The 101612-nt window shown below is 40.4% G+C and overlaps 6 protein-coding genes across 12 annotated transcripts in view; 5 read left to right on the top strand and 1 right to left on the bottom strand.

The window, feature by feature from the left end:
* Positions 1–7201: 7201 nt before the first annotated feature.
* Positions 7202–27118, bottom strand: LOC113008227 (rho GTPase-activating protein 6). 3 transcript variants are annotated; one of them, XM_026145502.2, is made up of 14 exons: positions 26775–27118; positions 15488–15647; positions 14834–14905; positions 13806–14068; positions 13412–13607; positions 12876–12931; positions 12636–12786; positions 12375–12523; positions 10071–10250; positions 9480–9577; positions 9060–9310; positions 8483–8551; positions 8109–8398; positions 7202–8015 (listed from the first exon to the last, which is right to left on the bottom strand). In XM_026145502.2, exons 1-14 carry the CDS (start codon positions 26919–26921, stop codon positions 7830–7832), a joined length of 2268 nt encoding a protein of 755 aa, XP_026001287.1. In that variant the 5' UTR covers positions 26922–27118; the 3' UTR covers positions 7202–7829. The 3 variants fall into 3 exon arrangements, with proteins under 3 accessions (XP_026001287.1, XP_026001286.1, XP_026001288.1); XM_026145501.2 differs by having other exon boundaries at positions 7202–8398; XM_026145503.2 differs by lacking the exon at positions 26775–27118 and adding an exon at positions 20286–20434 and having other exon boundaries at positions 7202–8398.
* Positions 27119–33914: 6796 nt separating this feature from the next.
* LOC113007490 (FERM and PDZ domain-containing protein 4-like) lies at positions 33915–67801 on the top strand. Of its 3 annotated transcripts, none has more exons than XM_026144105.2 (17): positions 33915–34388; positions 49807–49923; positions 54393–54553; positions 54832–54934; positions 55600–55645; positions 56547–56651; positions 57569–57676; positions 58045–58176; positions 58625–58744; positions 58891–59027; positions 59339–59465; positions 59706–59795; positions 59904–60086; positions 60259–60391; positions 60478–61440; positions 63279–64484; positions 66026–67801. In XM_026144105.2, exons 1-17 carry the CDS (start codon positions 34345–34347, stop codon positions 67279–67281), a joined length of 5031 nt encoding a protein of 1676 aa, XP_025999890.2. In that variant the 5' UTR covers positions 33915–34344; the 3' UTR covers positions 67282–67801. The 3 variants fall into 3 exon arrangements, with proteins under 3 accessions (XP_025999890.2, XP_025999891.2, XP_025999892.2); XM_026144106.2 differs by lacking the exon at positions 33915–34388 and adding an exon at positions 42456–42915; XM_026144107.2 differs by lacking the exons at positions 33915–34388; positions 49807–49923 and adding an exon at positions 50217–50357.
* Positions 67802–69343: 1542 nt separating this feature from the next.
* On the top strand, positions 69344–72862 carry LOC113007491 (toll-like receptor 7). The gene has a single exon (XM_026144108.2). The coding sequence runs from the start codon at positions 69480–69482 to the stop codon at positions 72684–72686; it is 3207 nt and encodes a 1068-aa protein (XP_025999893.1). The 5' UTR covers positions 69344–69479; the 3' UTR covers positions 72687–72862.
* Positions 72863–73123: 261 nt separating this feature from the next.
* LOC113007492 (toll-like receptor 8) lies at positions 73124–78695 on the top strand. Its single transcript, XM_026144109.2, has 2 exons — positions 73124–73264; positions 75445–78695. The coding sequence occupies exons 1-2, from the start codon at positions 73262–73264 to the stop codon at positions 78547–78549; spliced, it is 3108 nt and encodes a 1035-aa protein (XP_025999894.1). The 5' UTR covers positions 73124–73261; the 3' UTR covers positions 78550–78695.
* A 2231-nt stretch (positions 78696–80926) lies between these two features.
* Positions 80927–83797, top strand: LOC113007577 (toll-like receptor 8). The gene has a single exon (XM_026144293.2). It carries the CDS (start codon positions 81036–81038, stop codon positions 83679–83681), a length of 2646 nt encoding a protein of 881 aa, XP_026000078.2. The 5' UTR covers positions 80927–81035; the 3' UTR covers positions 83682–83797.
* A 9587-nt stretch (positions 83798–93384) lies between these two features.
* LOC113008045 (toll-like receptor 8) overlaps positions 93385–101612 on the top strand; it is a 12211-nt gene continuing 3983 nt past the window's right edge. Inside the window, exons 1-2 of one of the 3 annotated variants that reach the window (XM_026145174.2) lie at positions 93389–93614; positions 96717–100233. In XM_026145174.2, the coding sequence (XP_026000959.2) occupies positions 93612–93614; positions 96717–99818 (3105 nt within the window). In that variant the 5' untranslated portion in view covers positions 93389–93611 and the 3' untranslated portion in view covers positions 99819–100233. Of the gene's footprint in view, positions 93615–96716; positions 100234–100833; positions 100974–101612 lie in introns of those variants that run through there. The other 2 variants (XM_026145173.2, XM_080290908.1) reach the window with 2 other exon arrangements.

Below are 101612 nucleotides of genomic sequence, written 5' to 3'. Positions count from 1 at the left end.
TTTTAGTAATGCTTCAAGGTCTTAGGTTAAAGGTCAGACATCACCGTGTTGTTATAAAAGCAGGCGGACATCAGCATGTTGTGATAAAAACTTCATAAAGCATGAACATTTTAGGATAGCCCTCTATGCCCTCTCTTGTTACCTACTGCTACTACTATATAGTATAATAATGTAATATATTCTGCTGTGCAGAACATAGACTGAATTCTTGCTCTGAATATGTTTACTAAGTCATCTGAGTTTTCAATCTTATGATGCATCTGCCTGTTGGTGATTTTAACAGCAATGATCCTTTTTTGAAAATCTTGGATCTGATCGAGACGCCTCTGATGAGGTTTTCAGTGACGACTGTGGCACATCAGACTGATTTCATTGTCTGTGTAACATGCACTGTGACTTTGTGCTTTCAAGAGGAAGCTTTTGTAAGCGCTGGATTACAAGGCAAAGGTTGATGCTCGGTCGAGGATGAGATGAACATGATCAGAGTTTGTTAACTCTGCCATGATCACGATGGAGAACACAGAATGATCAAGCTGACAGCTCATCAGCTAACTCAGCATCTAACAGAGTTGATGAATGAGTTGCTCCCCGAACCGGCACACCATTTAAATCTCACTCTTTCCATCTGTCATTGCTTCCATCTTCTGATTAGCACCTCATTCTCTTATAATTACCCTTCCTGTACGAAAGTGGCACTTATTAGAGGTGGAAAATTTTGCTGGGACGGATTCTTGTTCCAACCTGTGTTGATGTTCAGGAATTTTGAACTGGAGTTTCGTAACTAAATATTTAAAACTAAGTTTAGGCTCTCTGTAGTGAATTGATCTAACTGTGCCTGGTGGACTGATGGAATATTTGAATAGTTAGAATCATCATAAAGCTGGTAAAGGGGGAAAGGTTCAATCTACTTTGAAAACATCTACTATTTGTGTGCTTTTATGATAAGAGAGCATTTTCCACAGGCCAGCTGACTCCCTAGATCTGCCTACATATGATGAAACCAGGAAAAAGTTATAGGAATTACAAGGGACTTTTCACACACCTGTTGAGGTGGGATGATTACACCTTTATGATTTCTTTGAGCAGAATACAGTTTGATGACTTCACCAAATTTCCAGAATATAGCAGTGAGTGGGCAGGGATGCAGAACATTTACTGTGGAGCATCAGACATAGTATGAGACACCTGAAGTGTGAGATGGTGTTTCATACTGCTGAAAATTTGGTTTTAAGGTTACCAGCAGTATAGGATTAAAGAGGAGCTAATGTGCTTGCCTTTTGAGAATAAAATGCCAGAATGTTTCGGATCAAGATAAAAGATGCCACAATCATATTTTTAGTGAAATAAATAAATAATTTAAATAAAAACATTTACATTTTAGTATTGAGCTTTTTGCATCGAAGGACCCAGGATTTCTGGTCATTTTTAGAGTGGTCTTAAGCAACAGCTTTTAAAGGCTTTTTAAAGGTATTTCAAATCTTTTCTTTAGACATTGGTTGCTTTTCCACTCATTTTCAGTCCAGTCTTTGTACCTGACCATTTTCAGAAGAAGAGTATTTTTTGTTTGTTTGTTAATCCACTGAACACTGACCTATATCTCAGTCAAGCATAAAAAAGGGCACCCAATGAATGAATGAACCAGTTTTGCACATAACAGGCAAGTTAGCAAAGAGACAATTTTTAATTGCATCTTTATGTACTTTGTTAGTAATTGTTAGTAATAGTTGTATCCTGTTTCTTTAGTTGAATCCATGAATAAAATGACCAAAATAACACATTTTGAGAGGCATAAAATTGCATTTGTCACCAACAACTGCAGTCGATCCATCTACTATTCTCTGAAGCTTCATCAGAAATGATCTCAGTGGAAGGGTGGCAAAGACTGAACTATGCTAATTTATAAAAGAGCTAAGCTGAAAGACAGTGGGAGCACATCTGATGGCACCATGAACCCAAATTTGAATTATTTTGTTCAAATCAACTGATATATATGTTTGGAGGTCAATCGAGATGTAAAACAGTGAGTGTATACAGCCATCTGTAAACCACGGTGCAGGCTCTGACATCATTCGGGGTGCATTTCAGCCATTGGCGTGCACCACTGGGGAACACAGTAAAATACCATCAGATTTTCATTCACCATGCAATACCATCTTAAGCAATGACCTCAGACACAATGCCAATAAGGTCATGGATTGAGCTCTCTGGAATCCAAGCAATGTTACTGAAGCAGTGTGGGATCACTGGAACAAAAGACTGAAGACTACTCAAACAGTTTACATGAATGAGGTCATACTGCACATACTGCACTCCTGGATCTATTTCCCATTGAGGGGTGGTTCAAGACATTTTACAGTACAGTACTGTACAACTAACTAACAGTACAGTGACTCAGTGGTTGGCACTGATGTCTTACAGTAAGAAGATCCTTGGTTTAAATCCTCTCAGTGGCTGGGGCCTTTCTATGTGCAGTTAATGTGTACTCCTGGTGTCCACATGGGCTCTGTCCAGATAATCTGGGTTCCTCCTACAGTCCAAAGACATGCCTGTTAGGTTAATTGGTAATTCCTATAATTGGTAATTGGCTTTATACTTAGACTGGCTTTAGATGAATAATCTTGCCCTGTGTGCTTTGACATCTGGGATAGGCTCCAGTGCCCCTGCCACCCTGAATTGGATAAGCGGTTAAGAAAATAAATGGATGTTTGTTTTCATGTTTTATAAGAAAACTATCATCAATGGGTACTTGTTAGCAGCTTACAGTTGATAAAAGCTAGGCTTAGGAGCGAGGGAACATGGCTTTTATCCTGTAGTCTAGGAATAAAATAAGTATTAACATAGAATTTGTTAAACACGTTGGCTGTCTTTGTTTTCCCATTCAAACTCGTTTGGTTTGTATTTTCCACTATGTTTAAGGAAGAGAGCAGAATAGAGACTGTTTACAAACCGAGCACCTCAATCAAACCTGGAAGAGCTTAAAAATCAATTTTACAGCCTGACAGTGTTGGCGTTTGTTATTTGTTGCTGTGTTTGTAAGTGTCTGGTAGCTTTGGCTCAGTGTATCTGGCGGTATTGGTTGTTATTAGCTGGCTGCTAAGTTCCCCATGATGATTACTACAGTATTTCCACAAATCCTATACATCAAATGACTGCCAAACTGAATAACATATGAGATAGCACATTACTAGAATCTGCTATATCTGAAAATGAAGACCCGAGGGAATAAGGATGCAACCAAGATGACAAGAAAGAAAAAAAATCGTCTAGAAGGAAATAGGAGGACACGGCGATAAAAAAAAAGCTGCAGAGAAAGCTCGCCTCGGAGCTGCTGCTCCCTGTCATCTTTGAGACGAGAGTGCGAAACCTTAAAGGGTGCTGATTAAAAGCTTGGCTTCTTTATTGGCACACAGTCATATTACCAGGTGTTTGGATGTTTGCACTTTAACACTGACATTTTTGAAGTAATTATCACGGTCCATTCTCTGCCTAATCATTAACTGCTGGCAGCCTCTTTCATTCATAACAAAGAAAGGTTATATATAATTGAAGCTTGTTTTAACATGTTTTCTACACTCTGTGTGTACTAGCTTTGCCTGCGTGCAGCCTGTGTACATAGGGGAATTAAACAGAGCTTTAAATTGCCCTGCAGAGTATTGATAATGACCACTTTCTCTTCAAGACATTTTCTGGTACTGATCACTTTTACCAGAAAATAATTAGATTCCCCCCCACCCCACCCCCCATTTTTGCCACCTAAATAAGGATTACATATAAGACTATGATTAAAAATAAACATATTAAATGGAATCTATCTATCTATCTATCTATCTATCTATCTATCTATCTATCTATCTATCTATCTATCTATCTATCTATCTATCTATCTATCTATCTATCTATCTATCTATCTATCTATATATATATATATATATATATATATATATATTTTACATTGCAGTGGTGAATGCTCATATTAAACATGAGTCACATTTTCAAGTAATCCCTATGAGCCCAAAGCTCTAGCTTCAAAGTGCTCTAAACTCTCCAGTTCAGCTTTTTCTTCTCTTGGCTCAAATAACAGACAGACAATATATTTAATATGGTCATCTCAGACACACAGCTCAGACTTAAAGCAAATATTGTGTTTGCAAACTGCAGCTAGTCAGAAGTAAGAGGGCATAAACAGAGGTGAAAGGAGTTGGAAATTATTAAAATAGTTCCCCGTCTAAATTTAACAGTCACATGTCTTTCACACACACTCTCACACACACATATTTTCACCGAACATATGTTGTGAAATATCTCTGCGCATATGCTAACCGCTAAATGGCATTCTGACAGTCTCAAGTAGACTGTCAGACAAAAAAAAGAGAGACAGAGATGGCAGTAATACTAATAAGCAGACAGATTCAGTATGTGTGTAGTTGTCCCATAAAACAAGCTTGATAACAATGAGCTATGGAGGAAAACATCTGGTTGCTCTGATGCCTGGTGTTGCATGGAAGTGGGGGTTTTTTTCCAGCCACGCAGTTTTCTGTTTGTTGCGCAATTTTGAAGACTGAACAAAACTGCCTGTGAAAACTGGATTTTGTTTCCCAAAAGGTATTGTAACCGCAGCTTCAACAATGAATCATTCACAGTCTAACACAGCCAAAGACCTGACTTGAACCCGAGCCCTTGTCCCACCCTATATACAGCTTGCATCCCTCTGCTGTGTCCTGTAGACCCAGGGAGTGAAGAGGAATCGCTGGTAATATAATTTTTCGGACATCACAAACAAATTCAGGTCCATGCACTTATTTGTTTGGGACAAACATGTATATAGGACTTGAATACAAACATCAGAATGAGAAAAAAAAGAAAAACACAAATTTCATCCATTACTCTAGGTGCAGTGTGGTCTCTGTTTCAAAAGGGGAAATATTAATCACATTTATTTCCAATTGGAACATGAGGCAGAACAGATGGCAAGAATGAAATGAGATTTTGCAGGCTGCTCTTGCATTGCTTCACGGAGATTGTGGCAAACTGGAGAGGGGAAGACTTTTTCTCAGTATACTGGCCCGATCATAGCAATCAGACATAGATTAATTGAGTTGGAAAGCATTGATGTTAAATTAAAATTTTAGAAAAGTAACTTTTAAGCATTACTTCAAACAACCCCTCCACAGAAGATACTTGCTCAGAATGCAAAGCAAGTCAAGAACTGCACAAAACTGCTTAAGCTTGTTTTATCAGTGACTCAGTTGGTATCTAAACCATCACATTTTGGTCATCAAGTGTGGAGGTGGACTAAGATGAGAGGCTTAATGCAATCACTGCTAATCCCTTTAATCTGGAACTTTTTCTTTTTCTTTTGAAATAAACTTCATTACCCAGTCAGGACTATGACTCCCATAAGCCTCTTTTTTATTGACATTAGGGCCGTGTGTAACTCTTGCATTTACTTACCAGTGTATTATCCATTTTTCCATTAGCTGAAATGCTGGGCATCATCAGTTATTTACAGTTCTGCTAAAGTTACCGAAATCCAAAGAAGTCGAATCATAAGTCAGCGCAAAACAGCTTCTTGCCTCACCTTCCTGGGAATGCAAATGCAGCACATTACCTTGGCACTGACAAGTGACTGAGCACAAGATTTGACTTCAAGGCACACCCTCTAATTTTAAGTTAAATTTCACAAGGAGAGAGGAAGCATTTACATTTACGTGTGCTCACGACTGCTTTAACAAGCCAGGGAATATCTCCTTTAGATGGCTTCAGATATATGGCGAATAGCTGAAAAGCAGTTAGTGCAGCTGCATATTAAGTGGTCCAGAATTGGTGCCTAAAATGACAGAAAAAGGACTGAGGACTGAGTGATTGTGCATGACTAACACTTTAATGAGCTCCACTGAGCTCTATTTTTCCTCTGCAGAGAGCTGTGTATCAATCTCGACCTTGAAACTGCAGGGCCAGGGCTCTCTTGTTTCTGACTGTTGAGTCTCATTTTGGTTGTGACCTTCTTCTGTCCTCCCTGCAGCTGCTCCTGATGCTAAGGAGCGGACTCAGACAGGATGGGCCTCCTGTTGGGAACAGAAGCAGAGGATCAATTTACATCCAGTACTGCAAAGATAAGACGTGGAATTAAATATTTGATCTCAGTCGTTTGCTTCAGGAGGTAGCTGCGGTCTGTTTGTTTTTGCCCTTCAGTGTTTGGCCTGGTAGTGTTTAGAACAATGAATGGTTCCATTTGCAGCACAGATTTTTTTATTTTTAAGTCGTGAAGACAAATGGCAGTGAGAGTGGATTCTCTGTGAAACACATCCAGACATCCTGTTCTGTTTTCTTGGTCTCATCAGAATTGGACTGCATGGCAGCCAATACAGCTTGAGTCCGACAGCTGTGGAGCCTTCAAAGTTTAACCACAAATCTTTGTATTGAGGAAATCTGCTGTCTTTGATGAATAAAAGAGCGTGCTATGTAGGTGAGAAATTACCTACCACTAAACTTGATACGTGAAAACTAAAATAGGCAGTTCAAGCAATCACAATCATTCCATCATGTTACATTGACTAATCATAATGAAGCACAGCTGTCTGGAATCTGTGCCAAATTTCATAGACAGATGATTTTTTTGTGTCCAACAAAACATCCATTTAATGTTAAATATGAGCTCGTCTCAGATCTTATGTCCATTAGCACAGAGTAAGATTAATGCAAAATCCGTGGCCCAAGAAGATCACTCATCTTTTCCAACATGAACATAGCTCTACTCCAACACATGAAATCCCCACCACCAATCATAGTGGTGGAAGAAAAGCAATAGGAATGAAAGTTAATAAAACTCTATTTAATATGTAATGAATTGTTATAGCCACTGACAGATCCATATTGATGTTCAAGGTTTCGAAACAGCAAGGAAACCAACTATACAAAAGTTTCCTGGTCTTATGCTTCCCTCTTGTGGCCAGATTAGGAAATTGTTTCACTGTGCTCTGAACTCCTGCTGCCTACCAGTAGCCATTTAAGTAAACCTGAACCTAAAATAAATGAATATATACATATATTCATATCATATAATGTAATTTAATACTATATCTCAATGTTCGGTGCTGATACGTGCCACTTCCTGGTACAGCCCACAACCTTTGCTAGATAGATAGGACTCTGGAATCTGAGTGAAGCCAAATGTGTGAGGCAGGAAATGTGACCACAAAGAGACAACTCTTAGTCTGTTTATTAGGAGACACCTGGAGAAAGTTGTTTTTCATTAAATTACAAATGACTGTAAACTTATATTAAATATATTCATATCTGCAAATAATGCTGCTTAACAATAATTTCTTTTGTAGCAAACACAAAATTAGGAGTGTTGGTAAGCTGACGAACTTCTGTTAAAATGTAAGCATTTTCTTGAAAGAAAAAATACAAAAAAACAATGAGCCATGAACTCAAGACACACATATTATTGCAGCATTTACAGATGTGTCAAGATTAGGTTGCTATAAATTTAAAGAAATATTAAAAAACATTTTTTTATATTTACATTCAGCATTAATATAAAACAATATTCAAGTCCAATTATTACATTCAAGTCTACATACAAGTTTTTCATGGTTCTTTTTAAAAAAAAATACAAAAACATACACAATCATGCTTAAACTATATAGTTAGTGCAAAATAACAATAACAAGTATATATCATTTAGCATTTTATATTCGGTATAAAACACTAAAATCAACTGATAATGTTAACTGCACACAATGATAACCTGATGATGTGACAGGAGACGTGCACATGTTTTTATAAAACATTGATCCACAGTCTGCTTATCAGTTAAGAGTGGGTCACACCAACGTTTCTGGTAGAGCTTCTGGATTTTCTTTTGACATCATCTTCCATATATGCCACCTCTCTTTCTGCCAGTTTGAAGAATCAGGGCCTTTTTCCTCTCCAGGCCCAGTGGCATCTGCTGTATCTACAATCTTGAAGTCAGCGCTCTGCTGGGACTGTTGTGGGATTTGGGGGTCATGCTGAGATTTTAAGAGGGAGGGTGTGGAGTGAGAAATATGAGTCTCTCTTAGAGGTCGAGAGCAGTTAAGGGAAGATAAACTGTCAGTCCTGACCTGGAGTAATGGACATTCAGTGCATCCTGTCCTTTGTGCTAAGTTGTCTGAGCTAACAGCTCCCGATTGGCTGCTCATTGCCTGATGTAATAATAACGATTCTGGATGTCTCTGCTCTCTTTGGTCATCAGGACCACTGCTGCAGCGAGTCACCGGAGGGTGTGGCCTGCATTCCGAAACGCCCAATGACATTTGTGTTGCACTGACAGGCAGCTTGTTGTTACCTTGGTGACTGCTCAGCCCCTCGGATGAGCCGTATGAGTCACATTCCGACACGTCTCCAAGGTATCCTGGGAGAAAACATTCATTAGCATCCAGCATTTATTCCATATCCAAAGACCATCTGGAGCAACATGTAAAATGGATTCAGTTACCGGCGATGCCAGTGAAATCCTTTCCGAACAGCTCATGCCAGGTGTCCCAGAAACTGTCAGCTGAGGTCTCTAACAGAAACAAAAGAACTAAGAGGATTACTTTCTTTGCTTTAATGCATATTATCTCAATGCAAAATATGAGAAGGTTAAAGCTATTTCACCTTTTTTAAGCCTCTTTCTGTTTCCTTTTGGCCTTGGCAATGTGACGTTTACAAAGAAATTATCTTAGATATATTAGATACTGGAAGTTATGGAAATGTTTAATGACATGTGACCATCTTGTCTTTTAAAGAGAGAAATAAACGCCTCCTTGGGAGTATTTCAAGCATCAAAATGATACCATAAAAAATAGAAGTTATCATGTTTTATTATTTGGAAATATACTGTCATGTTTACTGTTTTATGTTCATATTACAAATGTATTCATTATATCTGAACTTTAATGTGACTTTAATGTGACTTTAAGGCACTGTTGGCTAACATAGATGTGGGAGTGAACTCTCAGGAAGAAAATTCCACAGATCTTTCAAGTTACACTTTATACATTAAAACTATGGTTGAAATGAATTTTGTTCACCTTTGTCAGTAGAAAGTGTAGGGGAGGTACTGCCAGAGTTGTCTTTTGATTGGTCTCTGAGTTTGTCCTGTCTGGGAACTCTGTCTGAGAGCAGACTGCCGTCCTCTGTGTATTTAAACCGCGGTCGATCGGACAGGACGGGGGAGTTATTGTCATAGGGGGAAACCTCTCCACTAGATGGCTTGTGTGAGTCACTGGACAAGCGTCTGTCAGTCAGAGAGAACGACTCTTCTGACCTAAGGCTGGGCTCTCTGTGAAGACAAAGCAGACGCAATATATTAATGGATGGGTATGTTTGGACAAAAACACTCAATTCTAGAAAAACCTGTGACCACGAGCTATAATGTGTGCTTGATTCTGATCATTTAAGTAGTCATGCATGCGCATAAATGCACAATGAGACAAAAGGCAGAAACTCACGAGCATTGTGAGGCCTTTCTCCGCAGTAAATAATCCACCACATCAGGATCTGTTTCCTGCAAACTCATCAACAACTCATTCTGCAGGTCAGGGGGCACCTAGAAAAAAAGACATAAATTTGGTTTCTCCTTCATCATCACTCATTGATTTGGTGATTAATCGCATCAGAACGAAACTCTTCTCCATATTAATTAGATGATGCCCCCCAGAAGGGTTTAAAAAAAGCCTACACTGCTCGTTTATAGTGAGTCATTTACCAGATGTTTGCAAGGTGCACTGAGAAAATAATTAATGTAAATACATGTTTGATTGACTTCTACCCTGCTGATTTTCTTGACAGATAATTTTCAGATAGTTTAACTAAAGTGTGACTCGGCTGAGGTTTCAGTTGAAAAACAGAGAATGTAGATAATGAAGATGAGGATCCTGGCATCATCACACCAACAAAACAGAGGCTGGAATCATATTTTATTTGAAGTCGATTTTTATATCTAGTTGGGTGAACTTGCACAAGACACAACAGCAAACACTGACTGACCAAAGAAAACCTTAAGAATGTTTAACATCTTAGTTTGCAGTTAGAGCCCTTACCATAAACAGCGTATCATATGTATCGATCATCTTTTGGACAACGCCGATGATGGCTGCACTCTCCTCTGCACGGGCAAAACTCTCTACTGCAAATTCTTTGTCTGAGTTTTTTTGCTTGTGTAAGAGGTTGGGTCCAAAGACGGTAGCTAAATTAAGCGATGTCATCTTGTTGCCTGTAACCTAAACAAAACAGAACACAGAGTTCTCATAACATGTTTAAACTACTGAACAAACACATCCTCCAACTAAACTTTCATTATATCAATGTATTTGCACATATTTTGCTTTTGAGTTGATGATGATAAGCTGATCACTTTAACTGTCTCGTAATTCTCAAACAAAGTGCTGCATAACATGACATAACAGTGCAAAAACATGAACAATCGCTGGTTCGAGTCCAGGAGGAGTCACAAATTCCCATTAGGATTATGTCAGGATGAGATCTACTGTGAAAAATCTGTCAAATCAAATATGCAGATCCATCTATATCAGGTTTTTTGCAGGGAAAATTAGCTGCAATTGAAAAAAAGATGGAAAAAGAAAACACCTGTGGGCATGAAAGCTTTTGCAAGTGATCTACTAATAAGGCACTAAGTTATTCATGCAAACATAGCCGGCTCATCGCAGTAATGACCAACACAAGCTGCCAAGAGCAGAGCAAATTACTGAAGACAGCTTAAGGAGAACGTTTTATATATTTGTAAGAAACTGGTAAGAACTTTGTGGGAATTTGGATGCTGGGCCATCTGCTCTTTGGCTAGCTTTGACAGCTCAGGTGTGGAGAAAAACTGCTTTAATACAACCAAACCTATACGCCTGGAATCTGTAACAGCTGTCCTGTGAGATGTGCAGAATAACAACACAAAACACTGTTTGCCATCAGATCCTGTCTGAATATTAATGGAGTTACCCCTACTGTGTGTATGCACTGCTGAGTAAAGACATGTACAGGCTTTTGTACTCTCTGCAGTTATCACTGTATGGGCTGATCTCTGTGTAGAAATGTGACTTGAAGGACAAAATACTGGAAACTATCTTGTTCACTGTAAAAAGTACGTTTGCTGCCTCTCATACATCACGGTTTGTATCCATCTTGTTTTAGGAAACTATTGTCCCCTTCCACTGCGTGTCCATGTTAAGTTGTGCCCTGTTACACTGAAATACCAGTGTGATTGAGGACAAGAAATATGTGAAGTGCTTTTCTAAACATTCAGTGGGAGGAAACAGCGAAGAGCCAAAGGACAGAGCCAAAGTTCTGCCACCGCACTTACAACTTTGACTAATCCACCCACAGCAATTACGCACTCATTCTGATAACATCTCCTGTTGGCATTTCAAATAAATTAACGTTCCTAGCGGCAACTATCACAGCCACATCAGGCGCAAAATAAGACATGCTTTTTCCCGAGTTAAATAATGGTGTAATTTGCACTAATTTGCCTGCAACAGTCCTTAGTAAATCACATTTGTATGATTCATTTAAATAATCTCCTCCCTAATTTTTTACACTTATTGGCCCTTCCAGTTAGGTTTATTATTTGCCACGCAGTGAAAAGAGCATTTACCAAATTTCATTAAATGATGCTTGCCTCGAGGCGACCGTTGTTGTTGACTGTTGTGAAATAAACTTAATTGAATGATACTTATTCCACCTCAAAACCTATGAAGTTAATGCTTATGTTTTGTTCATCTTCTAAATTCTGAACCATGAGAGGGAAATTTAATCCACAAAATGTGTCCATGTTTTATAGCCACAAAATTGACACTGTGCGTATTAAGTAAATCCCAAGAGTAGCTTTTAAAAAGCCAATTGAGGGTTTTGCACAGAACAACAGTAAATCTGGCCCTAAGACAGAAGAGAATGATACCAACGTGCAGTGTTTATGTCCTCACTCAATGGTTATTAAAGAAACCATATTGTCCATAAAGGTGTTGCGTTTTGGTATGTCCCTTCCTTCAAATTAAAAATAAGAGGCCTCAGATGTACTGCATATCTTTTTGACTTCCCTCCGATGGCAGTTGGGATACAATGTATCAGCAGTTTGTCAATGAGATTGTTTTGTGATTTAACATATTTTTCCTATTCAGCGATAGAATCAACAAGCTATAAAATGTGAGTTCTTGCCAAAAGAGGCAGTTCCTAAGGGTTAAACTCTGGGTGTCTTCTGGGAGCAAAGAAGACAAAATTATTAACTAAATTATCATCACCTCATTGTGTGCTACCTCACACTTATATAAAATTCATCACACAAAAGCTTGTGCTTCTTGGAAGCATTTTAGACTGCTGTAAAAACCGGCCTCTACCTTATGTCCCTCACTGTCCAGGCTGTCTTCAGCATGTGCAGACACAGTGGACAACAAGCTGAGGAGGCGCTGTAGCGTGTCGCTGTTACAGGGAGGAAGCATAAACACCAGGAGCTGGATGGCACTGTCTTGCTCTAAAAAATTCAGCACTGTAGAAGAAAAGAACAATAACAACAACAACAACAAAAAACACACAGTTAACATTAATTTCAAAGTAATCAGAAGATAGTGGATTGTTTATTGTGTGTGTCTTTTTCTTACACATTGTATTGATGAAGGCTGTATAAAGTTCTTTTGTCAGCAGTGACTCAGGCATGTCTCTTAAGAATTCTTTAAACAATGCAGCTACATCATGGACGCTGTGCTCTTCATCCATGTAAACCTCCCATCCCTGGTCGAATTCCTCACGAAGCTGGGTAAAATATTGTGACAACTGATATGGTTAAAAGGTTACCCGTGGATAAAGTGCAGAGGTGTTAAAAAGCTAAGCTGACGTCTTACTTGTCGTACTCGCTTCTTGGAACTCCCAACACGAAAAATTCCAATTGTCTGTAGGGCTAAACAAAGACAAAGATGCTCCTTTACTTCCAAGGCATTTGCATCGCAAGACAATGAACATTTAACCAAGTGTTTAAGGGGATATTCTGTACATTTTGCATCCATCCATTTTCTTCTGCTGGGGCTGGAGCCTATCCCAGCTGCCATAGGGTGAGAGCTAGGGTACATCCTGGACAGGCCCCCAATCTTTCGCAGGTCCAACACAAAGAGACAGACAACCATTCACACCTAAGGCCAATTTCCAATGACCAATTAGCCTAGCCCCACTAACTACATGTTTCTGAAGTGTGGGAGGAAGCCAGAGTGTCCAGAGAGAACGCACACAGACATTGAGGGGAACACAAATTCCACACAGACCCCAGCCAGATGGTGGATTAGAACCAGGACCTTCTTCTGTGAGGTGTATTACTGTACATTTTATAGAATTTAATTTGGTATTCTGCACTGTGTTTATGTACCTTTACTTGTGCACTACGTACCGTATTTTTCCAGGTGCTGGCAGCACTGGTCCACTATCTTGGGCACCTGTCTGTAAATAGGGTTAAGGCTGAGCTTTTCGTCATGGTGCTTCTTCGTGTTGCCAGCTGCCTCTTCTGGCAGAGACAGCTGGAGTGCCTCCAAGAGCCGAGACTGGTTGTCATCAAGGTCAGTGATGCAATCCACAGACACTCCGCCCTGTTAAGCAGATGGGTGACAGTATAATGACTGGAAAAGCAATTGATCATATGCTGTGAATGGCCACATCATCAGCCTCCGGGGGAACATCTAAAAAGGTCACAAATTCTCAAAGAAATCTCGAGTGCAAGCATAATCAGACAAATAACTTGTTATTCTACATCAGTGTATGTAAGGTTTGTTGACAGGGAAGCCTACCCGTCTGCGTGTCCGTGGGGCTATGTCTGGTGTGCTGGGCAGTGGTGATTCATTAAGGGTCTCAGAAGTGGAGCTCAGTGACGAGTTGCTGCTGGAGAGCTCTTTGTTAGCCCTTTTGTAGCTAGATGTAAGATGAAGGAAGGATAGCATCAATTCAGTGGGGTCACTGTGCTCTTCCCGCGGGTGATCGTGCCGCAGCTTGTGCATGCGGTCGTTGGATATGACATGCGACAGTGGTATGCCAAACGCCTGTGGCGTGGTGTCTATGTGAGGGGGGAAGAGCAAGACAGCGAGACTTAAAGTTCACATATAAGTCAACAGAAAGCTTCTCTTTAGATGTGTCAATCACGGCAGCGTATTATCCATTTTACTCTCTGGATTAGTTTCCGTAGAAAGCATTTAATATATATTTTTAAATAAATCCTGCTCAAGATAAATGCCAAGAACACTGTTCTACAGCCACACTTAATATTCAGAGTGAGGGAGCACATACTTTCCCAAGTGCTTTTGTAAACAAAAAGGGAAAAGAGGAAAGAGGGGGCTGGGCATGCCTGAGGATAGGCTGTAACGAACAAGCCACCACTTAAGATTGTTTTAGTTATTTCCCTCGACTGCCTGTCTGACAGAGAACATCACTTTCCTGTTGGATTGTTGCAGCGGGCGGGGCAGCGTGGTGGTTGGAGATCACAGCCCTCTCTGTACTGATTTTGATCGCTCAGTGCTCCGTGGGTATAAAAAGCTGAGATTGTCGGCTTCAGTGAGTCGATACAGCTTCAGCCAAAAGGGATAAAAGAGTATTTTTTAAAATGTCACAGGCTGACTAGACTAGAAACTGGAAGGGAATGAAAGTCTTACAAGACTCAGTGGTTCTCCTACAGACCTAAAAGATAGCTGTGTTTATCTTTAAGAAGTGCTTGAAAGCACCAAAGTTCCTGCTATGCTGCCATTACTTCATGTTGTAAATAGAAAATTGGGAGAAAACTACCCTTTAAAGCACCAGAATTAAGACTATATCCTGATCATGTTACCTTTGTCTTTACTCTTCTCTTTAGATAATGAATCCAACTTCCTCCTGAGTGTCTTCTTGTGCTTGTGGCCATCTAAAAAAAGAGTCACAGGTAAAAAAAAAAAACAGAGGTCTAGATAATATGTTTCTGTTTATGTCTGCTCCACTTGATATTCTCAGGATCACTACACAAAAGAGCTAAGAAACAAACTATATAAAAAATGTCAAGATAATGACATGCAAAGCAAATCTTAATTCACCGTGAATTTACAGGACTGTTCCGTTTCAGAAAACAGCACATTTTTCACATGTACTCTATTTATGGCGTTTTCAAAGCACTACAGACTCCAGGGACAATTTTGAAACAAGAAAAACCAAGACAGCTCACCAGAAAATAAACAGTTTTTAAAAGCTTTCTTTATAGAGGGCAGCAGTAGTGGAATCCAGAAATGATTCAGCCTATTACTGGAGAACGTAGATGAGCTCACGTCATTAAACCAATGAGTTTATTAGTATGACGCCCTTACACAACAAAAAGGAGAAAAGGGAGAGAGGAACATTTCCCATCTGTTGCTCAGCATGTGTTTTTTCAGAAAGTTTCTTGCCTGAGACAGAATAACAACTTGGGAGACAAGAAGAGGCCTGTAATTGTGTGTGTGTCTGTGTGTGGTAATACATTTAGGGATGGTGATGTGGCAGCCCAGGTCATGACACCGAAGCAATCGCTTGAAGGCCACATCCTGGAGACGAACCCTCTCCAATTCTGAGAGGCTTTGCAGGGGGACGGGTTTGAGGCCAACAGTGCCTCCTGACAAGCTGTTCCAAGTGAAGTCACCCTGAGGGCAAACACAAACATGCAGGTTTTAAAGCACATCAGACAATTACATCCATAATTTGTGTCATACGTTCATGACCTGTCACACTCTCTGCAGATGGCAGTGTGCATCAACTGGCAAACACTTGCAGTTCTGCTTCACTTGGCAGCTGAAAATCATCAAAACTGTTTCCCACGAGGGAAACTGACAGACTGCACGGGAGAAACAGGTTGCAATGTGCAAATGTTATTCATTTCTTGTTGCGATTGTATTAAACACTTTATGTAATCCATCGCAAATGTTTTTTCTGCATGTCGAAACAAGAATTATGAGGTGTTGACATTAGTGATGCTGCCTGACTGAACTTGTGCCCCAGTAATGTGAGGCCTTTTGACCGTATGCCTCCACCATACAGTGTAGTTACAGATTGCATCCATATCTGTCCACACACACATGCAGTCATGTGAAAAAGAAAGTGTTCACAAGACTCTATGCATTCCTGTGAAAGAAAAAAACCACTACACTCCATCTTTCAATAGCATGCACCGTTAGCAGCAATAACTTGAATTATTCATTTTCTATATGACTTTATAGTCTTTTACATCACTTTGGAGGAATTCTGGCCCACTATCCTGTACAACGGTGCAGTTCATTGAGGTTTGCAGACATTGTTCCAAAGTCTGAACTTTGACTGGCCAATGCAACACCTGGCCCAACTTTTCTTTTTCAATCTTTCTGTTGCAAATTGCTGCTGTGATTTTGGATCGTTGTCCTGTTGTATGACTCAATTTTGGCCTAGCTGTAGCTGTCGGACAGACTGAGGACAGAGCACCCCTCCATCACTGTGCTTAACAGCTGGTATGAGGTGTTTGTTCTGATATGCTGTGTTTGGTTTTCGTCAAACATCTTCACTTAGGTCTTGCCTGACAAAAGGAGATTGTTACAGAGCTCCTGTGGTCTGTTCAGATGCAACTTTGCAAAGATAAGCCGTGCTGCCAAGTTTTTTTTTAGGGAGAAGAGGGTTTCTCCTGGCAACACCTTCCAAACAAGCCGTGTTTGTTCAGTCTTTTCCTAAATGCACTGTCATGAACTATAACATTTAGCATGCTAATTGAGGCCTGTAAAGACTGACATGTAGCTCTTAGTTTTTTTTTCTCCAATTTCTTTGACTCTCTGAGTCTGACCTTTGGATGAATTTGCTGGGACTTCCACTTCTGTGAAGATTGCGGCATTGCGCCGATTACACCAGATCAACAAAAACCTTAAAAACTTAGGCTTTAATAGGGGTGGTCACACTTGCTGATGACAAATTAATCAAGTGCATGTGATTATCATCATATACTTACTCATACTGAGTACTAAGTACTCAGTTTTTCACAGAACTACAGAGTCCTTTCTTTTTCACAATAAAAGCCTCATGGCATAACTGTTTTTATCTGAATGAAACAAACTGACATATGGATTTGTGCAACACCTAAAAACACGCTGCCATAGGGCACAGCTGCTGGAAACCAAACAAAAAGCAAAAGCTTAACTAGATCAGCTGAACACCAATACTGACTGTGCAATAATAGCTCCCCTTAAATGTGAAATGCATCATCTTAATTTCTTTTTAGCTCAATTTAGTATAGTGTGTACAGTTTTAGCAGGTGCTTGTCTATCGTCTAAAAAGCCATTTCACAAAAAATGCTTCATTAGTAAACACTGTTACAGATATTCTAAAGGTCTTATACTGGAGTAGTGACAAGGAAAATAATCTGATCTGAAATACTCAACCTCTGAGCATCTCCATCCCAGAGATTACCCTGCTTTGATCCAGTACAGTCAAGCCAGTCATATGAGCCATTTTCCAAAGAAGCTTAGTAACTCATTATCGGGATAAGGCTTACACTAAAGTGGCTCACTCCCATTAAATGAGAATTAGGGCTGTGTAACAGTAGCATACCATTATCTAGCACACATACAGTATGACAATGTGCAGTATAAAAGCAGTGAAAAAGTTTAAGACGCAGGCATTTTTTCAGAGAGGCATCTGACTAAGTCTTAATTCATTCACCAGCATGACACCGAGCCCAAACCTTTAGCCACAGTCACAATCTATCCTCAGTGACAAGAAGAACAACGAGTCCTGCAACAGATCGCCTGGGCCACACAGATTCTCTTGATCCCAACATCATCGAGTCAGTCTAGGATTATATCAAGAGACAGAAGCAATGCAGACAGCCTAAAACCGCAGGAGAAGTGTGGGAAGTTCCCCAACATGCTGGAACAACCTACTTGCCAAGTACTTAAAAAAAAACAGTGCTTAAGTGTACCAACTAGAATTGGAACAGTTTTAGATATCCTCCTCTTTACAGCACATAATCTTGCATAATTCTAACTGATAAAAAATATTAATTTATGGAACTACTATAGGGGCAGCAAGGTGGCACGGTGGTTAGCACTGTTGCCGCACAGCAAGAAGGTCCTGAGTTCAATTCCTCCATCAGGCCGGGGTCTTTCTGTGTGGAGTTTGCATGTTCTCCCCGTGTTTGAGTGGGTTCTCTCCGGGTACTCCGGCTTCCTCCCACCATCCAAAGACATGCAGCTTGTGGGGATAGGTTAATTGATTAATCTAAATTGTCACTAGGTGTGAATGTGCGAGTGAATGTCAGCGTGAATGGTTGTCTGTCCCTATGTGTTAGCCCTGCGACAGACTGGCGACCTGTCCAGGGTGTACCCCGCCTCTCGCCCTATGACAGCTGGGATAGGCTCCAGCGCCCCCCGCGACCCTGAAAAGGATAAGCGGAAGCGAATGGATGGATGGATGGATGGATGGATGGATGGAACTACTATAGAAAGAGGCTGCTCTTTAGCATCTAATCATTTTGTAATGCACGGGCAAATAATATTCTATGACAAACATATTTTCTTTACTGTGCAAAGAAAAGTAGTCAATAACCTGTATTTGGTATGTATCACAATAGATTTGTGACTCTTTTCTGCTGCCAGCTTTAAATGTTAGATGCACGTTCAGTCTCGCTTTTAATGTGTACAACTATATTCCATTAAAAAATGTATGATTAGTGATTCCTATAATCATTACTTGCCATTTACAACAGTTCTGATCAATTGTATATAATATATACATGAAAATAAAGGGCTTTTCTTTCAAAGTGGCAATGAGCAGGAGATACTTTTGCCCTGTGGCAGCCGGGATAGACTCCAGATCACTCACAACCCTGAGATGGATGAGTGGTAGATAAATATTATCTTAGCTGTCAGCATTTTACAAAGCTTTTTGGCATTACCTTTTTGACCATTGGACAGAAACTACACACTTAAAACCTTAAATCATTAACACTGCAGTTGCATAAATGCCATGAGTAAGTCACATTTGCAGTTATGTCACTTTGTTCACACATTCCTCTTTTGTGACTGTATGGGAGTGGAAACGCACTCCATGTATCTGATGTGATGGTGAGCTGGGTTCCCACAGTCTCTCCCAGTTGTTACAGTACTCAGAAACAAAGAGCCACTTATTTGCTTTGTGCAGTTCCAAGCACCGTCCTCTTTTATGCAATATCTCTTAGCCAATAGGTTCAATTCTGTCATGTCCAAACATGAACAGATTTCATTCAGTGCTTTTTCATATCATTAACAGGTTGTGACAATTACTGCCTTTTGTAGTAGCCTTTTGTAATTTTTCAAATTAGTCAGATTACAGTGACCTCAGAGCTAAAAAGCTGTTTTAAGATGCTACAGAAGCTGTCATCATAAAGGTGGAATTACCGTTTGCTCATGTTTGTCCCTGATGGGGCATTATCCTCAATTTACTGGTACGTTAATATCAAGTGATTAACTTAATCCATTTATATGCTCTTATAGCAACTGATCTGAATATCTATTTAAATTTGAAACACTCCAGCTTCACTGATACACAGCTCTCAAATACAGGTGCACCCGGTTGTGCAGGACCTAAATTTAAGTCAAAGCCTTGCTGAAACACAATAGCGCTTCCTCGAATACAATGAGAGGAAATGTGCAAGGTAGTTCATACAATATGGCTAGATTGAAAGCTCAGATTACACCAATCAACCACCCTTAAACAAAATCCAGAGGGGTGATGAATATTCTTTAGTGCTCAGGAAGCCATTGAATGGGGCATTACAGGAAGAGCTTTCTATGGAGCCCTTACACTGTGTCAACATTATTTGCTGGAGAGTTGTACAGTGAATTCTGCATTAGATTTGAATAAGCAATGAAACAACTACATTCAACACTGGTATACAGATTTTTGCACGCAAGGGTGGATGTCAGCTGTTATTTCCCTTTGTGTTTATAGTTTTTTGCAACCATTATTAAACCTCCATTATTGAAAAACGAAACAACCAAACAAAAAAATACATTTATTTAGAGGACTGAGCCATCATAAGATAAGGCTAATAATATTGACGCATAATGTATGCTGAGTAAAAGTGCAGGTGCATGAGTGGAAATATTGTGATGCTACCTCTATTAAAATCGCACGGATCAAAAGCGTTAAAGTCTGTCGGGCATAAGCGCACGTCCTGAGTTTATGTCATTACACTAATGCCTGCAAATGTACTCTGCAAACTGTTTAGGAAACATTCAGAGCGTCAACAGCTCAGATCGCTAACTTTCTGAAACATTACTCACAGCGTAAGTGATGCTTCGCTCCAGATCCCCCATCACAAAGTCTCCGCGGACGAGAAGTGACCCTTCAACTGCGCTCAGAGCCCATTAGTGCCAAATTAACCGATTTCACACCATCGTCCCTGATATAAGCAACCCACATGTTTACAGCCAGCACTGCCCGGCCTCACGTCTACTGGCAAGTGACACAAGTTCTGGGTACGATTTACATTGCTACAAGCCTCATAAATAAAGTTAGGCCTGGCAGGGAGGGGGCGACAGGAAGAGTCAGCTCTCTTTGTGTCAAGTAAACAAACGAATCCCAAAGCACAGAAGTGCATACCTGCAGGTACATCAGAAGCACGCACGGTTAGCCAGTTTGTCGCTTTGCGCGATACTTCAGAAGTGTCAATCATTCTTAGAACTACATTACCCAAAAGGCCGTGCCAGGCACTGTTGCTACTGAGAAGTTTGGGAACCCAATTCTAATAAAATAAATAAGTAAATGAATTTAAAAAAGCAAGTAAAGAGTATATTAAAGTATAATAATACTTTAATACTTCGTTCTTTTACTTTACTGGGCATTTTGCTAGCTGGGATATGCTCTAGACCTATTGGTATATTAATAATATGCCATTTTGCTTGGTGCACAGTGCTGCAACCTTTGGCTTGATGAGTTCACGTTTCCTATATCATGTAAGCTTTTACACTAGCCGTTTGCCAGAGAACATTAACGCTAGAGTTAAATAGCTTGAAAATAAGGGCTAGACTGTTAAATCCAGCAGACAGCTGTGCTCGCTGCAGATAGGCTTCATCTGTATCTGCACTCAATATGAGTCTTTTATAAAGGCATCAACCCCACCCACAATCCTGAATTGCACAAGTAGTTGAGAAAATGAACCCTACAGTCCCTTGACTCATGTCCTCAGGAGCTGGGTTGAGGTACTCACTTCACTAGAACTGGGTCATCATTAGTGTTGCTTCGGACGTCTCCACTTTTACCTGCTACTGTATGATAAGTCAAAACTGTAGCAGCTCCTTAGGTGAAACCCGTCCACACTGACATAACATGACAGCAGCTGGCGCAGTCTACCGTTGACATAGTGCTGAAATTAAAGCTTCTGAATTGTGTCTGCAGAACTTGGTAGTCAGAATAAAGGGCCAGCAGCTACAGAGATGAAAAGCATGTGAACCGTTTTCGGTTATTAGGTGTGATATGATCTCCCGAAAACTCAAGTATTTATTACTATTAACACAGTAATGTTCTGATGTTAATACACTTAAAGAATTAACATGCTGAGCTTCAACTCATAAACAGCCACTGTGATTTTATCCTGTAAAATTAATGTAATTTCCATGTGGGTGATGCCAAGCTGTTATGGCCCACAGGCAACAAAGCAGTCCTCCAATGTACCACACCTTTGTAGTACCCATACACTTCAACGTCAACATGTCTGTTCACTGATTTGTTCGCAGCGGAGAGTGATGAAAAGAGATGTTAACAACATCTACTTAAATGAGCATTCTGCTTTGCGTCTTTGGAGTAATCTTACATAAATGCTCACTTCTACCAAGAATAGCCACAGTACTTAATTTTCTCTATTTACAGACAATTGTGAGTTAATGAATATTTAACTTTGAAATTACTTTATAATCCCAGCTTTACCAAAGTCAACAAATCTAAGCTCTCCTTTCTGGAAAGCAGAGGCTTCTTGCGAGAAGCAAACTCAAAATATTTGAGTGTTTTAGACAAAGTTTCATTCTCATCTGCAATTCCAAACTTTTTCCAATCTACAGGTTTGCTTAGTTCAATTACTTCTTCCACAGGAACAATAAAGCAAGGCTTAAAACCTGTAGATCTCTTTGTACTAGAGTCATGCCTCAAATTTCTTTTTCTTGTTTATTTTTCTTCCACATCTTCTTGTAAAGTGCGCTGAGACTTATTCTCTGGAAATGAGTTTTCTTAATGCTTTGGGATGATAAACAGGAAGCAGCACGCCAGACAGACACAAAACATTTTGATAGCAATGTTGGGTGGAGAAATCCTCCATCACTTTGAGAGCTCTTCGGACAGCTTAGCAGTAATAACTGAATCACCGGCAAGCTCTTCCACAAAACTTGAGAAACAGCTGAGATCAATCGAATTTACTCTAAAACGAATATCATAGTAGCAGGTTAATCATTAAAGTGCTAAAAAATAAACAGATAGACGAACGCTGTGTGTGCGTGCTCATGTGTTAGTTAAGCAACTGTTTATTGTACACGCCACATTAGGTAGTTTCGGAAAAAGACGTGAATACAGGGATTCACAATTAAAAAGGGTGGTTTATGACATTTTGTTACACTGTTTTTAACAGATATAACCAATAATAATACATTTAAAGGCTTTTTTCATATCCACTGGAACATATTTTGACTGATAATCATATGTCTGTGAAGGTTCTCAGTCATCCAGGTCATCGTAGTCAAAGGAGCTTGGAAAGAAAAGCGTCTGGACTTCTTTAAGTTGCTTGAAGACGTTTCACCTCTTCTCGGATGAGAGGTGAAACGTCTTCAAGCAACTTAAAGAAGTCCAGACGCTTTTCTTTCCAAGCTCCTTTGACTGATAATCATACTGTCATATCATTGGGAACACAACAGCTGGAACAGCTGGAATTTTTACCCCGCTACAATACGGTTCCTATTAAGTTAATGCAACAACAGTCAAAGTTTAAGAGCTAATTTTCAGAAACCACATGTTCCTGTTGAAAGCGCAACGCTTACGTGCACACTGAAAGATTACGACAATTTGGTGAGACACCTCGTACTCAGTTGTGAGTCACAAACGTGACTCAAAAGGGCACTTTATGCGCTCTAACTGCAGTCATGCTTTCAGCGCTATTGTTAGTTCTATATTTTCTAACTTCAGTGTTCTGAAAACAAGCTCGATTTCACTTTAAATATGCCTCCTCCAGCGTTTAATAAAGTTAATTCCTTTTAGTGAGATTCGAGAGTGCAGTTTTGAGTTTCCTGCAAGCTCTTTTTCTTTTCTTTTTTTCCCCCTTCAGGCCATCTCTGTGCTGTGATGCTTAGAGGAATGCAGATGACGCCAAAGCTGCACTGTTTCTTTTTCTACATGAAACAATATACCCAGCGCGCAGGGCTCCATTCTGATGTGTTTTGAGGCTCATTGTGATTTCTCATTTTCAACTTTAATGCCGCAAACACTGCAGTTTTAGAAAGCTTGAAAATTGCTTGCATGCTTGGTGGCTTGTGAATTGAGGCTCTATGTCAGTATCTATACATAAATAATGATGCAAAAGGCCTGAATAGATTAAGAAGCTCTCTAGTCATCAGAAACAAATTTGCTTTAATGTTGTTGACAAAATCTATCAACCTATATATTCAGCCTCCTCCTACTTGGCATGAAGTTAATAAATAATGTGACCCAATAGCCATGCTGCTTAAGCAAATGACGGACTAATGATCGTGTGTATGAACAGTGCAAGTATGAAAGTTGATAACAGTATAATTGCAGACATTTTGTAAAATATATACTAATAAGTAACTAATTAATTCAAGATGAGTGTGGATATCATTTGGAGATTATCTCCTAACAAGCCCTAATCATTGTTCCAGTGATGAATATCCTCATTTCTTCGCTACATTACTCCTGCAAAATGATGCATGGCTCCCTCTAAAGGCTTGATAAGCAATAACCCAGTTATAACCCTGCCATTTACCATGTTAGATCTAATTTATAGCTGGATATCTAATCTGGCTCTATTGAGTCATTCAAGTTTTCAAAAGCTCTGTGACTTTCCATGTGAACGATATTAAAACTGAGTGCCAAAAAAGATACTTAATGATTTCAAATATGCAGTTTTTCACATCACCGATTTAAAAGTCAGGAAACATTTTTCAGATATCTCCAGTCCAATTGCAGCCAGTAAAAGGCAAAATCAAAAACAGCTCAAATGGATGCTTACCATGACTGCAACTGAGTCTACGTACTTATAAGGACATGAGAAAGAACCAACACACTCATATTAAAAAGTTACAGACTTAGCGTTGGGCAGTCATACCAACTGTCATGATATTGAAGCGCTGAGCACACTTTAGATTTTTAGTAAATTATTAAATTATTTAATTTAATAAATCTTTCAGTGCTCAGTGTCCTGTCTTCTGAGAATGTGTTGGACCATGCTGTTCTCATTGGCACTCTTGAGCACCATACACAGATCAGAACTGGGGAGGGGGGGGGAATCCCTGAAACTATAATATAAACAAAAAAACAAACAAACAAAGAAGTGATCCATAAGCTTTTAACAGCTCATGGAAGCCAAGATTATGAATGGGTTTTAGTTATTCAGTGTAAGTATCCAGGAATTTTGGCTGAGAATACAGTTTAACTTACACTAAGCAGATCGTAACTTTTCTATTATGTAACCAGTGGAAAGATGAATGTGAGACAAAATGATATAAAACAATGATTTTGCACATATGTTTACATTGGTTTCCATTTATCAGACACTAAACTTGACACTATAGTGCTGCAGTTGTAAGCCAGCAGATTTAGCCCCATGCCATGCAGTCTCTTGTCGGACAGTCTCTAGTGGGAAGAAATATGTGCCTGAGGGACTGTAGCCAAGGATCAGGTCATGCTGCTGTACTGTGAGAAAGAGAGGCTTTCTTCATGTAAACCAGATGTCTCTGCTTTCCATCTCCACTCAGATTGTTGAGATTCTGAGTGAGTACACCACTAATAAAACACAATGATATTCAACCTATGGAGCTAGCAAACCACTTAATAACATAGATCAAAAATACCGTTCTGACACATCCCTTTAAACAAGAAAAGATTGTGTTTTTTAATGTCAGGATCACACTGACGGACCAATGAGTTCCCAGTCATCCTGATCATTTGAATCATGTCATCATTAGAAAGCAGTGTCAACCAGTGTTATATTTTTTATAAGCCCTCTGTTTGCCTGTGTGATCTCTTATCCAAAATCAATAGCGGTTGGCATTTAAGTAATTAAAAACACTAGTAAAAGCAAAGTTGGGGAATTTAGTGGGTGGAGATACAGCAGTATTTTGTGGAAAGGCGAAAACACTGTCAGCCTGCTTTTACTAATATTTCTGCAGAAGACTTCGACTCTTTCCGAATGAACCACTTGTCGGACAAACTCAGAAAATGTGACTTTGATTTGTGACCTTGAATAAAGTTTGCATACAGTAAGGCACTTGTCGCTGCAAGCTAACACCAGTCACGTGGGTCTCTAGAAATGATCTCAGACTTCAGATTTCAGCTCAAGGGACTGAAGTTCTTCCTAGTTTTGCGCTGGAATTGCACAGCTGCACTTTCTATAAATGTGTAAATACTTCCTCACATTCTCAGTTAAATTAATATTACTAAAAGTAACTCTGTTATTTGCCTGCACGTCTAAGCTTGTTATTGCAACACAAGGAACATTCAACAATGCTCAGTAGAAAAAAGAGAAAAAGTGCATGCTAACTCATGCACACACTCCAAAAAGTCATAAATCACATTAAAGTCTTCGCTGACAAAGGGTGTGTCTCCAGCTTAGATCAGCTTCATTCAGATTCCCTGAAAACTGAATTTCTGAAGGCTCTGAGGCTCTGATTTGCAAGAGAGACCAGATATCTGGCATTTATTGGAAGCCTATTAGAATGTCACATCTGTAATGCATTTCCATTATACAATACAAACAGTTACCATGAGTTCTTAAGTAAGAACAGGGGTGTTTTTTTTTTATATAGGATGCTAAATAAAATATAATAGCAAAATACTAATACTAAAGAAACGTCTGTCCTTTTATGTGCTTCGACCCGATTTCCCTCACTGTGTCAGATTCGCCAAATGTGTCAAAGTTCAACGAGCTGGTTAAGACAAAGACTTGTGCTGACATCACTTTGACAAAAGCAACCAGCTGAATCACTTTTACTGTCCCGAGACACACAGACTGCATCAAAAGTCTACACATCTCATCATGAAACTAAGAGCTCTGTTAGTCATGGACTTGGTGATGTTGCAATACTGAGGATTTTCCTATGATATTTAGCCCACCTGAAAATCAAAAATAAATCAAATAATATAAATGATAATGATGATGATAAATTTGTTGAAAGCGAATTCCCAGTGTTTTCCTTAAAGGCAAAATTGAGATAAAATAATAAATGGCTATATATCATCCATATGGGAATTTCAACTACTTCCTGAATTTTGCAACAGTATAAACAAGTTCTCTCTTGTGCTTCGCTCTTGCACGCTTAGGTACAAAAAACATTTTTAATATTTCTCTGTATTCTAACCTAAATTTTAGGACACGTGCATCTCCACAGTTTAGTAAAACATGTCAGCATCAAAAACATTTCACACAAAAATCGCCTACAAACATCATCACTGTCTGCGACCTCTTCTAATACATTTAACACCAGAGGAAGTACGCCGAAAATCCGGTTAGCCTATATTTGTGGTGTCAGTCAATCAAACCTGGCGAGTCAACTGACCTTAGTCGACGTCTCCTCCGCTTCGGTACCGCAATGTCGCATCAACGCCGAGTCCAAGCTCCTGGTCTGCCTCAGTCTCCGCTTGGCAATACTTTTGGGGCTTAGCGAGCATGAGAAAACAGTGCTTAACAGTCCTTGAGCGGACATATCTTCTTCACTTTGTCAGGTTGTGGAGAAAAAAGTGGAAAAACTGATTCATAATCAGGTCCAAACTAAACGAGCGAAAGAAGGACTTTTTCACACCAGCAGCAGGTCCCCCAATGCGTCACCATGTTCCGTATTATGAATTATGAAATACGCGCCTGGAGTCCCAGGTCGCCTCCTCCACCTCCCAACACTGACTCACTGCTTCCTGCTTTCATCATTTAACATCCATTTAAAGAAGTTATGTTAATTCCCCCCCGAACACCAAAACAGCCAATACACTCAGGAGTTAGAGTAGGCTGTGACTCAGAAAGCGTGCATTTAAGTTCCTCCTGCGGCTCAGCTGAATTTTTATTTTTATTTATTTATTTATTTTTTATCGCGTACACAAGCGTAAAACACAATGCAAAAATAATAAATCACTAAAGAGACTCCTAGAAAGCTGGAACAATCATTATTGTAGAATAAAAATGAGACTGTTGGACTATTTTACACCTTATCCAAATATTGCTTGCATATTTATTACATACCGTATAAACTCATTAACTTAATTGAAAGAGTTGTTAGAAAGAAGCTTAATTTATCTTCTTTGTAAGACTCCAAATGTACAGTATATGTCTTTCTGTGATCTGGTAATATGGTGAAGTCCATTTTACACTAACTGGGCCTGTGTTGATTACACTGATGTAAAGTGAAACTGCCAGTAGATGAATTTTCTGTGGGACACATTCACACCATGAATACAAAGACCAAAGTATGCTTTTGGCTCTCTCTTGTGTTAAACCTTACATCTTAGCAACAATAAAGACAGAAATATTACACGGATCTTTTCCCACCTCATGATCCTCTCTTCCATCACCCTGAGCTCAACATAGAGCAGCTGAGATACATGGCATGCAGTGCCCTCGGAACAGGCTCTTCCTGTGGGAGCCCCGGGGAAGGGACCTGTGTGATAACATGACATGTGAACCAGCACTGTATGGGCACGATAAGGACTGATCAGATACCAGAGCCCACCAAACAGATAGGGGAAGTGGTGATAAGAGAGCGGCCCCGCGTTTGATCCACTTATTTGGTGGTGGCGTGGTTTGGCGTAAGACTCCCTGCAGATTCTCATCAGACTTCCCGTTCTGTCATTTCTCAGAGGGATAGATGCAGCTTACACTGACCTAGCCTTGTAAAGTATAAGTGTTTAGGTCACACACGCTGTGTGGACTTTTGGAATACCTGGCAAAATACAGTTTGGTTTAGGTTTTTTTTTTACATCCATGCACAGAAGAGCAAGTTATATCACTTCTTTACTTAAGTCACGTGGGTCACTGAGATTCTGTAGTACTGACTTCTCCGATTTGTGATGAAAATATGAAGAGCACAGTGCAGATTTTTTTAAACTCTAGAAACATATGTGTTGTATTTTGAGGCTTACTGGTTGTTTAAGAAAGACTTTCAATGGGAAGCATTTGAATTATGTGTACAAGAATGTGCCACATTGTATGAGTCAGCATGGCAAGAGCTGAGAGATTATATGCTTTATTTGGTTTGAACAAACAAGAACTTTACAGCAGACCACTAGATGGCATTAAATTACTCACTTTGTCAAATGAGTAAAGGCATGGTATGCAGCTCTATGGAGATTTTACTGTTTTTGTACAGACTAGCCATCTTTGCATTTAGTATCTGCAACTTATTAGCAACCTTTTAGCCACATGTGCGCATTGTATAGAATATTTATGCTGAGATGTCACATAGCCTCAGGTTAGCTGAGGGCAATTTGATTAAACACAACTGAAAATATTAATATGCAGTTAAATGAAATCTGTTCTCTTTTCAAGACAGAAATTTATCAATATAGCCGCTCCTTAGGGTCCTAAATATGCAAGAGTGTATTCTGACTTAGTGGCGGTATTCAGATGCTATAAAACACAATACATCACAATAGCAAATGAATATGCATTTAGAGGGCTAATAGATTCTGTTCAATCTAATTCTTGAGAAGCAGGGGTTCAGCGCATTTTTGGCATTTATATTTTGCAGTTTTGCATTTTGTTAGAAAAAAGGCAAATGTGTCTCTTTTTTTGTCTGCAATTACTTTATGATATAACCATTATGGAATCAAATGCACTGCAGAATATGGCATTGCTGCAAATTCCTGCATGATAAACTCTGCACATTTGTATCTAAGAACCATACAAAAACATAAACATTGCATAATAAGTCTAATTCAGCTTACTGCAGTAACTCCTTTCTGTCACTTGTCTGTGCTGGTGGACTGTGAAGCACATGTTTAATTCAAGCACCCAATGGCATCACTGTGTTATGAACCTTTATTAATCCACATTAAAGTGACAGCCTGTCCAAAAGGGACAAACCAAAAATAGAGTGACACCTTTTGAAATGGTGCGTTTGCTCTTTCTGTTTATGGTAACTATTGTTTAGCTGTCAGTGAGCATAAACGGGGAGACAGCTTTCTAATAGTGTCGAGGATTTTTCTTTTTTTTTAAGCCTGTGATGCAGAGGGGAGAAACTATGTGATTATGTTACAGTTGTGCAGATCCAGTTTCCTTTGTTTAAGGTTAAAACACAAAAATGGAGGTTTCACTTTAAAGCTGCAGCATGCAAGAGTTTCATCCAGTCATCGTGGACGCCCCAACATTTTTGAGCTGTGCTCTTCAAGATTCAAACGTGTACATGGCACATGGGTAGGCAGCCCCAGTGTTGACGCCTTTGGCACAGAAGTGAAGCAAAATTCGTTTGTCTTCTGAAACGCGAGAAGGGAAGACAAAACCCTGTTTTTAATCTCTTTAGAATAGTGCATCTATATCAGATTGGAGGCTTTTATTATTTCTCAGATTACCATCTCTTACATTTAATAGCGCATCTTCTCTACAGCGAAGGGAGAAAATGGGCGTAATGGTGAGAGGAAAATGCAGTCGAGATGTCAGACAAGCACCCGATTAACCACTTACAGAAGCAGTCTCTGCATTACAGCTACACCATGCCATCTCACTTTTCCACTCGGCCTGATCCTTCAAACATTACTGGCCACAAGGTATTGATTTTCCATTCTTCTCAATATCGTGTTGCTGTTAATAGAATTTACGCCAGACTATCAATGTTTCAAGGAGGCCTGCCCCTCCCTCCTCTTAGCGTACTGTCAGGATCTTGTCACCCACAGACAGGGCACACTCACACTGTTCCAGTTGGGAGTTCATACCTGAGAGAGAAAACATGGAAATTGGCAAAACAGGCAGACATGAAATTTGTTTTGGTGGCAGTTTGGATAGATACCGGCAGCAGAAGAGGTGAGTCAAAAGCTGTTGCACTTTTTTTGTGATTAACAAAAGATACATGAGTTTATGTGCAAATTATTTGGGGTTGAAATATGTCACCTACTTGACTGTGGTATACGTTTCTTACAGAAAATTGTGTGTCAAATCAAATCAAACCACTCTGCTATAGACAGTAAATCTTGTCAGGTGTAACTTTGCCTGCAGTAATGTGTAACTTCTTTTGGACTGAGGCATGAAAACTAAACTAATAATTCTCTAATATGCATAGCATTCAAAGTACAATGCATATTGTTTATTTGGAACAGTGGTGACAAAATTGAAAAAGTTGCGTAGGGAGTTATATTTCAAACTAGTAACTAATGGCTGAATTTCTTTTTATTTTTTTTGATAAATTTCTATTCAGCCATGATCACATGCAAAAACCAATTATGCTGCATATTGTCGGGCTAATAATACCCTAATCCATGGCATTAGAAATGATGCGTGCGCTCACAAATTCTGGCCAAGAGGCTTGGAGCCCAGCCTGCAGCAACACTGAGCTCCTGATTCAAGTGACAGCGTCGGCTTGGTGACCTTAGCAGCTTTCCATGGGCACATTGATTTTTCTCCCACATTACAGATAATTGCTGGATGCTGTGAATCCTATCCTCCCCGGGCAGCAGGGAGGAGCTTCTGTAGTGTGTTGACACAAGAGTGGCTATCTGATTTGAGGAACGTGATATCCTGGGATCTTATTGAGTGCGATTGACTTCTGTGTACTTCCTGTCTATGGCATGAGTATATTTAACAACTTGTTTTTAGCTGCTGGTGTTGTAAATGCTCTGTATTACTGACAAGGCACATTGGTTAAATTGTGTAATTAAAATAAATAAATAAATACAAGACTGTCTTTTAGACTTAATGAGAACAAGGGCTCTGTCCAACTGCCTTTAATACCATTTCAATTTGTTTAATTAATTATGATGAATTACCTGTGGCAAGGCAATATGGCAATGTAGATAATTATAACGAATAAGATTTGCAGGCAAATAGTGTAAATCACATTATCGCGAAAAAATGAGCTTGACAGCTTTTTCAAATAGATTTGCAACATAAAGGTTGAGCCAAGCAGTTGCTTTTATTATATCAATATGATTTTTGTTCTGCATGGAACCACTCTCATCATTTTATGCAAATGAATGCATCTACTGTTTGTTCTGCTCCACAAAGTAATGAAAAAGTCACTTTTATTGTTATTATGTGAGGCAAAATCTGCTTTGATGGACTGGAAACCAACTTGTGCCACTTTCGGGTCTTTTGCTTGTAGATGTAACGGCACCTTTTGCTTAGTTTGAATTTTATTATTTGACTTTTTGTTTCTTACCTATTTTAGAGCATTGCACTTAAGTCTGTTGGACTAAATAACTAGAAGGACACTAGCAGAGCAAATCTCCTGCCAAGGCCAATGTCAATGCAAAGATGCATTAGGCTTTTTTTTTGCCCGTTAAAAACTAAATGTTGCAGTCATATAAGATGCCAGTGCAATTTGCAAAGGAGCATGGCATTTTACATTGTTCTAAGAAATCAGATTGGCTAGCCACCCACACTCAGTGAACAGCACAATAAATCAAATGAGTACAGAAAGCACACTGCCTATCATCAACATCTTAAATCATCCCTGTTATAACCCCAAGACAACATGCTAAATGTGATTCTTAGTCATGTACACTGTGCAGGGTCATTGCACTTTGCACATCCCCTGTCCCCACTCTAAGTGCTGCGGCCTGTTTGTCATGGAAAAACAGGCCACTGATGCATGGCGCTGTGGCCCAAGGGCGAGCAGTCGGCCACATGATTGGATGGATTCATGTGTGGTATTTATCTCACAGAAAGGTCTGCTTTTGTCTGCTTTAACTAGACACAGCACTCCTCCCTGGCCATATGGCCGTGCCTAGATCCTTGATATACATAAACAAAAACTGTCCTCAGTTGGCAATGTGCACACATAACTACAGCAATAATCTGGTGCTATATATATATATATATATATATATATATATATATATATATATATATATATATATATATATATATATATAGAAACCCAAGAAAGAGGAGGGAGACGAGGAACCATCATGGAAGGACAGGCCCCTGCACGGTATGTACCACCGGCAGATAGAGGAGGTGGCTGATATCCAGAAATCCTACCAGTGGCTGGACAAAGCTGGACTGAAAGACAGCACAGAGGCACTAATCATGGCAGCACAAGAACAAGCTCTGAGCACAAGATCCATAGAGGCTGGGGTCTATCACACCAGGCAAGACCCCAGGTGCAGGCTGTGTAAAGATGCCCCAGAGACAATCCAGCACATAACAGCAGGGTGCAAGATGCTAGCAGGCAAGGCATACATGGAACGCCATAACCAAGTGGCCGGCATAGTGTACAGGAACATCTGTGCCGAGTATAACCTGGAAGTCCCGAGGTCAAAATGGGAGATGCCCCCAAGGGTGGTGGAGAATGACCGAGCTAAGATCCTGTGGGACTTCCAGATACAGACGGACAAAATGGTGGTGGCTAACCAACCGGACATAGTGGTGGTAGACAAACAGAAGAAGACGGCCGTAGTGATCGATGTAGCGGTTCCGAATGACAGCAATATCAGGAAGAAGGAACACGAGAAGCTGGAGAAATACCAAGGGCTCAGAGAAGAGCTCGAGAGGATGTGGAGGGTGAAGGTAACGGTGGTCCCCGTGGTAATCGGAGCACTAGGTGCGGTGACTCCCAAGCTAGGCGAGTGGCTCCAGCAGATCCCGGGAACAACATCGGAGATCTCTGTCCAGAAGAGCGCAGTCCTGGGAACAGCTAAGATACTGCGCAGGACCCTCAAGCTCCCAGGCCTCTGGTAGAGGACCCGAGCTTGAAGGATAAACCGCCCGCAGGGGCGTGCTGGGTGTTTTATATATATATATATATATATATATATATATATGTGTATATAAAGAAATATTTTTTATGAAAAACAGGCCCAGACTTTCTGTTGCACTTTCTTGTTGTTATTTAGGAAGCTGAACTTTCACTTGTAGTAGACCACTGTGTGTACTTGCCATGGGATGTGTTATGCAAGCAGCTCCATTTGCTTGCAGAGGCAAAGACACGTGCCTCGGTTCATAACTAATGGAAGACTGTGTATGCCATTCATGCATGAGAGAATCAACATGGTATAATCCCGCGTGAACTATCATGACAGCACAATGCAGCGGTTTTGTGAGAAAATGCCATAAAAGCCTAAAATGTTAACAAAAACACCACGCATACACAGTTTAACAGGCTACATTATTGTACTTTTTTAAGGAAAGACTAGTATGAATAATGAAATAATGGATATATTAGATAAAAATAATACTGTATTGTGCTACTGTATAATATTGAGGTTAAGATCTAATTCATTGGTTTATATAGGATTTAGGTTAGGCTCTGTTAGGGGTGACAGTTGGCAGGCAGCTAGTGATAGAGTTTGGATTATGCTTGAAGCTTAATTTTTAAGCTCTCATGGATGATAAAACACATGCCATTTCCAAATGCCTCAAACAGGGATAAGATAAATATTTCAGATAATGTAATTTCGTAGTAAGCTGAGACTATAGTGCAAGCAGTGATGTTTATAGCAGTCTGAACGGGAAAAACTGGAAAATCTTAACTTGGCATGACGAGTCAAGTAAGGATGAAATATGAAAACACCACAGGTGTGATCACCCAAACGAAATATGTTTTTCATGAGAGCCTTGCTCATCGAGGCAGCTCTAACCAGCACAGCACCCCATTGGAGCCCAGCTGTTCAGCATTGATCTCTCTGTGTTTTCTGGTGCACCGGACCGGAATGTGATGTTATTTCATTACTGAGGCAGAAGCGACAAGCTCGGTCTCCGCCTCCAGGGCACTGGCCACTCACTTGGACAGGGGCACTGTATGTAATAATAACTGAATGGCTTAGTCAGGCGGAGTGCAGTTGACTATTAAAAATCCAAATCAAGCAGCGAGAAACTCTGGAGTCAGGAGGAAGGACGGGAGCATGCATCAGTGAAGAAGGCTTAAAAGGCCTGGACAGGAAAAACAGAAACAAGCACTGCTTTAAATTTGATTAGACTTGTCACCAGCAATGGACCCAGATGACAATGAACTCGGCATCTTCACTGTTATTCAGTGAGTACAGTGCTGTGGATTGGTGTGTTTTTTTTTAGTATTTCATATGTCAGTGAGAACTAGTTGGTGTAATCATAAAGATAAACATATTTGTATGTTCTAGAGGGCATTTCATTACCTTTTAGCTTTTTCCTTGACTTAAGAATTGATTGTGGTTGTTGCTGTGTATTGATTTAAGGTCATGGGTTGGCCAACTTACTTTTTACCAATACATTGCAATCATATTTCTGTGGGTGTGAAAGACAAATAGTGTTTACAACTTATATAAAAACGTTTTATTTTACATCTTTGCATTTTGTAGTAGAATGGTGACAGTAGGGGGTTGAGGTTATCCACTCAAATGCCAGTGTATAACAGGTGCTACACAAAGTTATGTAACTGCAGTTTCCTCATAGATTAAGATAAGATAAGATAAGATAACCTTTATTAGTCCCACACGTGGGAAATTTGTTTTGTCACAGCAGGAAGTGGACAGTGCAAAAGTTATGAGGCAAAAATTAGAATACAATAAGAATAAATACAGTACACAGCTGTACAGAATAGAATAAAATAATATATACAGTAGAATAAAATAAAATAAATATACAATAAGATAAAAATAGAATACAAATACAAATACTATATACAACTGAGTAAAAATACAACGATGACAGAAAGGATTATTGCACTTAGTATTATTGCATATGTATGGATGTGTGTGCTTGATCAGTTAAAGTCTTTATTATGGAGTCTGACAGCAGTGGGGAGGAAAGACCTGCGAAATCTCTCCGTCCCACACCGTGGGTGCCGCAGTCTCCCACTGAAGGAGCTGCTCAGTGCTGTCACAGTCTGCTGCATGGGGAGGGAGATGTTGTCCAACAGGGATGACAGCTTAGCCGCCGTTCTCCTGTCACTCACCACCTCCACTGGGTCCAGAGGGTATCCTAGAACAGAGCTGGCCCTTCAGATCACCCTGTTCAGTCTCTTCCTGTCCCCAGCAGAGATGCTGCCGCCCCAGCAGACCACGCCATAAAAGATAGCAGAAGCCACAACAGAGTCATAGAAGGTCTTCAGGAGTGGGCCCTCCACCCCAAACGACCTGAGTCTCCGCAGCAGGTACAGCCTGCTCTGCCCTTTCCTGTAGAGGGCGTCTGAGTTATGAGTCCAGTCCAGTCTATTGTTCAGATGAACACCAAGGTACCTGTAGCTGTCCACAGCCTCAATGTCCATACCTTGGATGTTCAGTGGTTGCAGTGGAGAATGCTTGTGCCTGCGGAAGTCTACCACCAGTTCCTTGGTTTTACTGGCGTTGATCTGGAGGTAGTTCAGCTGGCACCAGTCCACAAAGTCTTGGGTCAGACCTCTGTACTCCTTGTCGTCCCCATCAGTGATGAGGCCGACTATTGCAGAGTCATCAGAGAACTTCTGCAGGAAGCACTGGGTGGAATTGTGGGAGAAGTCTGCAGTGTAGATGGTGAAGAGGAACGGAGCCAGAACCGTTCCCTGTGGGGCCCCCGTACTGCAGACGACCCTGTCCGACACACAGCCCTGAGTCCTCACATACTGTGGTCGGTCGGTGAGGTAGTCCAGGATCCAGGTAGTGAGGTGATGGTCCACTCCAGAGTTCTCCAGCTTGTCCTTCAGAACCGAGGGAAGAATGGTGTTGAAGGCACTGGAGAAATCAAAGAACATGATTCTCACAGTGCTTCCAGCGGTCTCCAGGTGAGCGAGGGAACGATGTAGGAGGTGAATGACGGCATCATCCGCTCCAATGCCAGGCTGGTAGGCAAACTGAAGTGGGTCCAGTGATGAGCTTATTAGGCGCCGAAGCTGAGCCAGGACCAACCGCTCCAGGGTCTTCATCAGGTGGGATGTCAGAGCCACTGGCCTGTAGCTGTTGAGGTCCTTGGGGCATGAAGTCTTTGGCACTGGTACAACACAGGAGGTTTTCCAGAGCTGTGGGACTCTTCCCAACCTCAGGCTCAGGTTGAAGAGGTGCTCCATCACCCCACACAGTTGGTCCGCGCAGGACCTGACGACCCTCGAGCTGATGCCATCTGGACCCGCTGCCTTAATAGGGCTTCTTTACAGCCAAACTTTAGTATGTTTGATGAATTCAGTCCACACAGCTGAGAGGTCATGTTATTATGGAAGCTTACTCACTGGCTTTGTTTACTGAAAAATTTAAACCTGCAATTAGACATTTTTTGGTTACTTGAGGGTAGTCATTGAAAGCAAGCCATGAACGCAGTATCGGAATATCGTGACTTTGGCTAAAATAGCAATTAATAACTAACATCATCCAGCACTTACAGAGCAACATTACCATTTTTTAAAGATAAATTTGAAGCCTAAAAGTCCAAATAATGAGCTTAAACTTACTGCAAAGCTCCATGAAGTTGCAGAAGGTTTAGGTGAGGATGTTCTGTAAGTTCAGTGTCATGAATTCCAGACACGTTCACATTATTCTAGTAAAAGTAAAAATGATGATATTAGAGCCATAGTGGCTGAAAGCAGCCTTGTCATTGGTATCCGGACCCTATGAACTACTAAGTGATACTGCAAATAAGAGATATTTAGACATAATGAGTCTACAGACAAGTGTTCAGTGTAAGAATTTTCAATAAGGTGTGATGCGTGCTTTTCTCCTGCTGTTTTTTTGTTTTTGTTTTTTTGGTATTTAGTCACACTTCTTATCCTATGACAGAACCTTGTGCCTGTGAATTATTGCCTGGGACTTCAGTTGTTTCTGAAAGTGCTCCAGTGATAAATACAGTGGGGCAAAAAAGTATTTAGTCAGCCACCGATTGTGCAAGTTCCCCCACCTAAAATGATGACAGAGGTCAGTAATTTGCACCAGAGGTACACTTTGACTGTGAGAGACAGAATGTGAAAAAAAAATCCATGAATCCACATGGTAGGATTTGTAAAGAATTTATTCGTAAATCAGGGTGGAAAATAAGTATTTGGTCAATAACAAAAATACAACTCAATACTTTGTAACATAACCTTTGTTGGCAATAACAGAGGTCAAACGTTTACTATAGGTCTATACCAGGTTTGCACACACAGTAGCTGGTATTTTGGCCCATTCCTCCATGCAGATCTTCTCGAGAGCAGTGATGTTTTGGGGCTGTCGCCGAGCAACACGGACTTTCAACTCCCGCCACAGATTTTCTATGGGGTTGAGGTCTGGAGACTGGCTAGGCCACTCCAGGACTTTCAAATGCTTCTTACGGAGCCACTCCTTTGTTGCCCGGGCGGTGTGTTTTGGATCATTGTCATGTTGGAAGACCCAGCCTCGTTTCATCTTCAAAGTTCTCACTGATGGAAGGAGGTTTTGGCTCAAAATCTCACGATACATGGCCCCATTCATTCTGTCCTTAACACGGATCAGTCGTCCTGTCCCCTTGGCAGAAAAACAGCCCCATAGCATGATGTTTCCACCCCCATGCGTCACAGTAGGTATGGTGTTCTTGGGATGCAACTCAGTATTCTTCTTCCTCCAAACACGACGAGTTGAGTTTATACCAAAAAGTTCTACTTTGGTTTCATCTGACCACATGACATTCTCCCAATCCTCTGCTGTATCATCCATGTGCTCTCTGGCAAACTTCAGACGGGCCTGGACATGCACTGGCTTCAGCAGCGGGACACGTCTGGCACTGCGGGATTTGATTCCCTGCCGTTGTAGTGTGTTACTGATGGTGACCTTTGTTACTTTGGTCCCGGCTCTCTGCAGGTCATTCACCAGGTCCCCCCGTGTGGTTCTGGGATCTTTGCTCACCGTTCTCATGATCATTTTGACCCCACGGGATGAGATCTTGCGTGGAGCCCCAGATCGAGGGAGATTATCAGTGGTCTTGTATGTCTTCCATTTTCTGATGATTGCTCCCACAGTTGATTTTTTCACACCAAGCTGCTTGCCTATTGTAGATTCACTCTTCCCAGTCTGGTGCAGGTCTACAATACTTTTCCTGGTGTCCTTCGAAAGCTCTTTGGTCTTGGCCATGGCGGAGTTTGGAGTCTGACTGTTTGAGGCTGTGGACAGGTGTCTTTTATACAGATGATGAGTTCAAACAGGTGCCATTCATACAGGTAACGAGTGGGAGACAGAAAAGCTTCTTACAGAAGATGTTACAGGTCTGTGAGAGCCAGAGATTTTCCTTGTTTGAGGTGACCAAATACTTATTTTCCACCCTGATTTACGAATAAATTCTTTACAAATCCTACCATGTGGATTCATGGATTTTTTTTCACATTCTGTCTCTCACAGTTGAAGTGTACCTCTGGTGCAAATTACTGACCTCTGTCATCATTTTAAGTGGGGGAACTTGCACAATCAGTGGCTGACTAAATACTTTTTTGCCCCACTGTATCTTGCTGTATTATCCTCATTGAGCTGAAGTAAGCTCTGATTATTGCTGAAAAAAACCCCCATCTGAATGGAATCCGTATAGTGTCATGAGAAACAGCAATGTAGAGTTGGGAATCATCGTCATAAATCTAAAACTATTGGCATGTCTTTTGATGACAACACCAGAAAACAAGCATGAAAAACAGTGAAAATAAAATGTCCCAGGATCGAGCCTCGTGTCACTATGGAAGTTTGTTTCGAACACTGAAAAAAAGAAAGAAATTGCAGGCTAAGTCATCTAAATAAAGGTGGTATGGTATGGTATATCAAAAAAGTGTCTCGAAATGTAGACTTACTTTTGTAGAACTCTGACAGACAAAAAAACGAAAGAAAAAACAACAGTGGTGGAACAATCTTCTATATGTCAGTTGATGGGTTTATTTTTTTGAGGCATATGTATTTTTGGGGCACAATGAAAATGCTATCTAGCTGTGAATTAGGACCTGTTGTCTGTGGGCCGTCTATGACAATACAGTCAACTGTGACCTGCACTGGGGTCAGGTAGAACAAGGACAGGGATTTTTATTTATTTATTTATTTATTGGTCTATTCAAGTCGATACCAACACCATTTACAATCTCTATCCCTACTAAAGCCATTTCTGTGCTCTGATGGGCCCAAAGGCCTGATTGGAAGTTTTCCAAAATATAGTATGAGTAAAGAAAATAATTTAGCTGCTCAAAAACCTCTGAGCCTAAACGTTTAAGGGGACCGTTGAATTAAGCTTGTTTTTCTTTAGCTGTTTTACCATAGTGGCCTCATATGCAGTTGTTTTTAGGCTAATATAACATATCACTTCTCGTGTTAGTGATAGCAGGCCTGGAGGTGGCTATCTAGTCCCTGAAGTCTGCTGCAAACATTTCTAACCTGGTTCTTAATAAATGGATGCACCAAAACATGACCTACCCTTGACCCACAAAAACATGTTTTAATAACCTGCAGGTTAACCACTCACACAGATAACTATGGTGATGAGCTTACTGGCAGTATCCCCATTATGCAGCTTTATTCACTCCACACAAAATAGGCGACAGCCTCCAAGTATTACTTTGAACTTTATCAGCAGGTGTAGTGAAACTGGCAAACCAAATCCGTAATCTTTTTAAAGCGTAGCACAACTCAGCCAGGTAACACTTCACTTCTTATCCCAATTAGTCACACCACTGAATATTCATAGCAAAACGGCGTTCAGATCTTTAAACTCTCCCCTAAAAGCTGTTTAATTCACTGAATAAATCATCCGCAGCCAAGGCGTAATTAGTGTCGCACTAAGAGACTGCGAAAGTTGAGGTTCTGAGGTGGCTCACAGGCAAACACTCACAAACAAACCAAACTCTGCAGATGAGGGCGTTGTCTAAGGGCAGTTTGCTGTAGTGGCTCCTCAAACACATGTTGTGATCCAGAGGGCACTAATGCGAAGTTCAGAGGGTAGCGGAGGCTACACAGTCACATCACTGCACTGTACAAAATGAGAAAACATGAAAACATGATGTCACAGCAGGCGTTACCTTGTATCCAGAAAAAAATGTATTCTGAATGGTTTTTTTTTAAAGAAATCCTGTGTTATCTAGAATCATTTGCAACATTTAGTGGTTTTACTTTTATTATTTTTTAAGGCAGTCGTCCACAGGCAGTACTTACAAAATTAAAGCAGTGAAGGTTTTAAATGGCCAAGTGTGCCAGAAAGGCTGAAATCAGCTGTTTTAAAAGGGACTCAGCGAGGGGGAGAGCAAGGGATCAGTAGGGCAGCGGGGCTTTATCGGTCAAAGCTTCAGCCATAGTCGCCTTATATCACGCTTCTGTCTGACCCTAATATTCTCTGCCACTCGTGTTGGCCTCTGGGCCACAAACCCAAATGGACAAACATAACTGTCTAAAATATGCTGAGTCTCTCAATCTTTGTGCCACAGGACAGTGCAGTTGAATTTGAAGCAAATTGTCAGACACGCTCTCTGTTCTGCTCTTCAGTGCATCTTTACCATCTCATCCAAAAAAAAAGGACTGGCTGTATTTTTTCAGACATGTATCATCAGCCAAATGTTGTTCGGATTGCTCAAGATGCTTCAGTCCAACAATTTAGAATCAGATTGTAACAGTAACATTTTCGAAATGATAGCTAGATAGATCAAAAAATCATAGGCAAAGCACTTTTTTGGGGTTTTCATTCTTCTTTTCTTTGTTTTCTTTTAGTTGGATGGTTTATGACAAAGTAGCACAAAAATGCCAAAGGAAAAAAAACAGCTATATGGATGTTCAAATCTAAAACTCTTAAGTAGATATTCAGATCAACAGCAGTTCACCTGGGCTCACGCTCACTCACCGGGAGGCTCACCCATTTTTACCCATTAAGTTGTATCTTTTCTGTGGCAGCAAACATGCCTAAGCCTGACCCTGAGTGGAAGTGACAACATACTTTATTTTATGTATCACTCTCAGCAAAGGCACACTGACTCACTCTGAAGAGCCTTATAAGTTGTGGCATTTTAATATAGGATCCTTGGTACTTGATTGTGGAAACACAAGTTGTAGCTTGAATGAATTTTCTCAACTAGAATCAAACACTATTTGTATTCTGTGTATGCATTTATTTATCCTTTGCTACCTGCCATTCTTATTACCTGTTTTTTATTCTCCAATTCTCTTGTTCATGTTCCGAGCAGTGAACTAGATAAAAGACTCTCCTTTTAACTCTTGGATCATTTTGCCTATACTGTGATTAAAATGGAAAATCTGAGAATTGGGCAGTTTTTAGTTTATTTACTTTTGTCGAGCTTTTATTCTTTTTAATGCCAGCAGGTGTTTATATAATATATTTGATGTTGGTCTTGTCTAACATCAAAAATGCATGTTTTACTGATCTCGATAACAGCAAATTGTGCTATTTTCTTTTATCCAAACTTTCAGATCCACATGAATAAGTGTGAGGCCTCCCTGGATCAGAGAGAAAGCTAATTGGCTCTTGGTGGTTTTCAGTAGAGGTGTTTGATCTGAGGTATTTCATTTATGAAGAGTAGTTCTTCCTCCTTGGGTTACTAGACCTTGTGGTGATCTGCGAATGCAATGGATATGTGGCATTGAGGCATTTTTTAAACATCTGAACCATTTGAAATTCCAACAGCCTCCTGCTTCGGCACTCTGGGCATTACTAACAACATAAGACAGATCCTGTTATCATGACATGTTAAAGTCATGCTTTTCTTTTAAGATAAGTGCATTAACTCTTTATTTATTTGAATTGGACAATACTATTAAAATGTTTGACCTCATATGAATTGCATCAATTAGAGTGAGCATTTAGCTGCCGAACTGGTTTGAAAGGTCAAAACAAATGCACTGTACAGTATAGGAATTATAATGTGCAGCTGTGATGCAGAGACCTCATCTGGGGAGGGGACACATAAGGTCCTCACAACTCTTCAGCTGCTCTTGCTACTCCTCTGTTGCATATAATGTGCACATGATGCGTTGCCAGCTTTTATTTAATCCTTCCTGCTCTTTTCAACCTTTTCTCGCTTTATGGAAAGACCCACATGTAGCTTGATCAGACTGTTTTTCGAGCAATTCTTAGAATCCAGATCCATCCTTAACTAGAAATTCTTGTGCCTTTGCTACTAAGCACACACACAAACATCACAAATCCTCTCACATTCCTCTTTCCACTCTCATCACCCACAACCACCGCCATACATGTCCCTCCCTCCCTCTGCCCCTCGCTCTGGCTCTCTCTGCCTCTCTCCAAAGCTGTTGTTACTGTGCGGCTCCTGCACATCATTCCAGCGCGATGGAAATTAAATGAAGGTGGCTTAACGCAGCTAACAGAGGCATGCTTTGAAGGATGTAACCAGGGGAAGCTGCACTGCCAGATCCTTTTCCATGGGCTATGGATTTGTGTTGCTGAGGCGAGGACACGGGAATCACTCAGCCATGCAGAAGCACAGACAACAGGACTAATCTCTCCTCCTGACTTGTGGAAGCTCCACTTTTTCCCCCTTAAATTATTTATTCTCTATTGCCAAAGAGTGTGAGGGATAATGGGGCCGGAGTGAAGTAGATGGTGAATCTGTAGCCTTGACTGCAGTCTGCAGCACACATGGATGTGTTCAGCTTTGTGAAGATGCCAAAGCTGTCAGGGTGAGTCCAACCAATGCTGCTATGAATTTGCCAGTCTGTGGATTTGCCTGTTCGTTCTGTAGCAGCCGGCGTTTTGTATGTTCAAAGGCATGATTCAGATCACATGTTGAAAGTGTTATTAAAAATGCTGAGTTATTGATTTGTTCAAGAGAGCAAGTTGTGCAGTCACGTATGATGTGAAATGAATGAGCAAGTGAGAGAGATGGCAGTGGGGGTGGATGCAATTGGTGATGCGATTCATGTGTCTAAACTGTACGTATCTAAGTTCATAAATATTGCAGACAGTGGACACGGTTACTGCTCGAGTATTATGTAATATAAGGTAACCATAGATATTATGAAACATGAGAAGAAGCAGCAGAGGATGTTGCAAAATTTCAGATTATTCCAGGAAATTGAGTCATAGCAGTGATTGCTAGTTCTCAGCAGAGTTTTAAGTCATTTTCATTTTGAGTCAGTTTAGGGTACTGATCATAGCTTTCTCAAATGTTTTAATTCTGCCTAGAGTTATGACATATGAGTGGTTTTTTATCTTTAAAATCAAAATACCTGTGCCCTGAACAGGAAGAACATTTACAGTTGCTAAAGAGCCGTTTAAATCATGACACTTTGCAATTAAAATTAAAAGACAGCACATTTCAGTTTACACATTTACTTCCTTCATGTGGGTCATTTTCATTTGTGACAGATTCATAGTTTCATATTGGTTTTGTTTTAGAAGAAGTCATTAGAAGCAATGATAATGCAAAGCATAGATTAAAATAAGTCCTGAGGAATTCATTCGTCGACGGGGCTTACACCTCACCTTGCGCGCACATGGGTCTGCTAGATTGAGTTGATCTCCCCCAGTGGACATTAATCCTCCTAGGGGATTTGGCTCCATTAGAGGCACCACGGACCACTGATGAGAAGAACAGCTGATCACAAACAAGATACATTAAACAAGCTACTGTGTGTCACAGAAATGTATATTAGGAGCGTATCATTTCACTTATGAGTCATCACTGAACTGCACTGGCAATTTTTCATTAGTTCTTTGTTTATGGAAAAAGACATGCATCAAAAATACTAGCGTTGCACCTCAGTATTCGGTTTATTTACGAGGCCCTTTTTCATAACATTTCAGCTGGAAATCAAACAGGTAGCAGTGATTTTCCATCGTCGTACAGAAACACTGCTTTCTATTTAGTATCCCTCCATGGCAGCAATGATGCGGCTCCCAGTGGACCACCACCATCACTGCATCCTGTCACTGTTAATAATGCCACACAATGCTAACCCTGACTATGAGTTACCACTTCTACAGAAGCATTCCCCTCCCTTTGTTGTTGCTGATGTTTGTCTCCCTCTCATCTACCATTAGGAATTTAAGTCAGCACGAGTCTGTATTTCACAGCGAAACCCACTGTATTTATTCAGAGAGCTACAAGAAAGGCAAGAAAGGCTCCCCTCATTGTCTCTTCCTCCTGCCTTGCAACACCCCCAGATGTGTCTGCTATCAGAAACAAAGGGTTGATATAGCTTTCATTTTCTTCTTTCTCTGTTGTTTTAAAAATCAAGCTAGCATTTCCACTTGTTTAAGGTTTTGTAACAAGATACAAAGCAATGATGTCCTCTTTGAAGTTGCTGCTTTTCTTTAGCTTTTAAGAACTTATTTTCCTGGAAATTACAGTTACACTTTTGATTTTCTCTAAATATAAGCAGCAGCGATAGGCAGACAGGGCTTTCCTGAATCAACTGGGTTGCTAAAAGGTGTACAGCAATCTGTAGCTGTTTGCTGAGCATGCTCATATATGAAAAAAACAGCTAGAATATTGTTCACTGCATCTTGTTGGAGCTATATTTAGTCACTCTTATATAAATGATGGCTATGTTCATTAATGTGCATGTTTTCCCGCAACCAAGTAATGCAGAACAACAGCTAAAGCTAATTTACTTGGACTGTGTGACTTCATGCTTGTGCTGCTCACTTGGATCATTTCTGGCTGTGTTTTCCCAAAAAAAATCTATAATGTGAGCCATTGTTCAACATGTTTTGACTGCAAACTTTATTCACAGGAAATCACTGGTCTGGACACAAATTGATTAGCCTAAATGTTCATCAGAGTACACACAGACCAAAAGATCTGTCATACTTAGCGTTCAAATCAGAAGCTCTCAGGGAAGAGTAGAGCAGAAAGGACTCTGGGTCAGAAATGGTAGCCAGCTGGCTGGTGGATGAGGTCTTAGGCAACTATTTATTATGTTGCGTGCTGTAGAGCTTTTAGCGTAAAAGCAGTGAGTAGCACAAAGAGGTGCAGGAGCATTCATGTCTAGTTCAGCACCCACAGGGTAAGTTCATCACTATATTTGGTTAATGCTTTCTATAGAGAGCTATAGCACAAAGGATGGCTGGGGGAAATGCAGTGTAATAACAAAAAACACAGATTTCTTTGTTTAGCTTTGAATATCTTTTACTGCTGGATTTATCATTTCAACCAATTCAATCAAATGTAGTAAGGTCTACTACTCGGCTGGGAAACGCATTGTGTGTATGCAATCATGCACATTAAGATTCTGATTAGATATTTAGTGATATGCTCTGTGTTTCCTACATTTTAAGTGCTACTGCAGACTATATCCAGCTTTCAAATAGTAGCTCTTTTGTAAGATAATGGTGTTTTGTCATTTAACAGGTAAACAGTGGGACATCGAGGTTCCTTTACTCACTGTAACATAGCAGGGGGATCACAGTGGGTGGGCTGTTTCCCAGATGCTTTTTTATACCCACCCAGAGGAGATTAACTAACCAAAAAACGTTTCTATATAGAGGCACCAGAGAGCTGCTCAGGATAGTGCGGTTGCCCATGGCAACAATATCAGTGCTTACGAAGACAAACACAGAAATACAATATTCATTTAGAGTAATGGGGAAAACAGACACTCTTATTCTGGAGTGAGTGTTATTGTGCAGACAATTTCAATATTATTGTATAATGGCATTATATGGGACAGAGAAGAAATTTTAATCACCCAGGCAGTTTGATTTTTGGCTGCGTTAATGCGATGTGGTCATGGGAAAGTCATTTCTTGCAGAGTAGAAAAACAGTGATTTCTTCTGTGACGTCAAATAGATGCAATGTGGAGCAGCAAAGAAAGCATTTATGTACATAAAAGCGAGCAGTTTGTTCAAAGATTAGTAGTTCCGTAGCAATAGCCTTCATTTTAATTTTGGTGCGTATACAGCAGCACACAATATAAATCACAGGCTGGACCGTGCTCTTTTGTGCTTTCGTATCGATCAAAGAATTAGAGCCAAGGTGGTGGTTTGGCAAGTCGAACAGAGGGCAGATGTTTACTGAAACAAGAGGCAGTCTCTAAAAGAGGAGCAAAGGAATAGGGCCTTTAATCAGAGTGGTTCCACTCTGTCTGAGCCACTCTGCTCTACTCCCTGGGCTCTCTCCCAGGAGATGGTCATCTCGTCTGCTGTCTCTCCACTGATTTCATATCCAAACAGAATCACATTAGTGGTCTATCTATGCATAACTGTCTGTTTAAATCAAGAGCACTGAGAAAGCAGAATCAGTGCCTCTTCACAGTGTGCCTCGAATCATATTTGTAACACTCCCCTTTTTGTCAAGCAGGTAGAGTTGAACAAAAAGACCCACTTATTGTTAGATTGACCCCACTGTTGACCTTAGAATAAGGTGATGTCAAATTTTAATAGCTATAAAATTGTTTTAATGCTGCTAGCAAGGTCATTTTGATCGTGGGAATATATGAAACTTGTGTCTTTAAGAGTCTTTGTCTGGCAGAAAATGCTGAACGGTGTGCTGAGAGAAAAATGCTTTTTTAATACAGTAAATGCTGTAAGACAGAATCCCTGTATCACACTAATCTGGCTGCTGAACAATGTGATGATTTATTCAAGATGGCATATGCAAAGGAAATTAGTATGGCTCTCTCAACCTGGGGATATTCGCTTTCTCTTGCCTGGTGCATGCTGGGAAATGTGTAGGAAACAAAAAGGAAATGCAATAGGTTCGGGCCCCCTGGGAAATGGCACATAAACATCAGTAAAATTTGGCTGCTGCTTCCAAACAGGAATCTTTGTTGCAAAATAGACTTGTGAGAGCAAAAACACATCTATATGTATATCTATATCTATATGTGTGTGTGTGTGTGTGTGTGTGTGTGTGTGTGTGTGTGTGTGTGTGTGTGTGTGCGTGCGTGTATCTTGAATACCACAAATACCTCATGAATAATTACTTTTCTTTTTTTCTCTGTATGCATAATGGCCCACGTGTGGCACCAGAACGTGGTTTCACATAGCCAACCCTCATCAAGATTGTCAAAGTAAATTATTTAAACTAACTGGAATGCCTGTGTTGGAATGCTCTTCTTAGTTGTTGCTTGTTTATAATGCATAGTTACTCCCTACATAAATAGGACTTCAGCATTCATATAACACTGGATTGCTTCTATGAAGTGAAAGTGAACTCCTGTGATTAAGCAAGGGTCACACTGTTCATGCTTTTTTTCTATGAGGCACTGAAAAGTGATCTTTTTGCCATCACCAGGACAGAACAATCCAACTGCTGACTGGAACATCTGCTCTTTTAATTTCTGAAAACAAGGCAAATTCACAATTGAGCAACATTCTGTTGCATTTATCTAGTTTAGATTATAAAACCCTGATGTTATTTTCTGTGTTAGCAAAGTTTTTCATGAGGAGAGCCTAATTTCCCTATTCCTTTTAAGTGTTCCTTTGGCGCTCTTTTAAAAAATGTTTTTGGCTGCTACATGAGCTCAATCTAATAACATGAGCTCAATCCAAAAGCATGCACAAAATACAAAAAAGGCCTCTGTGCATTTTGTGGTTTTAGTGTAATTTATGCTCTGAGAAAGCCTACATTTTGCCTCCCAAATTCTTGTTCTAATTGTCCTCACTCTGACTCTTGGGTAACCTGTTCATGAATTGTGCAGCATGGCTTGCCTACTTAGCGCTTGATTACTTAGTCCGATGTGACTGTGGAGGCATTATTTATTGATGCTCACTGAGGAAGATCGGTTTCACTGTCCACCAGTGGGTGAACCTTTTCAGACGCTTTGTTAAGCTGGAGCGCTGCGACGTAGTGGCATAATGGTCCTCCTGTCTGCAGACAAAAGAAATCAAAGATCACAGTATCTATCACTATGCTGCTGATACATTGTGGCATAGAGTTAGGAAATGGATTTTTTGGAGCAAATCATTACTTCAGTCATATATTTTGAAGGCACCGCATCTGGAACTGTAAGTAATACACTTAATTGTGGTGTAGACCTTTGGAAAAAATGTCAAGCAGATCACTGCTGACGATGTAGTGTTGGGAAAAAATATCATAATTTTACAATATTATGCACTTGTTGGATTTTTTGAACATCTCCTGAGAAAAATTTATAAATCTTCAACATCAGACAATGCCTGTGTTAAAATGGCTGCTAGTACAATGGTGGGTACAAAGAGGACTCGTCAATGAGGTGGCTCCAACAGCGTCAGACAGTATCTAGTTGTGTCCACACACATCATATGAGCTGCAGGAAATGTTCTAAATATACACCATCGAGGCCTGTTCCCAGCTAATGTACTGTAGGTCAAATAAATCTATATCTGTGTGGAAATACTAATAACGCCAAAACACACCACTGCATTGTTAAAGTAAATCACATTGCTTCACAAGCAGACGTAAAATGTGGTACCCAAAGGAAAAACACCATTTTCACTGCAGAATTCAATTTTTGAAATGAATTAAATATGACTTAATGCATCCAGCAGCACTCAGATGTGTGTTTTTATTAGGGTAGCTGACTTGAGAACTGTGCTCCAGCTTTTATTGCATTACTTTGTCGTGGACTACCTGTTTGCACCAACTAGCTTTGCAGTGTTTTGTGGCCTTTCTTTCAGCTTACACGTGTTGATGAAATGGTAATACTTTATCAAGATCTCATGAAATAGACATGTGCATACACACACACGCCCACTAGGACGCACTCTTTCATACAGACACAAGCACACCTCGCACGCATTTTATTATCATTGGTACAGTAACTGGGGAAACATTTAGAGGGAAAGAAAGAGGGGCTTTGAATAATGAATGCGAAGAGCCCTGTTACACGGCAGACAAGCCTTTGAAGTGACACAACTTACTGCCACTGCTTTCATACCATCACCAGTGTGCAGACACAAAGACAGAGATAGAGGGAACAAAAGAAATGGGATGCAGAGGAAAAGACAGATGGAAGCATTTTGACCAATTACGGTTCTCGTGAACACCTTCACTCTGCCAACTTCTAACTGTGCAGAACTTTGTTTTGCTGGTAAGAATCAGAAAATCAGCTGAAACCGAGATTTAGACTGCTGCTGTCTTCCAGATAATAGGCTAAAATGAACTGTTTTGAGGATGGCGGTTATGGCTGGTTATATTCTCCGATAAACTTTATCAAATCGTCTTGGCGTTGAGCAAATCAAATAAGTACTTCATGACAGAATTCCCCTGGGCTTCTTTTATAAAGAATGTACTGACATCTAGAAATAAAACCAATTTCATGCCTCTCAAAGCACAAGAGTGAGCCATGACAACTCCGCCTGTGTGTCGAGCTTACGTAATTAATTTGATTTGTATGCACTCAGTGAACAGTGACTATGGAACATTGTTTATCGCGCAGGAATCGGACAATCTCTTATCACTTGGGCTGAATCGCTTTTTATCTGTGCAATTTATTTATTCCATTAAGATTCAAAAATCTCTGTTTTTAGTTACTCTGCCGTTAGACTAGCCGATCTGACCATTTTTGCACAGGTTTTAATGAAACCACAAATGTTTACAAAAAGTGGAGCTAAGCTTGATTTGACTCCTCTTTCTGCCTCCGCAGCCACAGGACCAAATCCTCAGGCTGGCCGCCCCCTTCAGGGACCTGGAGTGCTTCACAGGGACCCCCAAATGGATGGGACATGGGCACCAACAGAGAGGGGCGTGACTGCTACATCAAGTAAGTGCCCTATGTTTAAAGAAAGTGAGGGGGAGCTCGCTCTGTTCCAGATGTTTCAGACGCTTTGCCAACCTGTGATTATTCCAGCCACGTCACTGCCTCCACACTGTCTCCATCTGTGCATTCAGAATACTGATTTTCTGCTCCCTCCGCTGCTGCGCACACTCTGCCCCTGCCTACTCTCACTCTCTCTCACGCTCTCACACACACCCACAATACTCCTCATGCAGTCTCCCAAATGCAGAAGAGGGCTTTTGAGAGCGCAAGTGTGTGCATGCTGCTGTTGTTGTTGATGATGACGATGAAGAAATTCACCTGTGCATGGGCTTGTTTTGATCTGAGAGTCTTCACATTCCTCAGAGGATGCAGGGTTATAGTGTTATCAGCGTAATTGATCCTTCTTAACTGGCACTTGTGGAAATCTGTACTGACAGGTAAAAAGAAACTCTTCACTGGCTCTTCGTGTGTTTGCGTGTGCAGTAGTGTAACAAGTGTTGCTGTTATGTTGATTTGGTCGGGATTTTTACTATTTCGTCAAAACACAAATTAGACATGCTTTTAACAACCTAATCTATACTAACCGTTTCTGGAAAAATATTCTCTGCTTTCATTTGTTCATAGGAGTTTTAATTCTTCTTATTGAATATTATGGGATGTAACGAGTACATTATTAGCACAGCAGGTTTTGTAATACAGATACGTCTTCCAGTTGTGGTAAAAAAACAACAACAAATGTTTATTTAATATATGAATAGGAGGTATGCGCTTGTCACACACGGGTTATGGCATGAGAAGCGTGATGTCAGAGGAGTTATATAAGAAGTAAGGAGCAGTGAAAGTGCAGGATGCAGAGTGTGTCTGCAAGAGGCAGATCGTGGAGGCTGTTTTGGCTCCAGCCTTTCCTTTCTAAATTTAAGGAAGATTCATAAATAATCAAGTGGCTATCTTAGTTTGTCAAGCCTCTTAGCTGCCTATGCTAAACTGTTGTATTTCTCAGTGGAATACATGTCTAGTCTGTGTGGGATGAGCACATGAATAAAGCATTTACCAGACAATATGAACAGATTGACATACAATTATTAATGTCGTGTCATTTAAAGCAGCTACAACAATATAGAGATATGTTTTGACACAAGTGGAGAGTTAAATGAGTTACATTAACTCATTCATGTAACTGAACCTGAGATGGGAGGGTGTTATTGGGATTTTTGTTGATGACCTTTTAGGCCAAAATTAGACTGCAATAGTGAGAATCGGCCCAGCATTTCTTCCTGTCGCTTTTTGTTTAGCTCACAGTGCAGCTTGTGCACTATGCGGTAGAGCTACACTAGCAGCTAATGGGTATGATTACAGACCAGTGGATGCATGGCTGTCCGCACAATGGGACTCTAGCCATGTTTAGCAGGTGGCCATGGAGAGGAGGCGGCAGCATTCTTCCTGAATGCACAGGTCCATATGGTTTTGATTTGTGCACAATCTGCTGAGGTTGTCATTCCTGAGATAAAACTGACACATAAATTCAAACTAAATGTTCCTTTTTGCGATACAGTATGTAATAACTGTAGTTGTCATATGATGACAGACAAAATGTTTCAGTCAATGCTTTGGGGTATTAAAGGCAGGGACAAAATGCATGACTTTAAGAGGAAATTTCGAGGTTAAGAAGCTAAGGAGGCCAGCATACGGTTAATTCGTAAGTCTTGTAAATGCTGCAGTTTATAAAAAGCTTATTTGAATTTCTTTTAAATGCATCACTTAATAATTTATGGAATATTCTATACTCCTGAGTCGTGGGAGTACACTGGAGGTAGTATATTAATTTAAGATTATATGTTTGCAAACTGAAATAAAATGTATTAAACAATCTGTACAAAGAAATGTAATATCTCTGTTTAAAAAGACTACCTATCTAGGGAAGTAGATGTGACAGATACATTTTCCTAATTAGCTATAAAATAACCGAATACATTTTGCCCTTTTAATGATTTTAAGTAAACGTGGAATGATTGTGCAGAAGCAAATAGATTTTAGAAAAAAATGGCCAGGTCCACGATACAAGTAGTTGACATAATGGGACTCATTATTTTTAACTAAGCTTCGGTTTTCAGTCTTGTTACATCAGACTTTGCACATTCTGCCCACAGTCGTTCTGCCTGCCAATACTACTGTATCACACCACCAGGACAAGAGGTCCCTGTGTTTGTTTGGTCATTTAATCAATTATTTTTAAAATGTAGATGCAAAATGGTATTCAGTCTGTTGATTTTGTAGTGTAATATGGGATAACTGTATGTTGGTTGGCTTTGCAACTTTTAATTGCCAGTGGAAGACTTGAAGCTGTAATTTCTTTTTTTTTTAAACAAACACGATAGTCTCCTAATTGCAAATACATGTATAATGGCCACAGCATAATATAGCACAGTCAATGTTAATTAGTATACAGTGCATACATACACAAATCATACAAAAATCTTGACCAACCGTGAATCAGTGTGCCATTGAGAATGATTTATAGAACCAGTTTATAGACTTTTATATTAGAATTACAACTTCATGTAGAAAAATATCCTCTATCTGAAATGTTGTGTAAAGGTACACGAAAGAATTCAATTCTAGTTTAGGACTAGGCTGCTACTACTAACAAACAAACAAACAAACAAACAAAGAAAAACACAAAACCATTTTGGTTTTCTTTTGTTATCCGTTCAGCAGCTGAATTTCACCCTAATGGAACATCACATGTTAATTAGCCTGGGAAGAAGCGGCTGAATCCTCCACTTCCAAAATATCAGTTGACAGTCATTTAACATCTTTGAACTTGTCAGCAACTTGCTGTTGCTGCCTTTTCATTGCATTGGGAATGCAACTGACAGATCTCACTGTGTCTTTGTGCCGTGAAAGATTAATTGTTAGTATTTACTGGTGAACAGTACATGTGTCAAGAATAACTGTGAATTACACACTGTCTGCCCACAGCTTTAATTAACCAACATTGTTGGCACCATATGGAGTTGCTGCCGCTGCGGCTTTTGCAGCCAGGGAGAGCAGAGAAACACTGTAAAAAAAATTAAAAAAAATCTGATCACAGAATATGTGAAACGTACATGCTGGCTTTTCGCATCTTTTGAGTTCAAAAAGCTAATATAACGATGATTCTCTTACAAAGATTGAGAAAATTCATTTTACCATGGTAACTGAAGCAAAACGTTTGATAAGGTTAGAGTCTTGATTCGCAGCCAGCTATCAATGGTAGCAATATGAGTAAATCTTAAAAATGAAACTGTTTTACTGTGCGCCTGTCATCTACAACAAAAGTTTATTGCTCTAAAATGGTAAGGTACTGCATCTATGTAGCTAATCAAACACCATTTCTCATGCTGAGCAGGTTCACAGCCTACATGTATTCTGAATTAAGCTTTTTTGGATGCACTGCAGAGCTACAGCAAACTATTTCGTATAATATTTTACTGTAACAACCCCTGTGAATAATGAAAGCAGGCTAGATTAATCACCTCAGCACTCTCGATCATGGTGGCCCATTAGCTAAACCCTAACAATGTTCTCAGCCACACAGACCATAGAAACCGCGTTCACAACGTGCATCCACAACAGTATAGATCTAAACATCATGACATCATAAGAATAAATTCATGTTTAAGCCTAAACCCTTTAAATTTGCATGAGTCTTTGCAGGTAATAAACGTACTGGCTGCTACAGTATTTCATGCTCGAGAGAGGTAATGCAACATAATTCTGCCAGACGTGTAAGTCCCCACTCATGCAAAAGAATGAGACTCTACGTAAGACCTAATATTTTGTTCTTCGAATGCATCAATATTTACATTGTCCGACTGTATCACAAAGGATGGAACATTGCTGTAAGAAAAAAATGCAATGTCTGGAGGAAAATTCACTGACATGGCACTCTATATTATAACTGTCCTGGATCTTTATTAGTCTGGCAAGGAAACACATGCCTATTATTTAACACATTTAACACAACGGTGTGAGAAGTACAGATTCTTTGTGAGGCATTACAATGTGAGAATACAAACATTGGAGCCTGATTAGCATCGCCCACACGCTCTATTTCTGCAGCATTGTACACGTTCGTTATTCTGAAACAATATGTGGCATTTTGTTTTTAAACATTGTGGGTATTTGGAAGAAATTACAGTTTTGTATACAGTGCAGTTGATGTCTGTCCTCCCATTTTAATTTTTCAATAGCTATCTCTTGTAAGAGCTGTCATTGTTTCTCAGAGGACATTCATTTTAGTGGTTATATTAAGCATTTAACAATTAGAGACGCTGCTATTAATCTACTGGCTTATTTTTATGGTCTGTAAATTGCATTTATTTATTTTTATAAAAATGTCAAGATTACTAATAACCAGCAAAGGTTATTTAGGATCAATCAAAACCACCCTGCCCTGACAAAAACAGTTAATATCCTTTTTATCCCCACAGCCACGTCTCCCAGAGCAACTCCCTGGAGGAAGTTCGTCTGGACGGAGACAAGTTTGTTCCGCCAGCGCCCCGGAAGGTGGAGATGAGGCGAGACCCAGTGCTTGGCTTTGGATTCGTAGCAGGCAGTGAGAAACCTGTGGTGGTTCGCTCAGTCACGCCAGGTAGCACAATCCAGCTACACAGTGGACTCTACCACAACACAGTGACTCATTCAATCCATGACTGTTACTATATCAACACGAGATGAAAGCCTCCTAAAATGTGGCTAAGAGGAAAACCCAGTGAGACTGTAGTTTACGTCGATGATTCATTGATTTGAACAGTCCTCAATGAGAAAGCATTCATTAGAGCTTTGAGGCCCAAGACAGGAAAAAAAAAAAAAAAGGTAGGACCGTGCAAAGTTTGGACCATTAAGTCTTTTTTTGGTGTGTTTTGGCAGGGGGTCCATCAGAAGGCAAACTGATCCCAGGGGACGAGATCATCATGATTAATGATGAGGCAGTCAGTTCAGCACCCAGAGAGAGGGTTATCGACCTTGTCAGGTAATACAGCACTCTTAATTAACTTTAATAAAAACACCCAAACATCCAAAGATTTAATACTTTTTGTACAAAATGACATATTGTAGTTCATTGCACTGTCTTTACTTAAAATTTCTGCTCTAAAATATATAAAACAGTTTACTGCCTATGGAGATACTGTTGATAACTGCAAAAAACATAAAGCACTCTAAGCATACCATCACTGTATTTCTTTATCTTATTCTGATATGCTCAAAAATCAAATATCATAGCTGGATAGATAAAGCAATATAACATTACTCTAGCCACCTGCTTCATTTAGCTGTATGCTGGTGTTGTTGTTTCTTCAAGCGTCTCATTAGATTAATTTCATTCACACAGCTGAGAAGCTGGCACTGAGCCTTTGGTCCTTGCGTGACCTGTGCTGCAGTCTGTAAACAGTACATTAGTACAGGGAAAAGTGCCCATGTGGCCACTCCTCTACAGCTCCCGTGGCCTTGAATAGGCTTCTTCTCTGCAGCAAAGCTCAGCACAATGGTGCCAAGACAGGACTGCCAGGTGCACCACTTTGAAACTGTGTTCGTTCTGCTCTTTTCTGACTGTATTAATTGTGTTGTTCATAAAAAACTTCTAAATTTATTGAAACTTAACCTTTCATTATTTTTTTTGTTGCTTTTATCCCGCAGGAGCTGCAAGGAGTCCATATTGCTAACTGTTGTTCAGCCGTACCCAGTAAGTTTCCCTGTCCTCCTTATGAATGAAATCCGATACATTCCACTTGGCTATATGTGCATTTGGAGGTGATTATTTTGTTGACTCTGTGCAAACAAGCCATTAATCATGCCATATGTTAGTTCTGGCACAGCATCGGTAATGCCTGGGCTAAGTGTTAGAGCCCAGTGAACTCACGGGGAGTCTGATTGCTGCAATCTTTCCAAGTTTTCTCGTGTTGTAGTGTTAGATCCTCACAGAACCTCATGTGAACCTGCCACTCCAGCATTTACTAGAGTCACAGAGCACCAGATGGCGGTGAACACACAGTGCCAGGAGCATATATTCAGCCTTTGTTTACAGTTCACATAATAATTCAGTGGGAATGGATTTATGCTTGGATTCCCTCCAAAAATAGACCAAACCGTCAGTGCATGTTCACAACAAGGGAAAGGAAAAATCAAAATATAAACTGTATTTTGACACAAGACCTGTGCTATGTCTTGTGTGGTAGAAAACTGTATACAATGAAACAGTAATCGTAATGTTTATTATAGTTCAGATTTCATCCAGTCATCATGCATTTTGTTTATGCACTTTGCTCAGTCCTGAACACGACAAGCCTTTAGGAACAGCAAGGATTGCGGCTGCAGAAAAGCAGTGTACAATACTTTGAGGACCGAGCTCTTATAATCCTGTCTGTAATTACTTCTGTTTACCAGGGGTTTCTTTGCAGGCTCAATGACATGAGGGTGTCCTCTCTCTTATCCCTTTGCACAGTGCCACCTTAATTGCATCATCAAAGAGAGAGTAATAGGAGGGTGTCATGTTTCAAGAAGGAAGCATGCCCTTGAATTTTGTGAAGTGAAAAAAACCACACACATTTTAATGCCTGTTTTTCCACCTTCTTTTCCTCTAAAAGTCACCCAAATCGGCATTCATCAGCGCAGCCAAAAAGGCCAAGTTAAAGACTAATCCTGTTAAAGTCCGATTCGCTGAAGAGGTCATCATCAATGGACAGGTCCCAGTAAGTCACATTGAACACTAATTCATATGTTACACATTGGCGCTTTGAATAGAAGATGGCAGAAGCAGACTTGAATTCTTAAGGCTGGAAGGTTTTTTTTTTTAGAGATATTAGAAATCCCAAACCATAAAATGAAATTCTTTATGACTGAAAGACAGAACATTGACAAAAAAGGGGAAACACTGTTGGGTTAGGGTTAGGTAAAGTAAAATGTCAGTATTATTCTGACTCTAAATGCCAGAACTCTGTTGGCTTAAAAATGTTATAGAAGAGAAAATTAAATGTAAACAAACATCATTAGTCACATATTTGTTACAACAGCTGGCACACCATTTTGAAATAAAAAAAACAAAAAAGTATTAGGGTGACTGTCATGCATATGCTTGTGAGTGACATTTAGCTGTAAATAAGAAGCTCTACCTTAAAAAACAATCTCACCAACTTACAAGTTACCTCCTTCTTGCTTTAAATATTCAAAAACTACAATGTAAAACTGATACATTTTTTAAAGAGCGTTATGTTACACTTCATTTCTTTGTTAGGAAATATTCACCTCCTGAAGTCTTTGTACTATTGCGAGATGAACAGCGAGCTATAGAAGTAGGTGGAAGAAGTTGTGTTAGCATTGCACAGAGCCAGGTTTACTTTTACCACATTTAGTCTTTACATAAAGCTAAGTCAACTGTCTCCTGGCAGTACATTCATTCTATACAGTGGTGTGAATCTCTTTTTATCACCTCATAAAAGTATGTTTCTCAAAATGTTTTATCTTTTCTTTGATTTCCTTGAGTGTGTCTTCCAGTTAAAAATTTCCCACCCAACCCCAGCTAATGCACCACAGTGGATTATCAAATTAGCTAACTTTCACTTAGAAAAAGTCAAATCTGTTAATCACGTATGTTATATTATATCCTCAGGAAACTGTGAAGGACAACTCCCTTCTTTTCATGCCAAATGTTCTGAAGGTGTACCTGGAAAACGGGCAAACTAAATCATTTAAATTTGACAGCACCACATCCATTAAGGTAGGTGGTGGAAGAGCGCCCCTTCACTATGAAATGCTGTTGCGTAACCTTAAGTGATGTTCATTTTAAATATTGAATGTACATTATAAAGTGGAAAATCCTCTCTTCAGCACAGCCTTCAAAACCTTTCAAGTGAAAATATGATTCCAAGCAGAAAATGTATTTTAATTAGCTATTTTTCCTTTTTCCCCAAATTATTTTTCTTCTACTTCAGTTAAAAATTCTGATTGTTCAATAACACTCATGTTTTTTGCATAAGCTAAGCTGTGAAAATGATCTATAGCTATGACACTGAGCTGCGCATGAGAAAGCTGCTGCATCTGCACAGTTTGCTTGTTGTATTAACCATGACATTGTTTATATGACAGGACGTCATTTTGACCCTGCAAGAAAAGCTATCTATTAAGAGCATCGAGCACTTCTCTCTGATGCTCGAGCAGAGAGCTGAGGGATCTGCCAGCAAACTCATGCTCCTGCATGAGCAGGAGATGCTAACTCAGGTGAGACGGGTGCCATTAAACAGAGCGTCAGTACACAGTCCAAAGTGTATCTCTTTTATAAGTTAAAAATAAAGATGATAAAACAATCCTAGAAAAGAAATTGCAACACTTATATTTGTATTGATTTAACAAAATGTGTTCATTTGGTCAACTTCATAGTCTTTACACCAAACTAAGCTAAACATCTCCTGGCTCCACTTAAATATTTTACGTATAGCTATCAGAATGTTTTTGACCAAAGTCTTTGACAAAGACATATTTAACTTTTTCAAAAATGTTAAACTATTAATTAAATGACTGTAAATGTTACATAGTACCCTATTGTATTTTATTTTTTGCATGTAATGGATTTTTTCACATGTACTTATCTGAAAGTACAACAATGTACTTGGGGAAATAAGCACTTAATGACTAATAGGACCTTCCTTATCTTTGACTTGTCCTCTAGGTGACGCAGAGGCCAGGGTCCCACAAAATGAAGTGCTTTTTTCGGATCACTTTTGTCCCAAAGGATCCCGTAGACCTGCTTAGAAGAGATGCAGTAGCATTTGAGTACCTATATGTTCAGGTAAATATCAGGAGATACACATAATACATAATAATTAGATTGAATTAAACATTATTTATGTTATTTTAGACAATATTAGGGCCTTGTTTAAGCATGACGACAATTGTGACTGAAGTGTAACCTCTCCCTGTCTGTGTCTTCTCCAGAGCTGTAATGATGTGGTATTAGAGAGATTTGGGTCAGAGCTGAAATACGACATGGCTCTCCGTCTGGCTGCTCTGCAGATGTATATACTAACCATCAATACCAAACAGTCCCAGAAAGTTTCCCTGAAGTATATTGAGTAAGTAGATTGGGTTTTACATATGTTTTACTACATGTCATCTAATTGAAAGCCTATTTTGCTTCTACCAGCTGTAAATCACACTTAAACTTAAGCCCACTCAAACAATAAAATGATATAATGACCTCACAAGCACTGCTGCAACATCAAAAGATACATCTCTGGTTAGATGATCATTTTGACTGCACCCTATCCATAAACTCCCGCACCGCCTCTGGGTAAATCAATCACAGGAAAAGAATGATTAATTGACTGTTTGTCGTAGTGGATGAGTGACCTTTTTTTTCATTTTTGTTTTTGCGCATCTGCAGGAAGGAGTGGGGTCTGGCGCTGTTCCTGCCTCCCGCAGTGCTGTCTAGCATGAAAGAAAAAAACATCAAAAAAGCTCTCACTCACATCCTCAAGACCAACCAAAACCTGGTGCCGCCTGGTAAAAAGGTAGACTGTGCTTCTGCTTTCCTCTTTTTGTCTATTCTCTGCAAGTGTATGGCTATTCATCTTCCTCTTTTCCTTGCACCAGATCTGACTCTTGGCTTCCACCTAGTGGAGTATTAAATACTTGAAATAAATCATTCGGGGCTGTTGTGTAGATCAGACTGTGTTGCACTTTTTTTTAACCTAACTAATTTAAGCATTTTCAGCTTGTGCCTTATACTATTTATTTTTTACTCCATTCAGCTAACTGCTTTGCAAGCAAAGGTCCACTATCTAAAGTATCTCAGTGATTTGAGGCTTTATGGAGGACGCGTCTTTAAATCAACACTAGTCGTGAGTAAAACTTTCTTGTCACCTCTCACTGGTTTCACCCTTTTCCACATTGTGCTAATTTACATAACGGCAGTGGTAGTTACGGTGCCTCCTTCTTCCTCTTTACAGCAAGGCGAGAAGCACACAGAAGTAACTTTGCTGGTGGGGCCGAAATATGGCATCAGTCATGTGATTAACACCAAAACCAACTTGGTGGCTCTTCTGGCAGACTTTAGTCATGTCAACCGCATTGAGATGTACACAGAAGATGAAAACAGGGTTCGAGTGGAACTACATGTTCTGGATGTAAAGGTTAACAAAATTTCTGCCTCTTTAAAAGGAGAACAATATGTTGTTTCACAAATACTTTCTGCTTTAACCCTAACAACAGCAAGCCTGCTCTGCAGTCATTATAATCTAATTTTACCACCAACTAGTGCCATTTATTTTGTTCCCTTTGTCTGATTGTGTGCATCTTTCACAGCCCATCACTCTCCTAATGGAGTCTGTTGACGCAATGAATCTGGCCTGTTTGACTGCTGGCTACTACAGATTGCTGGTGGACTCTCGACGCTCCATCTTCAACGTGGCCAAAAACACCGACAGCATGGAAACAAGTATGCCTAAAACTGATCGCAAGATGACTCATCAGAATTGGGTGTTTTTATATAGACTTGTATCAAGTCTTGCTTCCTCTTTGCAGGTCACGCCACGAGAGCAAAGCAGAACTACCAACCCATTGAGTGTACATATAGTACACCCCACAAAGGAGGCGAGGACAGAAACAACCAGAGATGCAGCCAAGAATATTCTGACCAAGAGTGCGATTACCTCGATCGTGGCAGATGTGAAGGCCAGCCAGTCTACATAACTGAGATCCACCAACCCCAGCACTCAATTCACCATGCAGAGAGAGTGGAGTGCTGCAGAGTCTCATGTTCCCAAACATATATGAATGTCCCGAGACCCAAACCCCAAGACTCCTCCAGAAGTGCAAAGGTGTCCTTCATTTTTGGAGACCCACCCTTGGACAGCGTAAACCCCCAAAATCTGGGCTACCAGAGACTGATGGATGAAGGCCCAGAGATTTTAGACAATCACAGCCCCATGTACAGACGTCTCGAGGATGACTATAGGATGATAGAGGATGGGTATCAGTACTCTACCAAAATCTTTGGTCCTACTGAGTGCATCGAGGAGCCACTGCTGCATGATATCTGCTACGCTGAGACAACAGATGACGCAGAGGATGAGGATGACATCAGCTGTGAAGAAGACATGGTGATGAGTGACATTGACAAGCCTACGTTGCTCTCGCTCTCAGGGTCCAGCGATGACATCATTGACTTGACCTCCCTCCCTCCCCCACCGGAGGGTAATGACGAGGAGGACAATGACGTACTGCTGCACTCTCTTAACATGGCCATTGCTGCTCCTCCTCCTGGTTTCAGGGACAGCTCTGATGAGGAGGAGCAGCAGGGGGCTGGGATAAGGGCCCACGGGGCCTGCAATGATATCCCAGTGTCCCTCATAGATTCAGTACCCACCCATGGAGCAGAGGGGCCCGGGAAGCCACTGGATGATGCAGTGGTATCCACCTTACAGGCACTCGAAGCCCTCGCTGCATCTGAGGAACAGAGTCCAGCACAGTCAGAGAGTAGCACAGGTTCTCCTTATACTATTGTAACATTCATCCATTAACATTACACATGTTCCAGCCATTCATTTTGATTTGTTGGTCTTTTTTTTTTTTCAATAAAGCCCATTTTGTTCTATGTTTCCATTTGTGAGTATTTCTTCATTCATTTGAGAGAGAGAAAAGACATTTGTGTTCATTATTGTGTCAGTTTGAGATTCATTCCTGTTTTGTGGACCCATTTGTTTTCACAACTGCACAGTACACAGCGTGAAAGCTTTGTTGGTTATTAGAAATAACAGAAAATAGATCATCTTAAATAGCCGTCTATAGACGTCACCAAAATTATTGGTACCCTCAAATGTAAAGACGATTTTTTTTTAATCAGTCGAGATTGGCAAATATATCTATTTAAGTCAGCAGTTTCTTTTTTTGGCAGGAACTTTTTGCAGCCTTAACACTTCTCAGCAGTTAGTTTCAATTTCTGTTCCTGTTCTCTTAGGTTTCACAGGTGCTTTCCTTCAGTTGTTTATTTTATCTGTGGATGTTCAATCAGCTTACCATCAGGACTCTCAGCAGGCCGCTTTAGAACAACCTAATATTTCATTCTCTTTTATGTTTTACTTTTAGATGCATGTTTTTGAGCCATTATGCCTTCGAAAAGCCATGACCTGGGACTGAGACAGAGCTCTCTGATACTGCTACAGCTAATGTTTTGCTCCTAAAAGCCTCAATAATCTGCTTTTTTAAATTAGTGTCAACATAACCTGTCATGGTAGATGTAACAAAGCAGCCTCATATCAAATGTCTGCACTGGACCCTTTCCCATACCTCACAATGATGATGGTGCTTTTTTTTCTTTTAAAGCCTCATCTTTTCTTTTGTGAAAGCTGTAATTTACTTCCATTTGTCTAAAGGAAATCCCCTCGGAAACAGTATGACTCGGCATCACTTAGAAGCGTTTTAGCAAGTTCCATGTATTTAAGTTTCTCTTTCAGAAATGGGGCTTTCCTGGGTATTCTTCCGTGATCCCCCACTTTCAGTTAGAAAATCATTTACATTTGACCAGATACCATTTTACCTGGAAGACAGCTTGTGTGTATGTTAAGTTTTCTGTGGTTTCTCACCCACCATACAGACTACTCCTTCTGTTGAGTCGGTTTTCCACCTGCTGCCTGGTTCAGGGTGATTGGCTACAGTCCCATAGATCTTAAAGTTATTAATAATAATTCCAGCATGACATTAACCTGCTTGGAAACAGTCTGGTAGTCATTGCCTATACTGACACAGTTATTCGTGTCTCATCTGACCATTTTCAAAAGTGCTATAAAGCATCAAACTCTGAAAACACGTATATGCTTACAATATAAATATATTGCAGAATTCCAACAATTTAAATTTTTAAGGGGTATCAATAATTTTGTCATTTTTAAAAAATATTTTTAGAATTGTAAAAAAGCATTTTTCACATGACAAAAAAAATACATGCAGATGTGTATATTTTTATAATTCCAGTGCTGTTTTGGGATTAACTCATGTTTTTATTGTTTGAATGATTGATTGATTGACTGATGTGTGATTGATTGAATTGATTTATTTATTTTTTAATTTACTTTCTTACTTAGTTTTTAATTAGATGCATAATCAACACTTGAATATTTTAAAGACTCTTATGTGGAATGTTGTTGTGTAATGATTTATATTTATTACTAAATGTGTTATTCCCGAGTTAACATTAGCTATCATTTACACGGTAATTTACACTATCATCCGTATAATTATTTGTTACTCTCTTGCAGGCTTGTGATATATTCCATTTGCCTCAAATGAATTTCTTAATGAGGTTTTTGTCTTTCTTTTGTACACAGGTGTAGAAATATCGAGAGCATTTAGTCCGGATTCTTCTGATTCTGGCAATGAGACCAACTCCTCAGAGATGACAGAGAGCTCTGAGCTGGCCACTGCTCAGAGACACTCAGAGAACCACCTGAGAATGCATGTAGCCATGGCAGAAGGATACCACGCCATGAGTGAGGAAAAGACAGAGGTGAGTGCGCCCAGTGATGGTGGAGCAGGAGCTATGCAGTACAAACCCCAGGAGCAACAGGAGGAGGAGGCCAAATCCTCCTCTGTCACCTCCTCACAGATATTTCACTCGAATGGCGGCGAGATGGAGCCAGAGACAATGGAAATAAAATCCGTGAGTGAATACTTCACTAAGATGCACATTGGCTCTCTAATGAGCAGGCAGAGAGGAAAACAGAGAGAGACTGAGAGCAGAATCCAGGGAGAGTCCTGCGATTCTGACAAATCAAACACGGCTTCTCAAGACTCAGCGAAGGAGGAGCTCCCTCATCTTGTTGGGAAATATAACGCTTTCACTGTGAGAGATTCCTATTACATGAACCAACTTGATCTGGGGCGAACTCATTTTAAAGACAGGCATCAAAAATGGCACCAGAGAGTGCCTGGAAACAAAATGGCTGAGAATCTCGCTCCAGAATGTGTGAGTGACTCACAGGCTTCCCACGCAGACAGGTTGACAGCAAAGGGAGAGAAGCAGGACTTAGATGAAAGAAGCCAACAGTTAAATGCCCATCTCATCTCCCCATCCAAAGGGCCCGTCCCTGCACAGGGCGACGCTGCTTCACAGGATAATGAGCGGCAGCAAACGAAGCTTCCACAGTCGGAGCCAGATGTCTCACGGTTATATGAATACCACGTGAGCAAGCGCATGTCATCAATTCAAAGCGAAGGCATTCATTCTCTCCAAAGCTCGCAGTGTTCCTCAATAGATGCAGGCTGTAGCACAGGGAGCAGCAGCTGTGTCACCCCTATGGACTCTCCCCTTTGTGCCACAGACAATATGCATGTACTGTCCGAATCTTCGCTCAAGGGGCTGAGTTATGTCACTGCGGAGGAGAAGGCTTATGGGGCCCACGGGCAAGGGAAGGTCAGCCACCCCATGGACCCCACCCTGCTGAGGAAGATCCATGCAGCTACCAGTGCTGAGCCTGGGTTTGGAATTACACGGGACAGCAGTCACAGAATGCCCAAGATAAAAGAAACCACAGGTAAACTTAAACAGGAGGGTGAACCTCTAATCTGTAACCTGGTAAGATCAACATTTAAGACAGTTCATCAAAACAGGCAAATCTAAGGTTGAGAATTTGTTTGAAATCCTCAGGTTACACAAATTACCAAAATAACAAACAAAACTTTGCCTGACTTACTTTCAAGGCAGATGCCTATAGATAGATTTTGCTTTTGTGTCAATGATATCTTTTTCTACCCCTCATCTGTATAACCAGAAGGGAATCAAATTTTGCTTATAACACACACAGCACTAAGAGATTGCAATATATAAATGTAACAAGAAGCAGTCTTACCAGTGTCTGACAATACAGGACTTCTGGGTCACTGCAGGTTTTTAATAACTTTCCCCTAACATATTTGACAAAATAGTTCGCCTTTTACTGTGATGACACTCTTTGACTCTGCATATCCGCTCAACTGTGATGACAGTCTGCTTCATGTGCTGCAGTCATTGCTGAAATTATGGAGTCAGAACAAACTTGGGTGTCTTGACACCAAATTTCTGTGGGCATCTTTTCGGCAGTATTCACGTCAGTCCACTGGACAACACACATGCTGACATTGATGTAATTGTGATATTCCATAACAGCCCAAGATATCAGTCAGGATGATCTATTAAAAACTAAACTGGATAGTCCATAGGCCTTTAAAGGCTTTCCATGGAAATACATATGAGATTTTACAGTATTTTTTAATACAAACACTGATATCTGTGAACTGCTTGGTGTTATATGCACTTGCTGATTTTAATTTTCCTTTTAGACATTTATTATGGCTATGAGAAGAACACACATAATCTATTTTGCCTGTACTTTGGACTGCAACATATAAAGATGTTTCAAAATTTAGGAAATTTGACAATCAGATCAATAAGCATAGCTACATACAAGCAGAGGATAAATATGTTGTTGTTTTTATGTGTTTGAAATTACTTGCCAATATACATTGCACTTTTTTCTTAAACGAACCACTCGACATATTGGGTATTAATCTTATTCGCATTCCGCTTGCAGTAATATTACAACTGATGCTACTCTTATATCTGTTGCTTCACATCGCTTTGTTGGCTTAGCTTACCGTAAAGATCGGAGACAAGGAGAAAGTATGAATACATCTATAAGTTATTGTCCTAAATGTTACCTCTTGACTTTCTGCACGTTGTACAGCTTCATCAAACAAGAAACAAAGTATTAATGTAAGCTAAGTTTTTCATGATTGCTCATAAGTACATTTTGTTGCCTTTGGACTGAGCTTGGTGAGCCAATTTCCTTGTCTCCAAAGTCTTTTGCAATGCTAAGCTAACTAGCTGTTATGATATTCTCATATGGACTAGATTGATAATATGTCTCTATAACATTTTCCATCAGTTACACCAGGATTAAGAGATTCCTTCTTAATTGTGCACTATATGTCTTTTCTATCACTGGAACCAATAATACAGTGAGACTGAAGAACATTGTGTTAATGTTAAGGTAGATGCTTAACAGTTCTCTTTGTTTTCCTACTACCCCTAGTGTAGCTTGCACACAGCTGAAGAAGGCTGGGAAAGAGTCATCTTTAGCTCTCTGTAATGAGACCAGTACCACCACCACAATCATGTCACCTTCATCATTACAAAGTAGCACAGAGCCCAAACGGCTAACACAGGCCAGCCCTGAGCCTGACCCACACACCCTGGCTTTTCCCTCAAGCGGATCTTCATGTGACCCAACAACAGGCAGCCTCCGGAAGCTGCGAAGGGTTCGGATGCTCAGGAGGAGCTGGAGTACCTTAATGCCAGGTTCCAGGAGCTTAGAAGTACTGTTTGAAAAGACCAAAGCCATACTTACAGGGAAGAATGATAGTCAGAATTTACAGTTTCAAGATCCCCCAAAAGAGCAGATGACATTTTCTGCCAAAACCTTACCCACGAGCTTGTCCCAAGGTTCAGTTGCCTGTAATTCAACTGGTGAACAGCTGCTAAGAGGAGCCTCTCTGTTGATGCCCGAGCAAACAGCACCGAGGCTGGATACAGGTGCATGGAAGTGCCGTGGGCCGTTCAGTCACTGCTTCCTCAGGAGAAAGTCGAATACTCATGCCGGTGATGAAGGTGGAGAGATAACCTCACATGATCTGCACTTTGACAGCTCAGTTTCTTTCTATGGCAAGGAAAACACTATCTTGAGAAACTACAAAGCTGAATGGAGCAAAATGGCCTCATATATGAAGAACATGAGCCTCAAAGATCGGCTTGCTCACATTAACTCAATGAAAGGAAAAACCTACAGCCTTCACACGGGGTTCGCACTTGCACGGAAGGATGCCTTAGAGATGATTGGTGTGTTGCGTTCAAGTGTAGGCCAGCCTTCCAGAATTGCCATGCCTGAGGTCAGCGAGGCTGACATGGAAACGTTCGCCCAGCTGCTTCTCATGCAGGCCAAAGTGCTGAGCAGCGCCTGCAGTCAGATGGCGGTGGAGTACAGTAGCCCAGAAGAGCTGCTGCTCACGCTGACGCACAGCTTCCACACTCTGTGCTGCCTAACGCAAGCCTGCATGTCACTAGTAGAAGGCCTGAGCACCGACAGTGAACGGCGCGAGGTGGTAGCCAAGGTGGATGAGGTCGTCATGAACTACGTGTGTCTTCTGAAAGCTGCTGAGGCAGCTTCAGGAGGCTCCCCCGGTGACCAAAGTGTGAATGCATTGTCACATTATTCTGCCACCATGTCTGCTATTCTAAACACACTAACTCACTCACTGAACACACTGCTAAACAAAAAAACTGTTATTTTGTCTTGATTATTGATTTCAAAGCCATACATAAGAGACATGGGTTTAACAACCAATGTGAACTGCTGTGAAAAAAATTTAAAAAACTTGCCTTGTGTATACAGTATTTTATTATGTAAAGAAAATATATGATTATACGAATAATTAAAGTTTTAAATAGATTATATTAAGGCCTATATTAAAAAGCATATGACTCTCTTCTCAAATATATTATCTAATATTACTTCATAGGGATTATTTTCAGGATTTATTGGTTTTATTGACAGCTTAACATGTAGATTGACACAAACTTATTAGTATCTTGTTTATAACTTGTAAAAAAAGTACACAGCTGAAGAAATGCATACACTATATAAAGCTCTAAACAAATCGCTGCACAGGACAAGAGATGATAAAGCTGAAGTAACGCGTACAATATTTTCATTTGCTTGAGTCACTTAATTTAATGAATACTTTACACATAAACACTGAGAACTTTCCTGTTATTTTTGTCAATGTCATTAAAGAAATTAAAACTTTTTAAAAAGTATGAACTGTTTTGTTGTCTGTTTCTGTTTCACTCTGCTCGCTCACAGTTTTGGTCATTACCAATCTCTCGGCTACAAAAGTTTGTTACTGAAGTTTCATTCAATAAAGCGTCTTTATTTAGTTTCAAGTGTGTTCAATAATTAATTTTTTCTACTTTTCGCTCAAGCTTTAGTGGTGAAAGTGCTTTTTGCATTAAAGATGATGATGGCCTATTTCACTTACAGTACAGGGCTGGAAAGAATGTTTTTGCACAGCTTGAGAACGAGTCACTGTGCATTATGTGTATGCATCTGAGTAAAATGAAAAAGACAACAGCCAGCAGCTCAGTGAGGCTATAAGCATAAAGGTGCTTAAATGCCAACATAGTGAACTCCTGGTCAAAATTGACCTGATGATGCTCACTGATCACTTCGATTTAGGATGACATGCATGTTTATACTTGTTTTATGGCAAACAACCATCTAAACTTAAATTGCCAACCTAGTGAGCAATGAATTGAAAAAACATTAAACCAATCCATCTGTCCATCCATTGCTCAAACCATGTTCTAAACCACTTATCCAGCTCAGAGTGTTTACGCCAAACCATTTGAAATATACGGATATTTCCCAGGATACATGGAAATTTGAAAATGTTAGTTGTGCTTAAGGAAAATACAGATAATGATTGAAGTTGATCTCTGCTTCAAATGTTTAAAGCACTTCATCGGTAGTTCTCAAGACATTTTTCTATAAACCCAAATTTAACAAGAGGTATGCTGACCAACAGGAATACCTAGTATTGCTAGAATAGGTGTAGTAAATCACACCATTTCACTGTAAAGACAGACAGCTAAACAGTCTAGCTACTGTAAATCGGTAGGAACTGTACCTAAAACCACTGAACATATTTATTTATCTTAAATTTGGGTAGGTGAGACTGAATGTTAGTCATATAGTCACAGATAACAAAAAAAAAATATTCTGCTTGATGTTAAAATAACTTCACCACCATGTACAGTGGTAAAACCCAAACCACACCACAGGTTTCATTTTCCCCTAAAATTTAATGAGAAATGAAACTCTTCCTTTCACTGGTTTCAGTTGAATAATAACTTGTAACTCATCCAGCTGTGTTTTATAATACCATGGAATATCTGCCATACAACAAGAGTCAGAGTATTAAACTTGCTGTATCTTATTAAAGGCACCTCTTTACAGTAGCAATAGCATAAATGCACCAATAAGCCTTTTCACGATGTAGTAAAAGATAAAATATTTGGATGTTTGTGGTTTGTAAGAAAGTAGGAAGTGATGCCGGCTAATTCTACACACACTAGGCTAACACAGACACCTGTTACTTTCATCGACCACCTCAGGAATGTTTGTTAGTGTTATACTTCTTTCAGTACTCCATCGAACCAGACAAGACAAGTCAGAGCTGGACTCTTTTTTTTTGTTTTCTCACATAAACAATGTTTCTCCACCTGGTGAGTATGATTTTTATATACTCTATAGTATCAGAATTCATAAGCTGTCAAATGTAGTTTGGCTTAGAAGTGCTGTTAACTGTTGAGAAGTAGAAAATCAAATGCGAGAGAATGCTATTTCCTAATTGTACAGTAAAGTAAAGTATAATATGCTGGCCATGATTACTAAAGTTGCTGATTTTAGCGTCCCTTGTTATGATTTGCATTTATAATGTGCTGTTACAGTATTATTAGATTTCTACTAGCAAACCTTTCTCATGTTTCCGTGCAGATGTGTGTGGCACTGCTCACCCTGTGGTCTTGTCTCCCTATTTTGGCAACTGGCATCTATTACCCGAAAACTCTGCCATGTGATGTTAACGAGATCAACAATGGGAGTGAAGTGAAGGTGGACTGCACTGAGAGAAGCCTCAAAAAAATCCCCCATGGAATCCCGAGAGACACAACAAACCTGACGCTCACCATCAACCATATTCCGAGTTTAAACTCCACCTCCTTTTACGGTTTGGAGAACTTGACTGAGATTGACATGAGGTGCAACTGTGTGCCCATCAAAATCGGACCCAAGGACAAGATGTGCCTGAAGAGTGTGACAATTGAGGAAAATACTTTCAGCAGACTGAGCAATCTGCGAGCGCTGTATCTAGATGGCAATCAGCTCTACAGTATACCTAAAGGCCTGCCTTCAAATCTGATCCTTCTGAGCTTGGAAGTGAATCATATTTATTATCTTTCTAAAGCAAACCTCTCTGAGCTTAGATATGTTGAGGTGCTTTACCTTGGTCAAAACTGCTATTTTCGTAACCCCTGCAATGATTCCTATGATATAGAAGACGATGCATTTTTACAGTTTAACAATTTAAAATTGCTATCTCTTAAATCAAATAACTTGTCTTTCATTCCACATCAGCTACCCACTACTCTGAAGGAGCTGTATCTCTATAACAATAACATTCAAGAAGTCACTGATGAAGACTTTAAAAATTTAACTAATCTTGAGATTCTAGACATTAGCGGAAACTGCCCCCGGTGTTACAACGCTCCTTTTCCATGTAGCCCATGTCCAAATAACGCACCATTGAAAATCAGCAAGACAGCTTTTAAAATGCTGACCAAACTAAAAACATTACGGCTGCATAGCAACTCCCTTACAAGTGTGCCTTCTGAATGGTTTGACACCACAACTGAGCTCAGAGTGCTGGACCTCTCATCAAACTTTTTAGCAAGGGAGCTAGAAATCACTGCTTTCCCCAAATTCCTGGGTAAACTAGAAGAACTTGACCTTTCATTCAACTACGAGCTTCAGAAGTACCCTCAAACGCTAAGACTGAGTTGCAGTTTCTCCTCTCTGAAGTCTCTCAAAATTTTCAGAATGAAAGGTTATGTGTTTCAGCAGTTAACTACAGAGAGTATCGCTCATTTAAAACCTCTACCGAACCTGGAGGTTGTAGATTTGGGTACAAACTTCATTAAAATGACAAAGCTTAGTATTCTGATGGAATTGAAAAGCTTTAAAATAATCAGCCTGTCTGACAACAAAATATCGTCTCCCTCTGATGGCCAAATTGAACTTGGTTTGTCCGGAGGAGAAACCTCGGACTGGTCTCCGATGTCTTCCGCTGCTGAGTACCAAAACAAAGACGTGAGAGAGATTCATTATTTCAGATATGATGAGTATGCACGAAGCTGCAAATACAAGGACAAGGAACTTGGAGTTATTACATCCTTCGTCAAAAAAGAATGCAGTCAGTTTGGCAAAACCCTGGACGTCAGCAGAAACAATATATTCTTCCTGCATTCACGATTTTTAAACCTTACAGAGCTAAGATGCCTCAATCTGTCTGGAAATGCAATGAGTCAAAGTCTGAATGGTTCTGAATTTACTTACCTGGCTAATTTACAATATCTGGACTTCTCATGGAACCGTTTGGACCTGCTATACTCTACCGCGTTCCAAGAGCTGAAAAATCTGGTCATCTTGGATATAAGTAACAACAACCACTATTTTGAATCAGAAGGTCTGACTCACATGCTTAATTTCACTAGGCATTTAAAAAACCTCAAGGTACTCCTGATGAATCACAACAAGATCTCTACTTCCACTAACACAGAGCTGGAGAGTCGATCCCTAGAAAGGTTAGAGTTCAGAGATAACCGGTTAGATGTACTGTGGCGAGATGGGAACACCAGATATGTCAACTATTTTAAGAATTTAGTTAATCTGACTGTCCTTGACATCTCTCATAACAACCTCCCTTTTATCCCATCGGACGTATTCAGTGGTCTACCAGAGAAGCTATCTGAGCTGTATATCAAAAATAACAAACTAAAATCCTTTAACTGGAAGAAACTGCAACTTCTACACTCATTGCGAGTCTTGGATCTCAGTGGAAACAGCTTGACTACTGTTCCAGATGTGTTATCAAACTGCACCACATCTCTTGAGAAACTAATTTTACACAAAAACCAAATCCTAAAGCTTACACCAGATTTCCTCAAGGGTGCCTACCACTTGAAATATCTAGACCTGAGTTCTAATCACATCCAGTACATTGAAAAATCCAGCCTTCCAGATGATGTTCTTAATCATATGGACATGTTACTTCTGCACCAAAACAGATTCTTGTGCACTTGCAATGCCACCTGGTTTGTCACATGGCTCAACAGGACTACAGTAACCATACCTAGATTGGGCACGGATGTTACCTGCGTTGCCCCAGGGGCACAAAGAGGTCGTCCAGTCATCTCAGTGGACCTTTTGGCCTGCCAGCACCACTACCTGTCAATCATCCTCTCCACCCTAATGACTTCCCTCGTCCTCATCTTGGTCACGCTGTCCATCTCCAGCCATCTCTTCATGTGGGATGTCTGGTACATCTACCATTTCTGCAGGGCCAAGCTCAAAGGCTACCGCCGCCTGTATTCCCAGAGCGCTGTTTACGATGCCTTTGTGATCTATGATAAGGAGGATCCAGCAGTATCAGAGTGGGTGACGAAGGAAATGTGCGCTCATCTTGAGGAGTGTGGAGACCGCCGACTGACGCTTTGTCTTGAGGACCGGGATTGGATGCCCGGATGCCCCCTGATTGACAACCTCTCTCAAAGCATCCACAGGAGCAAGAGGACTGTGTTTATTCTCACCAAAAAATACATCAAAGGGGGAAACTTCAAGACGGCGTTCTACATGGCTCACCAAAGGCTAATGGATGAAAAAAATGATGTTATAGTGCTTATATTCTTAGAGAAAGTGCCCTGCAATTCAAAGTACTTGAGATTACGAAAGAGGCTGTATAAGAGGTCTGTGCTAGAGTGGCCAACAAATCCTCAAGCCCAGCCATACTTTTGGTTCAGCCTGAGGAGTGTATTAGCAACCGAAGGTCACAAACAATACAACAATCTCTTCAAAGAGACACTGTAAAGAGAACAATATGCTGGAAAAATGCAGTTTCTTCTCTCTAGATTGCTTTAAATGTACTCCTGTATATGAATTATTATATGTGAATACTGAACTGTTGTAATGGGAGCAGTTTTATTATTAATGAAATATTAATAATTAATGATGTGCTAATTTTAAACTCTGTATTCAAATTATTTGGGAAATTCATTGCCACTCTTTGCGATGCCAGTGGGGGATTCTCAGACTCAGTTGGCAATGAAATGCAACATACCATGAAAGAAGGAAATGAAACAGACATATTTGTTCAATTCACACGCTGCTCCCCCCCACAGCTCATTCTGCTGTGTACAACAGTCCCCTTCCTTATTTTGATGGGTGTATGTGAGCGTGCAGAGATGTTTAAACGGCTAATTCGACTTGATGATATACAAGACATGCACCTTATAGATTTTTAGCAACTTGTTGGGGGGTTTTTTTGGTTTTGGGTTTTGTTTTTTTGTTTTTTGTCTTTTAACCACTACCACTTATTTTTAAATGGTAGAGGAGAAAATCTGAATTCAAGATTGTCATTCAGGGATTAATACAGTACAGGCGCAATGGTAAGTTACTGAGTGTGTGTATAGTTACTTTTAACTTACTTATCAGAATAATCTGATTTTCTGCATTCTGATGTTATCTTTGATGATTTTGTCATTTTATGATTTTGTGCCAAAACTTTGTATAGATATATCTGACTCCAAAAACCCAGACTGATCATTTTATTGTGTTTTGCTTTTAAATCTGTTTTGCTTGTTTGGAAATGTGTTGACATATTCAATTAAAAGGTATAATAAAACTTGCCAGCCAATGTGTAGAAAAACATCATGGCATCATTATCGGCATTTTATTTAACTTGTTTTAGAAATCAGCACTTGGCGATCTTGAGAACACAAGCTATGAAGCCACACTTTATCTTAAACTGTCAAAGATACATTTAGCAGTCAAGACTTTCTTTTCGGTAGCACTTTATAATAATGTCACACTATTAAGCATTATTACGGTGTTAGTAAAGTATTAGCAAGTGCTTAATTCATCATTTATACATCACTGCTCTTCCTTAGTATGCCGATGCAGATATGTTTATCCATCTGTTACTGTTACGCCATGTACAGCTATCACTGCTGGACATGGTGAAATCATGTACAGCTATAATTGCTACTACATAGCTGCTAATAGTAATCATAATCAAAGTAGTGATAATATACCTGTATTTATAAATGGCATAACAGGAGAACTGATGCTATATAAATGATGAATTAACCACTTGGTAAAACCTTAGTAATACCTTAATAATGCTTAATAATGTTACATTATTTTAAAGTGATGCCCCTTTTTTTAGGTATTTCAATTCAATAAATTGCACAGGTAAATGGTAAATGGCCTGTATTTGTATAGCGCTTTTCTAGTCCCTAAGGACCCCAAAGCGCTTTACACAACCTGTCATCCACCCATTCACACACACATTCACACACTGGTGATGGCAAGCTACAATGTAGCCACAGCCACCCTGGGGCGCACTGACAGAGGCGACGCTGCCGGACACTGGCGCCACCAGGCCCTCTGACCACCACCAGTAGGCAACGGGTGAAGTGTCTTGCCCAAGGACACAACGACCGAGACTGTCCAAGCCGGGGCTCGAACCGGCAACCTTCCGATTACAAGGCGAACTCCCAACTCTTGAGCCACGATCGGTATAATGAAGACATGGGACAAATGTATTTAGAAAATTTATGGGATACTGTATGTCACTTATCACTAAGTATGTGACGTGCTCCCATGAAAAGTACTTTAACAACAACCTGAAAGATTTTTGATATCTCCTATTTTTAAAATTATTTCTAGGCTGGTAATTGTACATTTTACATGTATCGTTTTACATTTCATACCCCTTACTTGCTGTTTTGATAAGTAAAAGAAAGAACAAGATTTTTTTTTTCTCACTAGACTTCCAACCTACTGCCACATGCTGCAAATAGGACAGGTTTACAATTTTTTCAAGATTGCCTTACAATCTCATTGTCTTTTCCCTAGCTGATATTTTAACATGTCAAAACAGGAAAAGCAGTGGTGTAATAAATAACTGTGATAACATTAATAAGGGCTCTATTCGGTTTAGGTATATACAGTTTAAGTCAGTAGACAAAAAAGTTTCACAAAAAGTTTGGAAACCAGTAATGCACAGAAAAAATTACATCGATTTTTATCCATTAATATGTCACATAAGGAGTGAATAGAGTGAAGTCGAGGAGAAGTGCTCACTGCATCACAGGAAGGCCCACAGATGTCCGAGCCTGGTAGGGATGAGGGAATGAATTTGGGTCAACCTTTAACAACTGTCAGTAGATATATTAACAATGTAATATTAATACACTTTGCTTTTTGGGAAGTCTCGTAATCCATTACATGAAAATGAGTTATGAAGTTGCATATTTATTGCAAATTTAAAAAATTTTAATTTATCAATCTGAGACTTTTAGTCACATCTAAAATATAAGCTTTAAGCCGATTCTAAAAGCAAACCTAATCTGCAGACCAATATCACTGTATTTTGTGAACCCCTAATTGACATGATAAAAGTGTTATAGTAATATAATATATAACATTATATATAGTACAAATAGTGTTCTTTTATCTATTTTTTTTTTACCACAATAATCATGAAAAAGTGTTATAATTTTGTAGAAGCCCTTTTATAAGCTTAAGGTTATTTCATTCAACTGATTCCATCATTTTTCCACAGATTACCAAATGCTGGATGCTGTTGTTCTATCTGTGTTACCATCATGAGATCCTGCCGGCTGCATTTACACCTACCTGGATGACACGGCAGTTCCCTTGTGATGTTATATCCAACAAAACATCAAATACAGTCAAATTTGACTGTAAAGGCCGCCATCTAGAGGAAGTACCAGAAGGGATAACCAGTAATGCCACACATCTCGACTTATCAGAAAATTTTATTAAGAGTATTAAAGATGAATCATTTTCTAAACTGACAAATCTGACTCAGCTCAATCTCAACTGGGCAAACAAATCCAAGGACGGTTATGGATGCAGACTGTTGAACATTCCTGCAAATGCTTTCAAAAATCTCACAAAAATCAAGCAACTGGAACTGAGCGGCAACTGTCTGACTGAAATTCCACGCAATCTCCCCCACAGTGTGGAAAAACTTGACCTAAACATTAACAAGATTAGTTTGGATAAATTGAACAACAGTTTTATTGGCTTAAAAAACATAACAAACCTGTTACTATCTAAAAACTGCTACTTCTGGAATCCCTGTGGGAAGTCTGTTGCTATTATGGAAAAACCCTTTCAAATACTGGACAAACTGCAGGTTCTTGACTTGTCTTACAACAACTTAACACACATTCCTAAAGGACTACCCCAGTCAATTACAATTTTAGGTCTGGATTCCAACAAAATAGAGAACATATCTAAAGATGATTTCCAGGGGTTGCTAAATTTAAAGGTTCTTGATATAAAAGGCAACTGTCCAAGATGTCACAATGCTCGGTACCCTTGTGTTCCTTGCCCTAATGGTTCTATTCACATACATCCTGATGCATTTCAAAGACTGACACAGCTGGAGATACTGGACCTGGGAGGAAACTCACTAAATTACCTTAAGCCCTCTTGGTTTCAAAGTCTAAAGAATCTTAAAGTATTATATCTGGCATTTAATTTTTTACTAAAATCTATAACTGGTGAGGAACCATCTTTTGAGGCATTTAGTTATCTTCACAGGCTAGAAAAACTTGACCTGTCGTTCAATTATGCTCTCGGATTGTACCCAGAAAAAATAACTCTTTCACAAAACTTTTCAAACCTCAGGTCACTGAAAACTTTGCATTTGGAGGCTTTGGTATTCCAGAGTATTGGACCAGACACACTCACACCTCTGTACAATCTAAAAAATCTATCTGCTTTGAATTTAGGTACTAACTTCATTATTTACAGCAACTCTACTTTATTCAGCCATTTCTCCCACGTAAAAATGATATATCTCTCAGAAAACAGGTTATATCCCACAACAATAGAAAGTCCACCAACTCTAACAGACAGATACAACCAGAATTCAGACCTTTCTATTTCATTTTCCATAACAGCTACTCCAAAAGACTTTAGCTACGAGATATCGGACAGGCTAATAAAGCAAGAGTGCTTTGACTCTGGACGAGTGCTCATCCTCAGCTCAAATAATCTGTTCTTCATTTCTCCAAAGCTATTTGAGGGATATGGAAATATTTCATGTCTCAACCTCTCCAGAAATGGATTTTCACAGGCACTTAATGGCACAGAGTTCAAGATGTTGCCTAATCTGACATATCTGGATTTATCTTTCAATAAGGTCGATATGGCCTATAACAACGCCTTCAAAGAACTAAAGAAATTACAAGTACTAGACCTCAGTTACAATCCACACTACTTTAAAGCATTTGGGGTAACGCTTAATTTAAATTTTACACAAAATCTACCTGTGCTAAGAGTCCTTAATATGAGTCATAATGAGATTTCCACACTGACAACAAAAGAGATGTATAGCAAATCATTAGCAGAACTTATATTTGCACAAAATCATCTAGGGAAACTTTGGAAAGACAGGGATAGCTCATACAAGAAACTTTTCACTAATCTCTCTAATTTGACAATTTTAGATATATCCTTTAATGGCATTGCAAAGATTCCAGATGATGTTTATGAATATTTGCCACATAACCTCACCACACTGCGCATAAGTCATAACTCACTTAGTGATGTTAATTGGGACAAACTGCCTTTCCATCAACTTCAAATTTTGGACCTAAGTTACAATTCTCTGTCTACTTTAACAACTATTAACTCAAACATCACACAAACTTTGACTTTCCTTGACCTGAGTCATAATCACATTTTCCATGCAGACAATTGTTTTTTAAAGAGTCTAAAAAGCCTCACGACTCTAAGCCTGAGTAACAACAAATTGACTATTGTCAATGAAACTACCTTCAAATCAGGACCTGCAAACCTGACTCTGTTCCTACAAGGAAATCCATTTGAGTGTACTTGTGATTCCATAGACTTTATTTTATGGATTGAACAGAGTGATGTAAAGATCCCAAGACTCACCACTCAGGTGACATGTAACACACCAGTGAACCAGAGGAACAAAATACTGATACGTTTTAACATTAGTCAGTGTGTAAAAGCGAAACAGGCAAAGAAGATCTGCGCTCTAACAACTTCTATCATTATTCTTTTCATGATTGTTTCAACAGTTGCTCACTTATTTTACTGGGATGCTTCCTATGTCCTACACTATATGAAAGCTAAGCCGAAGGGGTACAGATCCTTGAACTCGCCAGATACTATTTACGATGTCTTTGTGACATATGATACAAAAGACCCACACGTCTCTGAATGGGTGATGAGCAATCTGCGGGTGCAACTGGAGGAAGAGGGAGACAAGATACATCCACTGTGTCTGGAAGAGAGGGACTGGCCCCCAGGAGTCCCACTGGTGGACAACCTCACCCAGAGCATCCAGTACAGTCGCAAGACTCTGTTTGTCTTAACAAAGGGCTACGTTAAGACCGGTGCTTTCAAGCTAGCAATGTATCTGGCCCACCAAAGACTGCTGGATGAAAATGTGGATGTGATAGTACTGCTAATGCTGGAGCCTGTCCTGCAGCATTCTCACTTTCTGCGCTTGAGGAAGCGACTGTGCGAGAGCAGTGTTGTAGAGTGGCCGCGTACAGCAGCCGCAGAGCCCTGGTTTTGGCAAAACCTGAGAACTGTCATAAGAGTAGATAATCAAGTGATGTACAACAAGACCTATTCAAAATATTTCACCACCAAATGAAGAAGGATAACAACATGAGCTTGTTAAATAACCAGTGCTTTTATATATCATTTCTTGTTTGGTCTTTTTAAAGTGTTTCTTCTTTGACTGAACTGTTTTTAAGAACTAATTTTCTTATAGTTGTTGAGTTATTGACTTATTCAGAATGCTTCACCACTAAGTGAAGAAGGATAATCATCACTTATCTGCCTGGGACTGATTTGTAATTCTAGTCTGCAGACAATAACATGGTCCTGCTTTAAAATCACTGTTCTTTAGAGCAATGCTTATTTGGTTCTTTTAAACGATTTCTTCTTTGTCTGAATCTAATAAGAAAACAATAAAAAACTAATTTTCTTATATTTGCTGAGAAAGCATAATAAATCTTGTGTAATCTGTCTGCAGTGCATTAATAAAAAAAATAAAATAAAATAAAATGTGTGGCATTTTGCAGATGTAGATTTTATACTCTAGTCTCTGGTTTCTATGTTAGAAAACATCTGTGCTGAGTGACACCAGTACCAGGTTTAACAGTTAACAAAAGAGAAATTTAGTACAAAAGTGACAGATCCTAAATTGCAGTCCATTATTAAAAATCCATTTCGACACAGTATGTGTAATATAACTTGCATGCTTTCATCTGTTATTTCACATTTGGAAATTTTTGAGATTGTCCGTAAGGTGGTGCAAGTGACACAGTTTTAATACAGTGCATTTTGCAAATTAGCCCTAAATTCAGTGTCCCACTCAAAAATAAATCAGTGTGTGAGGCGATATATTACTTATGTCATATTAATGTCTAAGAAATATGTCATTTTTAAACTCCATATTACGTCACATAATCTGAAGAACTGACTGGCACTATGCACTGTTGCTGTGTTTACTGGCATTCCAGTGTTCATCTTGGCTGACAAATAAACTGGCATTTTTGAAGGAGGGAAATGAAAAAGATGCAGTTCTTCGGGGAGACCGGGGATAGTTGTAACATTTTTGACATTTCTGTCTGTAAATTGGAGCTCTTTTAAGGTAGTGGATTCAAAATGTAATGCAAAGTATTTACATGTCTCTGCTATTAAATAGTGCAGCTATTTTCTCTGCAGCACAATTACCCATTGCATGGTATGGCCTCAAACACAAAGAGTGAAATGTTACAATTAACCCCATAGTCTGGGTTAGTTGTAACATATCCTGGGGTAAAATGTAACACAATGAAATAAGGGTACTAACAAAACATTAACATGTAATCTTTGTTTATTCAACACATGAATGCACTTAGAGCCATTAATGTAGCTGTGTGTGTGTGTGACAGAATGCAGAAATCTAGCTTTTGAACATATTCCAACCCCCCCAAAAAAGACAAGTTATGGAATTTTCTGCAACTGAATATTTCATTAATTTTGGTTGGTCTTCCTTGAGTTTGGCCTCATTGGCTCAGTGGGCATTATAACCTACAACTCTTGCACCAATTTTGAACATAACAATGAAGCTGAAAAAATGTAGTTGTTCACCAGCATCGCAATTCCATTACTTTTTATCATGGCTTACCTTGGTGTGGTTTGCAAAGTGCTTCAGAAAGATGAGGAAATCAGTTTCTTGCACCCATCCTGATTTATTTCACTACCAGTACTTCCTACTGGTCCATCTCTGACACAGTGGTCTGCATAATGTATGTGTGGGAACACAAACAGTGGAGGAATTGTGTTGCCAATGGCATTAACCGCATATACAAATGCGACCAGTGAACCTCTCTCTGCTGATATCGTTGCCCCAACTTCTTAAATATAAGTTAAAGTAATAGTGTGGTAAGTTGTAACATACATTATTGTTGCAACTAATCCAGACTGTTGCTGTTACAACTGACCCAGACTCCTATAGCCATGCACTAGCTAACATTCCAGCCAACGGCTAAAACATTAGCACTAAAGACCTACACAGAATATATCCCCATAGACATACAAATAACATAATTTAAGTTTGATGAGTTTAACTGCAAAGCAGATAATGCTATTACAAATTGAAATAAAGTAGAAAAACTTACTTTTTGGCATACAAATTACTTTTTTTCATGTTAAATTGTCTGTGTTTGACAAAATGTGCTGATTTTTCACATGTGATAGCAGAACTGAATTGGGCATGCACAGGATGAGTCACATCATTTGAAACTTAGCCCTGATTGGAGAAATTGGAAGTGTTACAACTGACCCACGTTACAACTATCCCCGGTCTCCCCTACTAATGCCACTGATCTAGACTTGTCAGAAAATGTCATTAAGAGTATTAAAGCTGATTCACTCTCTAATCTGCTGAATCTGGCACATCTGAATCTCAACTGGGCAAACAACACCAAGACTGATTATGGATGCCGAGCACTGAAGATCGCTGAAAATGCTTTCAAAAATCTGACAAAACTGAAGCAACTACGATTGAGCGGCAACTGTCTGACTGAAATTCCACGCAATCTCCCCCACAGTGTGGAAAGACTTGAGCTAAACATTAACAAAGTTAATATGGATAAACTGAACAATAGCTTTATTGGCTTGCAAAACATGAAAATGCTGTTGTTATCTAAAAACTGCTACTTCCGCAACCCTTGTGGGAAGTCTGTCGCTATCAGCGAAAACACTTTTGCACTACTGAAAAAACTGAAATACCTGGACTTGTCTTATAACAACTTAACCCATGTTCCTAAAGGACTACCCCAGTCAATTACAATCTTACGTCTGGATACCAACAAAATAGAGAACATATATAAAGATGATTTTCAAGGGTTAGAAAATGTCAAATTCCTTGATATACAAGGCAACTGTCCAAGATGTCACAATGCTCCGTACCCTTGTGTTCCTTGCCCTAACGGTTCTATTGACACACATCCTGATGCATTTCAAAGACTGACACAGCTGGAGACACTGAACCTGGGAGGAAACTCACTAAATTACCTTGATCCCTCTTGGTTTCAAACGCTAACGAATCTTACACAATTGTTTCTGGAATTTAACTTTTTACAAAAAGCCGTAACTGGTGAGGACACATCGGTTAAAGCTTTCAGTTATCTTCACAGGCTAGAAAAACTTGACCTGTCTTTCAATTATGCTGTTGGTATGTACCTAGAAAAATTAACACTTTCAAAAGACTTTTCACAGCTCAGGTCACTGAAAAGTTTGCATTTGAATGCTTTGGTATTCCAAAGTATTGGACCAGACACACTCACACCTCTGTACAATCTGAAAAATCTGTCTCATTTGTACTTAAGCACTAACTTCATTATTCACTCTGACCCTACCGTGTTCAGCATGCTTTCCCACTTAAGAATGATATATCTCGGAGAAAACAGGTTATATCCCACTACAGTAGAAAGTCTACCAACTCTAAGAGACAGAAATAATGAGAATTCAGAAGTTTCTATGTCACCATTCGTAAAACTCACTCCAAAAGACTCAATTTATGAAGTACTACACAGGAATACAAAGCAAGAATGCGCCAATTCTGGACGAGTGCTCATCCTCAGCTCAAATAATCTGTTCTTCATTTCTCCAAAGCAGTTTGTGGGCTATGGAAATATTTCATGTCTCAACCTCTCCAGAAATGGATTTTCACAGGCACTTAATGGCACAGAGTTCAAGATGTTGCCTAATCTGACATATCTGGACTTATCCTTCAATAGGGTTGATCTGGCCTATAACAACGCCTTCAAAGAACTAAAGAAATTACAAGTACTAGACCTCAGTTACAATTCACACTACTTTGAAGCATTTGGGGTAACGCTTAATTTAAATTTAACACAAAATCTACCTGTGCTAAGAGTCCTTAATATGAGTCATAACGAGATTTCCACACTGACAACAAAAGAGATGTATAGCAAATCATTAGCAGAACTTATATTTGCACAAAATCATCTAGGGAAACTTTGGAAAGACAGGGATAGCACATACAAGAAACTTTTCACTAATCTCTCTAATTTGACAATTTTAGATATATCCTTTAATGGCATTGCAAAGATTCCAGATGATGTTTATGAATATTTGCCACATAACCTCACCACACTGCGCATAAGTCATAACTCACTCAGTGATGTTAATTGGGACAAACTGCCTTTCCATCAACTTCAAATTTTGGACCTAAGTTACAATTCTCTGTCTACTTTAACAACTATTAACTCAAACATCACACAAACTTTGACTTTCCTTGACCTGAGTCATAATCACATTTTCCATGCAGACAATTGTTTTTTAAAGAGTCTAAAAAGCCTCACGACTCTAAGCCTGAGTAACAACAAATTGACTATTGTCAATGAAACTACCTTCAAATCAGGACCTGCAAACCTGACTCTGTTCCTACAAGGAAATCCATTCGAGTGTACTTGTGATTTGTTAGACTTCGTTTTGTGGATTGAACAGAGTGATGTAAAGATCCCAAGACTCACCACTCAGGTGACATGTAACACACCAGTGAACTTAAAGGGACAAGGATTGATACATTTTAGCATTCATCAGTGTATAAATCCCAGTCAGGCAAAGCAGATCTACACTCTAACAACTTCTATCATTATTCTTTTCATGGTTGTTTCAACAGTTGCTCACTTATTTTACTGGGATGCTTCCTATGTCCTACACTATATGAAAGCTAAGCTGAAAGGGTACAGATCCTTGAACTCGCCAGATACTATTTATGATGTCTTTGTGACATATGATACAAAAGACCCACAGGTCTCTGAGTGGGTGATGAGCAATCTGCGGGTGCAACTGGAGGAAGAGGGAGACAAGATACATCCACTGTGTCTGGAAGAGAGGGACTGGCCCCCAGGAGTCCCACTGGTGGACAACCTCACCCAGAGCATCCAGTACAGTCGCAAGACTCTGTTTGTCTTAACAAAGAGCTACGTTAAGACCGGTGCTTTCAAGCTAGCAATGTATCTGGCCCACCAAAGACTGCTGGATGAAAATGTGGATGTGATAGTACTGCTAATGCTGGAGCCTGTCCTGCAGCATTCTCACTTTCTGCGCTTGAGGAAGCGACTGTGCGAGAGCAGTGTTGTAGAGTGGCCGCGTACAGCAGCCGCAGAGCCCTGGTTTTGGCAAAACCTGAGAACTGTCATAAGAGTCGACAATCAAGTGATGTACAACAAGACCTATTCAAAATACTTCACCACCAAGTGAAGAAGGATAATAACGTGTTTGTTTTAAAACACGTGTGTTATATATAATTTCGAGTTTGGTTTTAAAGTGTTTCTTCTTTGACTGAACTGTTTTTAAGAACTGGTTTCCTTATAGTTGCCAAGACAGCATAATGAATTTTTGTAATGTGTGTGAAGTACATTAATAAATGAAACCATATAAAAATGTGAGGCAATTTCTGAATGTAAATTTTACAGTCTACACTCTCGTTTCAAACTTAGAAAAGATCTGTGCTGAGGGACACCATTACCAGGTTCAACAGTTCCACAAAAGATCAATTTCGAGCAAAATTGACACATCCTAAACTTTACTCCATCACAGAGTTTCCCAGAATCCACACAGTATGACTGGTTAGAACTAGCATGTTCTGTGTTTGCCTGCTATTAAATTATCCACGTGGTGGCAGCAGTGATGCAGTTGCAGCTTGCAAATTAACCCTAAAGTCAATATCCCACACAGAAACAAATCAGTTTGTCAGTAGATATATTAACAATGCAATATTAATACACTTTGTTTTTTTGGAAGTCTCGTAATCCATTACATGAAAATGAGTTATGAAGTTGCATATTTATTGCAAATTTAAAAAATTGTAATTTATCAAGCTGAGACTTTTAGTCACATTTACTCCATCGTAACGATGCCTGAATGGTGCTGGTGTTACAGGCCCCACTATGATGGGCGCGTAGCCAGATTACGATCCTGTAAAACAGGAGAGAAAGTGAGCACAGGAGACACGCTGCCGTTCGCCTGGTCAGTCTTGCCAGAATTTATTCATACAACACAAGCATATCTGCTCCACTCTTTCGTTAACTCAATTTCACAATAACTGCTCATTCCCTCACATGGCTTGTTTTCCACCAGTACATTTCAATATTAGTCCACACTACTGGCATAAAACAACAAAGGGTTTAAATGAATGAAACAAATGACAACTACACCTCTTTTCCCATAAATGAGATAAACAAAATAATTCACATCATCATGGTAGTGTCTCATCATAGAAAGGAAACTCTACTTTCAACATTACTGCACTACTTTCCTTGCCAGCATTTTTGTTGGCCGTACTCTTATTAGCGCTCTCGCTTCATATGTCCTTTTCAGACCAGTTAGATTCTAACACTGAAACAGCAAGTTTACACATGACTTCAGGCGAGCTCAGAACACTTTACACACGCGTTATACAAAACATTTGTCATGAACACAAAGCTACAAGTTTATCAGGAACTGTAAACCTAACTGGGTTGGTGCTTCTTATTATTATATGGAGTATTATACGCAGTTGCAACAGCTTGCTAGCGTTACCCAGGCATATAGCCTAGCTATAACATCTTACAGAGCTAAAGTAGCTCACATAGCGACAGTATAATACATCACATATCACAGACCCGTCTTATGTCATGAAAGTTTAAGTATCACAGTGTCCAGCTGTGTATTTCTTTATGTTTTTGACCACGTTACTGACCTGTAAAACAGGAGAGAAAGTGAGCACAGGAGACACGCTGCCGTTCGCCTGGTCAGTCTTGCCAGAATGGAAAACTTACGGCAGCTATGCACCCGACTCAGTTCCCAAAGCACGCTGCTGCCCCCTACTGTCCAAAGTGTTATACACTCTCCTGGCAACAGGGAACTTACATGACATTGTGGCTTTAAATTACACCAATAAACCAGCAAAATAAAACATGCAAAATAATCTCCATATATCACGACACTTAACTCACAATTGTGACCACATTTCTGTGTGGATCACATGCTCCCAAACAAAAAAAAAGATGGCTCCAGACATTTCAAGAAAATACACAAAAAGTTCACACTTCTTAACACTTTAACTCGCTCACCTAGAAACAGTTCTTGATCTTCATATTTCAGAGCGAAGGTATTTCGTCAGTGTGTGTATCAATATGGGTTTGTGTATGGTACAACAGTGCAGGGGAATGGTTGGTATGGGATGTAGTGTGGCACAGTGAGGGGTGGCATTCCCCAGACTGGCAGGGCCTGTACTGTACAAAGTCCAGCGGGGTTAAGTGACCCGTGTGCTCGGTAAGATGGCTGGCCCAGGGACTCGTATGTGAGAACCCGAGGGGGTTTCCTGCCCCTGGCGGATCTCCTCACTGTGGCTTCCTGAGGAGTCAGCGGTCGAGCCTCATCACCCTCAGTCATTGTCTCTGGACACTCCTCCGCATCAAGGTGTTCTGGATCAGCAACAGAGCAGTCTGCAATTTGGTTTTCACCTTGTTCTTGTTCAACTTCTCTTTCAGGAGAAGTGCCTCTGGGTTGCTCTGCCATATGACCTCCTGACCGTGGCATGTATATTTGTTTTCCAGGGACATTCTGGGCTCCTTCAATATTTCTCTGGGACTGATGCATTGGTCTCAGATTCTTTGTTTGGCGTTGAGCCTGTGGTGATACTCTGAGCCAGTACTGCACTCTGGGTGCTTCACTGTCTGAGTTTTCAGAGTTGCTGCTTTCGGGCGTCTCCATCCCATCATGTCCCACAGCAGGGTCACTCCTTTTCCTTCGAGCCCCTCTGGATGGCAATGGCCCCCTCTGCAGGTCAGGTAAGTCCACAGGTAGATTATTTACAAGGTGTAGAAGGTTTCTGTGAAGTATGCGGGTTTTAGCACCACCTGCCTCAGAGCATACTTTGTAAATGGGACTGTCACCCACTTGTTCCTTGACGACATACACAGTTTGCTCCCAGTAGGGTCTCAATTTTCCAGGTCCTCCCCTCTCACTCATATTACGGACTAGGACCCTGTCACCAGACTGGAGAGTGACTGTGTTCTGTATGTGACGATCATAATACTTCTTACCCCTTGCACTGGAGTGCTGGCTGTTCTCAGCTGCAATACGGTAAGCCTCCTTCATCCGTGATGCCCACTTTTTGGCATAACTCTGAGGTGTTTCAGATTGATCTCTGGTTAACAGGCCAAAAATTAGGTCTACTGGGAGGTGGGGGTGCCGACCAAACATGAGGTAGTGGGGTGAAAAGCCTGTGGCCTCATGCCTGGTACAGTTGTAGGCATGCACTATCTGGGGTAGGTGCTCCTTCCAGTTGCTCTTCGCCCTCTCCTCCAGCGTCCTTAGCATTTGGAGCAACGTCCTGTTAAATCGCTCGGCTGGGTTGCCCTGTGGATGATATGGTGTCGTCCTCGAGTGAGCAACCCCAGCCAGGCGTCGTAGGGCCATGAACAGGTCATTTTCAAATTCTCTGCCCTGGTCATGGTGTAGCCGCCTTGGAAATCCAAACCTGGGGATGAAGTCATTGAATATCTTCTCCGCCGCCGTCCTTCCCGACTTGTTTTTCGTGGGGTAGGCCTGAGCAAACCTGGTGAAGTGGTCGATGACTACTAAGATGTACTCGTAGCCCCCCATACTGGCTTCTAGGTGCATATAGTCCACAGACACCAGTTCAAGCGGCGCAGAAGTGGAGATTGATCCCATCGGGGCTCTGATCTGTTTGACCGGCTTCTTTTTCTTAATGCAGGGGCATTTCCTGGTCACATACGCTTCAATGTCCCTCTTCATAAAAGGCCAGTAAAAACGGTCCCTTGCCAAGTGAATGACCCTCTCTGCCCCAATATGACCCAGGTCATCATGAAGATGTTTCAGCACTAGGGGGTGGTATTGTGTTGGAAGCACAAGCTGTCTCCGCTGTCCTGCCGTGCGATACAGTAGTTGGTTTTCGATATTGAGCTTTCCCCACTCGTGCATCAACTTCCTCACAGGGCCACTGGCTCTCCTTCTGTCGTCATTCGTTATTACTGTTTTTGTTTCTTTCAGTTTGATGAGTTCGCTGATAACAGGATCCCCCCTTTGTGATGTCACCAGATCACTGTGACAGACTGTAAATGGTGATCCGTTCACCGGTGGCTCCGGGCATGTTAAGCTCAGGGCAGCAACATATGCAACGTCCTCTGTCTTTGCTGACTCACAACCCTCCCAGGCAGCATGGACAGCGTCTCCCGTGAGCTCTTCCGTACACTTTGTGAGATAGGTGTCGATGTCAAGTGGGAACCGGGAGAATGTGTCCGCATCTATGTTCACCTTCCCCGGCCTGTACTTGACATCGAACCGGAAATCTGCCAGCTCACCCACCCAGCGGTGGCCCACCGCATTAAGCTTTGCAGTGCTCAGCACATAGGTGAGGGGATTATTGTCCGTATAGACTGTGAAATGGGGTGCATAAAACAGGTAATCCCTGAATTTCTCACATACCGCCCACTTAAGGGCGAGGAACTCCAGTTTCCCTGAGTGCAGGTTATAATTTTTCTCAGCAGGGGACAGAGTTCTCGAGCCATAAGCGATGACCCTCATTCTTCCACCCTGGCGCTGATACAACACAGCGCCTAGTCCCTCCTTAGAGGCATCTGTGTGGAGTACAAACGGGAGTTCAAAGTCTGGATACGCCAACACGGGTGGGTGCGACAGAGTGTCTATCAGCTGCTCTAGTATCCTCTGGTGCTCATCTGTCCACACGATAGGTGTCTTTGATGGCAGCTGGGCCCCCTTTCCCTTCGTGAGCTTTCCACTTGTTACTGCTGGGGCGGTTTTCACATTCAGCAGCTCGTAGATTGGCTTAGCGATGCTAGAGAAGTTTTGGATGTACATTCTGTAATAGCTCAGGAACCCAAGCAGCTTCCTCACCTCACCCACTGTATTGGGTGTTTTCTCTTGCAGCAGCCTGATCGCATCAGTGTCTTTTGGGTCAATCCTGACACCATCAGCTGAGACCAGCCTCCCCACATACCTGACCTCCTGCCGGAACAGCTCACATTTTGTGGGCCGAAGCTTGACACCATGGGCTTTTAGAGACCTCAGGACCTGACGTACTCCCTCGACATGCTCGTCAAAAGATTTTGCGTAGCAGAGGATGTCGTCGAGATAAGGGATGCAGCAGCTATCACGCAGGGAATCTAACATCTCCTCCATGCTGCGTTGAAAAGCGGCTGGGGCATTGGAGAGCCCAAATGGGATCCTCACCCATTCATAGAGACCCCAAGGAGTGATGAATGCTGTCATGTGTCTGGATCCCTCTGCCATGTAGCCCTGGTGATAGGCTTTGCCTTGATCCAGGATGGTGAACCAGCTGTGGCCTCCTAGTGTGTCTATGAGGTCCTGGATGCGAGGCAGTGGGTGGCGGTCTGGTACAGTCTTTTGATTTAAAAGCCTGTAATCGATACATAATCTCAATGTTCCATCTTTTTTTCTGACACACACGACAGGTGCTGCGTACGGTGACTTTGACTTAACTATCCACCCTTTGGCAAGCAGATCTTGGATGTATTCTTTAACCTCTTTGTAGAGGGGTTTGGGCACTGCAGCATAGGTTCGCTGTACTGGGATGTTGTCCTTTAAATTTATGGACATTTGCAGGCTTGGAATACACCCTATGTCTTCGTCATCACAAGCAAAAGCTCCTGACTCCTCGTATAGCATTTGTTTCACCTTTCTCTGTTGCTCATCACTTAGGTGACTAACATCCACTGGCGGGTGCCACAGTGTAGTAGGGGACAGGTCACTCATGGAGCTTGGTGGCGGGTCAGTGTTGCCCCGGGCTTGACTGTGCTCGCCGCTTGGGCTGCCTGTTCCTATTACTCCATCAATAGCTTCAATGGTGCCTAGGACCGTGGAGCTGGGCAGGACCACCGTCTCGGTAGAGTGGTTGGAAACTGGTACCTTCACGAAGGGTCTCTCATCCTGCTGGATTGCCAATAGCCCTTCACCTATACTCAGTGGCAACAGTGGTGTGTCATCTAGGTTAGGTTCAAACAGCACGAGTGGGCTAGAGTCACTAATGTCTAAAGATACTCCACACCTAATATACGCTACTTGACCAGGATTAATAGTGGCACCTTTCCTGCCCACCTTTACAGTCGCATTCTGTTCTACTTTTGGTTTGGTCTGTATGAAGCTTACAATAGCCTCTGCCTTTGCACTGTTGATCTCTAGGGCACCAGTCAGCAGGTTGACGAGGATGGACATGATTTTGGGTCTGCTCTCGTTACTCTTGATGAGTTCTTGGATGACATTAAAACCAACCAATGGTCTTTCTAAATCTAGTCGACTAACTAGAAAAGGTACTCTAATGGATAGATCTGGATCGTTGTTGCCTTGCAGGTTTACCACCACTTCCATCCACCCATCATATGGCACTGCCTCCCCCGTGACAGCAGTTACACTGAGTTCCTCATCCATTAGTTCACTCAGTGGGCGGATCTCTTTTTCAGGTAGGTACTTGTTCTTCCAGGCGTGGTCTATGATGCTCACATTTGCCCCTGTGTCTAACATGGCAGTCACTGCATAGCCGTTCATGCTGCATTTCAATAGGGATTTTCGGCCAATCAGTGGGGCAACTTTCTCAGGTGGGGGTAGGTGGTTACCCATCTGTAAGCTCATAGACTGGTCCCTCTTTCCTAACTCTAGTACTGTGGCATCATAGGGCTGGGATTTGTCCCTTGGATTGGTCAGGGGTTGCCCCTCAGCCCTGACCGGCACTCGTTTCCCGACTGCATATTCCTTTTCAAGCAGCCAATAGCACGATGGCCTACTTCTCCACACGAAAAGCAGTGGTTACAGCTTGGCCTGCCTTGGGCTACACACTGTGGACACCCATATGATCTTTGTGTCTTTCTGTCCGATTTGGTCTTGTCAGAGGCACTCTGTTGGACAATTTGATGGGCAGCCCCGGGCACCAGGGCTGGAGCAGTGAGCTTTCTCAGTGTCTCCATGGCCTCCGTTAGAGCCTCGACCTGAGCACTCAGTCTCTGAATTACATTGTCTTTACCTTTGACTCTAGTCTCGCCCACAACGCCGGTCATTCCCTCTGGCTCTGCAACTGTGCTGTGGGCTTGTGTGAACTTCCGGCTGGCGCTACGCCCCAGTTGGCGTTTTCTCTCGTTGTCCTCCATCGTGGTCTGGATAACCTGTCTTAAGAGAGCTTCATCAGAAACAGTGGGGTTAGCCAGGAGCGGCTTCAGGTCCCGCCTGAGGTCCTCGTGCCTTTCTCCCATGCCTTGATAAACTGCGTTCAGGAACACGCCCTGGAGTGTGGAGGCATCATACTTTATGATTGAACTTGCCTGCTTGGATGTGAACGTTATTCTCCGTTTCAGTCCGATCATGCGATACAGGAATTGCTGTGGAGATTCGTTCTCGTGTTGTTTAGCACACATCAGTTCCTGAAAGAGCTCGGTGCTGGTTTTCTCTCTCAAATGGGACTGTAGGAAACTTTTCAGTTCTGTAACTGTCAGGTCTTCCTTGTTCACAAGCATGTCTTTAAAGTTTCCACCCTTGATTATGCGTAGGACTCCTCTAATTATGTCGTCATCTGTGTGTTGTTCCCTGCGACCGTCATCAATCTGTTTGCAGATACTGTTAAAACTAATGTCCGATGCAGTATCAGTTATTTGCCCACCATGTATTTTGAATTCCTTCCTCTGTAACAGGGGCAGGTCGCGAAGGGCAATCACACTCTCGTGGGCTGGGGCAGGCAGTGCTCCTGCAGCCATGTGGTGTTGCTGGGGAATCAGTGGATGTCTGATGTCAGTTGGTGGTGAGTTAGTGGCACGAGGCCCGCTGATGTGACCGCAGCTACCCGTCCTACACTGTGGTCCCTCTGGGTCAGGTGCGTTGATGCTGTGTCTGTGAGATTTGTTCTGCCCCTCCCCTGAATCTGTGAGCAGTTGGTGTATGTCAAAGTTGGGGGTTGCCACTTCGGGAGCGTAGCCACCCATGGGAGATATATGTTTGCCATTAATGTTATCACTGGCTGGTGGCATCACAGGTGTCCCTTCACCACTAGCCAGATCTTTGGGGGGTGGTCTACCCTTATCCCGGTTAGTAATAACCAAGTCAATAGTGTCTTGTAAACATAACAACATGACCAAGCCCTCATCCTCTAGCTGTAGGAGTGTGGAGCTGTTCATATAAGCAGTGATGTACTCAATACAACCTTCCTCATCGTCCTTGTTTAGCCTTTCTGAGTCCAGTTCAGCCACCGGGTCAAGGTGAGTTGCAATGTTGTATGCTTCATCAGCCGTTAGCTGGTAGAGTTTCTTTTTGATGGACCAGCTGAGTCTTCTCCTCTCGTCGCCTGACATGACTTTTGTTGCAGCCTGGTGGCGTTACCGGTCCCACCCTCTTTAGCAACACTGTCACTTTGGGTCCAATGATCACTGGATCAGCCGGACGTGCTCCTCAGACGCCGCCGATCCTGGACGAGCCCCCAGAAATCTGTTACAGGCCCCACTATGATGGGCGCGTAGCCAGATTACGATCCTGTAAAACAGGAGAGAAAGTGAGCACAGGAGACACGCTGCCGTTCGCCTGATCAGTCTTGCCAGAATTTATTCATACAACACAAGCATATCTGCTCCACTCTTTCGTTAACTCAATTTCACAATAACTGCTCATTCCCTCACATGGCTTGTTTTCCACCAGTACATTTCAATATTAGTCCACACTACTGGCATAAAACAACAAAGGGTTTAAATGAATGAAACAAATGACAACTACACCTCTTTTCCCATAAATGAGACAAACAAAATAATTCACATCATCATGGTAGTGTCTCATCATAGAAAGGAAACTCTACTTTCAACATTACTGCACTACTTTCCTTGCCAGCATTTTTGTTGGCCGTACTCTTATTAGCGCTCTCGCTTCATATGTCCTTTTCAGACCAGTTAGATTCTAACACTGAAACAGCAAGTTTACACATGACTTCAGGCGAGCTCAGAACACTTTACACACGCGTTATACAAAACATTTGTCATGAACACAAAGCTACAAGTTTATCAGGAACTGTAAACCTAACTGGGTTGGTGCTTCTTATTATTATATGGAGTATTATACGCAGTTGCAACAGCTTGCTAGCGTTACCCAGGCATATAGCCTAGCTATAACATCTTACAGAGCTAAAGTAGCTCACATAGCGACAGTATAATACATCACATATCACAGACCCGTCTTATGTCATGAAAGTTTAAGTATCACAGTGTCCAGCTGTGTATTTCTTTATGTTTTTGACCACGTTACTGACCTGTAAAACAGGAGAGAAAGTGAGCACAGGAGACACGCTGCCGTTCGCCTGGTCAGTCTTGCCAGAATGGAAAACTTACGGCAGCTATGCACCCGACTCAGTTCCCAAAGCACGCTGCTGCCCCCTACTGTCCAAAGTGTTATACACTCTCCTGGCAACAGGGAACTTACATGACATTGTGGCTTTAAATTACACCAATAAACCAGCAAAATAAAACATGCAAAATAATCTCCATATATCACGACACTTAACTCACAATTGTGACCACATTTCTGTGTGGATCACACTGGCAGTCATGGAGTTTGCAATTTTAGCCATAAAGTCATTGTCCGACTGAAAAATACATCAGTTTGTGAGCAGATGGATTATTAATTTAATATTAATGACTAATACAGTGTTAATTTTAAATTCCATTTTTATTCACACCGTTTTAGAGATTTGACTGGCACTCATTGGTATGCTCACTGGAGATTTTAACGTACAGCTCAGTTGGCAATGAAACTGTGACAATGTTTTGAAAGAGAGAAATGAAACAGATGTAGTTCTTCAATTCATCAGCTTCCTTCTTGGGGACATAACAACATGCTACTTCCTTCACAAACGCTATCATGTTGTTAACAGTTTGTTACTTCCTTATTTGACTTTAGTTAAAGAGTTTTCTTTAACTGTCTAGAGACAAAGAGCAAAAACTTCAAACAGACTAAATTGTTATAAATTCATGCTTTAAAAGACAAGCAGTATTTAACTTTACTAAATCTAAAGAAAATAAACTAATTTTTTTTTTTCAACGAATGACTGAAAGATTTTGAAGTACTGGAGCATGACAAAGGTTTTCCAGATTGTCTTTCAGGGAACAATACAATAGGAACACAATGGTAAGTCTTTTTATTTTCTCTGTTTAGTAACTTAGATTTTTACTACAAGTAAAGAGATCTGTCTTATCTTTGATTCTTTTCTAGTTGTTGTGTTTCATAGATTTACTTGACTCCAAAAACCTGGATAGTTTGGTTAATTCAATTTTGGAAGTGGCCCTTGCTTTTTTGAAAATGTGTTAGACCATTGCATTAAATTGTACATTAAAAGTGACCCAGAACTGTTTAGAAAAATGCTCCATCATGATTATGTCTGTGAAGGTTCTCAGTCATCCAGGTCATCGTAGTCAAAGGAGCTTGCAAAGAAAAGCGTCTGGACTTCTTTAAGTTACTTGAAGACGTTTCACCTCTCATCCGAGAAGCTTCTTCAGTTCTAAGGTCAAATGGTGGAGAGTCCCAGATATAAACCTAGTGGGAGTATCCCCCCACAGAGGGACAAAAGGACCCCCTGATGATCCTCTAATCGCCTGAGCCAAGGTGTGAAATTGGGTGTGGGTCCCAATCAGCCAGAGTTTCGGGTGAGCTCATTGTGAAATCTGGCCCCACCTTATCATGCGAATTCCTGAGATCAGATGGCCCAGGGTGTGAGTGGGCGTTAAGGCGTCTGGGAAGGGATCTCAAAACTGGATTATAGATCGCAGAGAGTTGGTGTCGTAAACCACCGCCTCTGTTCAAAGATGGTCGCTCACAGTGGACATAGATGGCTTCTTTCACTCCTCTTTCAAACCATCTGTCCTCTCTGTCCAAAATGTGAACATTGGCATCCTCGAAAGAGTGTCCTTTATCCTTAAGATACAGATGGACTGCTGAGTCTTGTCCTGTGGAGGTGGCTCTTCTGTGTTGTGCCATGCGCTTGTGAAGTGGCTGTTTGGTCTCTCCAATGTAGAGGTCTGGGCATTCCTCGCTGCACTGTACAGCATACACCACATTGTTAAGTCTGTGTTTTGGCGTTTTGTCTTTCGGGTGAACCAGTTTCTGTCTGAGCGTGTTGCTGGGTCTGAAATGCACCGGGATGTCATGCTTGGAGAAAACCCTCCTGAGTTTTTCTGATACACTGGCTACATAAGGGATGACAATGTTGTTGCGTCTGTCCTTCTTATCTTCCCTCGCTGGTGTCTGGTCTTCTTTTCTGTGCCTCTTTGCTGACTTTAAGAACGCCCGTTTAGGATAGCCGCACGTTTTGAGTGCTTCCTTTACATGTGTGTGTTCCTTCTTTTTTCCTTCAGGCTTAGAGGGAACATGTTCTGCCTGGTGGTGTAGGGTCCTAATTACTCCAAGTTTGTGTTCAAGAGGGTGATGGGAGTCAAACAGGAGGTACTGGTCCGTGTGTGTGGGCTTCCGGTAAACTTCGATGTTGAGTTTGCCGTTCTCTTCAATGTGCACAGTGCAGTCCAGGAACGGCAAACAGTTGTCCTTTGTGTCTTCCCTGGTGAACTTGATATTTTTATCCACAGCGTTAATGTGCGCAGTGAAGGATTCCACTTCTTCTGTCTTGATTTTGACCCAGGTGTCGTCTACATATCTGTACCAGTGGCTGGGTACTCTTCCTTTGAAAGAGCCAAGAGCCTTCCTTTCCACTTCCTCCATGTAAAGGTTGGCTACAATAGGTGACACGGGGGAGCCCATGGCACGGCCATGTTTTTGTCTGTAAAAGCCTTCGTTGTATTTGAAATATGTAGTGGTGAGGCAGAGGTCTAACAGTGTGCAAATCTGATCGGGTGTGAAGTTGGTCCTGTCCTCCAAGGAGCTGTCTTCTTGTAGTCGTTTTCTGACAGTCTCCACTGCCTGGGTATGCAAGTGAAGAGAGAGGCTACATCAAAGGACACCATGGTTTCATCTGGATCCAACACAGACTTAACAATGTGGTGTATGTGGTACAGTGCAGCGAGGAATGCCCAGACCTCTACATTGGAGAGACCAAACAGCCACTTCACAAGCGCATGGCACAACACAGAAGAGCCACCTCCACAGGACAAGACTCAGCAGTCCATCTGCATCTTAAGGATAAAGGACACTCTTTCGAGGATGCCAATGTTCACATTTTGGACAGAGAGGACAGATGGTTTGAAAGAGGAGTGAAAGAAGCCATCTATGTCCACTGTGAGCGACCATCTTTGAACAGAGGCGGTGGTTTACGACACCAACTCTCTGCCATCTATAATCCAGTTTTGAGATCCCTTCCCAGACGCCTTAACGCCCACTCACATCCTGGGCCATCTGACCTCAGGAATTCGCATGATAAGGTGGTGCCAGGTTTCACAATGAGCTCACCCGAAACTCTGGCTGATTGGGACCCACACCCAATTTCACACCTTGGCTCAGGCGATTAGAGGATCATCAGGGGGTCCTTTTGTCCCTCTGATACTCCCACTAGGTTTATATCTGGGACTCTCCACCATTTGACCTTAGAACTGAAGAAGCTTCTCGGATGAGAGGTGAAACGTCTTCAAGTAACTTAAAGAAGTCCAGACGCTTTTCTTTGCAAGCTCCTTTGACTCCATCATGATTACTCGATCAGTAGCCTCCTTCATTTTTAAAAACAAAGTCACATATTTATTGTAAATTTTCAAAGGTAAGCTCAAACTTTTCAATAGGGTCTTTACATCTTTAGCAAGATGTAAAGACCCTATTGAAAGCATATAGCATATGGCATTTAGCATTCCATATGGAATGCTAAAGATAATTCAGCTGCAATGAAGACCTGCGACAAATTGATGAATACTTTTAGCAAAAAAAAAACTGAAACTGCTTAAAGAAAAATGAATACAACTGTAAAAATAAGTACTTTATTGATGAAGAAGTTTCACTTTGGTTTTCAAAGTTAAATTTAGCAGAAGAAAAAAAATTATTGCTTGGCAACAGACACCCAGTTTTGCTCCATGACTATGTGCTGTTCTAGTGTGGGCAGTACCTTATAATGACTGAGTAGGTAATGTTAATGAAAACAGAGTGTTGGAGAGTTGGTAGAATAACACAGGAGGTCCTGCAGCGGCCTGAGCCTATAGTAGCTTAATTAAGTGATGATTCAGGGTCAGTCCAAATAATTTTACCAAAAACAGAAGCATAAGGTTATTTCATATAAGGGATTTCATCAATTCTCCACAGATTACCAAATGCTGGATGCTGTTGTTCTGTCTCTGTTGCCATCATGAGATCCTGCCGGCTGCATGTAAACCCACCTGGATGACACGGCAGTTTCCTTGTGATGTCATATCCACCAATACCTCTGAGGTCAAATTTGACTGTAAAGGGCGTCATCTAGAGAAAGTACCAGAAGGAATAACCAGTAATGCCACGGATCTAGACTTATCTGAAAATTTTATTAAGAGTATTAAAGCTGATTCACTTTCTAATCTGCTGAAATTGACTCAGCTCAATCTCAACTTTGCAAACAAGCCCAAGAATGGTTATGGCTGCAGAAAATTGAACATTTCTGCAAATGCTTTCAAAAATCTCACAAAAATCAAGCAACTGGAACTGAGCGGCAACTGTCTGACTGAAATTCCACGCAATCTCCCCCACAGTGTGGAAAAACTTGACCTAAACATTAACAAGATTAGTTTGGATAAATTGAACAACAGTTTTATTGGCTTAAAAAACATAACAAACCTGTTACTATCTAAAAACTGCTACTTCTGGAATCCCTGTGGGAAGTCTGTTGCTATTATGGAAAAACCCTTTCAAATACTGGACAAACTGCAGGTTCTTGACTTGTCTTACAACAACTTAACACACATTCCTAAAGGACTACCCCAGTCAATTACAATTTTAGGTCTGGATTCCAACAAAATAGAGAACATATCTAAAGATGATTTCCAGGGGTTGCTAATTTTAAAAGTCCTTGATATACAAGGCAACTGTCCAAGATGTCACAATGCTCGGTACCCTTGTGTTCCTTGCCCTAACGGTTCTATTGACATACATCCTGATGCATTTCAAAGACTGACACAGCTTGAGACACTGAACCTGGGAGGAAACTCACTAAATTACCTTGATCCCTCTTGGTTTCAAAGTCTAAAGAATCTTAAAGAATTATTTGTGGCATTTAACTTTTTACAAAAAGCTGTAACTGGTAAGGACACACCAGTTAAAGCTTTCAGTTATCTTCACAGGCTAGAAAAACTTGACCTGTCTTTCAATTATGCTCTCGGATTGTACCCAGAAAAATTAACACTTTCAAAAGACTTTTCACAGCTCAGGTCACTGAAAACTTTGCATTTGGAGGCTTTGGTATTCCAGAGAATTGGACCAGACACACTCACGCCTTTACGCAATCTAAAAAATTTATCTGCTTTGAATTTAGGCACTAACTTCATTATTTATAGCAACTCTACTTTATTCACCAATTTCTCCCACTTAAAAATGATTTATCTAGCCGAAAACAGGTTATATCCCACAACAATAGAAAGTCCACCAACTCTAACCGACAGATACAACCAGAATTCAGACCTTTCCATTTCACCGTCTGTAACAGCTACTCCAAAAGACTTTAGCTACGAGATATCACACAGCCTAATAAAGCAAGAGTGCTTTGACTCTGGACGAGTGCTCATCCTCAGCTCAAATAATCTGTTCTTCATTTCTCCAAAGCTATTTGAGGGATATGGAAATATTTCATGTCTCAACCTCTCAGGAAATGGATTTTCACAGGCACTTAATGGCACAGAATTCAAGATGTTGCCTAATCTGACATATCTGGATTTATCTTTCAATAAGGTCGATATGGCCTATAACAACGCCTTCAAAGAACTAAAGAAATTACAAGTACTAGACCTCAGTTACAATCCACACTACTTTAAAGCATTTGGGGTAACGCTCAATTTAAATTTTACACAAAATCTACCTGTGCTAAGAGTCCTTAATATGAGTCATAATGAGATTTCCACACTGACAACAAAAGAAATGTATAGCAAATCATTAGCAGAACTTATATTTACACACAATAATTTAGGGAAACTTTGGAAAGACAGGGATAGCACATACAAGAAACTTTTCACTAATCTCTCTAATTTGACAATTTTAGATATATCCTTTAATGGCATTGCAAAGATTCCAGAAGATGTTTATGAATATTTGCCACGTAACCTCACCACACTGCGCATAAGTCATAACTGCCTCAGCGATTTTAGCTGGGACAAACTGCCTTTCCACCAACTACAGAGTTTAGACCTGAGCTACAATCATCTGTCTACTTTAACAACTATTAACTCAAACATCACACAAACTCTGACTTTCCTTGACCTGAGTCATAATCACATTTCCCAAGTGCACAATGGTTTTTTACAGAGTTTGAAAAGCCTCAGGACTCTCAGCCTTAGAAACAACAAACTTACTATTGTCAATCGAACTACCTTCAAATCAGGACCTGAATTTCAGACTTTGTTCCTACAAGGAAATCCATTTGAGTGTACTTGTGATTCCATAGACTTTATTTTATGGATTGAACAGAGTGATGTAAAGATCCCAAGACTCACCACTCAGGTGACATGTAACACACCAGTGAACCAGAGGAACAAAATACTGATACGTTTTAACATTAGTCAGTGTGTAAATGCGGAACAGGCAAAGCAGATCTACGCTCTAACAACTTCTATCATTATTCTTTTCATGATTGTTTCAACAGTTGCTCACTTATTTTACTGGGATGCTTCCTATGTCCTACACTATATGAAAGCTAAGCTGAAAGGGTACAGATCCTTGAACTCGCCAGATACTATTTATGATGTCTTTGTGACATATGATACAAAAGACCCACAGGTCTCTGAGTGGGTGATGAGCAATCTGCGGGTGCAACTGGAGGAAGAGGGAGACAAGATACATCCACTGTGTCTGGAAGAGAGGGACTGGCCCCCAGGAATCCCACTGGTGGACAACCTCACCCAGAGCATCCAGTACAGTCGCAAGACTCTGTTTGTCTTAACAAAGGGCTATGTTAAGACCGGTGCTTTCAAGCTAGCAATGTATCTGGCCCACCAAAGACTGCTGGATGAAAATGTGGATGTGATAGTACTGCTAATGCTGGAGCCTGTCCTGCAGCATTCTCACTTTCTGCGCTTGAGGAAGCGACTGTGCGAGAGCAGTGTTGTAGAGTGGCCGCGTACAGCAGCCGCAGAGCCCTGGTTTTGGCAAAACCTGAGAACTGTCATAAGAGTAGATAATCAAGTGATGTACAACAAGACCTATTCAAAATACTTCACCACCAAATGAAGAAGGATAATAACATGAGCTTGTTATATAACCAGTGCTTTTATATATCATTTCTTGTTTGGTCTTTTTAAAGTGTTTCTTCTTTGACTGAACTGTTTTTAAGAACTAATTTTCTTATAGTTGTTGAGTTATTGACTTATTCAAAATGCTTCACCACTAAGTGAAGAAGGATAATCATCACTTATCTGCCTGGGACTGATTTGTAATTCTAGTCTGCAGACAATAACATGGTCCTGCTTTAAAATCACTGTTCTTTAGAGCAATGCTTATTTGGTTATTTTAAACGATTTCTTCTTTGTCTGAATCTAATAAGAAAACAATAAAAAACTAATTTTCTTATATTTGCTGAGAAAGCATAATAAATCTTGTGTAATCTGTCTGCAGTGCATTAATAAAAAAATAAAATAAAATAAAATGTGTGGCATTTTGCAGATGTAGATTTTATACTCTAGTCTCTGGTTTCTATGTTAGAAAACATCTGTGCTGAGTGACACCAGTACCAGGTTTAACAGTTAACAAAAGAGAAATTTAGTACAAAAGTGACAGATCCTAAATTGCAGTCCATTATTAAAAATCCATATCGACACAGTATGTGTAATATAACTTGCATGCTTTCATCTGTTATTTCACATTTGGAAATTTTTGAGATTGTCCGTAAGGTGGTGCAAGTGACACAGTTTTAATACAGTGCATTTTGCAAATTAGCCCTAAATTCAGTGTCCCACCAAAAATAAATCAGTGTGTGAGGCCATATATTACTAATGTCATATTAATGTCTAAGAAATATGTCATTTTTAAACTCCATATTACTTCACATAATCTGAAGAACTGACTGGCACTATGCACTGTTGCTGTGTTTACTGGCATTCCAGTGTTCATCTTGGCTGACAAATAAACTGGCATTTTTGAAGGAGGGAAATGAAAAAGATGCAGTTCTTCAATTAACGGGCTACTTCCCTCACACAGCTTATCATGTAGTTTTAACAGCGTGTTTCTTTTTTATTTGTCTTGAAGGGAACAAACAGGGTCATCTGTAACGAAATCATTAATAAAAGACAAGAAACTTTCAAGTCTTACAATTGAAAAAAAAATTGAAGCACACTAGCATAATTTTCCAAATTGTCATTCAGGGATCAATATAGTGGAGAAAAAATGGTGAGTTTTATTTTGTTTCTGTTCTTTATATTTACTTACATTTTTACATTTTATTAAATTTCTGATTACCTTTATATGCTATAATTTCATTTATCTGTATTATTTTTGATTATTTTTCTAGTTTCAGGATTTTGGTGACAAAATGTTTCATAGATTTATTTGATTCTAAAAACCTGTACAGTTGACTTAATTTACTTTGGAAATGGCCTTTGGTATTTGGGTTTTTTTGGTATTTGGTATTTGTTGGCCAATTACATTAAAATGTACATTAAAAATTACTCACAAATTACACAAACTGTTCAGTAATTTTATATTTAAAATTTTTCCCAAGTGTGACAAAAAACAGGAACAGTCTTTCCAGCTACAATTTGATTTACGATTTATTGGCACCTGCTGGGTAGAAGTGATGCCATACTTACATACAATTTTCTTCAAGCTTACTTTGTAACATCAATGGGCCTCATTCACTTACACTATATATCCACAAATCTTTTATTCCACTGTATTTTTTGTGATTAAACCTGTTTGCACTTGAACAGCTTTAAAACTGCCCAACAGCAAGCGTTCAAACAAATGAGTTGTTGTTTTCTTTTGGCCATCCAGATCTCCAAATCATCATGAGCCAAAAAAGAAATGCCT

Source organism: Astatotilapia calliptera, chromosome 16, assembly GCF_964374335.1.
Source record: "Astatotilapia calliptera chromosome 16, fAstCal68.1, whole genome shotgun sequence".
Lineage (NCBI taxonomy): Eukaryota > Metazoa > Chordata > Actinopteri > Cichliformes > Cichlidae > Astatotilapia > Astatotilapia calliptera.
Note: the sequence above shows the minus strand (reverse complement) of the source record. Positions and strands in the feature narration are given on the sequence as shown.

Excerpts from the sequence above, each read along its gene's own strand:
- LOC113007577 (XM_026144293.2), top strand. The coding sequence starts at position 81,036 with ATGGATAAACTGAACAATAGCTTTATTGGCTTGCAAAACATGAAAATG.
- LOC113007491 (XM_026144108.2), top strand. The coding sequence starts at position 69,480 with ATGTGCTGTTACAGTATTATTAGATTTCTACTAGCAAACCTTTCTCAT.
- LOC113008227 (XM_026145501.2), bottom strand. The coding sequence starts at position 26,921 with ATGTCCGCTCAAGGACTGTTAAGCACTGTTTTCTCATGCTCGCTAAGC. Across the intron at positions 14,906-15,487 it reads CCACATCACCATCCCTAAAT|ATGGCCACAAGCACAAGAAG; the intron begins GTATTACCACAC and ends CTCTTTTTTTAG. Across the intron at positions 12,787-12,875 it reads CCAAGAAGCGAGTACGACAA|CTTCGTGAGGAATTCGACCA; the intron begins GTAAGACGTCAG and ends TATTTTACCCAG.
- LOC113007490 (XM_026144105.2), top strand. The coding sequence starts at position 34,345 with ATGGACCCAGATGACAATGAACTCGGCATCTTCACTGTTATTCA. Across the intron at positions 58,745-58,890 it reads TTGAGTACCTATATGTTCAG|AGCTGTAATGATGTGGTATT; the intron begins GTAAATATCAGG and ends TGTCTTCTCCAG. Across the intron at positions 60,087-60,258 it reads TACATGTTCTGGATGTAAAG|CCCATCACTCTCCTAATGGA; the intron begins GTTAACAAAATT and ends CATCTTTCACAG.